We start from the raw sequence: 132541 nt of genomic DNA on the forward strand, positions 1-132541 counted from the left end.
AGAAAAATAAAGTAAGCAAACACAAAGTGCAGTGTTCCAATTATATTTTTATTTATAAAAGGGAGAGAAAGATATCCAAAACAACCTGACCCAGTGAGAGAAGGAAAAACTGCAAATTGCACCTTTTGCGTCTGGTGTGCAGGAGTTACAGCCCTCGTTTCTATGGGGAATTGATTGAATTTTGCCACTTTGGAGGATTTTTGAGCCTGCACACCATGCTTAAGCCCAGACTTTGACAAGAAAACTACAAAATATGTTGTTTTTATCATTCAGAGGTGGACTTGTTAATTTGATGTGGATTGTCCTGTTGCTGTATAGTTACAGTAACGTTCAGCTCAGGGTCAAACAAAGATGGCTGGATTTTCTCCTTTAGGATTTTCCTACAGACAACATAATTCATGGTTTTATTCAGAGGTCACATCCAAGTGAAGCAAAATTACCCAAATTCTTCAAACTATCAACTAGAGTTAGATCGGGCCTAAAAATACCAACCCGACCCCAAATGCATTGTGTTTGACCTCGAGCCGACCCGACTTGAGAGGCTTGAGACCAAAGTATAGCTGACGTATCTTATCTAAGATTTTACTGCTTTTTTTTTAAACCATTATGTAAGTAAGCAGTGTAACTTCTCCCGCTTTTAGCTTCCGTTTATCGTCTTTCAGCGCCATCTTGTCGCTTGTTGTAACCGTAGGGTGAGTCAAGCGCAAATCATCTGGGATGTGTGATTGAAAAGATTCTAAATTATTATTTTTCATAAAGCATGTGGTCATTTAGTTTAAGTTTATTTGATAGGCACACATCGACATAGAAAAACTGAACAAAACAGCAGTCCCATGTTTGTGTCACAGTGCAATGGCAACAGCTAATTCGCAGCACTTGTCCCTAGATGGGCTTTTTAAACAGTACATCTTAAAACTAATAAAAATTGAAGTAATAATTTAAAATAGTACAACATAATGTCGACAACATATATATACAAACAGTGAAACTCAAAACATTACGTGTGAATACAGTTCTGTTTTTGACGTAACCAGAGTTTTGTTTGTTTTTGGAACGTACTGAAACTGACTTACTACAACTAAATAGCGACTATTTACATAAGTCTGCATACATGTCTTTTTATATACTGATAAGAATTGTCCTGTTAAAGACAACTTGTTTGTTACAGCGCCGCATTACATGTGCATTATATATTGGAGGTCAAATGCGGGAACAACCCCCTGATTTTAACTGTGTTTGGTTGCAAAGTCGCGAACTGTTGTGCTATGGGATCAGGCTAACTAATGTTAGCAATGGAAGCTTTTAGCATCATGCTCATCTACGTTTTATTCAGTACCAAAATAACGTATTCAAAACATCACTTTCTGTGTGACTGATTAAACAAAATACAAGTCATGAGTACAACTTTCATATGTGGCAGCCATATTGAATTAAAACTTAACTCAGGAATCTCAGCTGTTCCAAGCTGGGATTAATATTCTCTGGGAGTAATCTTCCCAATCCAGAGTTCAGAGGTTGCAGCTCTAGAACAAATTATAAAGACTGAGATGTTTTTTGTTTTTTTTTAATCTGAGCACCTTATAATTAAAACAAACACACCGCTAGGAGTCATAACCAGAGTCTACCATTTATTACACATATTACATTCTTAAATAAAAATGCTCCACTTAACAGTTCTTGCATAGATATCTTACAATACCAATTTAGAAAAGAATTATGAAACAGACCGGTAACAAAAATAAATTTTCTTCTTCCTTAATAAAGAACATTACCATACTAACATCATATAATACAAATAATATTTTAAACACTTTGTACAGCAAAAAATTGCAAGTAAAACAAACAAATTAGAAATAAGAGAAACCGAACAGAGGTGGCGGTGACGGGAGTGGGATGTAGGGTGAAGGTTTATGATTATGATGTTGATATGAACCATATGAGTCAAGGAGCCCCTGTTGGTCAGCCGAACGGATACGCTTGTACTTTTTAAAATTTCTTTTACGTTAATTTATGATGAAAATGTAATTGTGATCACTTAATAGATTTAAAAAAAAAAAAGCACTTTGAAAAATGACAACATCGAACTAGTGGTAATACATGGTGGAAGCCATGATTGGCTCATTATTCTTTTAGTTTTGTTTTGTTGCTAAGCCAGAAGGAACATTTTAATTATTCTGAGAAATATTTAGCAACGTCTTGTTAGAACCCAGCAGCTTTTAACCTTACATGCTACAAATTACAGCTGAAAGTAACCAGATCTTAAAGTATTTATCCATTTGTTTGTGACCTTTAAGAGTTAAAAACTTACGCCAGTCAGTATTTCAAGGACATTTAGTAGAAATAAATAAATAATAATAATAATTAAAAAAAACCATAGCTGATTTTGAGGATGTTTTAAAATGTATGTCCACAATTACCAATAGCATTAGGATCAAAACTGTGTTTGGACATTCTTTGGTTTTTTTTACAATGTTTACTGACTTTCACATTACAATATTATATGCAGAAGAAACTTCCTTATACATCGTTAAATTGCAAAGCAAGTTGGCCTTTGTACTCTGTCGTAAAGAAGTATTTGTCCCTTTCCAGAAAGCTTCAGGCTTACATTAGTTAACAAACTACTTTTATTAATAGACAAATATTACCAGAGGGAATACAGAAAGCAGTTTTCAAATGATGGTCTCAATTATTAAGAAACATTTGCCTTTTTTTAAATAGATGATTTTAAACCATACTGGTCCAGACCCAAAACCTTTAAATGTGGCTGAACTGAAACAATTCTCAAAAAAAAGAGGCTAAAATTCCTCCAGTGCCATGTAAGACTGTTTCTGAGTTATTACAGAAATTTAAGGGCAGTTGTAGACACCACCAGTGGCAAAACCACTTTTTTGGGGCAATTACTTTTTGTCATATTGACATGTTTTGTTTTTGTTCTTTTGTTTTACCCTGTTAAAGGAAAGAATCATCTGCAAACTCTTTGATATTAAAATTTGTCTAAAAAAATGAAATCTGCTAAGGGACAAATACTTTTCACAGGAAACAACTTTAGTACAGAAGAAGCTGACCAAGACATGTTTCATTTCAACATTTCTGAAACAAGATCATGAAAGCGGTTACGTCCAAAACACTTTCAGCCCAACTACAATAAAGAGATCGATCTGGTCGGTGAACAAAAATCTCCAATAGTGTATTGCTTGATAAAATGTCAGACAGTTTTGATACCAAACCTATTTAGAAGCAGAACGTAAGAGGAAGTTTTCTAGGCGAGAAAAAGGAGAGAGGTAAAAACTAGAGAGCGAGCACCTACAGGGAGCAGGAGAGTGGATAAAAGATTGATAGATTGCACTGTAAAGATCTGCTGTCGATGCAGAAAACCTTTCGCGGTCCAACCAAAGAGCATAGCTCAAGAGAAAACTCCTCCAGAACATGCTGGGCCGCAGAGGGCTCCGATTGTTGAGGTTTGGGTCAGGAAGGTTCAGGGTGGGTAAGGTGAAACGTACAAAAAAATAATAAAGTGAGTGGGTTAAAATGCGTGAATCTCTTATATACCAACACGTCAAGCATGAACAAACACAATAGTTAGAGAAGGAGTCACTTGGATGGCACTGATACCAAGAAAATCAACCAAGTCACAGCAGGACTGAAAGTCAGCGTGGTACAACGGACCCCCCCAGGGTAACGGTGAAGAAAAGGGGCCTTTCACTGGACCACAGTCCGATCTGTCCAGACCAGCAGAAAACGGTCCTTGGTGGCAAAGTGCATCCTGGCTGTGTGTTAAATGTTAAGTGGATATCGGACAGAGTGCTCAAACAGACTAGGCTAGCAGTGTGCGCACAAGTAGAGTGCAAGAGCTAAGTATGATCACGTAGTGCAATGGTTGCAAAAACTAAAGCAGATCTAGAGAAATGTCTCAGACGGTGTGGCGTCACGACGTCGATCGTTTCGCACAGAGAAAGAAGTCTGCGCGAGAGATCGTAGGCTATTTACAAAAAGCTGCCAGAAGTAACAATGTCTCTTCAGGACAAGGTGGAGGGAAGCCGTGGAAACAAACGTTTGGTTTCGCAGAGGAGTCTTCTACCTGGGTCCAGAAGGGATCACCAAAGGCCATAGTTTAGAAATGTCTGCTCCCAAATGGCTGCTGCTTTTTTTTTTTGCCAAGTTTTGCCAACTTTATTTGTCAGCATATCGTAAACACAGATTAGAAAGGTGTTCGGACAAATGATGAAACAGTTCTGTTATGTACAGCTAAATCTATGGTTTTATGGATGCATTTTTTTCTTTTTCTTTTTTTTTTTTAAGCATTTCACTGCCAAAACGAGCGGCTTTCTTCTCTGCAAGAAACAAATAAAGAGGAAACTGTTTCCACTTAACTGAGATTATTTGAACAAATTGTGATCCTTCATCAATTTCCACCCAAACTAAATAAATACATAAATAACCAAATAAAATAACACCTTACCTTGACCATAAAATAATGAGATGATGAGCTAACTAGTAGTTTAAATGGTTAGCAAGACTGGTAACAAGATGGTTGTTTGCTTAGCTTGGTATTTAGTGAGTTGAAGACATTCTTCTGTACCCATAAGCATTTTAAAAACATTGCTTGTCACGATAATACCGCCATCATTAATTACGTCTGATAATCTGAGATTGCGGCAGAGGTACCACAATCCTTAAAGATACAAACTGACTTACTGTCAATTGGTTATTTTCCATCATGTAGTAATGGGTAGGCTCACGTTACATGTGCTAGTTTGGGTGTCTTAATGCTATAAGCACAGTGTATAATGAAACATAATCTAAAAACGTTTAATAATTCTCAAACGAAACTGAAAGGCAGCAAAATGTGAAACGTAATGCAAAGTTTGAAGTGTGTCGTCTGCATGTGTGTAAATGAGTTGAAAAGTACAACAGAACTGCTTCAGGAATGTCCAACACACCACATTAGATGTTAGTTCAATTTTCCAAAAGGTGTGCCCAGTAAAGTGGGGGCGTACACAAAGATAACCTTTTAAAATTCAGATTAATAAAGTTCATCTGTATCCAAGCTGAAATGATCAAAAAATATCTGTCTTCAGATATGGTTAGCTCTGAAATAATCACATTACCAAGTGTCTGAGTGGGATAATCCCACAATCAGATTAACTTCCAGAGTAAATGTCAACTTCCATTGACCTTTATCGACCCATGAGAGTAGTGAACTTTGACCTGTGATGATTATATAACATTAAGGCCGACGCTTTCGACTCAAAGCCCGCGTTTAATTTGGAACGACTTGACCAAGCAGTATTCCTAAGCGGTTATGTGGAACTACAGCTACCTCCCTCTGCCGGCGCCTCCGTAACACCATGAACACCTTATTTTACATTATGAGCAACGAGTTCGGCTCCGGGTTCCAGCAGACTGGGAACGTTGCGGAGCATGGAGAGTCGGTAATTAAGATCTACCGGGATGGTCGCGTAAGGAAAAAAAAACAAAAAAACAATCCCTTTCCTTCCACCTTCCATCTGTCTCTCGTTTTCTGCATCCCTGCCTCGTGGATCTTTCTACTACATCTACTACATTCACAGCAGTTCACTTGCAAATATGCAAATCTTTGGGCAAAACGTGTAAAGTGTGCATTCAGCATTCCTGCAGCTGACGGCGCAGTGGACAACTGCTGCGGACGGGAAGGGAAGAGGTGCGGTGAGGATGGAGGGACGGATGGAAACAAACTGGAATGGCACTTTAGTTGTTAAAGCAGGTGGAGGGTTTGGTGGTGGGGGGGCGAGGATCGACCAGCTGGTGGGAATTTGCAGAGAAAGCGACATTTATTGAAATGTATTCAGCAAGATAAGGCAGGTTATGAAGTGATGTTAATATTAATATGCAAAACCAGTTTTTCTTTTTCCATTTAAGCTTAGATCCTTTTATTTTATTTTATTTTTTTACAAGTCTCACTACTATGTTCTGGTTCTCTGTTCAACGGTTCCAGATCAGATCTATCCACTAGCTGTGGACGGCTGGCACCCGTGTGACTCAAGGTCCCCCCTCGTATTTTCTTCCTTTTTTTTTAATTCTTCTACTCATACTACTCCGTTTCCCTGTGACCCAGAGCTATCTCATTAGCTCAGCCGCTAGAAGAGCTGGGAGTCGCAATGCTAATCAGAGCTGCGCGCGGTGGCAGCTAGCCGGCCCGGATGAGCCTGCGAGACGACAGGGGACCCGGAGCTACACAGTGACAGGAAACCCGCTCTGACAGGCTGAAAGACAGGAAGGGGGACCAAATGCGAAGCTGCATCTGAAGTGACTCTAAAATCTGTCAAATGTTGGAGTCGGGGTTGGGGGGGAAAGAAATTTGTTTCAGGAAGAGAGTTTATTTGCTTACGGTTTGACAGAGCTGCAGTTTCAACTGGAGCATTAGGGAAAAATAGTGGCGTAACCTGAAAGATAACGAAATGTGAAATTGATTTCGGCTAAATCGTGCCGAGAATGGGGTTTTACCGCGTTTCAAATCGAAAAGGTCCCGCAAGGTGCATGACATGTCCTTGGATTTTTCTATTATTCCTCTGATTCAATGAGTGCCGTGGGATATATTGATGAGTGAATAAATTAAGAGCCAGAGCAAAAACCCTAAGAAGTATATGAAACATTTTTTTTGGGGGGGAGGGGGGGATTAAAAAACAATAATAATAACTCCAACTGTCTCATATTGTCTCCCCCAACATGGTTGCACACTAGGAAAGCGGTACTGTTATGCTCACAGTACGGATAACGGGGTTGAAACGAAACAAAAACACACAACATTCAAGCCATCAAAAGTCACAAAAGTGCAACGATCCCCATTCGTCATGATTGTATTCCCTCATGTGGGACAGTTTCCATTCGCATCTCTATGCAAAATGAAAAAGGAAGGAAACATCAACATAGATTTTGTGTTGAAATCCAAAACATGAGCTGCTTTTTCAGGCGGTCGTAATAAAATATTTGCACCCTCTGTCCGATCCAATCTGCTTCAACACGTTACGTTGTTGTTGGGTTTTTTTTATGCGATGATTATATTTGAGTTCACGGCTTGGGCCCCGTTTTGTTACATTCGAATTCAACGGATTTGAACTTTTGTACAAACTGTTTCTGCATTTTTGGCATTTTCGCAATGCACAGACACAAAATCTTGCCAAGTATTTCTGTTCATATTTCCAGTGAAAATATCTTGGAACACTTGAAATAAGACAAAATGAACTTACAAATAACTTTTCAGCAGATATAAGAGCTTGTTTTAGATCGATAATTCCTAAATATTGATGAAGTACTCGTTCCCATGGCAGATTATTTCACCCTATAACTAGTCCTTTTTCATCAATATTAAGGAATTATTGACTTAAAACAAGCTTGCTGAAAAGTTACTTGCAAGTTAGTTTTGTATTATTTCATGTGTTTTAAGATTCACTTTAGAAACTAGACCAAACATACTTGGTAAATTTTTGTGTTTTTGCTCTGCGTTAAGGAACCGACGCTGTGCAGTGCGCTTTCATGACGTCGTTCCCTTCGGTTTTGAACCAGATAGTCTACTATTTAGGTCCTAAAGAACCGAAAAAGGGTGCACTTACTTTATACCCTGACTGCATCACATAGACAGGAAGAGTTAGTAGAGAAAGCTGCCGTTAGATACACAGGACTCGTACGGAGGCGGCGCCCCGCTGGTCTCCTCTGACCGGAGAGACTCTGCCCATGGCTGAAGGGCAGTTCCACGCTGGAGGTTTTTGGTATCGATTGTTCAAAGCTGCACCGTAAATATACCCCCCACCCTTTACCCCGCCTACCTTCCCTCCACCCTTCAGGGGGCTTTTTTTTTTTTTCCCCCACCGTTTCACCTAATGAATGCTGGCAAGGCCAACTGGCACAAGGACTGGGCATGCTGGGAGTCGAAATCCTCCCCCACCCCGACCAGCTTCAGGAACCTGCACCCTCACCCAGCTGCACCAGCGAGCGTTGGACTGTTTGCATGTGCTATGGGGCATGTAGGTGTTGGTGGGCGGATGGAGCAGCCGCGAGAGCGTTGGCGTTGAAAGCCCCTGGATCGCGAGGCTCGTGTTGTTTTTTTTTTTTTGTTTTTTTTCTTCCCTGCAACCACTGAGCAAAGAAAGTCGGCATTCAGAGATGCACAATCCTGATATTTTATGAAGGTTTTTAATGTCGTTTGCATTCGGGTCGCGTAAACGACAGCACGAGCGTGGCTCTGAAAACCCAGCAGGTGATCCGACAGACGGAGGAGAGACTTCCCGGTGAAGCAACAAATTTCTAGGTATTTCTGTGAACGTTGGTTAAAAATTCATAAACGAACGACGGCAAGCGATTCTGCATAATTTAGGAAGCGACGTCAAAGGGGATCTGCTCGGATTTTTTGTTGACAAGTTGAATTTTGTTATTTGGAATAATTCCACCAAATTCTGTGCATTGACAAAAAAAAAAAAAAAGCATCATTTTCAAGGCATTGAAAACTCTAAGGAGAGAGTTCAGGGGTTCTGTTGATAGATTATGAGGACTTAATATCTTACCCGAAAATATAAATCTTTCATTTAGTGCAAATCTAAACTAGGTGGTGACCAAGGTGGACTTTTATCATCTCAAAACCAACTCTGGACTGAAAAATGACATATCAGTCTATGCAACTGTAGAAATATTTAAATCATCCTTTTAAATACACAGAATGTGATGATTGTTGACAGGAAATGGAGGCGGTGGTGTTGCACCACCTTGGCGATTGGATTGGTTTTAAAACAGAAAAGGTTCAATTTGATCTTGTTCCCTCTGGGACTGGCTTACAGCGTCCAGCCCTGAGACCAGCTAATCTGGATTTATTCTAAATGAAGCTGTGTACTGCAGGCAGCTCCTCATAGTCTTCTAACAAAAGCTTGCTTTAAAAATTACACACAGCCCCTTTCAAAAGCTTTGTTTCTGAGCTTTTTAAACACTCGTAGAACTAGCCAAACGCACTCCGAGTGGGGAGAGCTGTAAGGTTTGGGTTTTAAGTTTCTAAATGAATGCTGCTCAACTTCCTTTGTCGGATCGAACCTGCATTTGGGAATTCAGACGCCGACGATTTCAGATTTACAACTGAAGTTTCTGGAGACTTTCCCAAGAAACCACATTTTATAGAAGCAGCTAGCTGAAAAAGTTTTTTTTTTTTTTTTTTTTTTTTGGCGATTTTACAATTTTATCTGCTTCAGCTGTTTTAACGTTTAGTCGCCCCCACTTCCCCACCTGCCAATTACAAAAAACACCGACCGTCGCCAACGACGACACAGCCCGCGTCCTGCAGTACAAGAACCGATTAAACACGAGGCGCAGACTGCAGCGAGGGTTTCCGTGGGTGACTGTTGGAGCTGAGAACAAGCCGATTTCTCACTTCAAAAGGATTTGGGATTGTTACCTCCAGCCGAGAGCTAAGATACTCTTCCACCAAACAACAGTTGCTAAATTCCTACTGTGAAAAAAGATTTGGGAACAGAACATGTAATTCCACGAAGAGTGTGCGTCTGTCTGTGTTCATGAGCCGCGGTGTGTATGTGTGTGTGTGTTTGCAATAAAGCCTGCCATGCTGCGTTTTGTTTTCCAACTCTCTTCATTAGCTTAATAATTATTTTTCTATTTCTTATTAGTCTTATCTTGAGAGGCGCCAGGAGCGTAGGAACTGCAAAATGTGTGTGTGTGTGTGTGTGTGTGTGTGTGTTGACGGAGTACGTGTGCTTGTTCTGTATGCAAAGTGTAAAGAGAGAGAAAGAGCTGTTTTTTGTGTTGTATTTTTAACAGTCTTTTATAATTTTTTTTCCCATTGTGTTTCATTTTTTTTTCTTTCTTATTTTAAGCTGTAGAAATAAAAGCACAGATAACATAAAAAAAAAGGAAGTAAGTGCAGTTAATGGATACAAAACAGGCGAAATCGCCGGGGTCCGTGTGACCAGTTCTGTCCAAAACCAACATGCGAACGTCAAAGCTGGCATCTTCAGTCCCGTGTGTGGAAAAAAAAAGAAAAGAAGAAGCAAAGAGCAAGAAGCAGCTCTCTGAGCCCCAGTTCTTGCCCTGCGGTGCTGCCAGGAAGATGGCTCCTCTGAGTTGGTGGAAACGCACACGGATGACTTTCAGAATAAAAGAAGAGACTCATGAATAACAAAAAAAGAGTTTGCCAGTTTGTAAGTGTGTGAGTCCTCCCTCTTAAGACTGCGGGAGGTCATCCTGGGGTTTGCTGTTGTGTTTTTGAGCTGCGTTGGGTTGCGGGGCAGAAAGAGCGCCAGAGAAAAGAAAATGAAGACCTCTCTGCTTTTCGCTTTTATTTCAGTCCAAATAAAACGCAGATCCTTTACTCTGAGCTGATTCAGTTTTTTTCTTTCACCCCATCCATTGGCTGCTCACACAGTCTGCAGAGTCAGTGCACACGGGAATAAAAAAAAAGACCAACAACGCTCTCCTTCGCTTCCCACACATTCTGTTGAAGTCACCTTAGACATCCAGTCTTTCCTCTAACATTTCAGTGAGCTCTAAGAAGTTTTCTCCAAGAGAGAAGAGCGCAAAAGTGTCTTACTTTTATCATTTTTTTTCCTTTTTCCAAGATTATGTATAACAATAAGAAGGATTATTGTTCTTCAAAGTAGAAAAAAACGGGAAGAAAGTGTCGCTGCGCATTTCTGTCGGATGGCCTGCGGAGGCGGCAGGCGTCTCGGCGAAGGTCGAGAGATGCAAACTCCCTTTTTTTTTTTTTTTTTTTTTTCCATTTTGGAGGAGAGCCTGAGAGCTACAGCAGCATCTGCTGACCGATTTCCCACGAACGCCCCAAAACGCCCCGTCGGGCGAGAGGAGGGGGGGGTTAGTGGTGGAGAGGGGCGTCGATTGTCAGTCTCGATCCGCATGGCGTCTCTCCCCGCAGACGTCGCGTCGTTGTTTTTTTTCCCACGTAGATTACAGAAGCTGAGTGCGGCGGATGATATTTCCTCATGTGTTTCATGTAGGAAAAAAAAAACAATTTCAAAAAACGGCAAGAAAAATCGTTGAGTATTCGAAAGCACTGACTAAGTGAATATTGAAGAGTTTCCCAACCGCGCTGGACTGCTTCCTCACCAAAAAGACTCACTAATGTAAACGGCTTGAATACATAGAAACAAAGTAAGGCGGCGGAGTGTTTCGTCGAGCAACTCAAGCACGGTTTGGCAGTGTCCAAGACCCGCGGGCTGCGCGAGAGCAGCCAGGGTTCACCGGGATGGTGCAATAGAAGATGGATGTGCGAAGTGTGTACTACTGCAAAATGTGAATGTGTAATATTAAAGAAAAACAACAATCTAGCTACTCCTCGTCTCCTCCTTTTTCCCCTCTTCTCCGATGGAGATCCTCGAAACAACCGTTGAGGGTCTTTGCTCTTTAACTGTTCGTAGCTTCTCCGGCCATTCCTCTCTCCTGCCACTACTCCTCCTCTTCATCCTCATCCTCCACCAGTCGTCTTCCTCGTCCACTTCTCTCCTTTTCCGACCCTCAGATGTGCCTCTTCATGTGCAGGGCCAGGTGGTCCGATCGAGAGAAACACCTGCGGAGCAAAGCAGAGAAACGGTGTGAGACAGCAAATCCGGGAAGTTAGGCGGCAGCAGGAACAAAAAAAAAAAAAAAAAAAACCCAGCATCCGAAGGGAAGGCAGCAACAATTATAACACTGATTTGCATAAAACTACCAGTATATTAGGCCTGGAAGTCTGCTGATCAATGCCAAAATCTGGATTTGTTGACTCTAACTACGCCGCATGCCAGACCCCTTTAACACCCACCGGCTCTGCGTACTTTTAGAGACATTTCCATAATCCAGTGTTTCGTCAACTTCCCACTGGAAGCATGTAATATGCTGGACGTAGCCCACACTTCCAGCTCGCAGAACACCCGTATCTTATCTCTGGATTAGTGAAAAATGCTCTCAGGGTGTTGAGACGGTGGGCGTCTCCTGGCCTGATCACAGATCCTCTTCTTACTCCCTTTTAGTCACCAGAATCCAGCCAGTCTAGAAACCATCCAAACTGTCAGCAACTTCTTTGACAATGCTGTCTTCAAGTAATTTGGACTAAGAAAATTTTATCATTGTAATAAACAGAAAATCCCCAGCATGACTATGATTTTGAGGCACTATGATGTATGATGTGTTTGTTTTCTATGTAACACAATAAGACATGCTTGTATATGCGGGGGTCAGGAACCACAACTGCTTTGATACCATTTTCACATGACGTAGTAGTAATTGAACGGCTATAATGCAACAACATCAAACTTTAAATTCTAAATGAATATGTTAACATTGGAACTGGAAGACATTTTAAATATCCAAAATAAATAAACAAAACAACAAACAATAAAACAATAATGATGGACAACTTTGCCTTCAAAAACAGGCTAGTTGAGACCAAAGCACCAGACCGAAGACTTTTGGTAGAAAGAGGGAGAAAAAAAGAGAAAAACAATAAATCAAGCATATGGATATTATTGAGCCCGTTTTAATTTATCGTGTGATTAATTGATTTATTGCTCACGGTGACAGGCCTATCAATACACACTGTGGAAACCATTTTGGTTATATCTACAGATATATGTCTTAGACACAGGGTTGATTTTAAACGGTATGAATAATTTTGAGCTTATTTAGCCATGAGACAAAGTCGTCCTATACTTAAGCAAAATGAATCAACAGAATAAATTTCTGTTGATTCATTCTTTATATCCATCTTTAACGTGAAAGACGGATGATTTTGTTCAGCGGTAGCAGTGCTGCACTTAGTAATGTGTTGATTGGTTAGTTAATAAATAAATGAATAGCACATTGCTCCCTCATGATGTGCCAGAGAGCCTTTGGAGTAAAAACAAATAAAACAGCCATCAAACAAATGAATTAGCTTTCATCAAGACTTTTAGGAGGTCTGCCGATGTCAATGAAAATGATCAAACGGTATAAAAAAAGTAAAAGCACTGCATTTCCAGACAGGCATATAACTGATGGCCAAAAAGCGAAATGCTGCACTCCATTCTTACTCAAGAGCCGCTTCGGAGCCAGTCGAGGATGATTCTTATTGAAACGAAGATGACAAATGCATCTGGAGCTAAAACCAGGCCGGCAACCAGAGTAAAAACAAAAAACAAAAACCCAGCCAAATCTGTGACACAAACAAGTGCACAGATGATAGTCCCGTCATTTCAAAACGGCCGCATTAAAGCCGACCCGCTTCGATGTCGTGCGCGAGCTGTGCCAAGATCTAACGATGAGTAAAAGTCCAATTCCACTTCACTGATTTCCTAAACATGCCTCCGTCATGGCCGCAAATCACAGCCAGACCCTCCACGGCTCCTCCAGCTCAGAGGGAAATACAACTGCAGAGACTAATTAGATATGTAGAGTGAACATGGAGGCTAAAACCGCTGCTCTCCGAGGCTGGACCATTTAACACGCTGCAGCTGATGACATAAAACCAGGTGCTGACGATTTTATTTGGAAAAAAATAAAATAAATCCACAAGCAGTTTGGTTTTACAACGTGCGCTTTATGGGTTGTGCGAATATTAAAAGTTGAAGGCCGTCTATAATATTCAAGCGGAGCGATTTTACTAAAGGAGAAGAGGAACGGGTGAGAAATTAGAAATTCAATTTGCCAGAGGCTAAATTCATTATTAATTAGTCGATCCTACTCTTTGTCTTTTTTTTTTAGCGCACTTTGCTTGTTGTTCAATCCAGATATGAGTAGAGACACAGATAAATACTCAAAAGGAAAATTAACAGCTTAAAGGCCGACTCTGCGGTGAACAATGCGCAGCATGTTAGCTTTCGGATTCCGCGAGCAGCCTCGATTAAAAGCCCGGCACCACCGGGTGTCGGTTCTTACCGAGCCGCTCTGAACGTACAAGCAAGCTGGGATCATTAAGGAGAGGTTCTCCCTCCACATTCAACGGAAAGCAAGTCAGTTTAAAGCAACAGCCTGTGTTTTGATGCAACTAAAGGTTTGCTTACAGTGGAATCAAAATCAAAAACACCTACAAGATGCCGTATTTTCCGCGCACCATACTATAAGCCGCACCTACAATTTTTTTGGAAAAAAAAAAAGAAAAAATGGAAACGTGCATATGTAAGCCGCACCAGGCTATTAGCCGAAAGTATCTCCGCCGCTCAGTTTTCCATAAGGACACAGCAGAGGGCTGCATCCTTAATAAATCTGCTATTAAGGACACAGTCCTGCATGTGCAGCGGCTCTATTTCCCTTCTGTACTACCAGATTGATAGCCTTCAACTTAAAAACTGTATATTTTTCTTCGTGTTGTTTCCATGATGAGGGGGTATGAGTTTGAAGAAATTTCTCTGTTGTGCCTGCTGCTAGCATGTGCTTGTTCTAAATGAAAATTAGCATTTTTTTTTTTCTTTGATTTCCAATTTTGACTTCCAATGATTCACTTCCTGCTAAAGCGCCCCCTGGTGGTTGAAGAAAAATCCACAGAAAAGCCGCACCGGGCTACAAAGCCGCATGGTTCAAAGCGTGGGGAAATGTAGCGGTTTATAGTCCGAAACATACAGTATATTTAATAAAAATTCAACACTTAATCAACTGCTAAACATAAAACCAAATGAAAGTTTGTGTTGTTTATTGAGTTTTGAGTTACTGAAGAATCTGTCTTTTTATGTATTTTTATGTAATTTAGCTTAAGTGTGAAGATAAATTTCTAAAAGATGGTATCATCTAACATATAAACTTCAGTTGCATCCTATTCTTCATCTGGTAGATATAATGTGATGTTATTGCAACCATAGCAGCTTCAACTCTTCAGCGAAGACTTTCCCCAAGGTTTAGATGTGAAGCGTTCTCCCAGAAGTGCAGGTGAGAGGTTGTTTAAATTACAAAATGTGCTAGCATTAGCCACAAAGGCTAGTTCTCATCTGTGGTCGGACCAAGAGATCTTCATCGCGGTCTCTCCTCTGATTCATCACTAAAGTGTTCTGTCAGGTTGAGATCCACACCAAACGTGCACATTCGTGTTCTTATGCACCCGGTGCAGTCGTGTTGGATCAACATGACTGTGCACATCCACACTGTTGCCTCAAAGTTGCGAGGATAAGTCATCCAAAATCTCTTGGGATGTTGAAGAACTAAGTGTTTCTTCTTAAACAACAGTCAAAACCTTATGCTTGAAATGTGCCGTTCTAACTGCCAAACCCAGATACATCCACTGAACTGGCAGATGAAGACGCATAATTCATCACTCCAGAGATCCACATGGAGTCCAGTGGTGACATGCTTTACACACTGCATCCAACACTTTGCTCTGTACTCTGAGATGTACAATTGGATGCATCTATTTTCCCAAAGGCAAGTCCAGGAAACTCTCAGCAAGCTGTTATAAATCCAAACTTATGGTCGCATAAAGTCTGGAAGCACATGCTGTTGCTAATGTATCTGCAGTAAGTTCACAACATCTGCTTATTATACAGCTCAGCATCTGCTGACCTGCTCTGTGATTTAGCTTAGACCAGTAGAAAACCAGGGATGTTGGCTTATGAGGTAGAGAGAAGTCGGATTCCACTGTGAATATTAATGAATATTAAGGTGACTTGGCTATTAATGTAGGCATGATATAAGCATTTTAGAGGGGGTCTCACATTGGCTGGGTTCCCTAACCCAGGGTTTCCCCCCAGAGTATTACAAGCCTGGCGGGCCACCAGGCTTTACTTGAGCCCCCACCAGGCTAAGCATTGCTTATTTATTTAAGTCTTTTTAAAATGTTTGCATTTCTTTTGATTTTATAGTTGGTGTTCAGGTATTACTCTTCCAATCTTTCAATAACACATAACTATCAAGTGATATTTTCAAATTTCCTGTCAACTTTAAACATTTTTCAACTCAAAAACACGACAAGCTGCTGGACGAACGAATGCCCTGGCACCCAACCACTGGACTTAGCGATTTTTCTGGGGGAAACTAGGGGCCCATTGTAAATGTAATCCATGCATGCTTTTTCTTCCTGTTTTTATCCTTCTGGTTGACCACTTGGCACCGTCACAAACATCTAAACAATTAAAACCAGGCGACATTATGTCCAATCCTTTTAGGCAACCAAAACAACAATAACAACCTTTGAATGTGTGCAGCAACAGCATAAATTTCCAGATTTCCAGCAACCCGAGATTGTGCCAGAACACCGATTAGTCGCCGCTGACTGGATCGCAGCTACAATGCAAGTTTGAGGATGCCAAAAACAAAAAAGTAGAATTTATTTTACCAAGTGAGTATACCAGCACAACAAGGGCAAACGTCTTTTTTTTTTCTCTCTGGTCTTTTGTTTTTTATTATTATTGTTTTTGCTGTTTTAGCAATGGCAGCAGGTTCTAGGGATCGGCTGAAACCACATGGCGCAGACAGAACGCGGCTGGACGCGTTGAGGCCTTACAGTAAACAATGAGCGCATTTACAGCTGAACTCTGCTCTCTGTTGTCTCAGGGTCTACTGTTTCCCAGCCAGCCATGTGGTACCTACTGTAACACCTTCACCGATCTCTCTGCATGCATCTGTGTGTGTGTGTGTGTGTGTGTGTGTGTGTGTGTGTGTGGCTAGACAGATGGTCATGCCAGTTACTGTGTCACTGTTGGAAAGAGGGGGGCGTAGCGGCTACTCCAGCTGGTAACCTCCCACTCTCAATCTCCTGAAACACACACAGATTTCTTTCTTTGCTTCCTTTCTTCATCTTGGCTCTCTTTTTTTCTTTCTTCTTTTTCGTTTTTTGTTCTCCCTCCACCCCATCACTCCTCCTTGCTGCTCCACGGAAACATCAGGGGGTCTTTGCTTGATTAGTCAGAATTAATAACATACTTGTGTGTGTGCGTGTGTGGGCGTGTGTGTGTGTGTGTGTGTGTGTGTGTGTGTCCTCTGGGGAAATACTGTCAGACTGAACATTTTATCAAATATTAACTTCTCTGGCTGCCACTTTTTGCTATTCTCATGGTAATATTTGCTGGACTCCTCCCACCGCAGATGTACTTTAGCATTTGTGTGAATTATGCGAAACTCTTGACTCTATTAAGCATATTTTAATGTATTTTTGGAATTTAAGCACAGAAAAAAAAAAACTTATGAGGCTGCCTTTTTGATATTATTATGAGAACATGAGACAATTACACCAGAAAGCTTCACTTTGATGTTGCGTAAAATAGACAAAAATGTTTACTATCAGATGAGCATCCACAACAAAAAAAAACTTCCTGGAAAATCTAAGGAGATGAATTTACGTCACAGAGCGAAAAACAAAAATATTCTGAGTTTTTTCTCTGAATTTTGAGGGGGGATTAAAAAAAGTCAGCCGTAATCTGTGCTAATCTGTCTCTTCTCATCCACATTGAAAGGAATCAGCTGAGGTGGCTGGAGAATTTGACAAAGATCCCTCCTGAGTGCATTTCTCTGCAGATTGTCGCTCGGGCTTCCAAATGAACCCGATGACTCGATGACCTGACCTGGCTTAATCTGCATGCAGGTGAATTCATCTCCGAGTAGAAATGCTGGGATGTTTCAGTTCAGAGAACAGCAGAAGCGTTTTTAGAACCTTTACATTTTGAAGATGAATGACTTCAATGTGTGAAGAAAATAAAAGAATAAATTATCGATTAAAGCCTAAATCTATGACATCAAACAAGCTGTTTTTGCCACAGTTGTAAATCTGTGTGTATATATTAATTTATGCAATGCAACATGACTTTGCATTTCTTATTTTTTCCCTTTTCTCTTTTGCAAACAGGATCTAATGCAGCCCCAGCTCCCAGCCTGGATTAGACGCTTCCAGCAGGTTTCTTTGGGGGTTTACGTGTTAAACCAAAACTAGAGGGAACCCACAACAGCCAATTACACTCTCTCTCTCTCGGGTGAAAGTTGGTGTGTGTGAAATAAATTGGAAGGTAGGGGAGGCACACACACACGCACACACACGGAGTGGGAGTGCATGTTCAAGTGGAGCTGGCATCTGGTGCCACTCAATTAGCTGCGACCTGCTTGCCAATAGCCTGAATCCATTTAACAAGGGCATGAGTAAGCACACATGGATACAAACACACACACACACACACACACACACACACACGCACACACACACACACACACACACACACACACACACACACACACACACACACACACACACACACCTCCAACCTTGAGGAGCAAAAACTAAAACAGTGACAATGTGACTCAGAAATACAGCTCCGGCTTTCAGTCTTTCAGTTTGTCTTTGGTTCAAAAAAAAAAAAAAAAAAAAAAAAAAAAAGAAAGAAACACACATCCTCTCGTCTGCTTCGGCTTTGTTTTCCTTCAAACTGGACCGGACACGAGTCGGTGCAACAAACAAATTGATTCAGGATCGATTGGGAAAGCACAGCCTCAAAAGCCAATACATCTGCAGTCAATTTCCGTGTGCAAACCTGCCTCCCGCCCACATCTTCATTTCTCTCCCTTTCGAAATATAAATCCGCTAAGAACTAAGTTAATTTAGAGTAATAGCATTCCTTATCATTAAATTGACTACACCATGAGCTGTAGTGTTGAATATTTATCACTCTTCAAGATAAAAATCTCCCCTCCGAGCTGCTCCTTCGCAGCTGCTAAAGGCGCACAGCCTCTCTTAAGGAAACGTTCACAATTCAAAACGACTAATTTGCAATATTTTGTTTATTATTTTAAAAAAAAAAAAAAAAAAAACTTGATCTCTCTTGTGTGCAAGAAACAAAAAGGGGAGAAGAAATTTGTTATGGATCATTACAATCCCCGAGCGCCACATGTGACGCCTGTAGATTGAGGCTGGATGAAAAATGTTGTTTTATTTATCATTTGTCAAAGAAGCTGTCTGATTCCCTGCTGCTTTGAATGCATTAAAAACCAATGTTCAGAGGCAGCGTCGACAGAGAGAAAGGCTGTCGTACAGCGATACGACAGCAAACTGCTCCCATCCTTCTTCCGCTATAACAAACAGAGATGAAGTAAAATGAGAAACTTAATTTGGAGGCTTATTTGAGCTACTTCAAATGTCAGCTTGAACATGTTTTGTTGCAAGTTAAGTGATGTGGCTTTTTAATTGGCGGAGACCTGCTGCAAAACGAGAGGAAATGGATGATGCCGTTTCTAAAAACGCATGCAGACAACGTTCCCCCCCCCGACCCCAACGCAAACCAAACATAATTGCGATTCGGAGAAAACAAAACGTAGAAATGGTTTAAGGGTTGTTTTTTTTATTCTAAATAAAATCTTGATGATCAAGTAAAGGCTGAAATTTGACCACATACTTTGGTTGGAGAGAAAAATTAGGTGTTAAGTTTAGGTCTGCACCATTCTAACACAGAAATATGCTTTCAATGTAGCTCTAGCTACATCTTTAAGGTCATTGTCCCACACTTTACTTCAGGGGAGAATCCCACAGCATGATGCGGCCACCACCATGTCTCACAATGGGAGTTGTTTGCTAAGGGTAATGTACAGTGTTGGTTAAAATATAGACTTTAGACCAGCAGGTTAGATTTTGATCTAAACCAACCAAATCTCCTCCTTCCATTGGTTTGTCATGTTTTTACATGGCTTGTGGTATAAAGTGGATTTGTTATGATTTTCTTTCAACATTTTTCTTGCCACTCTCTCAAAAAGTCCAGATCTGTGGAATCTATACCTAATATTTGTCCTTTTGGAAAAGTTCTCCCACCTGAGCTGTGCAGCTCTCCATCTTAGCCCCGTCTGTCAGCTTAGGGGATCTCTTGGTAATTTTATAATTGGGGAATCTGCTTTTTAATTTTTGATGACCAGCTTAACTCTTATCATTCACTGTGATTAGGGCTGCACCGATTGCAGTTTTCTGGCCGATCACCGATTTCTGATCGATTAAAAATTCTGACCTGCCGATTCCGATTTTGGCCGATGCCATTTTCTTTTGTCTAAAATGTTGCTAAATACAGCAAGAAAGCTGATGAGTTACCAACAATGAGACGACTATTGTTAACTGCAAACATACAGACCTGACTCTGGTCGAACCGAGACCTGGGTTTGTAGGCGGTCCGGAGCTCGATTAGGCATTCACACCCTCCCAAACAAACTGGACTTTTTAGACAAATGAATTGGAGTTCGATTAAAGCAGAGAAAATGGGGCTCCTTCCACTTCCCAATCAAAGTCTAATTATGTTGACCTTCACAAAAAAATCCCACTAAAATACATTAAAGTGTGAGTTTCTAAAGTGACAAAATGCAAAAAGGATATGAACACCGTCAGGAGGAAAGAAATGGGTCTCAAATTGACCCACTGTGCCTCCAGTCGCAGGATAAACATTGATCCTTGTTACCTTAAGACGTTGTACAAATGCAAACGGTGCTGTGTGCTTGGTAGTAATCTGTGCGAATGAAAGGAAGTGAGTGTTTACCTGTCGCAGTGGTTGCACTTGAATGGCTTCGCTCCGGTGTGTTTGCGGTAGTGTCGCGTCAGCTCGTCGCTGCGGGCAAAGCGCCACTCGCAGCCCTCCCATGAGCACTTATAGGGCTTCTCACCTGACAGCGAGGAAAGGGAGAAAAAGAGCAGAAGGTGTCACATTTTATTACAATTTCTACATCTAATTTCACACGTCTAAACTACTAGGTTTTTCTCCAAAAACACACACACACGCACACATGCGCACACACACACTACTACCCAGCCCAGGGGCGGCCAAGCAGAGCAGTTTTACACAACAGCCATTTTAATGAGCCAACACACTCAATTAGCTGTAAATGAAGTCTTTCAGCACTGCAGCATGTTAATTCATAATCCCAAATTCACCCTGAAATGAATCTCGTTTTGTTCCCTTTATTACCACACCTCCGCCCATCCATGCACAAGAACACACACACACACACCCAGAGGAGCAAGGCGGTAGTGGAGGGAGTGTGTGTGTGTGAGGGGGGTTGAAATGTAAATGAAGTTTCATCCTCCGGTTCACCAGATGGGAGAAGAGATGGTCTATTGTTCTCAGCCTGTAGTTATCTCACCATGATAGAAAGCCTTCCAGCTGTGTGTGTGTGTGTGTGTGTGTGTGTGTGTGTGTGTGTGTGTGTGTGTGTGTGTGTGTGTGTGTGTGTGTGTGTGTGTGTGTGTGTGTGTGTGTGTGTGTGCGCGTGCGTGTGTGTGTAGCATGAAGGAGCAGGCTGTCTTCAGATGGGACCTGATGATGCGTCTCTGTGTGAAGCATTTTCTCCTGCGTGTGCAAAGTGTTGGGTCAGATGAGGTAGCAGTTAATCTGGACTTCAACTCAGGAACTAATAACGCAAACAAAAAGTGAGGAGAAGAAATATAATTCAATTTCACTCCTGTAATTAAAAAAACAAATAATTTTTATATTAGGTATAATAATTATAGACATAGCAACATGCTGCAGCTTTTAAGAAGGTCAAAAATATTGGTACAATTTATTTTGGATTTAACTGGCTGGACAGTGATTTATCAAAAAAGAACATTGCAACACATTTGGATTAAATTAAATCAATTTAAATTGGCAAAAGTCATAATAGATAAAAATCTACTGAAAATCTACTGGGAAATTGTTTTTGAGATGTGGTTCAGCAGAATTATTAAAATAAAAAATGTAATAATAAAACAGGTCTGGACAAAAGGGATCATGCTGCAACTGGTAAATATCACTTTTGACTGCCGTCTCATTAAGATTTCAGAATAAAACTTATTTCTTTCCCAGTCTAATGCAATAGGATGTATTTACTTTAGATCAGTTGTGTAAAAGTGCAAATATTTATTTATTTATTATTAATTCACCCCTTTGATGGATCAGACTCCATTTCATATGCAGTCATTTGTTCCTTGCTCACTTGTGTTTCTTTCCTGTAAATAAACTATTTGCATACAATTACTTAAACCGTGTGTATGCATTTATCTTTTCACTGTTTCTATGCAAATGCCCCAAAAATGGCTTAAATCCTGCATAAAATTAAATTCAAACTATTTCATTATCTGATATATTATTATTAAAAAAAACTTGTATAACACTGTTTGTCTATTAATTTAGACTTTTAACTCCTTTTTCTGGGCCACTTAAACTCACAAAATGAGTCTAAATGAGTCGAAAAGCCTTATTTTCTAATGGGAGACAATTAGTAGCAGAGTATTGAAAATTACTTTAAATAGTCGGTTGTTAAAGCGGGAACAAAATGTCCTTTGGAGCCATGAATTGATGCATGGTCAGAACAAAACGGTCAGCAACTGAAAAAGTTGAGAAAATCGAAACTGTGAGAGTACAAAGAGGCAAAAGGGAAAATCACCAAGCTTGTATACAGAGATAGATAAATAAATAAACAGCTATCTTTACTTCCTCAGCAATATAAATGCAACAAAGTGTTTGTTTGACTTGTGAATGTTGAATCGATCTGAGCAACAAAGACGTAAAGATATATTCAAATATTGCATTTTTAAATCAAGGAGGAACAGGCAGATAGGTTTTCCACTTTTTCACCCACAGCTCAACTAAATGACAAACAAAAAATATTTCCCACAAATACAATACGTAAACCTGGATCACAAAATAATATTTTTAAGTCCAACAGTCCTCAACTTCCTTTAAATTCAATCGCACAGCATTACAAAACTTGACTTGCGAAAGCTGAAGACTCTTGGCTCAAATGTACTTCCATACAAAGGCTCTACATTATAGTCAAACAACAGCAAAATGACCATTTAGATGAACTATATTTGAAATATTGACCAGAAAAGAGTCATAACCTGACGGACCCTTGATGTTCCTGGCTGTGGTTCCTGTAATCGGGGCCTTAATGACTCCTAATGGGCAGTGATGTGGCAGCTTACAGTCAGTTAGCCAGATGTCCCACCAGCCCCTCTTCTCCTTTCACAGCACACATCAATCCTCTTAAGAAGACAAACATGCACACATTCACAGCTGAGTGGAGCTAATGTGGTCTGAAGCATTAGGAAACATGTTGAAAAGCCAAACATTCGCAATAAAAAAGCTTTTTGCCCACAAGTGATTCAGTTGTTAAATGGAACTGTGTTTTCTCCCCCCTCTCCTCCCACATTAAAGTCAGAATGGAAATAAAAACTGTCAGCGCACGCTAAAGGACTCTTTTCCCTGCAGAACATTAGCTTGCTCTGCAATACAAGGTGTTGTGGTGTCTGATGTTATTATCAGAGATTATAAATTAGTGACCAGTTTTTAGCCTCTAATTTTATCTGCTGATACCGACTTTAGCTAATTCTCATTTTCAGAGCTAAAATATCGGAAGATGTGAGAACAGCATTCCACCCTTCCTGCTGAGCACTTATTTATTTACATTAAGAGCAAAAGTAACATCCCACAGTGTATAAAAGAAGTGTCACTGTAAACTGGATTATTATTTTATTGTGAATCAAAGATAAAATGATAGTTGATATTTTGAACAGTTTATCATGTTGTACTAGCAGTTAGCTTGATTGGGGCAGCTAGCATCCCTAAAACTGTAGCCTGTGTTATTATATTAATGTAAACTAAAGATAAAATGATTCAGTGGTTGATCATCAGTTTATCATGTTATGCTCAAAAACATGATACAGATTGCTAAGGTAGCAATCAGCTTGATTGGGGCAGTTAGCATCCCTAAAGCGTGTGAGGATTCTGTAGCTTTAATGTAGCTCAGATTTACAAAAAGCTGCCAACATTTCCAAACTCAATATAAACTCAAATGATAAATCAGCTTTGTTGTACCGCAATCAGCCTTCCTGTTATCATTTGAAGGTCTAGCTCTCTGCTTAACTGAACCGCAGAAATATCCTATCATGTCATGTCTTAAAGTACAGTTTCTTTTAAAATAGATTCTTCCCTTTAAACCAGTGTCTCTCAACCCTGGTCCTCACCAGGGTGTGCCTCTACTCCAAAACAGCTGATTCAAATGATTGCATGACCATCAAGTACTGCAGAAGCCTGTTAATCACCCAGAGATACAATTCAGGTGTGTGGCAGAAGGGAAACACCTAAAACATGCAGGACAGGGGGGCGGTGAGGACCAGGGTTGGGAAACACTGCTTTAAACCGTTCTCTACTTCCAGCAATATCATTTAAAATCCCACACAGGAACTGAAAATCACAAACTCACTGAGCAATTCTCTCCACGCTGAAGGGTGTTGTTAGTTTGACCACGTAACTAACAACTTAAATATGGTTCATTCAACAATCAGAAAAAGGGACATTTTTGATTTTTTGACCAGCTGAACACCGGGATCTTGGCTGACCAAGCTGAAAATGGTTTCAGTCGCCACCTACATGTAGCTTAATCTCTTACTTACTATTACAGAAATAAATCAACTTTGCTGTTTCTTGTGGCAGGATTATCAGTTAAATGCCTAAAAAAATAAAGAAACAAAGTAATACTCTGAACAAACAACTCCTGTTGTTTTGTCGCAGTGGAACAAGACGTCAAAGAAACAAAGAGTGGGGGGGGAAGGAAAAAAAAAGCACCAGACCATAACCTCTTCATTTCACTGTAACAAGAAAAGGAAACTACCTGTCAACTCTGAACTGCTTTAGTAAACTGTAACGCCGATGATTCCACATTCAAACCATCAGGATAGACGACACCGACCGAAAAACTACACCTGCCCACTCTTCAGCTTTGACAGCGAGGTGATGCAACGGAGCGTAAAAGATGATGTTGAACAGGAACACCGCACTGTGAATGACTGCCCCTTTTCTTCCCTTTATTTCCCCACAGTTTGCCTGTTTCTTTGATCGGAGACGACTTTTATCCACAGATACAACACGACTGCGGTTGCTCTCGGACTAAATTATCTACGCATCACGAGCTGCACTCGCCTGGATTTCCATATTCAAATTCTCCCCGTCGTTTTCTCATGCAGTCTGTAGCCGACTTCGACAACCGGGATCTGGGCTTTTATTGCCGCCTTATTGCGCTCTTTAGGTGACAGGTGATTCCTGTGACACCGCTTTCATTTTGGCTGGTGTTATGCGAATATGGATTTTGAATAAAATATTCTGTATTATTGGGTCGTAGGGAAAGGAGCATCTAATTAGTCCCAGGTACCGCGGCGCCATCCCACTGCTGTCCGTATTTCATTATGATATGCCTCGAATATCTCAGGTGAAATCGCTTTTACAGAGACACAAAGAGTCGTGAATTGACAAAGGGAAACTCAGTTTATGTATTTTCTGTGTGGTTTACGCTGCAAAGGTATATTTAAAAGCATTTGGAGCAGGCCTGGATTGGTTTCTGGTTAATCATCCATCTTTGTGTTAATAGGTCCATTCAGATTGCTTGTAAAACTTTTCCCGCTGCTTAAAGTTCCTTTAAATAGAAAGCAGAGCAATAATCCCTGGTTAATAAAAGGCTAAGCAGCATTCCTGCTTTCCTACCTTGTATGGCCAAAAGAAGAGAAAATTCCTCAAACTTTCTGCCTTGTGCAACAAGAAACACACAGTCACCCAAAAAAGAAAGAAGAAAATGGTAATAAAAAGAAAAAGTGAATGTTACGAGAGTTATCGTGCCTCTCGGTAAAATAAACAGCCTCAGGCAGGGCGCTACCAAAGCAGGCATCAACGCTAATTAGCTAGCCAACAGGAACTCACTGCACTCCCAACATTGTTTTGCAAAAGAAGGAGAGAAAAAAAATGCATTTTTAGTTTTAGATTTTTGTCTCATCCAACATACATTAGCAGTCCATGGCTAGCTTAGCAGCATCTTTAAATCCTTAAAATTAGCTCAAAATACCAAAGTCGCTACCACCGCCGACGTTAACTGGACAAATTTGAAAAACTATTTTGGTATGGACGATTATTCAGTCTTTTATAGAATAAGACAAACGCACTATGAACAGACAACACGTCTCCCCTTCCCTAGAGTCCAGTGCCTTACATCACTGGATCTGACGCTTGGTGATGTAAGACTTTGAGTTCTTCGGTCATGGAAACCCACCGTGTGTCAACGCGCTGTTCTTGACTGAACTGCAAGGTCACATAAAGTTTAGAGGCCTGTAGCTGTTAGCTGTTAGCTTTGCAGGAAGCTAGCGACCACTTGGAGCTCAGAATCCCAGCATCCAGTTGGTGTTATTCTCATTTGCTTCCACTTTGTTAGAATATCTCCAGTAGTTTACTATGTAGGATTTCACAGATGCACAGACATCATCCTGTTGTAGTGCCATGCTAAAATTCATTGATCTCCTGCGAGTGACTCATTCATTCATTCATTCATCTCCAGTTGTTTGTGTGTTTGGAGTACCTTTCAATGAGTTGTGCAACCTAGTGGACATTAACTGATTAAATCTGAACTGGATTACTCTGTGCTGAGTTGAATTTGTTAAGAGACAAATTCAGTTTACGTGTTTTGCTGTGAAAACACATATAATGAAAATATACAATGTTTCTATTATAACTGCATTGGACCTGCAAAAGGCTAAAAACCAAATTATGCAAGACTCGTCAACAAACCGTGGACAGGAATATTAGTCTTTGAAAGCAATCTGACTATTTAAAACAAAGCGTGTGTTTCTGAAAGCTTCACACTGTTTATCTAAACAAAAGAAGAGATGCCAGAAGCTTAAATATCTTTTAAATTCCTCGTCCCAGTATGCGACATCCTGTCCCAGGAGCTGAACATGCCATTAGATCTCAAATAAGTAGAGTCACTATTCACTTTAAGTGCTGAAACATTACAATACGCAAGTAACCAAAAATAAACAACTTAGCTCCTTTTTGTGCTTGAAAAAGGTCATTTCCAACTTCCTGTAAAGACAGAAATCTGTACTGTTCCACGTTTTGTTTCGAGGGGAGAGTAATCCTTTTCTACATCTGTGGAAGAAATGCTGTAATCTGCGATTCTACAACAGATTACTTCAAGCCCTGTGAAGAACTGCAGCAAAATCCTCCATGTTCAGCACTTACATCTGTAAGTGCGAGTCCTCCTACTCACTCCACAAAGTCCTCTCCTCTCTAAGAACTGATATATTCAACCTACAATACCAAAACCACTTGGCAGCTTATCCTTTCTGAGAAATACTCCACCATTAACCTACATGTGTGCGTGTGATAAAGGGAATGTGAGTTGGGGGGGCTGTGAGGGGCGCAGGTGCCAGACAGGAGGACGTTTCACACCCGTCTCCAGTAATTGGCCAGAGAACCTCATCTTCCTTCAATAGGAGCCCTCTCAAACACACACCGTGAAGACACGCCGACAGACACACACTGTTAGAGGAATGAAGCAAGGCCAGCCTGGGCCTAACGCCACAGCAACCATGACGGCAGCCAATTATAGCACGGCAAGGCAGGGATGCATGATAAAGTCACCTAGCAACTGAGAGAAAGAGAGGAGAGGAGGCAGAGGTGGGGTGGGGGGAGGCTGAGAGACAGAGAGACAGATTAACAGGCACGGACAATCCACCAGCCACCAACCAATTATGGAGGAGTGTGATGCAGTTGCTTGGCAACCTAAACTAAATAAGCAATTGGAAGAGAGGTGGAAGTTAAAGGGGGGATGCAGAGGAGGGTGAAGGAGGGTTCAGGTGTTGGGGGAGGTCAGCAAGGTGTTACCCCGACTCCACATGGGGTTGGAAAGGTCCCTGCTGCAGGTGGGAGAAGGGGTCGGGGGTTAAGCGGAGTTATCACAACAGTGTTTCAACCTGTGAGCCACATGCCTGAGGATCAGGATTTACATCACGAACCGCGAAATACATCGAAATGTTTTTAGGGTTAGAGCTAAGAAGAAGCATTGAAGCCTGCAATGTCTTAAGTCATATAAAATGTCACTTTTTATGACACTATCTACATTTTTGTGTGGATCTGATTTAAGTTAATACAAATAAAATGTAACCAAGCATGTTCACCAGTGTTTCCATGCTTGGAAGATCAAGACCTGTTTGCCGCTAATGAAGATAACTGTATGAAGCTCCAGCATCTACAGCTCTGAAACATTTATTTCTGAACTCTTCCCGAGTTAAAACGTTAGTATTGTCGTTTCTTAATGTGAACTTGTTTTCTTTGCGTTATTTGAGGTCTGAAAGCTCTGCATCTTTTTCATTATTCTGTCCATTTCTCATTTTCTGCAAATAAATACAAAATTTTTGCGTGGAATTTCAGGGTCATGTTGTCAGTTCTTCATAGAATAAAAGAACAATGTTCATTTTACTCAATCATTTACGTATAAACAGTAAAAGTCAGAGAAGCTGATAATTGGTCTCTTAAATTATTTCTGTATCCAGTTTAGATATTAAACAAAATTAATTCACTGAAAACACTGCACCAGTTGTTAAGCACGGCAGTGGCAGCATCATGATGTAGTGCAGTTCTGCTGGCCGTGGAAACGGTACCAAACAGAAAGAGGAGAGAACCGCAACAAACATAACCTCAAATAATAGCACAGGCAGCTGGAAACTAACTGGATGCTCCAGCAGAACTTTGACCTCAAGAATTAAAACATTTTATCACTGCAACCACAAATTTATCTGGATTTTACATGGCACAATGTAGCACGTAACTGTAAAGTGGAAGGAAAATTATCCTCGCTTTTTCTTTTTTGCAATGAACCGTTTTTACTATGGATTTATGTTTATCTGTTTTTGTTAATTTGGCAGACCCTTATCCAAAGCAGCTGGCAAAAGACAGAACAACAACACAGATGACAGAAGAGCTAATAATAAGCGAGTCGCCACCACGAGTAGGCCTCCTTCAGAACAGAGTGCAGGAGAGAAGGAAGCGTGGAAAGAGACGGTGAAGGAGAGGACAGGGTAGGAGAAGCTCTCTTACACTCTGGGGGTCTGCAAACGTTTCTTGAAGATGGACAGGACTGCCTCTGTTCAGGCAGCGTGAGGTCATCACACTATTGTGGAAAGAGCGTGGAGTAAGGTCACTCATCCAACCGGAGTGACCGAGTCATGACATAAGCCTGTGCAAGAGAATTCTAGTAGATGGGTATCGTCCTGTTAAGCACTTTGAGATTAGGAAGAGGGAAGCCAGTCAGAGCTAATGTGAAGACGGATGGACCTAAATACAGGTCAGTGCTGCTTGGAGAGAAAAAAAATACTGCTAGAGGCGGTCAGCACCTGAGACAGAGGCAGAGGTTTCCTTTTCTACGACATTCAGATGTCAAAGTTCAACATCTATATCCTCCCACCCCCAATATGCTGCCTTATGTTGGGTCTATCTTGTACGTTTTTCAACAAAACACACAGAAACCTGTGGTTGCAACGTGATGAAATGTGAAAACATTTGAGGGACGTGACTATTCCTGCGTAGTCGGTCTTTAAAAAAAAAATAGAGAGAGAAATCCACCTAAAAGTGAGCCAGCCGAAGTCCCAGTGAGAATCTTCTTGATCACAATCAAATTAATTTGATCAAGCCTCGGCTAGCAGGAGAGTATTTAAAGCCAGACGACATCAAACCGCCACCAAATCTATAATACACCAGCAATCCATTCTGCTGATGAACATGATTTTTTCTGGTTTTCCCTGCAGCTGCACATTCGTGTCGGAGCGAGGTGCCAGCGCCACGAAGCTCACATCTACAACTTCTGACAGGCGGGCACTCCTTCCAACGCAGCTCCTCGCGTCTGCAATGTCGGATGCCAAGTATTTAGTTAAGTGTATCTCTTTCTTTTTCTTTTTGGACTGCTCCTCGAATAACAAGGATATGATTAATAGGCTTCCACTGCTTTTAGAGATCCAACCTTATCCAAGAGAGCAGAGGGAGAGAGAAAAAATAAAAAAAACACCCAAAACTTGGCTTTGGCTCAGAGCATCACTAATTGGATACTTTAGAGATTTACCGAATTAATTTCTACCTCCATTAAAGTTGCATTAATGTTACAACTCGGCCGTAATGAAGATCCTCACGTAAGGAAAAACCTTTACATCACTCCCGCGTCTCGGAGAAACGGCCGGATCGTAATCAACGCGATGCGACGCTCAGTCGCCGGCAGGCGTGAACGTAATGATGCCTCCAATGGCCTCTGGTGAGTTACAGTAAGAGCAGTAAGGCTGCGCAGGCTTTCTGCAGCTGCTCCTCCCTGTAGGCTCTGCAACGCTAATCCCCGTCTACATGTATGTTCAATGATTTATGGTCATAATAACCCAAAAAGAGGATTAAGCTAATTAAACCGCAGCTCTGTGCTTGTAATGAACACATCGGGAGGGAATACAACACCCCGCATTTATACCACACACACACACACACACACACACACACACACACACACTGAGAGAGAAAGAAAGAAAGAGCTGCAGTGTCTTCAGGGTGTCTGCTTTTTATTTTCCCCAGCAAATGACTCTGCCTTTAAAAGCTAATCTTCGGTTAGCATGACTCGACAGCTGAATCATCTGATTACAGATACTGCAGGCGGCAGTCATGCTTCCAGATGACTAGTAGCTCCATTCTGGATTAATATAATAGAACTACAGAGGCTGGGGATTTTTTTCCCCCTCCCTCTTTCCCCCGGTCCCCCTCAGGTCCTTCAGGTGCAACCATGGAAGTGGAAAAACAGACCTGAAGCCATGCCGTGGTTTTAGGGGTCGCATAAGCATGTAACACGCTGGATTAATGATGCCAAGGTTGCCAGTATTAATACAGTGCATGTCTGTGGGCTGCGTGCTGTGAACCTGGGGAGACTGCTAACACTGGATGATGACAACTGGAGGACATGAAATGCATTAGACGCCGTAAATTGATGGTGTAGTTAAAGCTAAAGTTGAATAATGCTAGCTTTGGGCTGTGTGTGTGTGTGTGTGTGTGGGCGCCTGGGACCCATGCGGCTGATCTGTGATGGGCTCAGGCTAAGATCAGAGTGGAAAACAGACCAGTGGGTAGCTGAGAACCAGCATGTTACTGGTTAATAGTACCGTAAACAAAAAAAAGAAGTGTAGATTCACTGGCTTTCAGCAAGAGTGTCATAAATGTTTGGTTTTTTTTAAGGATGCTTTTTTTTCAGTGCTGAAAGACTTGAATTTGTTGTGGATTTTCTCAAATCCAAAAAAGGTTTCAATGCATTTACATTCAATAATATTTTAACCCTTTCATGCATAGTGGTCACTACAGTGGACAGCTGTCTAAAAGCCATTTTCTTGTGCTTCTTGTGGATTTTTATGTTATAAATGCACACAGACCACTGAAGTGGACACTAATGCTTCATAAAATACACCATCAACTACTGGCCATCAGCTGCAAATGCAAGAAATTATCTTTGTTAAATCCAATATGGCCGACCGACCCGGGCCCTCCTGCAGGTAAAAAGAATACTGTGACATCAGGTAGCCCCTAAAGAACAATACTACTGATGTATTTTTCAAATAATAACTTTGTATTTGGAGAAAATTACAAATGATCACCTAAAAAAATTAAATAAAATTTGCACACAAAAAAATGTTCCTACCATTTTTTATGCCTTAAGAAAATAAAAAAAATTGGAAAAATGAAAGGGTTAATAAATGTCTCTTAGCAAGTTGTAGTAAATTTGTTTTCTGCTGCCCACACTGGTTTTGGAGCCATTTCAGAATCTTAAATAGCAGCTTTATCCATCCACAACCAGTTTAGGTGTGTTTGGGGTCGTTGTTTGAAACTCTCACCAGAGATGGTCTAGAAATGGATGAAACAGTCTAACGTTGAACGTGAGGAGGTCTACGCTCTAAAGCCTGGTCCGTACTGGAAAACCAACCAGCTTCACTGAGCTCCACCAACCCAGCAAAGACATGTGGCAAAATTTTCAGCAAGATTTGTGCGAGGAATTTGATAATAGCAACACAAATATCTGGTCCAATTACAACCTGCTAAGAGGATTATACCTATTATCATACCCCACCAAACAAGAACAGATCAAATGCTTTAATAATAAAGGATACTGACATTCTAAGGATGAGTGTATGATGAGTAAGCCTTTGGTCAACACCATAGAAGGAAAAGCAATTTTAAAAAGCCTCCATTTAGGACTCAGACCTGCACTTTTACCAAAACAGTCCACATACTGGGTGCTTTTTGGAATGAAATCTCCATTCTTCTAGAAACCCCTGACCTACAAAATAAAAGAACTGCCTGAAAAAAAACGAAACATTTTGGACTGAATCTGATGGAGAATCTGTGGAGAGAGTTAAAGTTTGGGCTCCTTCAAACCTCAGAGACATGAGGAGTATGATTACTACAACGCCAATAAAGATTATTTCTCTGATTATTGAGAAAAACAAACAATTTTCATTATTGAAAGATACAGATTTTCTTTCAGAAATCTATTTCTATTTTCACATTGCAGTGTCTTTTGAGGGACGCCTGTCTCATTTCCTATCAGAAACAAACTTAGTGACTGAATGGAGATAAATTTAATCTGACACTACCAGATATTAATGACTAGGAGAGATAATTCAGAGAAACACAGCCTTTATTTCTATTCTTTTACTTTGAGTTATCCTCTCTAGCGTGTCTTTCTTGTACCAGAGCTCCTCTCCTCATCCTAGGAGCTGGTGGCTTCCTGCCCTGCACACATTAGTCCTGTCTGCTCCGTCTGAGGGTCACTGAGGGGGCAGCAGCAGCAGTAGCTAGAGACGCATGTCAGAGTCGCTCCAACACAGCTGAATTCGTACAGTCATTTAGTGCCAGCATATCAATCATCAGGTAATTACTGACGTGTCACCTTTTGACCCGGTAGCTGCCGTATTAAAATGGAGATAAATACTCCTGGAGGATCATGTGAGAAGAAGCGTGATGTAAATCTCTGTAAGAGGCTCAAACATCTGCTGTTTTTTTTCTCCCTCCCTCTTCCATGGATTTATCCCGCGGTTCCAACACTGGAATGGATTAAAGTTTACGTACAGTACATCTGCCGGACTACTGGGTCACACGGACATCAGCACCTTGCCTGATGAAGCCGTCGTCTCCGTCTGCTGTGGTCTGTTTTTAAAGTCTTCACCTCCGAGGAAAATGTTTACCAAAGAGAATAAGGTCAAACGACAGATGTTTGACGTGTGCATCATAGGAACAGCAATCACCAGTCACTTTATTAGGTTGTTTACAAGTTGGACTCCCTGTTAATTCTTCCTGGAATGGGTTCGTCAAGGTGTGGTAACCATTTCCCAGAGATTTTGATCAATTTCGACTTGGCCTCTCGCCGTTACTGCTTATGTTTCAGCTGCAAGCCAATAATGTGACTCTTTCATTCCACCATATCCCCAAAAGAGCTCTATTAACTTCAGATCCAGTGACTGCGGAGAAGAGTGAACTCATTATATTGATGGAAAAAAAAAAGTTTGAGATGATTTGAGTTTTGTGAAATAGTGCATTATCCAGCAGAAAGTAGCCATGAGAGGACGGGTAATCTGTGGTCATAGAGGCAGGATTCATGAACATCAACAACACTCTGGTGTTTAAATGATGCTCAACAATTACTAAAGGGCCCAGAATGAGCCAAAAAAAAAAAAAAAACAGCATTACACCAACACCACCAAGTCATATTCAACAGCTCTAAATGCTTTGAGCTGCTGACGTGTGACGGACAAATTCTCTACTTGAGTAACGCGCAATCAAGCAAAACAAAATGGATGGTGGATTAAGATAGAAATTTGGAAACATTTCCCAAAATCCTTAAAGATTTTTCTGTGAAACTGGCTAATAAATTCTAAAACAAGTCTCTAATGGTCAATTGGAACAAACGTAGGCATAGAAAATAAAACTCGCCCGTGAAGACAAACTTTGAGCAGAATAATTATCAGCTTTTTTAAAGAAAACATGCAGTCTTTTACCTGTGTGGGTCCTCTGATGTGCCTTCAGATGGGAGCTCTTGGTGTAAACCTTCCTGCAGCCATTAAACTGGCACCGGTGGACTCTCTTCTTGTTCTCAGGAATATCTCCTCCCAGACTTCCTCCGCCTCCCTGCTCGCCGTCGCTCAGCGCTCCTCCTCGGCTCGGCGGGGAAGGCAACGCACGCGCCGCCACCACCTTGGTCGCCCCTAGTCCCACCTTCTTCGCCACCAGCTTAAGCGTTAACGTGCCGTCTGCCGTGGCGGTGAGCGTCTGTGTGGGCTTAAAGAGGTGCCGGCCGAGCTCCGGCGACGACGGCGGCGTCAGGGACGTGACGGCGGCACTGAGCTGCGCGGCGCTGACTCCTCCGACGGCTTGGTCCTTGGTGTCGGTTCCGGCTGCCGCCTGACCCTTGGTTGGACTGGGCACCTGAAGGATTTTGGCCTGCACCTTGGGGAGGGTTACGAGTAACGGCGGGGGGCTCGGCTGGTCAGGAAGGCTGGGCAGGAGCGGGTCCATCAGATCTTCATCGCTGTCGCCGCCTTGCATGAAGGCCGGTGTTAGGAGACAGTCCAACTCCTCGTCAAAGAGCTCCGAGAGTCTCTTGGGCTCCGTCTGTAGATACCTCTCCAACTCTAGACATGTCTGCAAAGGGAAAGGGACACCAAAGTCAAAAACCACAATTTCCTTAACCCGTTATCCCCATTTTCATTCAACTTCTTTCAGACTCAACAGGGTTTCACACAAATCCCCATAACTGGTTAGGCAACTGAACGGTGGGTGAAAGGCCCAGAGACCTTCCAACCAAACGTCCACCTAAACCTTTTATCCACACGACCTTTTACATTACGAAAACAGTTTCCAAAAGTCAACAAAGCCTCGCCTCACACAATCTCTCCGCACATCTGTATACTCACTCACTGGTCTCCCAGTCTAATTTAACTTGGATATCGGCTGTAGGCGTTCTATTTCTCTGCAGCTGCTGACCATGTCACCTGGCACACGGCAGTCCTGCGAGAGGAGGGATTTATTCTGTGATTGATTGCCGCTGCCTGGACAAGCTCTCTGGAGCCCTGAACTGTGGAGGCCTTGCCTGTTTCCCTCTGCTCAGCCAAATCAACCAGCCGTGGAAGTTATATGGAGAGATAGAGGAAGTGAGGTGACAGGTGAAGACAAAAGAATAATAAGGAAAAAAACAAAGAAAGAGAAGGAGATAATGAGAACAAAAAAATAAAGAAATATGAGTGTTTTTTCTTTATTTATCCATCTACAAGAACTTTTTAATTTTTTTTCCTGCTACACTTGTAGCAGAATCATCACAGTTGTTGGTCTGTTGGCCCTGCAGCGCCTTTCATCAAGGGCACCTGAGTCATTACCTCAAGGAATCGGAGCCAAGAAACCTTCCAGTGACTAACTCAATTTTACAACCCCAAGCCTACGTTTGCCTCTCAAGACTTAAAATGTTTGTTTGTTTGTTTTTTTTGTATTTTGTGCCGTCAGTCACACCTGAGTTGTACAAGGAGCTGTTTGTTTCAGGATTGTTTCTGCTTTGATTTTTATTGTATTTTATTGTCGATATCTACAACAAGTTGCCAGTGTTTGATTCTGGCAAAATGGCTTTCTGCCTATGGCCACAAAGCCCAGGCGCTGCCACAAGGCAAAGAAGAAACAAAACAAAACAAATAGTTATTGGACAGTAACAACTGTATTGGATTGTCTGTTGGTAAGTCACTATGTGTCATCCAGTGTAATTACTGTAAGAAAAATGTGTATAAATATTTATATTAATTCATTCCACGGTGATGTCTGAGTCATAGCTTATGACTCAACCTGATTACTCCACACTGAGATGAGAGCAATCTACATATTCTGATCAACTGCTATGTGATCAACGGTATTTTAATCCTCAGTGTTTCTTATAAGATGCATAATTGTTGATGTTTTGTTTTGGGGGTTTTTGCAGAATGGGTTTTGTTGGTGTGGGTACATTTGTTACTAGCAAATGTCTTCAACATTTGCGAGTATTATTGAATTATTGAATATACCAAGTTTAAGAGATGGAGCTAAAGCTTACAGAGATGTTTCACACAGAGCAAACCTGAATCTTATGGTATAATAATAACTGTAATCCTAATTGGATGGCTGTGGAAGCAAAAACAAGGGTTGTTGGAAGATGAGTTCATTTTTATAAACTCATGCACCCAACACACAGGTTTAAAAATAAAAAACTGTAAACGTACTTATATAAGCCGCTGGTATCTCCGCCGCTCTCGGTTTTTCAATGCTGGATCTATTACGGCGCCATTCCTCCGTTTCCAAACCCGAACCCTGGTTTCGTTCATGCCGAGCTTTTAACCTTCAACTTAAAAGCTGGATCATATGAGTTTGAAGAAATTTCTCTGCCGTGCCTGCTGCTAGCATGTGTTTGTTCTAAAATTAAAATTAGCGCTTTCTTCTTTGATTTCCAATTTTGACTCCCAATGATTCAGTTCCTGCTAAAGCGCCCCCTGGTGGTTCAAGAAAAATCTACAGAAAAGCCACACCGGGCTTTAAGCCACATGGTTCAAAGCGTGGGGAAAAAAGTAGTGGCTTATAGTCTGAAAAATACGGTACATTATCTTATGCTTTGTGCAGATAAAAATGTGCTACATTTAACTGAAAACCATCAGGAATAAAGAACGCTGTAAGCTGAACGACGGCAACAATCCATAGAATCCATGCAACGCCATAAACCTCTCATAAGGCTTTCAGCAAATCCCACCTAAAATGCATCTAAAAGATGGATGTTCTTTTCTATTTAATTGTTTTCATCCCTATCCTAAAACATGTTCTCCTCCTCGGTTCATGTTAATAAATTCTAAAACAGGCGCAATATCAAACTTTCTACTGCTAACGTTCATCCAACAAAAAGCATGATGGATTATGTGCAGCTGAAGGAACAGACCACAAGTCAGAGCCTGCTGTAATTTTGGTTTTGTACTCTTAGTGATATTTGTATCTTCTTAGTGATATTTATAACACTCAGCCATCCAGTTCATAATGCAGTTAGCTTTTAAACTTTTCTCAAATGCTGTGCTGACCAGTGTTGTGGTCAAGACCACCTAACCCGAGACCAAGACAAGACAAGACCAAGACCAGTCTCAAATTGATCTAAAAGATCCATATTCTCATAAAAACACCTAGATATTAAATACTTAATAAATTTTATCAATATTAAAATTTATTAATATTGATAAATATGTGCTACAATCCACGGTGGTCTCGTGCCGTCCCTCAAAAGATAACGACCTGGGTGTTTGCCCATATTGCTCATGTCAAAAACCATAGCAAAGTTCTCTCTCTGCACCATTAAACATAGCAATTGAGTCAATGCCCTGATGGTAAATAACGCTATACTATGAACACTGACCAAGGAGCAACAAGCAAGAAGTAACCAACCACAAGGCGCACAGCGTGACTGTTCTCACCCTCTCTCCCACTACATGAAGCCAGGTAGTCTGACACCATTACAGCTGCCACTTTGAACGAAAACAATGAAAGAGTAATGTGCATGCTCTGCATACTCTTTCGTTCTTGTGTTCTGTTTATTTGTTAATTTAAAAAATATCAATGTACACAATTAAATAAAATAATGATAGCTACTACAGTGTACGCAGAACATTACAAGAACAAAGAACAGTGTTCTGTCAGATCAGCATATGCTGTCAGATCACCATACGCTTACCACAAACTCACGGCTATATTTCTCAGACATGTCATTACCATATAATTTTATTTAATCAGCAACATAGAATCATGACGTAGATCATCATACATTTTGTTATCAACATTTGTATGGCATCCTGATTTAGTAGTTAAGTAGGTTAATGAGCTTCACGCAAGCGTGTGTTGTAATTGACTGCAGCTGCAGCCAGACATTGCTTTAAAAACACTTTGAGACCACGACAATGTATATCTATATAGTTATCATTGAAAACAATTTAATGACTTATTTTCATAACTTGTTGCGTATGGTGAACTGACAACTCCTCTGACGGTCGGACTTAATGCGCATGTGCAGGCATGGTACTCACTGCATGTATGCTATTCTGACAGCGTGTGGTATCTGATAGAACAACGGCTCTCAGTGACACTCCAGTCCTGTCTAATAAGTAAAAAGCAGTGCAGAAGAATCGGACTGTTCTTGAATGTCACATCACTATATTGCAGACTTTTGGACACAGCATTGACCCATATTTGCGACAAGTCAGTCAACACCTCCGCACAATAATTCAGCGTAGTGAGTGACTTTTTTTCATCACAAATATTTATGTGTGTCTATACAGCTAGCTTTGCTAACATCACGTCAACGGAGCTTACCTTCTTTGAGCTACTTTTCTAAGTGACGAAAAAAGTTAGACATTGTCCCCACCGTCTTTGAAAGCGAAGCGCTGCTGAGTTAGCTGTGGCCATCGGATTTCTTATGATTTATGCCGCGCTATTATATTACTGACGATTAGACAAACATTTTCTGCCGCTGAGAGGAAACCACTGCGCATGTCCTGGAGCGCCGCGTGCGAGTGAAAGGTGGGGAGGGGGAGGGGGAGGAGGGAGTAACAGAAACACGTCATTGCTTGGTTTTTAATTGGTGCATTTTGCATCCACTGAAAACAAAGATGTTAACAAATAAAGTGGACAGTATGCTGTATGTTTAGTGATATTTTCACAGTTGCGGTCTTGACCGTTCTTGAAATAAAATGCCGAGTCCTCAGAGCCCGAGACCGAGTCAAGACCGAGATCATCAAAAAATGGTCTCGAGACCAAGACCGATCTCGAGTACTACAACACTGGTGCTGACCTGTTGACCTTTTCACACTGTAAACTTTTATTTTAATCAAACACATTGAAGGTAAATTCTGATCACACAGATGCAGAGTTATTTTCTGAAAGACTTTTCAATCCATTGTATTAAGGGGTATTGCTGGTTATTAACTCTTTTGTTTTCTTACCCCTGCAGAACAAATACTTTCATTTCATTATTAGCTGACATTAGTCTAACGTTTCTCAGTTGTTTCTCTATTTGCTTCGGTCAAACAGTCCACATCGCTGCCAACTCAGCACTTTCCCAAAGCCTTGTGTCTCTGCTTGTGTACAGCCGCTCACCACTTCCTTCTTTGTGCCCTCTTGGAAAGTGAACCTCGTCTTTGGCCGAAGGCCACTGGCAGCTGAGGGTTTTTACACCGATGCCTCGGCTCTTTCTGCACCAGTCGCTCAAACAGCTGCTACGCCGACATTTTTTCCTGCATTTTCTCTTCTTCGGCTGCAGCTGCATGGCTCCGTCTATTCAGACAGGCCAGTTTAGCAGCTTTGCTTTGCTGGGCTTTTATTGATGAGACAAACCAACATGTTTCATGTTCACGTCTGTCGACTGACGATAAGCTGAATTTCTTTTTTTTTTTTTCCCCTCCCCTTTCTCCTCATTTCTTAAGAATGCTCATTTGCATATGAATGTAAATCAAAAGATATTTCTTAGCGGTGGACACTGGCTCATGAGGATATGTAAACAATGATAAGCGTGCCTGTAACAATGTCTTTTGGAAAATGAATACTAAGGGCGCAAAGCGAGCCTGCTTGGCCTTTTTGTCCAGATAGTTGCTTTGCTTTGTGAGCATTTGTGTTTCTTCCATTAATCTCTGGCTGTTGTACAATCTAGTCAAGTATGCAATGTGAAGCTATTGTGCTCGTCTTCATATGAGATTGTTTGCTAAGAAAAAGGCTCAGAGTCCAACAGGAGATGATTAATTAGCTGTCAGATTATCTTGAGAGCAAGTTAAACAAGACAAGGCGGGAGTCACAGCAGCATCTTTACGTGTTGGTGGGGATTTACAATAAACACAACGACAAAGCCAAATGAGATTGCTGGAGGTTTACGCGGCAATCTAAAAGTGGTCAAAGTGTAATTTCCTTGTACTATATTTAGTTATTTTACGTGTTCATGAAAAACAGTCCCATTTATTTGCTTACTTACTAATTTTCAATAGCCAGTGTCTCCAGTTATGCTCTTCCTCCCTAAAGTAAAAAATAAATAATAAATGAATCATGCATTCCTCTTAGTGTTTACCTAAATATAACTGCATGAAAAATGTGCAAAATCATGACTTAAAATTGAGGTGCACTATTGTATCCTTTCAACACCAAACTTAACATCTGGCTTCATGGTTTAGTTGCTAAAAACATAAACTTTACAATGCCACACGAACTGCAGTATTTGCCAGGGCTTCATGATTTCAAGAAACTGTGCAATTTTGACATCACTGTGGAATACTGTGACTAAGAAGACTTTGGTTGAAATTGGTGATTTCTTCTAGTAGCTTTTCTGCATGTATGAATGTGAATATGTATCAGATGTGGCCACAAGGGGAGGGAAACGCCAACAAACTGGCCAAATATATAAATGTTATTATATTGTATGCATTGCATGGGTGCATGGAGCTTGTAACATTGCACTCAAGTGCGCTTGTGGGATTGTGATTTTGCAGACATTGATATCAAGATGATCATGAGTTGGTATATTTTGCAGTCGATGTGTTACCCAAATTAACCTTACAAAGAATTTGCATGATTTAGGTGACTGCTTCTTACTGATCATATGCAAAACATTTCTAGACAACTGAGGCTTTTCTTTCTTTTTTTTTTTTTAGGGTGTGGGAAAGTATCAAAAAATGCTGCAGATCTTCTATATAAGTCCTGAACGCTGTGAGTTATTTCTCAAAGAATATTGAACCATCGTTTTAACTCCGAATTGAAAATAAAAAATAGAAACACCTTTGTGTGTCCTGGCAGGGGCCTGAATGATGCTTGGGATTTTCGGGGGAGGGTGAGCTGAGGCAGAGGATAGAAGGAGCCTGAGGGGGCGCGAAGAGAAAGAGAGAAAGAGAGAGAGAGAGAGAGATCAAATCAAACCCATAGACGGCGGTGAACTGATCGACTCTGACATCACGCGTATGACCTTCTCCGTCGTCTGTTTCTCCTACACACTGTGAATATCAGGTAACAGTGACATGCAGAGCTTGTGTGTGTGTGTGTGTGTGTGTGTGTGTGTGTGTGTGTGCGTGTGTGTGTGTGTGTGTGTGTGTGTGTGTGTGCGTGTGCGTGTGTGTGTTTAGCTGCTGGCCAACAGCTTAGACTGATAGCATGTATAGGGCTCACCTCCTGTTCTGTCCCATAACATATGGAGAAAGGTCAAGTCAAAAAACACACACATGCACCCTCAGTCACATATGGGCAGAAAGTGGATTTCAACACTTTGGATGAAAACACTGAAAACTGATTTACTGACTATAAAAACTGAACAAAACTCCTTCAGAACAAAACCATAAACCTTCCAGACTGCCTCAGTGGCAAAGGACGCTCAGACTGGAAGCCAAATTTAAAAAAAGAAAACAAAAATGAAACACTGTGTACACATGATTTAAGCAGGTTTTGCTGCGACTCGCTCCGTTCATCTGGTTTTTGTTTGACGTAGTGGAACAAACACTGGACTGGAAGGTCGGAGCTCCGGTTTCGCCGGTGTGCAAGTGAGATGTTCCCAAAAGCAGAAGATGCAAAGGCGTTATAAGCCACACAATGTAAAAGTACTCAAATTGAGAGTCAAGTGTATAATTTGATCAGCTTGACTTTAATGAATATCAATTTATTACATGCCTAACTACCATTGAAAATGTATTTTACAATATAAGAAATGTATTGATTTCATTATATATTGTTTCCATAGCTTATTTTTTTCCCGATACTTGAAAAGATTCTGTGTTCTTCCTACATGGAGTTTGTGTGGGTTCTCTCTGGGTACTCCGGCTTCCTCCCACAATCCAACAACATCAATCGGTGGCTCTAACTTGATGCGAGTGTGCGTCTGTGTTGCCCAGTGATGCACTGGTGACCTGTCCGCTGTGTCCCCCCACCTCTTGCCTAATGACTGCTGAAGATAAACACCAAGCCCCCCTGTGACCCTGCAAAGGACAAGTGAGTATAGACAATTTGCAGGTAATGGCCTACGCTGCTCTGGGTCAGTGCTGAAGTCAGCTGCATGCGTTTCCAAGTCATACATTCTGCGGTACATTTAGATGTAAATCAAAGTAAATTGATGCGTTCAGAAACAGGACGCATCATATTTAACCTGATAAAGAGCAGCAGCATTTGAAAATAGAGGTATTCTATCATCTCTTGGCGCATCTCTTTCCGTTCTCCACATGTGCGTGTTTGATTTAATATTTTATCTAAAATAGCTTCCAGTGACGTGGACGTTCAGTGTGTGTGTGTGTGTGTGTGTGTGTGTGTCTGTGTGTGTGTGTGTGTGTGTGTGTGTGTGTGTGTGTGTGTGTGTGTGTGTGTCTGTCTTTGGCCTGCTGAGGTCTATTAATAATGAATGCAGAGAGCACAGGGTTCTGGATGGAAGCGCTAAGAGCTTTTGACAGACAAAGGATGATCGAGGACACAGCTCCACAAACAGACTGAAGTGGATCCAGCAGGAAGACGGGGGCCGGGGGCTCCGGGGGGGCCGTCTGTGTTTACATGCAGTCTGTTATGTGACTATTACCAACATCGCCATTAGGACAATGATGAAATTAAGCCATTTACATGATTCTGCAAAGTGACACTTCCTGTTAAGTGTCGACTTCACATGTGGTTATTGCCACATAAATGCTGCTTGAGCAACACAACATTAAACAGCTTGAAAATGGATTCAGCCGGTCCATAAAAACACCCCAGTTATCAACATGAGCAGTATCATATTAAACTCAATTAGCGGCGTTTTTTTTTTATTTTTTTTATTTTTTTTATTAAGTCTTTGTTTGGAGAAAGATTAATTTGTTTGCAAGAACAAGTTTTAGGAGGAGTTGCTTTTTAAGCACATAAAAGCAAATGTCTGAGTTAAACACAGGCCTGGCGCATGTTGGGGGTCTGCGGTCGCACAGAACCAGTATGAACTGGTATGTCCCAGTACCGAGTATCTTGTTGAGAATAAATAATTCTGTATTTTCCTTCTATCTCTTTTAGCTAATTGCTAAGCTAAAGGAAATGACATGTTAGGAAATGCAAGTGAGAGCTCGGGTTAAAGGAAATGACACACTAGGGAACGCCCTAGATAGAGGCTAACAGAGGAAGTTACCAAGTGTTACTTGTTGCCATTTTGTCCTGCTAGCTCCTAAAGGTAGCATGAGAAATGGACCAACTGTATTTTGGTATTAATAAACGGGATTCATGAATTCAACTCTCTGACTCTTCCATCAACCTCATAAATCAAGAACTCAGCATGGAGAACGGATTAATTCTCCACACTCTCTAGAAATATAGCACAACGTTTAGATTTAGATACGTCAGATTTTAGCAAAAACACTATTGAGGAAAATATTTGGCACGCTCTTATTCATAACTGTATGTATTTTCTTAATCATCCTCACAATAACTTGCGGGGAAAGAAACACAAAGAACAACACAATACTGAATCATTCATGATCAGCCAGTTGCCTGACTGTGACAGCTGTCATGGTATATTTTATTCAAGTGCAAGAAAGTTTACGAGCTCTGAAAAGTGAAAGCGCCAAGAAAAGTTGCTCAAAAAAGATTCTAGTCAACAAGTGGCGAATGGTACACGACAGAAACCTGCAGTCCATCTGTGGATATGCTATGTTAAAAAATTGTTACCTATGTTAAGACAGGATACTCAAAGAATTAAAATTTCCATTTTCTTGAAATACGGAGCATTAGTGTTGACTATTGGACTGCAGAGTAATGTCGCATTGGAGTCCATCTAAAATTAGCATAAAGACGGATCAAGTCACTTTTTTTGGATCAAATCAACCAAATTAAGCATAATCAGGCGTGAAAAGAAAACTCCTGCTCATGTAAGGTTCACAAGAAACGGACAGGATTTCAGAAATATCTGTTTGAAAAATGAGGAACAATATTTTGTCAAACAACATAAAAGTGGAGGCGGCTTCCTCTGTGCTTTTGTAGCAGTGTTCTCAGGCTAGCCAACTTGTCAACGCAGCTGATAAGCTACTTCCTTTCCAACTTCAAAATAAGAGTTTCAAACATAGATACAGAGTTCTGAGCGATAAATAACTCAGATTTATATACAGAGCTCATCACAATAGCTTACATCAAAATCAAAGCAAATGGATAGTGCTATGGGAGACATAGGTGAGATCAGGAAATTTGTGATTTTTAAAAAATTTTTTTTGGCAGAAATAAAACCCCAGACGGCAGCTGTGAGGACTGAAACTCACCGTATGTGGTGCCCTGGTCTACCGCCATGCTGTGTGTAAATGTTTTAATGTCGCGAGAACTCGTCATTTTTAGAAAGATCTCTGGCAAGATGATCTAACAGATTAAATTAATCAGAGAGCCAAAGTAAGCCTAAAGTATCGAAGAAACCCACAATAACCTCCAAAGATTAAATGTGCATCTACAAAACTGGTAACTTTTTTTCAATTCATTCGTTTGTTAATGATCAGCATAATAAAAGCTAAAATCACTAAAATAATTTTAATCAAATCTTAGAACCGAACAGCACCATAAGATCAAGGGGGCCAACAACTTTTCCCTACGCCTCTTCTGCATGTTTCTAATAGCGTACACAAACTCTCACTAGTGCAGAAAGCCTCCTTCTACGGTTCTCATCTCATTCACTCCAGTCCTTTATTTTGCTTCTCTCTTTTTATCTTTCTGTATTAGAATTTGTTTATGCAGCCCCCTCAGCTCCCCCCATGCAGCTTTTAGCTTCAAATTATGTTTTTATCTTTGCCTTTTTTGTTCAAATAGGTCGTAATTAAAGTGCTTTGGCTTCCATAATCTGCTCTTTGAAGCTGTACCTCTTGATGGATCTCGCTCTCTCCATACAGAGGGGCTCTGATGGCTAATTAGCCACTCAAAAGAAAAAGCAGAAAAGGAGTCTCTTTATTCAGTTAATTTGCTGATGCGGTTGCGTACACAGAGGGTGTGTATGTTTGTAAGAGTGAGAAGAGCATAATGACTTTTAACTGATGTGTGTGAATATGAGATGCCTCGTGTTCGAGAGCGTGTAGAAAAAAAAACATCAAACAGAAGCCATTGGCAGCAGCGAGCAGCTGGCTTCGGCGCATTCGAGTCTGGAGCTTCTTGGAGAAGCTGCTTGTGACGACGCTTCTCTAAACAGCTTGAACCTAAAGCGTCGACATGCTTCTGACGTTTATTAGGCTTCCTGGCAGCAAAATGTTTTGTTCCTGATGACTGTAGAGATAAAAGGTGGAAAACATGCACTTATTTTGTCCATTAATTTTTCCCTTTTTGTTGCCAATTTGTGGTCAAATTGCGCCTTTGCCAATTCATGTTTCCGTTTTGCACGTCTAATTGAGTTTTATCCCTCGCTACTTCCATCTACTATTTATTTATTCATGTGCCATTTTCTTAATCCAGGGTGCATTATAAATGGTCAGAAAACTGCTCAAATCTCTGAACTCAAGAGCATATCATTATCAGAACATTTTGTATTTTACTGTGTTCTCATTTATTTTTGTTCGTTGACTGAAATCGCTAACTTCTGTAAGAAGACAACCGATCAAGTAAGGATAAAAAAGCAACTCCTGCTGACAGATACTGACCAAAGTATAGATTATAGAATATTAGTTGAATCATTGGCTGTTATATTGGGTGTGAAACAGTTGCCCGTTGTGACATTTTGTTGGTTCATTTCACATCCAAAAACATTTTGAACAAAACTAACAAAACTGAATTCCACAAAATGGTTAAAGGATCAAAAGGAACAACATTCACTATAACTTCTACTTTAGTTGAAATAATATTAATTATGACACTTCCTGAGTGTTAAAGTTTCATGTTTTAGAAAAGATAAACCAATTCACAGACATGTGCTTGAACAATAATGAAACTGATTTAATAAAGTTTTGAAATTAAATCTTAAAATATTTTCATCTTAAAATCTGTTCAGTTAAACTGAAACTTGTATTTGTGAATAACCTAGATTTATGACAGGCTCTTTAACACTGGTGACAGAAACCTAATGGCAACACAAGCTTCTTCAGCAAGTGAGAAGGAGAACAGGCACAAGGGGAGAGACAGAGGAGAGCACAAAGCTTCATGTAAAGTGAGAGTCAAACCCATTAGAGTGAGCTAAAGAAAAGGTAGCAGTACACAGAAGTATTACTTTGATGCCACAAAGTGGACGGCAAATTAAAAAATAATGTATTATATAAACTTTTCTGCTGACATCTGATTTGCCTCAAGGTGTTCTGCCATCATTTTTTGGTTTTATTTAATTATCAAATTTATAACCATGAAACATTTCAGTTCATCAGTAATTAGGAAGACCTGTCTGTGAGCAGTCAAATAACTTCTTTACTGTTAACCATTTTAAAAATTACTTTCTGCCGTCGTTTAGATGTATATTTGCTGAATGGTAGATTTTTTTCATTTTTTCTGGAATTATAACACAAGTCCTTTTCACCCTTACTCTAATTCATTCGCAAAGCGTGTTACCATCCTGTTGCTTCACCCCGAACCAATTGTATTGCAATCAGATCTTATTCTATTGAATCATAGCGCTGACCAGGAAATGGGTATAAAAATAAAATGAATCACATGAAATATCTGGTTGCTTCTAATTTACCTGTAAAATATTGGATTGCTGCCAGTGTATTGAGATTTGCATCATTTTCCAATCCTAATCCGTTTCACTTTTGTCCTCATCCTACCATGCGATGGATTTCAGACTGGTGTTACAGCAACTGTTAACAGAATAGCTATTTATTATAACGGACGGATTTCTAACACTAAATAATCTTAATATGAATTCAGCCATTTTTTAAAAAAAAATGTGTTTCTATGATGTGCTCATCATTTTCACCTCTTCAAATTTCCACTAACAGGCATTCAGGGCCTGGCTAGCTTGATTCAAGTCAGGCATATGGACAGCAATGGGTTCTAACAGTGGTTCCAGGAGATAGGCCCAGGATTACCACAAAGGTTTTCTATTGGGTTTTACATCTGTGAAGCACACCGTTGCCCGTCTGTCTCTGTTTCATACACGTCTCATTGTGTCCCACATCGTGGAAATGAGACCCAAAGGGAGGAGGGCGGTAAAATCCCTTTTGCCGTGTTGTGGAAATAAAACGGCATGGATGATGAGCCTGAACCTCTGCAGGCTCATGGACGGCTGCCATTCTGGACGGCTCCAGCCTCATGCCTGCACTGTGGCCGTCCCGAGGCTTTCCAGGCTGGATTATTCCTACTGGACAGCGACCATCTCAAGCTGCCTCTGCTAACTGGCTGGTCTCTGCTTCCAAAACCAGTGAAAGATACAATAAAACTGAAGCCCTGCAGTTTTATTTCACCTTCATCATCTCTGCTTAAGTGGTTTAAACTGCTGGCGATTCTTTAACATTCACCAACAAACCCTATTAAATCCTGGCAGACTTGGGCTCTTTTGATAAGAAACACCTGGGAGAAGCTCTTTAAAATGAGGAATCGGTTTCATTCTTATCACTAGGACCATGTGAAATAATAATAATAATAATAATAATAATAATAATAATAATAATAATAATAATAATAATAAAAAAGACTGGTAGTCATACAAAATCCCAATCACCAAATTGAAGAACACTCTTGATTATGTCAATGTTGTAGCTGGGAATGCTCGACTGTTTAAACAGTAAAGATTTTTAATAATTTCAACTAAACCCATCAATAAATAAATGCCTACTAACTTCTTTTGCAAATAAAAACTAATGTAGAGCATTGTACGATAGACCCCAAGTCAGATTTCACCAAATATATATTGTGTCTTATACGAAACTTTATGAAAGTTGAGTCAGTCTCGTTATCTGCTTAAACTGTTGAATGGACAGAAAAAAAACCTGCATGGAAATCTGAGCTCATAACTTATAACACCAAAGTAATTAAAGACAGTTCAGTCTTGATAAAACAAGCAAATTAGTAAAACGATTCACATAACAAGAGTTCTGAACATAGACATTGTTTGGTCTTGACTGATTTGTCGTAAAGTGGACACATGGAAGCAATGACCTCAGAATATGTTTTATAAATATCACATGATGCTGTTTGGTTGATCTGTCTGGACTGATGAAGATTCACTCACGTATGCACTGCAAATGCTTTAAGTGGCTCCAACGGAAGATCAGCTTGACCTATTTTTTGATTAATTCACCTGGATATGTCTAGAGTGAGATTAGTGCAAAAATGAAATGTAGTTCAGTGGCAGTAGCACAAGGTACATTCACTTTACTACAAAAAATATTGCAGCACCAGTGATGTGCACATACAGTAAATTAAAGACAATATTTGAGGTTTCACAAAATGCGCTCAAAATCTCAATGCTTTAGACCCACAAAGTGTTTATTTTGACAACACCTTTGAATTTTCTTTGGCTAAAATGTAAATCTCTGGTCATCATCAGCCACTCTCCCACCAAAGTTCAGAGAAAACAACACAAACCCAACTAATCGCTACATGTCATGGATCTGCTGAGATCACGGACCTTGCGTGATTTCAAATCATGCACCCAGGATTAAAGAACAAACTGTGTGTGGCCTACAATTTTGAGCATTCAATGTGGTAAGCTAGCAAGACAGCTGGACTGTTTTAATGCATTCAGTGTTTTAAACACCAGCACAGTTGAGCCACCGTCAGCATGTTATTACCCACATCAGGTTATTATCTACCGGCTGCAAATTTCTATAACACAGTAAGACATTTAGTGAAATGGATTTAAAGGTCGATGTGAATTCGGAAAACAAATAAAAATCCACATTTGTTGTTTCAAACAACTTCAGACTCCCTTTTTCCAAATGACTAAAACACATTCCCTTAAGTATTTTTCTTCTCATTTATACTAATTGGTCAAAATTGCAAACATTTGTGTGACGGTGCAAGATTAGAGAATCTTTTTTAAAGGTTTTATTGGCTCTAGTGGCCTTTATTTGATAGTTAGTTGACAGGAAAGTGGATAATGAGAGAAGGGAGGACATGCAGCAAGGGTCAGCAGGCCGGGAATCGAACCTGCGACAGCCGCATCAAGGACTGAGGCCTCCATACATGGGTTGTGCTTAACCCCTGCGCCACCACAGCTCACCCAAGATAGGAGAATCTTAATGCAGATTTTGTCAGGAAAAAAGAAAAGGTCATTCTTTTGTCAACAAAAAGGTTACAATCACACAAGCTAAAAAAATACTAAAAATAGTCCTAACATCACGTAATATAACTTCATTAACCTAAGAGAGATAAATAAGTACCATCATAATACCAAGCTGAGTCGAAAAGATGCTCCAGGTTCCTCTAACGGACAGAAACAGCTTATATATCATTCTGTTATAAGTGACAGCAACACAGAAGAAGACAAAGTACAGTGATGTGACAGTGACAGAGGTGACTGTTGTTTTGAACACCTGTGTGTCTCTCTCTCTCTCTCTGTGTGTGTGTGTGTGTGTGTGTGTGTGTGTGTGTGTGTGTGTGTGTGTGTGTGTGCGCGCGCGCGCTCCCGGTGCGTTCAGCTCTCCTCTCACTCTGCGCTGATTGAAAACACAGCGTGATAAAACGGAGAGTCCTGGGAGGCCTGATTTGAAAAGCAGGAGGAGGCTTCAATAAAAAAGGAGGTTAATGGAGACGAGACCTGACGGAAGAATGTAGCGACACGAAAACATCCACTCAGACTTTTATCTGGGAGATTAGTCTGGACCGGCTGGACGCGCCCCGGCGTGAGGGCGGCGGCGAGCGCACACATGCTTTATGTCTGTCGTCCGCCGGACTGTGAATGTTGGCAAAAACATGAAGGAAAGTCTTTAGGAGACGACTGAACATGATTACTGGTCGACAGCACTAAAGTCAGCTTGATGTCGCTTTGTGTTTGCAAATGTGAAATAAAAGTTTTATAACTGAAACTATAAAACTTTTATTTTTTGTTTATAACTGGATCGATCCTGAAAAAAAAATGCTCATGGTGCCTCATCTGCATCTACTATGGTAACTAGTAATTTATTAAATGCCAAAAGTCAAATAATAAACCTCATTAGCATGAACAGCATACATACGTTAGATGTTTAAAGCCTTGCTTAAGCTTCATTAAGAAAAAGAGAAATCAGAAATTAATCTGAAATATCAAATTTAAATCATTTTAAACTGTTGCGACTAATTTCGATTTAACGACAGTTCTACTTTGAAAACTTTGAGAACATGAAATAATTTTCTTCTTGTCTATTTCTTCCAAAATCTATCATCTGCGACCTGAAATTTAATTTTCTAAAACGTATTTACACGTATATTATTCAGATTAATTTACACAACTGTGCTTTTGCTTGCCACTGTTGTTTTCAACTCAACCATTTCACCTCGAAAATTATTAAATTGTATTATGTTGCTCTTATAGTTCACCAATTTCTCACATAAGCATAGACTTTACATTCTAATTTTTCAGATGCACATTTAGACCGAGCGTCTACGATGACATCATTCCTCTCCGAGATGAAGATTGTATTGCTATTCCAGAAATTTAGCATTTAAGTGTTTTTTTATTATTATTTTCTCAAAGCACACAGTTTATTTCTCTGCATCCAACTTGCTGAATTAAAAACCTGCTGAAGCTGGACCTGTTTCTCACATGCCACCTACAGGACTGAGTCAACACTTCATCTAAAATTAGGACTTTTAATTGGAGAGATACCAGAGAGCCAATTAGAAGTGGCGACCTCCACATGAAAAAGAAGGAAAGAGCAATTAGCCAATGAGAGAGAGACTGCAGAGGAGTGACTGAGTGCATGAAGACAGACGGATTTGGGCTTTTATTGCTCACACGCACACACAGCTTCACCTTTGACCTCTAGCCTCAGCCAATTAAATTTTAATCAACAGTCTCTGATGGAGGAGAGCACTCAGACCCTCCTGCTGTGTAACTGCTTTCGCTCTCCCCCTTTCTTCCTGTCATATCTCTATTCTCTCCATCTCTTCCTGCCTTTGAGCCTTCTCACCTCCATAAACCTTCATGCACACACACGCACGCACGCACGCACGCACGCACGCACGCACGCACGCACGCACGCACGCACACACACACACACACACACACACACACACACACACACACACATCACTCCTTCCTTCCTCACTCAAAAATTAAAGGTCACCAATACTTCTTCTTCCCCCTCCTGGTCTTTCACCTCGTCCGGCTCTTTTCTTCTTTCGTGCGTTCCTGTCCTCTTATCCCCCGGCTCAGAGGCATCTGCTCAAGCTATCACATAAAAAACAGTCTTCCCAAGTTAAATCGTGACATTTGGACCAACATCACATATCTGAGGTTAGTCCACGACTCGACAAACAAATCACTTCAACTCGATGTCGCTGAACGTTCCGGAGAGCCAAACCACATTTTTTCAGACGGTGACACTGAAACAAATTTAACAATAAAAGGGCTTCTAACTATGCAACAAATCTAAAGTTTTTTCACTATTGCCTCCATGTAAAATTCTCACTTATGTTCACAGACAAAATGCAACATATTTACAGGTATTGAGTAAAAGAAAAGAAAAACTATAACTGGGGACTTTATAGTAAATGTTAAAGTCTAGTAGCAAAAGCTGTTAGTGCTGCTGCCTTCCAGCAAGGATGGATCTATTATTTTCCAGCATATGATGGTTATAGAATAGCACAGCAACATGCTAAAGCCTAATTTATAGGTTACATCATGAGAACAAGACAAAAAACCCCAGCAATAATAACAAAAAAAAGCATGTTTTAAAGAAATACAGAGGAGATTTCTACTGTTTTCCGCAAATCAGTTTCTTTACAGACGGTAAATGAAGCAGCGCAGGCCCGTTCAACACTGAATATCACTGGAAAGTTCACTTGTTCCAGTAACTCCATTCATTAAGAGAAACACCACCATGCAGTTTAACTACACTGGTGTTTTTTAACCCTTCGTTTCTGCTGCGACGACTGTCAGCTTACAGCTAATAAAGACAGATTTTACATCAGACCAATAAAAAACTAATTTATAATGCAGCAAAGGTTGTTTTTAAATGGTGCTTTAAATTTGCAAAAGGAGCCTCTTCAGATTGAATACGATAAATTATTGAATATAACTGTATATCTGAGGAGTGCAACTGCTTATAGTATCAAAAGGAGCGCTTGCTAGTTGGTGGCTAGTGTCCACAGAGAGGAATGTCAACACCTCAGTCAATCAATCAATCAATCAATCAATGGCTCATTACCAGGACTTTTGCCAAACTCAGATTAACATTATATCCTGTTTTATTCATTCATAAAGTCAATATTAACAAGTGTTTGTCTATTTTCTTTGCTCTACTAATGTGTTTTTACATGTTTAACGAAGTATTTACACTTAGTAATATTCAAAAATAATCAATAGCAGTTCAAAACAGTAGCAACATGGTCTGTGCTTTTATGATTCAATGTTCATGTGTTAAATTAGGTGAAATTTGTCAGATGAATTCATAACCTAAAGTTATTCAGAGGATGCAGGGACCATCTATTTCAATCAGACTTAAAAAAAAATACAAAAATACTTGAAAATAAAATGTTTTACGTGTCTTTTACTTTCTGAATGATTCTTGGGTCAGACTACAGCGAATGCTAACTATAACTCCTCTGGGCAGTGAATTTTAAACCAAGCTGAGGAGCAGCCAGAGCAAAACGAAAACACGGAAGATGTTCAGAAAACTTTTTATAGCACCGTAAATCAGAGAGCGAGCTGACAGAGGGCCAGGGCAAAGAGAGGAGCCTTGCTGCAGAACCATCTGCTTCTTCAGCACCAAGGACAGCGCCGCAGATTTATCTATAGGCTGCACAGTCTGGGCCGGCTGCTGATACGCCAGGGTCATTGGCAGGAGCTGGATTATAACATGCACAAACACCAGTCAGATGGAGGTCAGGCAGACCAAACAAACCCCCACCCACCCCGACCCTGGAAATATCTCTGCTGAGAGGTGACAGAAAAGAGGAGGAGGGGGAGGCAGTGTTTTGGCATTTAGTTTCTTCCATAAATGCTCAAACATTTTTAACTTTCTAACATTTTGTTACTGTATTGGGATTTTGTTTTTGTTGTGACTAAAGTAGCACATGATTATGAGGTGAAGAACTTACATGAAGATAATACGTTTTGAGCAAAACGTCAAAAACTTACAGATCTAAAATTATACATTAATACTTCATAAAGAAAAGTCAAACACATTTTGCTTCAATTACAGCAAAGGGCTGACATTTATGGCTATTTATGTAAAAAAAAAAAAAAAAAACATCTCTGTTGGCTTGTAAAAATAAATTTCAAAAGCTACCACAGATGAGCTTACAGCAGGTCTGGACTTTGACTGGGCAGTCCAAATATACCATGTCTGATCAAGTCTCACCAGCTTCTATGTTGGTGCGCAACAAAATCAGTCACAGAGCATGATGCTGCCACTACCATGTTTCAGTAAGCAGGGTTTCCGGGTGACGTGCTCTGCCAGATTTTTCCACACATATTTTGAATGAAGGCGACGATGTTAAATTCAAAAATACTAAAGTGTGCGGTTCTACCGTGATAAAATTTACATTTCTGCGTATGTTATTGGGAGGGGAAAGAAGTGAAAAAGAAAGGTGGTGAGAACCGAGATGTGATTGGACACAGAAACAAACACACAGAGGACGAGAAGCAGCAATGTATGCTGTGTAAATAATGAGCTCCTTGGAGTGATTTAGTCGGCTCTTCGGGCAGAAACAGAGCTCAGAGGCTGAAAAATGTCCTCGGTAAAAACCGGGACACACACTGGATACGGGAAAAAGTAAAGCAAACCCTTTCTCTCTGCAAAGCAAATTACGTCTCCGACGACGTTACAGAGCTTACACGGCGTGTCGATTTAAATTGTTATGCTTTGCAACAGGCACTAACCAGGAAAATCCATCTTTCTCTCCCTCTGTCAACCAAACACACACACACACACACACATACACACACCATTTTTACTGTCCGTGATAATTAAATACGAGGACATAAAATTAATTACCAGCTTAATCACACAGACCTACACACCCAAATACACACAGCGCTCCGACACGGCAGGTACAGCCTTTTAATTCGTGGAATAATTTAATACCGCTTAACCGGGGTTTTGGCCTTTCCCCGTCTCCCTCCGTCTGGGTGACTGTGTGTGTGTGTGCGTGCGCATGAGTGTGTGTCCGCGTCATTTCATTAATTGGCTGGAATGGAAAGACTGAAATCTGCGGCAGAATCATCTGCTGCTCTGTCTGTTGTGCTTTCTGTTAATGAGGCGACTCTCCTTCTGTCTGTCTGCAGGTCATCCGTCATGTCGGACGGCCCGTCCTTCCTCCACCATGAGACTAATGCCCAGGCTGGAAAAAAACGATGGGCTTATTGTCCACACACACACACACACACGCACACACACGCACACACAGACACACACACACACACGCGCACACACACACACACAGATGGCAGCTGAACACAAACCAACATGCTCTGTTACTCAAGCTCAGTCATTTTCTGCTTTGTTTTTACATTTGCATGGCTGGTTTTTACATCACTTCCTGTTTATTTAGTGTGTTGCCTGGTTAACTCGGTACTTTCCTTCGCTTTCTCAGTATCATTCTCTCCCACAGTTAAATACTGGCTGGTTCGGTTCAGTTACCCCACAGTCGGATCATTTGTTGGTCTGGTTTGCTCTTGTTTTATTTTAATACTTTACTTTCCTTGCCAAAAAACCAAATGGAGATAAACTAACTTTTGCTAAAAACAAGTGCTTCTTAGTGTTTTATTTTTTTTTCTTGTAAAGGAAAAAAATAAAATTCAAATCAGCTTTTGGTAATTAATAAGCCGTCTTTGGTTCTTTTTTTTTCTATCCTTCCTCTATACTTCCCTTAAAAAATGTTTAAATGTTACAATAAAATCCTTCATTAACTTCCGTCTCACTTTTTCCTCTGTTGTCTTTGCTAATTTAAATTTCTGCCATCCCTGCTGGGATCATTAAAGTCAGCTCCCGTTTAATTTGAGGGTAAATCACCGGATAAATCCCCTCCCACCGCCCCCTCCTTTTCTCTTCCTACTAGGTTTCATCACCCAGGCTATTTCGGACGCTCGGTCCTCCATTCTCTCTCTCTCTCTCTCTCTCTCTCTCAGTGCTTTAGCTCACTTCCATTAACATCACAGTTCGAGAGTCACAGAGTAAAAACTAAACATTTACCACTTGAGCGCCTAAAAGTCGTTGACTCCGGTGCTTTGATGAAAGTAAATGTGAAGAGGTAAAGAGACGCTTGTGCCGAGTGGCTTGATAAAAGCTCTGCGCGGATCCATGACGGAAGACAGAGATGAGATGAACGTAAACAACGACGACGGAGCAGCATGGAGTCGGCTGCTGATTCACAAATTCACTCGCTGACATTTAAAAAAAGGCTGCAGGGGAGAGAGCGCTTTGGGTAATCAAAAAAAAAACAACCTAAAAGAGGGTTTAAGAATGACAGAAGTCCTACTGTTCTCATCACAAAACCCATTACATTAGTTTTTCTTGGCTGCTCACTTATTACTTTATAAAAACTTGCCTGCTCCGACTGTGACTTCATTTAAAACCGTTGCAACCCGCTGAGAGTTATGGAGTTTTTGACAATTACTTAATCACGTCTCCTCAATTGGCAAAGCACAAGAAAAAAATAAATAAACCCTCAATATCCCGGCTGGTTGATTCAAATCTAAAACAGATTACAGATTTAGATGTTTCATATTATGAATTAAAATCAGAGTAAATACAGAAACCTCTTCTCAAACAATGAATTTATTTTTTGGGGGTGGAAATGTTATCCAACCTTGCGTTGTGTGAAAATTACTCCATTTGATAAACCATTTTTTTTTTCTCCATTGATGACAACCTGGTCTGATCGGCATACCACCTGCTCAAACTCTGGTTTGTTTTTCTAGGAAAAGCCTGGTTCGTTTTGGGAGGTGTGAATGTGTAATCAAACTCTGATGTGAACTAAAAAAAAGAAAAAACTCTGGCACAGTTTGAATGCCAAGCAGAACAAAGACTGCTCTACGAACTGTAGCGCACGGCATTCTGGGTAAATACAACCAAAACAAACAGCCTAGTGCTGGCCAGTGAAATCTGGCGCCACTCCGTTTTTTCTTTACATTCCGTTAAGAAGGAAGTTGAACGCTCAGAGGTTTTTGTGTCGTTTCCCTCAGTGGTTTTTGGTGCAGCGCCACCACAGGCGAGGAGGGGAACAGGTTTTCCAATTGTTTTGGTCTGTTTGATATGGTGCAGAGAGAAGGTGAACGACACGACCTGAAAATGTAACAAAGGTTGTGATTTTGGTCTTCAACTGAAGCGAAACTACGGAACTACCAGGTGCAAAAACACCCTGAAGAATTTCAACAAGCAATTTATCATTTCACGATCTGAATAACTCAAGAACACTTCATTTGTAATGTAAAAAGCTAACAAAGCCATTCCAAAGGCAGTGGGACTCCACAGAACCACCATAGCAGCCAATAATAACATAGAAAAAACACATGGAGCAGTGAAGAACCAGGGGTTTCTATCAAAGAAAATAATTTGAGATGGATTTTTTTTGTGCGCCAACTGATGGTTCGTTCACACCAAACGCATCTTTACATTCAAAGACTATGTGGAGGCGCATCGAGGGCCGCTGCGGCGAGTTTCAAGCGTCTAGCGCGGCGCGATTTGAACCATTTGTAGCGTTTGACACATCAAGCGCGTCCGACGCTCCACATAGACGTTGGAAGTAAACCAGGTGCGCCTGACGCTCAAAACGCGTTTGGTGTGAACGCACCATTACGCCTACGATAGCTTCCTGCATCATCATCTTTGTGCGTTTTAAGGCAATTCTTTCTCAAACAAATGTTATCAGAGGTAGCACGCCTGTAGAGTAAATAACCCGACACAGGCACTTCATCAAAGCTGGTGACCGAATACCTGGTGGACACAACTCAACGCTCACATGTGGATTTTCCCACTTCTCCACTCCATTTCTCTGAATATTTTTAGCAGTGTATTGCAATAATCGTGGTATTTGCATTTTAAGCCACTCTGAGTCATAAGTTTTAAATATAGCTTGAAGCAAGCCATCCCAAACCCCACGCTTGTTTTTGTTCTGATTCATCCCAGCTAGTTTCACTGAATCAGTAAACTGGTTTTACTAAGCTGCAGCTCAAACCACTGAGCTGTTTCACTCCGCGAACGCATCGTCAGGAGCAAAAGAAGGGAAAACTGTACCACAGCACCTGATATGGGTTTTTTTTCTTCTTTTTTTTTTCTCCCCCTCACCACCAAAAATATCCTCCGCTGACTGCCGCAACAACTCCCTGAGGGAAACAGCAGTACTGCAACATAGACGGTGCAGAGGTTGAGTGTGTCTGAGTGTGTGAAACAGGGAGCAGCATATGTTCCACTCAGAAGCTGTTTGTGTTAGAAAGGTGCGCTCACGAGCCGTGCTGCGTTTTATGTCGAACAGAGAGGGCTGCGGAAGATTTAAAAGGCTGATACTTACACCAACGGAGACGGAGGTTTAATCACGATTAGCCTCCTGTGTGAAATTAATTTACCTCAAATCTGGATTTAGCAAATAGTTGTCTGTTTGAATGTCTACATTATCATATAAAGTTATAAAATTAGTCTCTTTAAGAATGGCTGGTTACTTTTTTTAGGGATGTTAGCATGAGTCAAACCCAAATCCAAAATGTCCGGCCTCAGATGGGGAACACGGGTTCATACTTGCGAAGGAAACCAAGCTGTGTTGGAGAAGCAGCTCTCCAAGCTGAAAAGTGATGCTCATGGTGGGTTACACTTCACTTTAAAGCTCACAGAGGCCGAGTGGGAAATAACAGAATGCTTAGCTTTTAAGATAGTAGATATTTTTAGAAAGCCATGACTGAGCACAGGTTTTTTTCAGGAGGATATGCGTGCATGGGTGTGGGTGTGTGTGTGTGTGTGTGTGTGTGTGTGTGTGTGTGTGTGTGTGTGTGTGTGTGTGTGTGTGATCAATTACTGACGGTCTGCACGGAGCATTTAATAGCTCTACCACAAGTTCATGACCACCTTGTAATGAGAACAGTATGTGCTGTGAATCTGACGTGTAATTGCACACAGGATGTGAGGGTTTCCTGGATCAAACTGATTTTTTTTTTTTAGAGTGATCAGTGGCTGTTAAACAGAATTCATCTTCTATGGCATGTCATTATGGAGCGATCAAAAAAAAAGAAAAAAAAAAGGAATCAAGAACCAGAGGGAAATCCGGCACTCCAAAGCATAAAGCTTTTAAAGTTCAGGTTTTTATATGATGGAATTTGCATTTTAACACGGGTTGATCTCTTACTAAAGCAGAGGTTATTATGCTGATTTGGATAAGAATGAGTGTGTGATAAGGTCAGGTTTAACTTGATGGTCTGCTGTGTGATGTTTGACATGGTTAAAATTGGGGTTGGATGCGGTAAGACAGGCGTGTCAAACCCATTTTCATTTTGGGCCAAATCAAAAGCCTGAATGTTCTTAAAGGGCCGGTTGTCCCAGAATGTATTGATAAAACCAATTAAACTGCTAAAATATCAATAAGTAGATGTTCCTCCAAGATTTTGTGATTGCTTAGTGGTTTTTGCAGTTGAAATTAAGGTTCTAGAAATATTTGTAAGTAATTTCTATGATATTTGCTCTAATGTATGATTTTAAACGTGACTTTTTATTACTTGCCGTAACAATTAGAGACTATAACTTGAGATCAAGCAAGGCTGAGGCAGCAGTCACTTAAACTCAATGTCTTTGACCAATTTTGAGAAAATTTGCAGTAAAATCTGAAAAAAAATGTGGAGATCTGTTGATTGTGTGAATTTTGCAGATTTATGAAAAAACTGAAAGGATTCATTGATGTAATTTGGAGTCTAGAGTCACATGAGGAGTCACATCAGATGATGTGATTCAGGATCATCCACTGGTGATTTCAGTCCATCCAACACATTAGCATCATTGATAAGTTCCCCATCATCCATCATTTGATTCTGAAATAATTTATGAATTCACTCCTTGGCTTTCTGTAAATGGTCTGTGTGTGCAAAGAACCAAATGTGACTCAAAGAGAGGATTTAGTTACAGGAACCACAGTTCAAGTCAAGGCACCTGCTACTGTTGTCATCAATCCAATTAAAGACACACACCATGGTCTGTGATGTGGGTTGAGCTCTGAAAATATCCCACCTTCCCCTGTGGATGCTCATCGTTAGAAACCATGTAAAAGCAAACACAGTGAGTGCTTGTGTTAAATCATAGTTTCAGCTGTTCTGTCTCATAATTGGTGCTGAATGGAGGAACAGGTGGAAACACTGCTGCCCTGCAGCAGGAAGGTCCTGGGTTCAAATCCCAGAATAACAGGCCCAAAAGATTTGGGCTCTGGATCATTTTAAACTTTATTATTTCCAACTGTAGATACAGACAACTTCAGATGGATTGCATTTAATTGCAGCCACACACACACATTCACACAGCGTCGGTGTGTGAATGGATGAATGAATGTAGCGTGAAGAGCTTTGGAGTCCTCTGGACTAGATGAGACCTTTCAGATTAACAAACTTTACGTAAATGGGATGTTCCATTGTCTTTCTTATTATGAAGAGTGAGAAATAGGCCTCAGCGTCACTGCGTCACAGTTTAATTGTTTTCCCATACTGATGAGATGAGATTTTGCAAATAAAAATAAAGGTGTTAAAAATACCTGGGTGAAATAAAAAAAAACAATAATTTTAATTGTTTTTACCACAAAAGAAACACTTAAATTTAAAGCTGACTTTTTTTTGTTATTTTAAACTACGAGATTACGTCGTCACAAAAAGCTCGTCTGAACGTCAAAAACTGAATCGACATGAAAACTTCTCCAACGACTCCCGCCGGTTCGCCTGCTGATGGCGAAACAGACGCCAATCTCTCAAAAGCCAAAACATCATCACTTCTGAAATGTCACACGTTTTTTTTATTTTTTATTTTTTCTCCCCGAGATCAATAACTATTTAATTTTGTGTGCGTCGAGACTCATCTTCGCTGGCCTGATGTTTGTCGCTTGATTTAAGAGCCATGGTGGCCTGGGGGTTGCGGGGGGAGGGGAGTCATCTGGAGATTTTTTTTAAAGATGAAAGGACACTCGGTCACACCTGCAGCCAGCTGTGTAAAAGGCAATAAAGAAGGTGAAGGGATGAATCCACGGGGAGCTCATTTTTCATAAAAATACCGTCAAGCTTTATTATTCAGCCTGAATTGCTGAGGTGTGGAGGATTCCCAGGTGATCATTTGAACTGATGTATGTCACTCGCTCTCGCAGTGTCCAGTTAGTCTCGTGTCTCCGCGCAGTAAGGCGCGCCTAATGGCGTTTGACTGGCAGCCGCTTTATTGCCCTTGTTTCCAATCCATCTACATGCTGATTGTACTGACGCGATCATAACCGGTGCAGCTCAGGACAATACGGTTGAAAGCTGGCGCAACACTGTCTAAAACTAATATGCTCACATTACACACACACACACACACACACACGTCCAGCCTCCCCTATCAGACCTCTCTCCTCTCTCTCCCACCCTAATTGACCATGAAAGTACCCCTATAAATCGAGTTACTGCATTGTGCCTGTCTACTCATATAAAAAGTGCTTTAATGGTTTTGCTAGGAGCTCTGTTGGGAACATTAGGCAGAACTCTCCACCTTCATTAGCCCATTAGTCTGTTTCAATATTGACACTGTCTCATTTGTCTCCTCCTCCCCCCCAGTCTGTTGGGGCCGAGGCTCCGCGGGACCGGGCCTGAAACGCGTCCCGCGGCTCCGCGGCCTATTGATCCGGTCCAAAGCGGAGCCCACAGGTTTGACGTCGTCGCTTTAGGAAACACCTAAAGGAAAACGACTGCAAGTCGTCCTTTTATTCGAGGACAAACAGTTTAAACCTTAGTTATATACAAGCAGAAAATGCTGCTGGAAGTGGAGTGCTTATATGTGAAGGGCATGTCAAAGATAAAAAGCTTGAGAGAGGAAAATGCCCTTAAAATGATCTGAACTGGACATACTTTAATGTGCGGGCGATCCTTATCAGTTCCTGTCTTTTTCAGCGGAGAGCTGCCATCACACCATCATGGTCAGGAAATCGCAGCGAACTCCCACCTGTTTGGTGTCCAAGGATTAACCCATTAATGGGTTTGTCTGTGGAACAAAATAATTCGCCTATTTGGATATTTTTTCGAAAACAGTATGTAACATATTTGAAAGAATATGCAGCTTGGGAAGCTGAAATATCTCAGCGCAATCTTATTTGAAACTTATTGGCTGACATTTACAAAACAGCCAATCCAAAAGCGGCAGTAATTTTCCTTGATGTTGATTGGCTGAGTGGTGTTAAGGAAGATCCTCCTGCTAGCTTCTGCTGTAGCAACCAGGCAGTTTCTGCTGTGTGTATTTAGGTACAATGACCTAGTTTTGGTGTTTCATATTAAAATATGCAGTTATATGAGCAAGTTTTTAGAGGTAATCTCAAATATGCACGGATATTAACTTATCACTGTCACTTATGAAAACCAGGAGTCCACAGTGCACAAATCATTTTTCATTATAAAGACTTTTTGTGGCACTAGTGACCTTTATTCAGCACGGCATTGAGGACTACAGCCTCTATATATGGAACAGCTGTGTAAATGTTTATATTTTTACAATGTATGCAAACAAAATAGTTTAAAAAAAAAACATAAGCCAGACACTTTTTGATTTTCAATTATTAAGTTGCCACCTCGCTTCTCATCAAACCACCACACCCGGTGGACATTAAAACTCCCTTATGATGTACTTCAAGGTTTCACAAAGGGAGACACCCAATGCCCTGGTGTTGAAATATAACATTGTTTCCACAAAATTACATATTTAACTAATAGTTAGCTGTATATTTTGTTGAAATATATATGAAGACAATAATAGTTGTTGGGACAAATCTTATACACGCAACTCTGTATATTTATTGATAAATTATGAGGTTCTCTTTAAACAAAAACTGCATAAAAATATAGAAAATATGAGAATAAAACACAAAAATGAATAAAAAAAAGTATAGTTTTGAACTAATAAGAATATTTCAGGTCTGAAGTACATAAACATTCAAATGATTTTCTGCAGGAGCCATTTTGGGACCAATTTTGAGTTTTTCTGGAGGATTAAAAGACTTGCTTATCATGCTAACATGTAATAACATTTAGCCAACCGAGATATTTCTAACATTCCCATCCCATTTGACCTAGAACAAGAAATAATCCATTTGATTTATCATCAGGGGATGGAGAAGAACGCCTATTTGTCTTTTATACGGTCCATGTAAACACCTGGCTTCAGCTGAACGTTTACATGATGCATAAATCTAAATCTGCAACAACGTTGTGCTGCATTATGCGACTCAACTTGCAAAAAAAAAAAAAAAAAAAACCCACAAGGAGCCGAATCAATGCCTCGAAGGAATGAATCGATATCACATTAAATAATATATCTGCGTCCAATAAAGATTTCAAAAACGCAGCCAGAGCAAGCACAGAGGCCCAGTGCCACAGAGACACGCAGTCTGTCCACCCACCGCGCGCAGGACTGGTGCACTGAACTCGATGAACCCGGAGAGGCGGAACATTATGATAGCGTTGACATATAAGCCTGCGTTCCTGCCAAGCAGCCAGAGATGAGACAGCAAGATCCTATATGTCCAAAGAAAAGAAAAGAAACTCCGTCCTCTCCTCCATCCAAACTCACAGGCTGGTGGGGGGTGAGAGGCTGTAGTCGTCTCGGTGCGTTTCTAGGTGTAACTAAGTCACACCGCAGTGTGTCCGCAGCACCTGCTCAAATCATGATAAACATGCTAATTTGCAGCTGATGTCTGTTCCAGCTTTGCTTCGCCTCGCAGTCCGAGGTGAGTTCCCCCTCTCCCTCTCCTCCAGGTATCGGCTGCTGTCAGCAGGTAGAGCTGCATTTTAGTCCTGCTTTTGGAAAAGATGCTGATAGCACTGCTGCATTTTCTTCAGCGTGCAACAATATGCCAACCCATCTATTACCGAGTCCACGTGTGTGTGTGTGTGTGTGTGCGTATGTGTGTGTGTGCGTATGTGTGTGCGCGCGCGTGTGTGTGTGTGTGTGTGTGTGTGTGTGTGTGTGCGTGTGTGTGCGTGAGTAAAGAAGAAGCCACTTTAAGTTCAGTCAAGCTGTGCCGAGCGTGGCCTTTACCTTCCCGTCCCACTGCGAGGGGTGCTGAAGGGGGGAGGGCGCTCTGCATTGCGTGACCGGGTTCATGGGTATTTTTTTTTCATCCTGTGGTGGTGTCATGGAAAAGAAGAGAAAGGATCAGGCTGTGCCACCTACGTTCCTGTGGATGCTGTCGGAGGGCAGGGCGAGTGTTTCGCATAGATTTAGTACCAACTTTCACGCTGTAATCCTAATTCTGTGACCGCTGCTCCCCATCTGCCCCCCCGCTGCTCCCCGAGTGGCCGACTTTGAAGATGCCAAGCTCTGGTACATAAGCCATTTACACCACAGCTACCCAATTTGGTAGCCTTTCTTCTGACTGAGCGAGCAGGGACACGCGAGCTCCAGAGGTTAGAGGTTGTGGCGCTCGTCGGGGGGTCCCCTCTGTGCGCTCCCGGGCCCAGCGGGGGGGAAGCACCACGGAACATGGAAGAGGTTCATGATACCAAACCGTAACAGTTCGGTTCTCGCTTTGAGCGCGTGGCAGACCCCTAAAGTATTCTGAAAAAGGTCAAACGAAATGGCAAAACTCTCGACTTTGACTTTAAAAATCAACCGGGTAACAAAATTAAAAACATGAAAATACTTACACAGAGCAGTTTTTGCTCCTGTCACACTTAAATATGTTGTATTTAATACCAGAGAGACATTGCTGATGTAAATACAATTTAAAGTCTGCTTAAACAGAACCCATCTGACAACATGAAGTAGGCTGAAAGATCTTAAAAGCAGGACATCCAGATCCAATGTCATGTTATATACTTTCCAGGAACATGTTATAATGCCGTTTTATAACATGATGAAGAATCTTGAGTTGTTATATAAATGCTATATAAAAGAAATTTGACGTTGCAATTTAGCATCCTGAAATTGAGGCTCCGTCTCTTTAAGAAGCTTCTACTCTTTCCGACACGTTGCCTTCAGCATGTTACAACGATACTAATAAATTATCCTGTTTACTCAGAAGTAGCTCAGCAGTTCCACCAGATATTACATGACACCGCCCCTTTAAGAAACCTAAGAAACAGGAGTGGTGCATTGAGCAGAGGCAGAGCAGATGGAGGGTATTAGTCTGTCTGGGGTTCAATCCCCGACTTTTGGACCTCGGCTACATGTCTTCCCTCCTCTCTCTCTCTTTGCCCAAGGCCTCTAGTGCCAGAAAAAACTTGGGTTAAAAAAATAAAAACAAAAAACAATCAAAGTCACTGACACTGATTAATCTAGACAGAGTTGCAAAGACATTTCTAAGGCTTTGGGAAGGCAGTGATCCACAGTGAGAGCCATTATCCGTGATTGGAGAAAACAGGCACGCTGGCGAACCTTCGCAATCGTGGGCGGGTCGCCATGGCGCAACCGAAATCCAACAACTCATCGACAATGTCAGAAAGGGACCCAGATCCAGGTAAGGTCAGCGTTCCTGTTTCAGTAAGAAGAAAGCTAAAATGGCTTCCACAGCAAACATCAGATCTTCTCATATTTTGTTAATTTCCCTCTGGGATTAATAAAGTTCATTCATTCTGAAAAACGTCAAGTACGGACTGACGAGGTTGAAGTTTTTTTTTGACAGTGTTCCTCTCCATCAGGACCTTTACCTGACAGATGTAAACATAAACCAAACCATTCATCACTAAAGCGAATCAGGTCAAAACCGACCGATAAATAAAACAGAAGGTGATGAATCCCCGTTTTTAAGTTTTATTTTATTTTTTTATTCTCCCGGCTTTAACTCCAACAGCTCTCCGCTGTGCCACGGTGGCGGAGAGCTCATTAGCTCACCCTGCAGTTATTTGTTGAACTGTCGCTCGTCGGTCATTTCTCACTCGGTTAAATGAGCTTATTGTTAGTGACAATCATTTAGTTTAAATGGCTGCTGCTCTGAACGACGAGGCCGATTTTATCACCCACGCGTCGTTCGCAGACACCACAAGCTGTTAAATGATGTTCTGCATGATGATGGTGTTTATATATGATGTCAACGTTGTGGCGCTCAGGGTCTGCGTGTGTGTGTGTGTGTGTGTGCTGGAAGGACACACAGCTAACTAGAGCACACATGCTGACTCTTACCCCTGATGTATTCTTGGTGTATTGCTGACAGCCTGCAATCTGAGGAATACATTTATTTAATGGCTGCTGGGCGTACACGAGTGTCGACAACAGTGTTTCCTACTGTTCACTTAACGCAAGCGATCATTCGCAGGGAGTGAAAAATTTGTTTTGTTTTTTCTTCAGGACAGAGCAGATGATACTAATAAGCAAGTACGTGATTATGATTGCATTTTATCTTCACTGATACTGAGCCGTCTTGTATATTTATGTCGTAAAGATAAACAAGTAAGATTCCCAGCAGGAAATGAGTCTAGAAAGACGACGGCGACGACGACGCAGCAGATCGAACAGGTTTTATCTGCTGCAGCAGGGTCGCTTCATTGTTTGCAGTGTTAAACTACAAAGTAAGCCTTTATTTTCCAGCGTCCCCTGCTGTGCGATCCACTAAAAAGCCATTAAACATTAATCTTTTCTTTAGGAGTTAAATTAGCCCTTCCAGGTTCTTGGCGGTGTTTGTGTGGCCGAACCGATGCATTTATCTGCTGAAAGTGACAGCCGCCTTATTAAAAGTTTCCCACACACCCAAAGACAGAAGCAGGAGAAAAACGTCCCGGAGGTGGCTGTCCGGCTTGTGGAGTTCTGGGTAATGACCACGCTCCCTGGCCACTTTATTAGGCACACAATTATCTGTAAACACATCGATTCAGCCGCTCACACTGCAGGAACCGAATGCATTCAGATTGGGGAAGGAAGGGAACGTTAAGAGGCTTTGAAAGTGGTGTTGGTGCAAGAATTTAGGATTTTTTTTTTTTTGTAATTTCAGAAACTGTTCATCTTTATAACACAACCAAACATAAGATTTACATTTTGAGAAATTAGCCAGTGGACAAGAAGGCAGAAGTCAGAGGAAAATGGGCAAACTGGTTCCAGATGCAGAAAAAGCAACAGTAGCTAAAAAATTAAAACACTAAATAAATAATCACTCGTTACAACCGAGGGATGCGGAGAACTGCGCGTCCAGCCCTGAAGCTGATGTTGCAACAGCAGCACAAAAAAGTCACATCAAAGTTTGTAGCTGAGAACAGAGAACAGTCAAAGCATCTCAAACTGGTTACTGGAACATGAAAAGTAGCTCGCTGAACTCCACACGGTCACCACGTCTGCATCAGATCCGTCAGCTTTAGGGATGTGATGAAATGGAAGATTTGCAGTAAAACTTGTGTGATGTTTTGTCAATATAAGCCAAAATGTAGGAGGAATGTTTGACACCGTGTTGATCCACGTTTAGGAGGTCAAACTTTGTATCCATTAGAGGTCAGTGTTGGTATATTTCAGTCTTTTTAAGCTCTTTTTTTAAGCAGAAGTGCAGATTGCGCTCGGGCAGCGTTTTATTTTTGCTTAACAACCGCAGTCATACGCGCTCCAGGATTTTACCTGGTTGCAAACCAGGAACAAACACGCCCACTAGTGTTAGTAACAATAGGTCCCTGTGATAAAACCACAAAATACAAACAACTCAGCAGCTCAGAACAACATTTTAGAGAAGTTTGCTCTGATTTTGCTTTTCATTTTGCTTTGAAAGCTTGAGAAGTTAAGAAAAATTAACTTCTCAAGGTTATTTTTTAATTAACCTTAAAAAATATTTTTAAAAAAACAAGAAAGAAAAGATGGAGGTCAGACGACTTTCGCTGCTTTTAACCATTAACAGAGCCTCACTTCAAAAATGTTGACCTTTTTTCCAGTCGTGTTAACTTCATTTAAAGGCCTCTTTTGAACTTTTTTTTGACGGTAAATAGATTTTAGAGCAACTAATGAAGATTTCCTTCTCCCTTGCCAGTCTGATGTATTTGCACAGTGAGATCAGTTTGATCCGCAGCAGCTTCTCTCTAAACTACGGCTTTCGCTGAGGGGCGCAAGTGAACAAATGTCAGGAAATTCTGACTCTTTTTGTAGTCCTGAAGCATTTACTCTACGCTGACATCAAGGTGTCTTCAGACTCTTAAGATGTTTTAAAATTTATTTATTTATTTTTGGTGCCAAAAACGTGAATGAAAAACACAAAAATGCTACCAGACCAAACTGAATGAATATCTATTGACGCCACAATGCAAAAGTGTAAAGAAATTAAAATAAAACCGATGGGATGAAACAGGAGACGAATCGAATGGCTTTTTTTTTTGTTTTGTTTTTTGCCCGTTTCCATTCTGTCCTGAGTTTTTCCTGATGTGAAAGAGAAGAAACCGTTTTTGAAGTTCCTGTTTGTTAGATCTTTAAGACGCTGCTAAAAATAAAGCAGAATTAATCAGATATATAAAGTTACCGGTGGCCTCCGCATGACTGCAGCAGCCTCAGACTCTCAACACTACCTGTCACTTTGTAACGTCGCTTATTAAAACACATGAAAGCGAGGCGGCTATAAAAAGATAACCATTACATTCTGGTTAAGAAAAAAAAACAACCTAAAACTAAAAAGTAAAGACGTGTGAAGTTATGACAAAAACAAAGTGCATCTGCTACTCTGAATGACCCAGAAAGTGACTAAAAAAAGAGCGAGTGTTTATTTTTATTTAGCTTTAGTTCTCCTCGAGCCAGCTGGAAGGGCTGCAGACAACATGTGGGTGCGTCCGCGCGCGAGCGCTTGTGTGTAATCTATTTAGGATATGGAGATTACCATTAAATCGTCCGGCAGGGATTACACTCCCTTTCACCGAGCTGATTTACAGGCCACACTTATAAATGGGGGGTTAACAGCTTGTTAAGCGACGCCGGATTGTGTATGTGCGTGTGTGTGTGTGTGTGTGCGCGCGCCCCACGTGTCAGCCTAATCTCCACTGCTCAGGGCGACGAGAGAGACGAAGAAAGGCAGCCGACGCGGCGAACAACACTGAGACAAAGACGTGACGAGGGGATGGGAGGAGTGAGACGGAAGCGGAACAAAAGAAAACAGGGAAAATGGTCGGCGCAGTCATCCGGCGAAAACGCTGAAGATGAAGAGGGGCTGTCATCTTTCCTCTGCGCGAACCTGCGTCAGCAGCGACACCACAGAGCGCGTCTTCGAGCTCCGAGCGCGCGCTAAAGGAGACATCTACAGCGGTGAGGCCGCGTGGCGAAAGAGCCGAGGTGACAACCTGAATCTACAAAACATCCAGCTGCGATGAAGAGGGGTTACTCTTCCTGTCAGGGGCTTCTGCAAATAAATCTGAGCTTTCCGTTGACAGATATTCTCTTTTCAAATGTTTTCTATTAAACAGCTTTCTGTCTGTAATCTAGTTGCATTACAAAATAGTTTTTACTTGTAATGAAGTTAGAGATTTTCTTACACCAACAATTAAATTTGAAAATTACCTCTTTTGGCCAATTTGCTTTGCTGCAAATTAGTGATATTAGGTACAATAGGGGAAAAAATGTCATTGCATCAAGATTATTTTATTTATGGTTCAAACTGGACTTTGAGACGGAATTGAGTCACATATTTTTAAACAGTATTTGCAGAGCCTCAGGGAGCTTTAGAAAACTTTTATGTTTACTTATTCATGATTTATTGTTAATTTATCATCAAATCAAGTAAAAATGTCATTAAATGCTGAAAATTTGAACATATGCAGAGGATTCCCAAATTACTTTCCATAACTGCCTAATGTTGTGAAAATGCGACAAACTGAAAATTACAGTTTTTATAGGAGAAAATAAACTGGAAGACAAATAAAAGTTAAAAAAGGGAGTAATGGAAAAAAGGATCAGCCAAAGTTGTTCAGAAAGCACAAAAAAATCCAACATATTTATGAAGTTTCTTTATGTTTCTTTGTCCTTTTTTCTGAACAGTTGCTTTATTGGTTGTTTTTTCATACTGGCAGAAAAAAGTTAATAATTTGGTTCTGCTAATGTTTTTTTTCTTTTTTAAATAAATCATTTTGGCGTCAATCTCAATAAAACCATATTCTCCCAGAATTTTTGAGAAATATTGAACTGAAGCGTCGAGTTTGGCATCATACTGACCAGTTCCAAAATGTTTGCGTCTTTTTTATTTGCTGCCCAAAGAATAAAGCCCCTTCCTTCTGAGAGAGCTCCCACTGCAGCCTGTCGCTGCTCTCTGGAAAAGGAGCTGATAACAGAGGAAGTGTGCGGGAGACGCGCCGATGCGTATCAGAGACAGAAAGTCAACAACACTGTTGACCTGCCGACGATGCCGCTCGGCGTAGTGTTTACAGATCAAAGACAAGCGGAGAGCGGAGCTCTGAATCAACACTCCAACCGAGTGGGAAAGTCTTCGATCGCCGCTGAGCCGGAACTCCGAAGGAATGTGTTTTTGGCTGGGTGAAAAGGAGGGTCGTTACTTGGAAACCACATCTGGTGACACATCTGTGACCCGCCTCCATCTGGGGCGTCACTCCAACCGCCTCACCTGGCAGATGCCAGCTGCTGGCGGAGAGAAACAAACTGAAAAGTAAAACAACGGACGGCGAGAGACGACTTTGGTCAAACAGAACGATACAAAAGGATTTTTTTAAAAAAGCTTTTATGAAAAAGCAGCTAAGAAGATGACCTGGGTTTGTTTTTATCCACAACACTCCCATCCTCATTAACACACACACACATTTCTTAAAATGTTTTTGAAACAAGGTGAGCTGCCTGATTAATTTGTGTTTACAACAGTCACTTAGTGCAGCATTTAGCAGTTGGCCGGTAAAGGACGTTTTACCACATTAAGGTTGACGTTGCGCAGGTGGTGTTTCTGTTAGCAACGCAGGGGGCTGCAAATGGACGGCTAATGAATGAAGCTTTGTGGTGGAGAGAATCTGGATGTTTTCTCAAATTTAATCAGTGAGGACTGATTCACACTGTGCCATACTGTGTGGAAAACATGGAAAGATTTGTAAAAACTCTAGTTTTTTTTCCCTTTAATATCATAAACACCCAATCTGTGCATCTGCACTTTTACTGTAAAGATGAACTGATCAGGGTTTCACAAGTTTATTAGTCATTTTTCCTCCTAATGAAAACAACTGGAACCAGCCGTCGTCTTCCTGATCAATTGTGATCGGTCATCAGCAGGTCAAATGTGGAAAATATATGGGTTTTTTCTATTTATCAATTTTTAGATTGTTGTGCTTAATGGACATGTTTTTAGTTTTGCAAAGATCAGATAAATATAATATCTATGCACCGTTTGATTCAAAACTACAACCTGCAGCACATTTTCTCTTATGCCACAATCCATATAAAAAAAATGTTTGCGTACTCATTTGCAGACTGTAAAAGATTTGGGGTTTTTTTTTTTTTATACACGTTTTGTTGAACATGTCTGCATTTCATTTGTGATGAACAAAAAAAAAGTTCGTTGGCAAATTCATGTGTGCATCACTAATTTAATTTTATCTTTTGTCTGGAATAAAAGCTTTTCTCCTGTTGGTTTTCCACATTCGTAAATGGTTAACACACACACACACACACACACACCCACACACACACACACACACACACACACACACACACACACACACACGACTGAAGGGACAAGTCAAGGCATAAATTAATACATAACGAATGAAGTCATCACTTATACATCCACCACCCTTTATTTCACACACCCAAAGAGAGTCACGCATGCTCACACAACACAATGACCTCATCCCCCACTTTATCCCCCCACCACCCCCTCTCTCTCTCTCTCTCACACACACACACGCAGACACACACACACACACATATGCACACACACACGCACCTCATGCACAGAAAGGGTCAATCCATTAAAAAGCAACAGCAGCTGATCCCTGGCTGTATGTTGCAGTCGTTTCACTTCATTGTCTCCAATAGACTAATGTAAATATATCAGAGGGCCATTAGACGATCAGGATCAGTAATCGAGTTATCGCGGTGCGCACTATAACATCTAATCTCCAACAAAACGTCAAAGGATGTTTCAGAAGCTGCGTGTTCGGGTTTCTGTTCTTCACTAGAGCTTCATAAAGACTAGACACTGATAGGAATATCACCAAGCGCATCCTGAACAGGTCTGATTAAAATGTCCTGGTAGAAGTTGTTCTTCATTTCTGTGCTTCAGTGACTGAAGGCAAACATTTTTGTTTTGCTTCCTGGACACAGAATAAACTAAACCTGTAATGATTCAACATGTGAACTTTGTTTTCTAGAAACTATGAAACAATAGTTTTAAAATCCTTCTTTTCCGTTTCCCCTAATCTTTATCTGATGTTGACATTACAAAATATGTGAAGGATCACGTTGTTGTTGGTTGATGTGTTTAAAGAAGGAAACTTTTTGGAGTTTTTTTTTTGTTTTGTTTTTTTGGCACTTTCACACCAGAGGAGTTTGGTTCTCTTTAACCGGACAAGAGTCCATTTCTGCTTTGTTTGATCTATTTAAACCAAATAAACATTTAAGAGTCAGGAAGAATATTTAAACAAAAAAAAGCCTAAATCCATCATGTGCTAACATCATTGTATTAATGTATACTCATTCATTTTACAGCTGAACGTCATAAATGACTAAAAAATGCTCTGAACTGCCAAATCTACCTTAAAATAAATTAATCCACACAATGGAAACCATCTTAGCCAAGCAGCATTGCTGTATTTTAGGATCCGAAGCCGCAAATTCGTTCAAATATTTCAGGATGTGCTGTCAAAAAAATATCTGCTAGTGGATTAATTTTCCACAAGTAATTTGGAGTCCCCCAGAAAAATAAAAAAATAGTTGAATATGTGACAGGGGTCCACTGTATGTTAGACCTCGTGTGTTTAAAACCTTATGGGGAGCTGAAACTAAATGTTTAGAAGAAGAAGAAGCTCACTTTGATAGAGAGATATGTCTATTTTATTTGAATAAATGTTCAGGTAGTAAGTCAGTCTCCACTGCTGCATCTCCGAGCACAAAACGACTTTTTGTGGTGCGGCTAAATGGTTAAAATCTTGTTTAGATTCACATTCAGTCCTCAGTTATTCACAGGGAACATGCCCCTCTCTTCTTACATCCATGTAAAAAGGTCACAAATAACAGGAAGCTTTAATGTTTTATTCAGCATTCAAGCCACGGCGCAGTTTGTATGTTTCATGTCTTTCTAAATCGGACTGTTCGCTACATTTTCAGACCTTGAATGGGAGCACCTGGTTTGGTTTGTATGAAGAGGATTAGGATCCGCAAACAGCAGATATTCATTGATAAAAAATTATTTGGTTGGGTAGATAATCTTCTCTATGTTGCAGCCCATAATTATCATTATTAATATTATTTTTGCCAAAAGAACTTTTAAAGGCTTCATCGTCCAGCTGCTGATTCAACACATTACTGAGGGTTTGTGTGACAGGCATTTAATTTAACTACAAGAAAATCCTAAAAAGGAAACGTGCACCAGATTTTGTGTGTGTGCGTGTGTGAGAGAGAGACTCCTGGGAGGCAGCCATCGTCATCACACCTTCTCTCCTTTCTTTTCAGACACACCAGGGTTGCCTTCTGTCTTCTGTACCTCCAGAGGTTTTGGTATTTTGAGGAAGCCACTGATCTCATCGGCCTTGCTGGAAAGCAAAGCAGGTGGCTGCATGAGTCATGCAACCTCGATGTGTGAGTGAGAGAGAGAGAGAGTGTGTGTGTGTGTGTGTGTGTGTGTCTGTTTGCGCATTTGCAGATGAAACCGTCTCTGCATGAAAGTCTTGGGGGTAAAAAAGAAACACTCTCCTCCACTCTGGTAGTTCACGCTTTAATAATTCAGACGGCTCCAGTCTCCCACGGGCATGCACTCGCACAAAAAGAAAAAAAGAAAAATTAATAACAAAATAACGTGTTTACAATTGGCATCAAAGGGACATTTGCTTATCATCCAGAAGGAAACCGAGACCATGTCCAGTCTAATGTGCGTAATTGTGAAAAAGCTCCTTTGTCTGTGCCTGCGACCTTCGAGCTGCAGCATCGTGGGTCGCATGATCTCATGTTTGTAAGGCGGTCTAGAAACGATTTTAAATCAGATGAAAGGGACGGGAGATATGACGACTTACAAGCTCGGCGCGATGTTCTGCTATAACAATGGTTAAAGTGTTTAAAAATCCATTTTGCTATTTGTTGGCAAAGATAGCAAAACACACAAACAAAAAAAAAACTGAGCGACTTTAATGGTGCAGTCTATCCCCAAACAGGCCACAATATCAGCTTTTACTCTTATTTTTTTTAAAAATAGTGATGTTTATTGCTGATTTTGTGGAATCAATAGTTATAAAGATAAATAAATAAAAAAATAATGTTTGGGATTTGAAAACATCTTGTACAGTTTCCATGGTTGCAATAAATCTGCGTCCTTACAGGACATTTGTCCATCCCATCGGGGAAGTGATATTTAAAGCGTTTATTATTCAAAACAATTCATTTGTCTTTGAAATATTTCAATTATTTTTTTCAGGTATTAAAGTTGACATGTAAAAGATTTTCGCAAAACCAAAAACTCTAATAAGTTTAAAACAAGTTTAGGACAATTACTTGCATTGAAAGGAAGTACAATAGTATGACTACTGCATCAATAACAGAGGTATTTACACTGATTCACAGTGGAAGTAGATCTTTTTAATCTCATTTTTATATTTTATATAAAATCAAAAATAAAAAAGGTATTTCTTGGGTTTTTTTTGTTGTTGTTGTTTTTGTTGTAAATCGGCTGGTGATTGGATTTGGATGCTTGTTTATTTAGTTTTTTTTCTTAGCTCTACTGTGCCATGTCAGTAGGAAACTCAAGATGACAGCTTAAAAAAAAAACCATGTAAACTATCATGCATTCGAGGAAAAGCAGCGTCTCTCCGGGTAACATCACGGACGGAGGAAGAGGAGGAGGGAGAGGCGGCGTACGACGGCATCGCATTTATTTTTAATCACTACCTTTTCTTTGTGCTGTCACCTAAGAAACAACAGAAACATGGTGTTGATGATGACATGTGCACGGTTTGATCAAATGAACAACGGCTTTATGCGCTGATAAAACAACAAAAAAATAAGAAAAAACAGTCACCTGCTGTCTGAAACAGTCCTTTTGTTTTTTTTAAAGAATAAAGACTCCAGTAAACAGAAGTAAAAGCTACTTAAACATTGTCAAAGTAAAAAAGAAGAAAAAAAACTCTGATGTGTTTGCAATTAGTAAAATATCACATTTTCCTGCACTTCTAACTTGCACTCTCCTCTGCAACTTGTTCAAACACACTTGGCGATGAGTTCAGAGCCGAAATGCACTTATCCACACACACACACACACACACACACACACACACACAAACACAGCAGCACTTGCACGCTCCCTCAGGTATTCCTGGCAACATAATGGATTAAAATAGCTGGCGACCCAAATATCCCCGTCCACCAAGAAAGACACCATTGAGCCAGACAATGAAAAGAAATCTCCTTGTCCACAGCTGGCCGGGTTCAGGAGTTTTGATTATGAAAAATACCTGAAATGGCCTGACTGACTGTGGCCCAAAGATTAAAAATGACCCAAGGTTTTAGCCACACAAAACACTCAGAGATATTTGGAGATCAGGAAGAAAAGGTATTTCGTAAAGCTTGGAGTAGAAAACTTTCAGGGCCCACTATAAGTCAAAAAAAAGTTGAGATACCTTAAGGAAACTATGTGCTGTATTTTCAGAGGTAACATTTTTTAGGAAGGAGGCGGCAGAGGTTCTGTTTCTGTCAGCCGCCGCCTTTTCCTCCCCAACCTGACGTAAAGGCATGCATCTGCAGAGGCAGGAAGAGAAGCAAGCCAAAATTCCCAAGGTCATTCTCCTCCAGCGCATCTGACCCATTTACTGTCCCACTCTGAACACGCGCCGCAATCGTGCCTGAATAAAGGTGCACTATAATGCAGCAGCAACGCTTTGGCTGCTCTGCAACTCCGTCTCATTTGTCACAGTCGCAGCTTCGCTGTAGCGCCGCCGTGCGCAGCTCGTCTCACAGCCCGACGTCCCAAAGGAACCTTCTCCACAACGAGCTTTCATGCAGGCACACTTACGGTGCAACTTTGACTCCTGCTTGAATTAAAACGAAAAAGAAACCGACGTGTTATGGCAGCATTTGATACTGCACTTGTCCGAAGAAGGTCCTGGGTTTGAATCCCAATCTGGGGTGACTGTACGGAGTTAGCATGCTGTACGAAGTACTCCTTGTTCCTCCCACAATCCAAAACATGACTATTAGGTTAATTGGTCTCTGTAGAAAGTGTCCTGTGTGTGTGTGTGTGTGTGTGCGTGTGTGCGTGTTGGCCTGAGATGAACTGGCAACCCTGTCAGGGCGTGTCCCGCCTCTCGGCCAGTGACTGCTGGGGACAGACAGCAGCTCCCCCTGTGACTCTGCAAGGACAAGCGGGTACAGATGATGGATGCTCGTTTCGCCTCCTTCACCTTTATCATTTTGATTCTTTTTCTTTTTTCCCTGCCAACTTTTTCCAGCAGCCGTCTGCCGTGGGGGGAGATTCATGTGAGGAGATCGGCTGACGCTAACCTGTGGAAGGTCACTCCGAGGAGAAACAAAGCCAAAATAAGTGAGTCTTACACACAGACTTATGAAAATACTGGAAAATGTATTTAGAAATGGCAACTGAGTTGTTGAATTGCTACTTAAAACACTTAACTACAAAGATGCACAATTGGATACATGAGTACGAAATGGTTTGTCAACCAGGAAGAGACGAAAAGGTAGACTGACCTGGTTCAGCGCCCCCTTGAGGACGTGGGGAAAAATGCTCTTTTGCGTTACCGCAATATGCTCACTGCAATAATTGCTGGTCTCTTTTGTATACAAATGCCAGTTTAAAGTTTCAAATATATACACATTTGAAGAGCCTCAGTGAAAATGTGTTTATTATTATCAACTCTTTGGTGCAAAAAACTGATTGAAAATCGATTTATTCACTGCATGTTTATGTCTGTTTGTGTCATGTTGAGATGGAAATGCACGTGAAAACTTTAAACCATTCAGACCAGCACAAAAAGACACAATCAAAACTGTCAGATGATTTTATTACCCTGGCATAATAACTCAGAAACAGTCCAAATAGTTTGGATGCATTTGTTCTTCTTTATGAAGAGTTTCTGTTTATATCTTAGGTTTGTGGTGCATTAACTAAAGAAAAAGATATAAAACTTCAGATATTAGCACATGAAAAAACCTTACATAATAGCAGAAAGTGTGATGGATGTGTGATGACTTTCAGTATTCAACTACGCCGCATGAACTGATCAACATTATTGCGAGAATGAAAAGAAGAAAAAAAAACATCCTCTATGTCCCCTAGGGGGCACCGTAACCTGGAACCTGAGTTCGCAAATAAATGCAAATAAAACCGTTAAACTTCCTCACAGCATTTAAAACACAGATTATTAACCTGACTGACTGTCTTCAGTTTTATTGAAGTCTAAATTATTGTTTTAAAACCAAACAGATGTAGGACATATGTATTATATTTCTATTGACTTTTTTAATTGAAACTGACTCACATCAAGTGGATATGAGTTCAGAGTTATTTCAGTCTTTAATATATTTTAGTTAAAAAAAACCCAAAAAAACCAAAGATGTGTCAGAATCAGAGGTCGGATCTGGAACGGATGTCATCCGCAATTTTACTGTTGAGAGAAGGCAGAATATGAGAGATTTACATATTCTTGTACAGTAATCCGACTTGTTTTTTATAACAGAGGTCCAATTGGTTTTGAAGAAGACGAGGAGTCTAAAACCTTTCAGGTTCAAACTCTGCCCTCCGTTTATTTTAGCATCTTATTTTAGCAGGGATTTAACTATCCCATCAAGCCAAGTCATGGCAAACTTTCCTCAAACTTTCAAGAACTCAAAGGAATTTTGCTTGTACGACAAAAACAGGTTTGGAAGTTGTATTACTTTTCAAGGCCGTCACAGAAAACTCCTGCTTCATTATCACAACTGTTGACCAGGAAATGTTTGCCTGTCTCATGAAGCGGACAGCTGGACGCTGAATGGCTGCGCCGTTAAAGAGCCACCAGATGGTGAAGGAAAGCTGGACTTTATATAAGCTGTAAACTGAGCAGCAGCCACAACTTTATAGGAACGCTCCTGTATTATTTTTTCCTCTGAGACTGAAAACAAAATGCTTTGTATCCTCACCAAACCTTACAGGTTTTCCTTTCCAGTCACAGTCGAATCGATCTGTGTGTTTGTGATAGTTTGGGTTCGTCTTATTGGACAGATTTGAAGATAATGGAAAGAGCACGTGTGTGTCCTGTTGGCCTTGACAAGCTACTGCACACACACAAACACAGGATGTTGCACATTCATGGTGTGCAACATCCTCTGCACGCTGAATGATCTCATCAGACACACACACACACACACATACACACACAGAGGGGCTTAAATATTAAAATCGCAGACGAAGCCGTCCTCTTCATCGGCTCTACAAAAAGAAAAATGCACACAAGCAGTGGTGAAAGTAAAGCTGTGTGTTCTCCAAAGATAAATTCACAACCAACTACTCATTTTGGAAGCGTTTCTGCTCTTGCGATTGCAAAAGAGAGGAAGCAGAAGTGGAGAGAGGAAGCACATCCTACGTCGACTTTGTTTGCGTTTCCATCAGCGCTCCAGCTCCAACGGAGAACAAAACCTCCTCTGCTCCACGTTAGCCTGAGTTGCTAACACATCTTACCTTTAAAACGTGCAAATTTCAACTGTTCCCAGACAAAAGGGATGTTGGGGTGAGAGAGGGGGGAGCAGAGGGAGGGTCTGGACGGCTGCCAGGTCACAAGGCTTCATCCCCGAGCCAATTGATCCGCAAACACTGGCTCAGCAGGATGTGGAGACAAAAAAAGACTCGACACACCTGAGCCTGTGATCACAGCCCCGACTGCTGATAATGAAAGTGAATAAATTGAACACTGCTGGGTGTTTTGTTTTAAAAATAAATACAGTTTTAAATTCTTAGCAACATGATGGAGAATCGTTGTAAACTGCTGGGGGAAGAAGCTTTTCCTCCCATTGTTCTAAAAACGCCACGCTTCTTTAGGTAATCCGTTTTTCGTGTTTTATTTTTTATTTTTTTAGTCTAAATCAATCCCCGACCCCAGGCGCCAAAATAGCGCCTGGGGTATTTTAGCGCCTTAAAAGCCATTATTAGCCACAATCTATGCTAACAAAACGTCGTTTTCTATTCTCTCTTCGCTCCAACAGCACTCGTCCCCCTGCAACAAGTTTTTAAGATAAGCAGAGCTAAACATATCCGTCTCCCCGAGATGTGATGGAACTGACACTATTTATTCATCCTTCTTTCTTTCTTTTTTTGTATCAAACAGCAGGTCGTAAACCAGAACGGCACAGTTCCTAAAATGCGGGGCTTTTTGGATGGAAAGAGAAAAAAAAAACGTGGTAAATCGGTACCACATGAGACCTATTAGGACGAGTCGCTTCACAATAACAGATATCCCGTGTGCGCTCCGAGCACGCAGAGATGAATGAGTAAATCTCCTTATAAACTGTAGTAATCGGGCTCTGTGGTGAATAGAGCTGGAGAAAGGCACTCATCTTGAAAGATCAGGACTATAGCTTTCACAGCGTAAGCTCTCTCACTCTCTCTCTCTCTCTCTCTCTCTCCATCACGAGTGCAGTTCATTTGTTCTGCCTTCCTGCCGTTTCAGTCTGACTGCTCCGTTTCTTATCTAATCTCTGCCTTATTCACTTACTGAATCACAGGCTCCCAGGACACCGTCGGCGGGTTTTGACGCGAGCGGCTGGAAGTTATGAGCTGAAGACAATAACGGCGTCTTTACCTCATAATCCAAAAAAAAAAAAAAAAAGAAAGAAAAGAAAAGGGAATGGATAAATATTTTCAACAAGGATCATCAATGACAAATAATTCTTTATAATAATTATTTCTTTCTTCTTTTTTTTGGCTAATGAAGAAACTTCAGTTCAGAATTTCATTTACCTTAAAAGTCTAAAACCTTCATCTAACTACAACCAGCGACGTCAGCCGCGTAAATGCAATTTTCCACGTTTTATGTGATCCAAACTCTGCAGCAACCAGTTATTCTTTACTACGCAGGGCGACTAATGAGAGGAGATCTGAATCACTGGAAGTGCAAACCAGTTACTGAAGACATGAGCGGCCATATTGGATTTGGATGGTCGGTGTTGGAGAGGAAGCTCCAACTTTCCTAATTAAAACTTTGGATTCCAGAGGATTTTCTACCTCTGAGAAGCACAATGTAGCAAACCTCAGTTCACGTCACTTTGTCAAAGTGTGCAATAACGCAATTAAACAATATGAAATACAGTTTTAGTGTTATATTAAAGCATCACGCATTTAGTCTAATAATATGCTTGAGAAACCAAGCATATATTTTTGCGCTGGAGATGCTAACGCTCGCAAAGACTGTTGAAGGAAGTGAAAAGAAGTCAGGAATATTACAAATAAACTCATTTGCATGTTTTTGTGATATTGTGCAGCTGAGAAATTCTGACATTGCTGTGCATATGGAGGCCATCTTAAGATTACAAGCAGCAGCGTGGCAACAAACGCATTAGCATCCCGGATATCATCTCAAGACGTGTTCCTGGGTAATTTGATGCATCTGTGCCACTTTTTGAAGTTTTTTGGGGTTTTTTTTTTTTGGTGACACTTGAGGCTTTCATTCAAACGTAGCTGGGCAGGAAGAAGGGGAAGACATGCAGCAAATTGCCCAGGGCAGGAAACAGAACCGGAGACAACTGCGTCGCGAACTGTATCGACGCAATCAGTGAAAATATGTCGAAAAATAAACGACTGGACTCATCTCACTGATGTGAAATTAGCAAAATCCAACAAAGAGCTTAAACGTCACTGTTGCTCGAAGTAGGTTTCTCCAGGATTATCACAACCGACGCGCTTCAACTCGGACGACGCTGAAGCTCTCCAGGTTCCAACGAATGTTTTCTACTCGTCTCCAACACCGATTCAGCAATCCCACCATCCAAAGACCCAGCAAAAAGTGGCATCGCAGGACGGATATTTGACAACTTGGAAGCGCAGCGCAAACAATGAAGTGCATCATTTAAAGGAGAAAATGCCCACAGAAATCCTCCTACGCAGAATTATGTTCAGAGACATCAACGGTGAATTTCTGCAATTCTAATTTAAAATATGTATTGCTTTACGCAACACGAGAGCACTGGAGTAAAGTTCGAGTTCACTCGATGAAAGAACATTTTCCCACGTTTAAAAAGAGCCACATTTCCGTCTCTCTCTCTCTCTGTCATCACATGAAGAGAAGCTTTATTCATCGACCTCTTTCACCTCTCTCACACTTCAATATTTTTCTCTCCATTCTTTTGTTTCTCTCCCTCAGCTTCATCTTTTTTTTTTGTCTGCTGTGACTATGACAAAGCAGCTGTGCTCCGCAGACAATTACATAACTGCGTGTGTGTGTGTGTGTGTGTGTGAGTGTGTGTGTGTGTGTGTGTGTGTGTGTCAACCCGGGGCAAACTGTGAGACACACACCAAAAGGAGGGCAGAAAGAGAGAAAAGGACCAAAAGTCTCGTCTTTTCTGACTAACTTCAATCTGGGCTTTTATTGTGTCTGCTGGTGTTTTTCGGCATCTCTTGTCCTCTTCCTCTTACCAAGCGCTCCCTCCATCCCCGCCTCAAACCCCTCCACCCTTCACTCCATCCCCAGAGTTACTGGGCTGTGAAATGTGAAAAACTGCAGCATGCATGGCAATTCATTATCTTGTCAAACTTCCCCGAGCCCGCCTCAAGCCGTGGGCAGATAGTGAGAGAGGAAAACAGAGTGAGAAAGAAACAGAGAGAGAGAAAACAGTTCAGGCAGTGGTCACTGCAGCAGGTCAACAGGTTGCAGAGGAGATGAGAAGGAGGGCAAAAAAAAAAAAAAAAAAAAAAAGCAGACGGTACGCATGAGTAGCTGCACAGCCTGCAAGCGTATTCTGCAGCTTGGATACTCGACTGGTTTACTGGGGTTTGTTTTATTTTTATTTACTTTAGAGAGCTGTTCTTGTTCTGTCAGAGATCAGTAATAATTATGTGGTTTGGTTGCAACACAGGCAGACAGGAGTTTTAACTTTCTTTTATGCTTTATAAGAAAACAACACAGGATGTACGAGTAAAAACTCCATTTTGAATATGTTTTTTTTTTTAATTGTCATTATTGTGTTTGCTTATAAGTCTTATCTGGTGTATAATAATAGTAAATAATACAGCACGTCTAGTTTTTAGCCTTCTTTTTTTGCGTCGACCTTAAAAAGCCCTAAGATGTGTTGACGGGAATCCAGTTCAAAGAGAAAGAAAGTTACAGGAATCGAAAGAGGAAGGTTAAAGAAATGGCATTCATGAGGCTGGAAAGACTTTTAGCTTTAGCAAATTTAGAATATATATATATTTTTAAGGTTGGCTGTAGAAGCATCTCTCTGTAACGTCCGACGATGTTCTCTCCTGGGTCTGTTTTTAGAAACATGGAACATGGTTCAACCCTCTCAAACTTTTTCAATGCAAACTGTACCGTAATATTAAAAGCACAACCCCCCTCCCCCCCTCTGCCCCCCCAGACTGTTGCACAGCTTTCTGCCTCAAGCTGTTAAAATACTGTGAACATTATGTAAATATATCACTGCATTTATTACACTCCAAATACCCAGTTAAGCACAAAATGTCCTATACATCCGCAAAGTTCTAATTTTAGCAACACGTTTCTTCTCGCTGGAAGTAATATCAGCGTCGTGAAGCAGCCGAGGCGTTCTCAGAGAATCTGTGGAGTTAAAGTTTAGGGTGATGACAAAAATACAAGAAAGAAAATCTACTCGGGAAATATAACTTTGATTGCTGTAACACCATTAAAGGCTTGCGTGAACCTTTTTCGACATAAAACGCACATAAAAGTAGTTGGGAAGTCTGAGAAGTGATACAGTGTGTGTGTGTGTGTCATTTCCAGTCAGAAACACACCTCCTGGTTGAATAAACATAAAACATTTTAATATTGTTTTTTTTATTACGAGCCACGCTCAGCCGCCAGTTTGCCACATTGTTGCCCCAAACGATAACAAGCTGTACCTAAAAGGACAGATAAAAGGGACTTTTCCCCACTTCTAAAAAAAAAAAAAAATTGCACGTGTTGGAAATATGTGAGCGTTTCTTTTACTGGAAAACAGAACCGGATAAGACCGGATACTGGTTGTTGTTTTTTTGGGGGGTTTTTTACCACTTGCGCTACCACACTGTCCGATTGCAGTGAAGAAACAGATTTAGGCTTGTAGCCTTTTTCCTGGACAAAAGCAGGCCAGGTTTCCCTGTAACACCGAACTGGCTGGTCTAGCAGAGTGCTGTAATGACTCCACAGCAAATAAATCAATACGCTTGAAAAGAACTACAGACACACACAGCATGTAAACTAGCAGACAAGATGAGAAAAAGATATTCGAGTCAGCCGGAATAAAGCAACGCAACACTTTTAAATAGATACCTGCAAACCTTGCACACACACACACACACACACACACACACACACACACACACACACACACACACACACACACGCAGCCTGTAAATGCAGCTCCACAACATCCACATAAAAAAAACGTGGCCTCTACTTCAATTACACTTTCAACATCCCTCTGTTTTCGCTTTCTCTACTTCCCTCTGTTTTTCATCAGACCTCTGAGCTGCTCTGCTGTGGAATAAATGGATTACTCCTAATTGGGAAGTCTGAGTTTGATCCTTGACCACTCCGCACAGGCGCACAGATCCACCCCCCCAACAGCCCATCACTTCAGTCCTAATGCAGAAAGATGCTGCAATTACACACAGGACGCCATCAAATGCAACAAAAATGACAAGCAGGTAAGACAAAGGGTGTTGTTTTCCCTGCTTCTGTTACCACGATGCAAAGCAGCTGATAAAAGGCTGTATGAGGACACAAAGCCTGGACAGATAAATGATAGCCACAAATCAGGTTGCCTGAGCGTGCGTGTTGTTTGTCTGACTGTGTGTGTGTGTGTGTGTGTGTGTGTGTGTGTGTGTGTGTGTGTGTGTGTGTGTGTGTGTGTGTGTGTGTGTGTGTGTGTGTGTGGTTCTGTCCATCTGACAGCAAACGGCCAATTACTGTCGAAAGTGGCGGGATGAGTCCTGCCAGACCTTAGCTTTCCATTAGTGCATGCCAGCCAAGCATGTGCGCATGTGTGTGTGTGTGTGTGTGTGTGTGTGTGTGTGTGTGTGTGTGTGTGTGTGTGTGTGTGTGTGTGTGTGTCTGTTTGTAAGCCTATGAGCGATGGAGTAAATGAGGGAATAGCGAGAGACAGAAGGAACAAGAGTGGAAAAATTGCGGGTGTGCCAGGTTTCTGTCTGTGTCGCAGCTAGTGCAGACGCGTTCGAAGAAAAAAGAAAAAAAGAATATTCCACACTTCAAAACTGGAAAATGCTCAACGCTGAGGAAAATAAAAGTCAAAATCTGCTTAACTCCTAAAATGTAGGATTTATTTAAAAACCGGCCGACAGAAACAAAGAGCGGGATGAAGCGGTGGCTTTCTGAAAAGCAGGCTCGTCTTTCTGCAGAGGGCCTTCCAGAGCGTTGTCAGCCTAACTTAGCACAAACATCTTATTAGCAAAGCCATAAACCAATGGAATTACTCTAAACAAGCAATTCAGGTCAAGTAATGGTATCCATTAGAAGCTAGTTGCTTTCTGCCTTCAAATCTAACTAAAATATTACAATTTTCTTGCCAGGAAGACATCTTGGTATTTCTAGCTAAGCATTTCTTTAGCTATCTGCAAAGTAAGCAAACCTGTAATAAGTGTATTGAGAATGGACAGAAGTCTCTTTTTCTCTCTCTCTCTCTCTTTCTCTCTCTGTCTCTGCAATGTGTCTAATGTAATAAGCATTTCCTCGAACCAAGCAGGATATTATTTCAAATGCTGCGAGAAAAAGAAGCTAATAAGAAAACCAATTAAACAGTTTTCAAACTAAACAGCTTGATGGATAACCGTCTGTCATTTATCTGTGGAGATGAGCAGCAAGTCACTGGGAGGAGAAGGCTTCCTTTCCATCACCAGCTAATCTTTAGTTTCCATTAGTTCAATGCAAGTCAGGACTCTGGCAAGGCTGCTAAAGAACAATAATGTTACCTCTAGTCAGAAACGTCAAATGTTTACATTACTTTAAACCTAAGTCTACGGCTATAAATAATCTTGGTTTCTAACTATTTATATGCTCCTGCTCTTTTGACACAGATGGCTAAGCCTAGCTAAGCCAGGCTAAGTGCCAAGTCAGGCTCGGCTAAACATGCAGTTATTGCACCAATTTCTGTTCTAAACCCGCTTTGGATTTTTTGGAAGTGACAAAGGTTTTCTGGATAAACTATTTCTTTTTTTAACTAAGTAGAAGTTGGGAGCACAGCTGCCTCAGAGCAAGAAGGTTCTGGTTTTGAATCCTTGCCTGGATTCTCCCTACATGTTTCGGCTTCCTCTCATAATCCACGACTCTCAGGTTAAATGGTCTCTCTAAACATGTAAGTGTGCGTGTGTGTGTGTGTGTGTGTGTGTGTGTGCGTGCGTGCGTGTGTGTGCGTGTGTGTGTGCATGGTCGTCTGTCCTGTGTGTCTTGTCCTATCATGGACCGATCCTACTACTCGGTCACCTCAACGGACAATGGACACACGTTAAGTGACATTTAGTGTCTATTTTGTTTGCCTGATTAAAAACATGGCCACCAGATGGCTCTCAAACAGGATGCACAGCTATTTATTAGAGTTGCTATAGCAACTGTTGTGGGATTAATCATTAATCAACCTTGAAACTATGAAATCTATTGAATCACTAATTTGTAGTGAAGTAGCAGCAATATGCACATATTTTTTTTAAGATATGCATTTAGTGTCTGTAACATAAGACTCCAAACTGAAAGTAAAGCCGTTAATTTAATTTTTTTTATAATTACACCTAATATAATTGTTTACACAACTAAACAATTAACATAAATGAGGGGGGAAAAAATGGTAGCAAAGTGAGCCGTTTGCACTAAAACCAGGATGAAGCAGCACTTATTTGGTGTGAGAGGAAACATGTAGTTTCTGCTTCATCCAACACTGCAACAATTTCCATGTTTCATACACACACACACACACACACACACACACACACACACACGCACGCACACACGCACGCACACTGACAATCCAGAGGAGATGGGATGCTATACAACAGGCCCAGGAAAGATGCTGGATTCACGTGGCTTCATACGATCTGTCTCAAGTTGACAAAAATGAACCGTTCGAAATGAAACCAGGTCCCAGTCAAGCGGGTGAACAGTTCGACATGAACATAACGGAGGGAGATCCGAGTGCCTAAATGGTGGGTTATAAAGCAGTCTGCAGCCTAACTTGCACTGTCAGCTGAATGTCGTGGTGGCTGACATGCATTATTCAGCAGCATTATCTGCAAACAAACAGTGGCAGGTGTGGATGTATTATTTAAGAAAAAGTCAATTCCTATTAGGCACGTGTCCATCTCCTACAGCTTGTGTGTTTTGTGTCTCGGAGGATAATCCCAAACATACCAGGCTGACAGACTCTCCTATTGATCACATCAGTCACACAAAGAGCAGCATCAGCCTCCAGGAGAAAAACACGCACATTTCTCTCCACCACCACCACCCCATCACCATCAGCGTGGAACCAAGAACGCGGAAATCGCTTCTCTTTCACCGTCATTCTACTCTCACGTCGGCACCGCGCCGTCACTTTCACTCAATAAGTTACAGCTTGTTAATTTAATTTTTTTTTTAATGACAAAAATCGCAACGCAACCAAAGTCGCCGGTCACCGGAAGTTGGCGTCTCCACCTTTATGTTCAGCTGTTTCCTCTGACTGATCAGAGTTGATGATGGGAGGATCTCTGAGCACGCCTTCCCAGCGTAGCACACGGCAGTGGCAGCATCATGCTGCGGAGAGAAATGGATGAGAACGGAAAGGAAGACGAGACGGAACCGGATCCAGGACGATCCTGGAGGGAAGTGACCCATTCAGTGTCCAAAACCAGCATGAAGAAAACCGTAAGGAGCTCAGTTTGCTGTTTGCCGTAGCAACAAGGACACGGCTAGCATGAGGACGAAGGCAGTCTAATCAGATGAGGCCAAACCTGAACTTCATGTCCAACATAAAAAAGGTTCTGAGAGGAGGAAAACTAGCACTGCACATAACAATGGACACACCGTCCCCATGGTGATGCACGGCGATGGAAGAATGATGCTGTGGGAATGCTTACTCAGCCTTATGGACAGAGGAAGCTGCTTATGGAGCCCACAGTCCACCAAATCAGATTCATTCATTAAAATGACCCAGTCAAAGCCCGGATCTAAATCCACTTGAGAATCTTTGACTGGAATTAAAAATTACAGTTTCTGTAAAAACTGCAATTTTTTTATACAGAAACTGTAAAAAAATTAGTTTCTGTAATATATTATATTATTAAAAAATTCTGTACATTTAAATTTAACAGAATTAAAAAAATTCTCTAAAGCCTTTTACGCTCTGAAGGGCTCCAAGGTGAGAAGAAAACCCCCTCCCAAAGAGTCTGTTTCTGAAAATGAAGGGCTACTAGACACATACGTAAAAAAAAAAAAAAAAAACTTGCAGTTATACTTGCAGCAATTTCAGGGAGCCATTTTATTTTTATTTTATTTTTTTCATTAATTAACGTCGTTTATCAGAATCTATAGCAGGAACAGCGTTTCCAACCTCAACCACCTGCTTCTGGAGAGTTTTGCGCATCAATTCCGGGTGGATTAAACGCTGAAGGGATCCTAGCAGCAACAGCGTCATGCTCCTGCTTTCACATTAATGATCAGGGGAAGTTAATTAAGCCTCGAGTAGCTGCTCTGAAGGATCACGGACGTTCCTTCTTTTTTTATTTTTTTTTATTTTTTATTTTATGGAGTGTGCGTAAACACTGTTAAGAGTGTTTACGCACACTTTTCTCCTCTCTTTAAACGTTGCCAGTCTGTGCCATTGGTGCGTATGGATGTATCCTCCCCCTTCCTTTTCCCCTGCGTGTGTGTGTGTGCGTGTGTTTTTCTCCTGTCAGCGGACCTCGCGGTGCTCCATGTGAGCGAGAGAAGAAAAAAAAAAAGAAAAAAAAAGACGCAACTAACACGGGGCTCAGCAGCGACTCCCCTCCTAATGCAAAAAACACTTTTTAAAACCCGCACAGAAAACATCAAACATGCGAACTCAGGACATTTTATTTCAGTTTCTGTTTTTAAAAGAGGAGACGGGAGGAGGAGAAGAAGAAGAAATAAAAAGCGCATCATCTCTGACCTGCTGCCAGTTCTCCTCCAGGGAAGGCATCGCCGAGAAATAACCAGTGTCATGGACGAGTTGGAGTTCCTGGAAAATACTGTAATTCGCCAAAACATCCATGGTTGACGAGGAAGGGAAAGGGAAGAGGGTAAAAAAAAAAAAAAAAAAGAAGGCAAAGTAAAGAAGTCCGGAATAGAGGCGATTAAAAACGCACTTCTTCTTTCCTCTTCTTTTTTTCCCCTCTTTCTTTCTCAGAGTGGAGAAAACAAACCACAAAAAAAGCTGGAGGAAAAGCGCGAGCTGGTGCAGACGAGTGCGCACCTGAGCACTTTAATTAAAAAAAAATCGAGAAACGGCAACGTGGGTAGAAAGTGTGTGTTATTTGATCTTTGTCAGCGCAATCCCCGCTCTCTCTCTCTCCTCTCTCTCTCTCTACTCCTCCAGCTCGCTCTGTCACGCCTTCTCTCCTCAATCCGGGGGTGCCAGGTCTATTTCCGCATTGCCAGATTGCCGATCGGGCTCCGTCCGAAGCTGCCAGGTTGCCAGGTTTGCTCCTCCAGCAGCAGACTGTACCCCGGCGCGGAGAAGCGGACGGGAGTTCATGAGGAGGAGGAGGGGGGGGAGAGGGAGAGAGGCGGAGCCACCTTGTCACTCAATTTCATGCGTGACCTTATAAGGCAAATGGGGTTGATGATGTCACTCTTGTCCAATTAAGGAGGCGCTGAGACAGAGGGAGTGGGCGGGGCTTTGAGGGACGCGGCCGCGCCATTGGCTGCGCGGGGACGTCGGTCTCGCTGTAGATGGCAGCGAAGGGGTGAGTTATTTTTAGAGGCCTATATAAAAGCAGCAGCATTCCTCTCTCAGTCATAACAGGCTGCACGGGCAAAGGGGTGAGAAGCGGGAAGTCGGCTGCTGCGGCGCGCGCGACGAAAGTGTGAATCTGCGGAAAGTTGCAGGTGAGAGTCAGAAGAAGAAGAAAAGAAGAAGAAGAAGAAGCAGCGGTGGTGGCGGCGGTGATCAAAGAAAAAAAGGTGCTGCGTTGTTGTTTTGGAAGGCGCGAGCGCCTCAGCTCAGATCCCTCGTGTGGTTTTCCTGTGGTTACGTCCTGCGTGGAGAGCAGCGACTCCGTGGGAGGAAGAGCTCGGCTCAGTCCGCCCTCCTGCTCATTTCACAAGAGGGTTTTATTTTTGTTGTTGAGAGTGAAAATAATGCAACAAAAGCACGTGTTTTTTTTTTATCTATTCATTTCCCTTCCCCACACTATGAACACATATACACACACACACACACATATATATATATATATATATATATATATATATATATATATATAACTATAACTATTAGTGTTAACTCCTTCTGATCACTTCTGCTTTTCAGCTACCAGAGCATAAAATTACCTCAGATATGAGTGATGGAAGATTCATACATGACAGTTTGGACAATAAATAGAGCAAAACGAAAACATCCCGTCACGGTGCAGTTTGAATGCTAAAAACACTTAAATTTCCTCTAATCAATGATTTTAACTTAAAAGTAAAAAATCTGATTTTGCTTCTGGTTGTTTTGTACATTACTGCAGTTAATGTGTAATTTAAGACATTTACACAACACCCTGCAAAAGTTAAAATACGCCTTTATTTTTAATTTGTTTGTTATGACAAAGGTGAAGTTGTATGAAAAGAACATGCAGGTTTCAGGAAGATTTTTACAATTAAAAATCTGAAATAAAAAATGCCCGCTCAACCCTTTTACTCCGACTCCCCTAAAGATAAAGTACAACCAATTCAGAAACCACTTGGTAGGAAAATAGATATCACCTGTGTGCAACTAGATCTCAGTATAGATGCATTTATGTTTTGTTGGAGAACTTTAGACCTCTTAGATCTGATGTTCAGAGAGTGACTGGCATATAAAGTAAAAGCCCAAGCGTTTAACTTCATGCAGAGCTCAATTCATTAATCCATGGTAGAAATGGTTATGACAATAGCTCCCCTTCCAAGGCCTTTCACCTTCCACGTGGAAACTCTGAAGAATCTCCATAAAAACTTTTTGACGGAACAATCACCTCTTCATTCCACTATTGCCTCTTTGAAGGAGTAGCAAGAACACGGACACCGTTTGTAAAAGCCAGAGGACGTGTGGAAGAAGCTGCTCCGAACAGACGAGACCAAAAATAATAAATAGAAAATAAAAAGTAACACTCTACTAAAAGTCTGCAGAACATTTGAGAGGTATCGGAGCTTCATCGCAAAGCAGTACGACGACCTTAAGCATGCAGTCTGACCTACGGTAGATTGGTTAAAGAACATTCATAGTCAAAGTACAGAGAAAAATCACATTGAGAATCACACGTCCCATCCAGCCTGACTGAGTTTAGTCCAAAGAATAACGGGGAAACAATCTGGCTACAGATGGGGATATACTCTACTGCATCATTGCAGCAAAATGTGATTTTGCAAAAACATCCACACCACATTATTAAGTTTTTATGTGAAAAAAAGAAAGAAACTGTCAAAAGGTTAAAAAAAAAGCATACATCATTTACCAAGGCACTTTACAAATTTGCTTTAAAAACTGATATGTTTTCAAACGGTTTCACTACACTTAGCCACTAAAGTCTTACGTGTCTTAAATGATGAATATGGAAAAATACCATAATGACTAATTAGACTCGTCTTGTTTGGTGTCCAGAAATCTGATGACCTTCTAAGTTTCAAGATTTCCCTGCATTTACAAACTTCCCACATCGACAAAAGAAAAAAGAAAGAAAGTCAAGAAGGCAATGAAAGGTTTGACTTGTGTGCAATTTCTTAAACCTATTTAAAACAGTTTTGTACATTTAAAGAGCAAAATGTTTAAGATGTTCAACAGATGGCATGATGGGTTGGATCAATGCTGGAGCATCTGACAGTCGAAATGGGACCCATTGAAACTTCATCGAGCATGCAGGGAGATATCGGGTAGTTAATATAACTTTTAGTAATTTACTTAAACCAATTCTTAATTTTAAGAGCCTTTACTTTAAATTTTATTCTTGAATTGCTTGCATGCATTCACACAAAACTCGTTTCCTGAGCAATAAGCGCTTTGTGTGGCTTGTATTTCAGCTTCAACGTTGCTCTTTCCCTTCCGAACGCGTGCGTAATGACGTTAGGACTCTAATCCAGTGATTTATGCGTTCTGAGTTTGCATTTGACTGAGAAACCAAATGGAAACCTCTCTCAAATGTCAGACATCAGATCCACGTTTAGCCCAATAATACAAATTGTCGTATATCTCAAGCAACGATCGTCACTCGTAGCGGGAATGTTTCATGTGGAAATTTCCATTCATAATTTGATACAGTTCAGATTGGCTGGAGGTGTGGCCCCAGGTTCAGGTGTTAGGCGGCCATGAATTGTGCAAATTTTATGTAAATATAGTCTGAAACAGTCTGCCGGAGGACAGAGCAGAATCTTGCAGACAAAGAAAGGACGAATTAAAAGAAACCAAACCAACTCCAAGTGAGCAAATGTCAGCAAAACGGCGACATATAAAGCAAAACATTGATGGTTTTAATGTGGAATTGTTTCAAGAGACGGTAAAACTCAACGTAAACAAAGTTGCAACTTTTAGACGCCTACAAATAAGAGCTAAGCATGGGCCTGTTCTTACGATCTGACATTTTGGAGTAAATCTTTTAAACATTTGCACTTCATATTCACAGCTCTTTGCAGTCTTAACCTCCAACATAACATTTTCTTCTTCACAATCATCTCATCTGCATTGAATGCTACAGAACGAACACCACCTCAAACCCTGTCCACATTGGTTCAAGCTTCAAACAAATATGTTGTTGAGGAGGGGAGGAGGATTGTTCTGTTTGCTGCTCTGTGTTTACCGACCAGGTGCCGTGATCGGCTACCTGGGCAGGAAGGTGGAGGTATTGTTGGAGTCTCCAATGATGTTGGGTGGAGTATGGAGAAGGGTAGACCAGGTGGAGCTGTGGGCCGGTCAGTGGGCTTACCTTTGACCTCTGCAGGGCATAAGGTCGTGGAGGGACTTGAGACTGGTTTGTTGGGTGGAGGTTGTGGTCTTTGAGTGGGGCTAAAAACGTGGAAGGAATTTGAATTAAGCTCCTTTTATCATCCTCTCACTGCCCGTCTAGGGCTGGTAGGGCAGGATTTAGAAGGATGTGGGGCCCTGGGCCACACAGCCAGGTTTGGTGCCCTACCTGTCCCCAAAAGTAAATTTGTTTAACCAATGCAAATAACGGTGCATTTATAGGTAGATCTATACATCAGCGGATATGAATTAATGCGTCCACTGGACAGTGGCTCCACTTTGTTTCTAAAAAAATGTGAAAACGCCAAAACCTGAACAGGTTCCCACTCACAGGGCAACATAAACAACCAGTACACTTATACCAACGGGTAATTTGGAGAAACTGGTTAGTCTATGAGCCACGCTTTTGGACTGTGTGAGGAAACCAGAGTACGCAGAGAGAACCAACGCATAGACAGGGAGAACATCCAAACTCCACACAGATTCGCCCCAGGCTGGGATTCGAACCTAGAACCTTCTTGTTGCAAGGCAACAGAAGTGCTACCAGCTTCCATCATGCAGCCCAACTTTTATTATAATACCTGTAAATACAATCCAGTAGGTCATTCAGTTAGCAAACAGACTCCATGCATCTCCATATATATATATACAGCCGTTCTGTGAAGGTTTGCTAAAGAAAGTTAGGGAACAAATGGCATTGTGACCAGCTGTCACTGACGACCAGGGAACGCAGAGAATGGGTCAGAGTTATGATACAAAATATTGTAAATGGGTTTGGACATTTTCCAAGCAACCATTCAAATCATCATCTGCAAATGGAAAGTTTATGGCACCACTGCAAACGGGCCAAAACGTAAGACGACATGTTGAGCAAGAACAGCATTAGTCGGACAAGCAAACAAGAGTCCGATAGTAACTGGTGGAGAATCAGAGATGGTTGGAAAATTTATCAACTAGACGGCTGTAACTTCACAAATCTGACTTTTTTTTATTGAGTCGAGATAAAAAAATTAAAAAAAGTCCTGTTGGTAATGTGCCCCAAGTCATTGAGGGGGCAGTAACATGTAGCTGAAAACTAATAACACACATCACCATCAACACACCGTTTCTATGGTGAAACATGGTAGTGGCAGCATCATGTGGTCTAAAGGTCCAGATTTGAACCCAATTAAGAATCTTTTCCAAGAATTGAAAAAGCTAAAAAGATGAAAAGAATGATTACTTGGACATATGGATGTATATATTTAGACAAATGTAAACCCAGATAAAGTGGAAAATTAATTAACCTACATTTTTTATTTATTTGATTTAATAATGAAGGTCCATCTGAAAAATATGGTACGACTTTATGGGGTAGGAGTTCATTAGTCTTACTTCTTCCTGCTCTTTCTCGAGCCTGTTAATATCACGACACAAATATATGCGTCTTTTGAATTCCCTGTTCATGCGTGCCATTTTATACTGCCATCATATTGGAAATAAATAAAAATAAATACATTTTGAAAGCTCTTATTTAAAATTAAAAACTCATTTCAATTCCTATATCTGCAAATCTGATGAGATATAAGTGTTGCAGCTGCACTACAGCAAAAGGGTGAAGTATTGACTAGAGGGCTGAATACGAAATGTGCAGCACAACCTCCCATTTTTTCCTTCTGCTTCCTTTCACTATACATACATGTACTCCCTTTTGTCATGTCGCATCTATTGGATAATACGCTAATTCGTTGGCGTTTGCGTTTTGACGGCGTGTAAATGTTCAAAGGCTGGGGATATTTTTTGAAAACTGATTATTATTCATTTTTCTTCTTGTTTAATTTCCTATTTCTTCAGTTTAGTGTATTTCCACTGAATACAAATGTCACTGCCTTTGCAAGCGTTTATTATTAGAGTAATAACTTAAAAGTCAAAATTTGAAACCCAAATGTGTTGTGAACAACGGCATCCTAAATGCACCTGGAGAAAAACCTGCCGTCTGCACTGAGACGTAAACAAAGAGCCTTAGCAGTAACAGAGATTGTTGCAGAAAGACTAAATTTCACTTTCCGGAGCAGTAAGACTGCTGCGGCGTCAAAGTTTTTATTAAAATCAGGGAGCTGTTTGAATACCAGTGCCTTCCAGCCATCGTCATAGTAACCAGAGGGATGTGTGCGCCGCAAAGCTCAGCAAACAAGTTGTTGTACTGCTAAGTCAAAGAGAAGACCAAACGTTCCTAAAAATAAGCCCGAAAAACGCTTCCACCTGTCTCCGTCTTATGTAACAGCCACATGACACGGAGGCCATTATGAGGATTTACGTGTTATTGAGTTAACGCTCGCCGTGCGTTTCGCTGCGTGCTCGTGACACTTTGCAGCATTTCCACCGTTTTGCCTCGTCTCCGGAGAACGGGCAGCTTTTCTCCGAGGACCACCGGGGGCCAGATGGCTTCTCCATCGACTGTTTCAGGACATTTCCCCCATTGATTCTTTTCTTTTACAGCTCAGGCTGCCACTAAAAGAAGGTAAGGGCTGGGGAGGCAGAGAGAGAGAGAGAGCAGAGGGGCCAGGCCAATCGATATACTACTGTCTGCCAATAAAAGGACAATGGGAAGATTTACATGCAAAATGAGACTGATTATTAAAGGAAGACATTTTATTCCTTAAATGCTCACCTTCCTGCTGTTAGAGTGAGTACATTAGAGGACTCCTCTGTGCTTAAAGCTGTCATTTTATCCACTAAAGGCATCATTATTACACTCATATAACCTCCCTCTCTTCCAGATGTTATTACTGCTTCATACCAACACACGTCTTTCAAATACTCAGCTTACAACCTATATTCAAGTTTTAATAAAAAGAAAATAAAAATGCACCATCTTTCATTTCTACAACTTCATCCACAGTTCAACCTGAGAAAAAAAAGAAAAGCTCCAATTATTGTTAATTGTGTTGTTAGCACCTTTAAATCTAGCAGGAATATCTTCCTCTAGCATATTTCTAGAGTTTTATAGTCCTAGATTCATATCACGTCTGAGCATATTGAGCCATTATGAGTCAGTTTGAGTCTTTTTTTTTTCTTCTTTTTTTTGCACCATCCAAATGTTTCAAACTCATTCAAGGTTCATTTTTGCGTCTGCCAATCAAATCATCAAATTGATGAATAGGTCTAAACGAGCTGACTCAGTGGCGGCTGTGACGAGCTGACGCTGCAGAACCTGGTAGTAAATTGTAAATGATTATTGGACTTCGTTTACGGAGCAGTTAGTTTTCCTGTTTGTTTAGCCTCCCAAAATGCTTGAAAAAATGCTGAGGAAAAAAAAAATCAAAGAGTAGCTAGTTCAACAATCAAATCTTTGCACTCAAGGACGTCATCAAAAGAGATGGCTCAGGATGACGTGTTGCATTTGAGAAACATTGGATGGGGGCAACTGAAGCCGAAACCAGAACCAGAACCAAACATGGGTGGGCAGCATTCAGTTTCTATGCGCCGCAAATCTGGAACAAACTTCCAGAAAACTGCAGAGCAGCTGAAACATTGAGCTCCTTTAGATCGAGACTAAAAACCCGCCTGTTTTTGAACCATAATAAATGAAACGTTGACCAACATATTTGATGCGTACACATCGAAATGCAATGTTTGTTCAATTGTTAACTGGACAATGTTTTCTTTATAACGTTTCTAACCAGCTGCTGAAATCTGCTATATAAATAATGATTGAAAAAATTTGATACCGTGGGACGAAGAGAAAATCTGCATAAAAGCTTGAACACTTCCAGATTTCACAGATGCTTATCGTAGGCTAAACTGTAGTGGACTTGTATGTCTATCTACATGCATAATGTCCCACCAAGGGAGGGAAAAACACTTCAAATTGGTGCCAATGGAGTTGATAAGGTTATGCACATTGGTGCTATTTGGACCGACATGAAACAAGCAAACACTTTGTCTCCTGTCTGCGACTCCTCAGGTATGTAAAGGAGGAAAATGGGAGAAATTATTAAGAAGGCACAAGAAGGATTAGGTCATAAGAAAAGAACCTCACAGTTAAATGGATCCCAAATATATTTGGTGTTTTTCATTTCAGGCAAAACCACTAAATCCCAAGAGAGGAGAAAATGGGGGAGGAAAATAGATCTGGCTGTGTGGGCACTGGTTGTAGACCACGTGTCTCTCAACGAGCTTTATTTATTTATTAATTTTTTTATTTCAATTCAAATAAGAGCATTTTGTAATATCACTGTATATTTTGGAGCAAATTAGGATTGTTGGAAAGGTGAGTCCAGGTGAGAAAGGTCATCAGATCTCTACAAACCTGCAACCTGTAAATGCGTCTCTACTTGTGTACACCTGAATCAATTAATCAGGTTTCTATCGGGTTTGGAGACAATTAAACCCTTTGAGTCAGGTGTGCTAAATCTAGAGCACATCTAAAAGCTGAAGGACATTGACACGTGAGGACTGGAGCACAGAGAACAGGGGTCACGCCCATAGACTGCCAGATCGGGGTGCTGCTCCCGGTTTTTCAGAAAAAAAAGGGTCTAGAGGTTTTATTCCTGATTATAGAGTGATCACACTTACTGAAACCTCAACATTAAACCTTTGCAACACCCAACGTTAGGGTGACTCTGGCTGTGGAGCAGGGATAATGAGGAGGTCATGGCGGTCTGGGTGTCTGGTCTTCATGAGTTTTCTCGGGGACGTTCAGATTAAGGTTTATAACTTTTGTCCCTCAAAGTATTTTGTGGGAGTGCAGGATACCTGGGATGCTTTAACGTCTGTCCAGTCCTCAACACAACCGAAGGAAAAGCTGTTCACATTCAAACGTTGAGTTTGTCCCGTTTGCAGGTTGAATTTTCCAGACCCTGTATGTAGTTTAATAGGACTTGATCTCAATGTATAATTGTGGAGATGATGGAATCTAGTTTGGTTAATAACACCCAAAGATCCATGATTGCTTTTTGCAGATGTGCTAATGCTTGTGTCTTCAGGCACGTAATATTTCCAGGATATCAGTCAGGCACTCTTAAGTATTGGACACTTCCCATTGGGTAGGTGTCCCAATACTAAATTTTTTGCATCAAAGCAGAGAAATGTAAGTACAATGTTGTCCTTTTTATCTGCCAGGAGGTGAGGGTCTTGATCTTTGGTCTGTGTTTGTTCAGACCTGGCAATGGGGTGTGGTTTGTTCGCAAAAGGACGAGATCCAGGACGCAAGGAGCAGATTGAAGTTAGCCTCCTCCACAGGGCTGCATCCAGGTTTAGAGAAATGGTGAGGGGGTCTGTAGTGCGACAGTCTGCTTAGGATGCCTCCTGGAGACCTTTCAGATGCTTCCATACTAATGCTTATGAAAAACACTTAGAAAACCTGCAACCTGATCTCAGAGGAACGCATCGCAACAGTCAAATGGAGAAGAACAAGAAAAGGCCAACCGATGCCTGATCTGATTAATTTGATCAGAATTGTAACCTCAAGACGTTTCCATGCATTTTTATTCAAGATTTAATTACACAAAAAAGCCTTTTCTCATTTGCAATGAGTTCATATTGTGTATTTTCACAGCATAAAAGCAGCAAAAATAATCAGATATAGTACAAATAAGTGAGCTTCAGCCCGCGTCTATAATCTCATCAACCCACCCTGGTTACTACAAGGATTTAGTACAGACATCTGTTTACACACGTGATTATTGTAAATAGAAAACAAATGCAGGAAAATACCGCAGCAGTGTTGCATCGACGGCTTATCGAGTAATAGTCGGGTCTGAACGCGGCACGTCGTTCCAAGTGTTTTGATGCCGCGCGTCCAAAATGTTCACCACCCATATTTTGACATTTTCACAGATTATGAGATAATTATAACCCCGGCGCCCCTCGGAGCACGACAATTTTCATCAATATGCAAATTCCTTTTTATTTGTCTCGACACTTAAAATCAGACCACATGCCGAGTCGTGTCACCAGCCAGTCTCTGTAATGCCGTTAAATCCAACGCCAAATCCAGGAAAATTAGAAGCCTTTTTCCAATTTAGATTGGGATGAGAAGAAGAAAATGGTAAATAAGCCCAGACAATTGATTGGGTGGGGTGGGGAGGTGTAGCAAACAGGTTTTAGGCTGCAGAAACATACACATTTTAATCCTATAGATCTGCAATAACAGTGAAATAATAAAATGTACAAGACAAACTTGCCAAACTTAAACCTTTTCACATTTGGTCATTTACAATCACAACCTTTCATACATTTTACAGCAATTATATGTGACAGACGAACACAGAGTAAAGTACAACTGTGCTGTGGAAGGAAAGAGATTCATAATATGGTACTTTTTCCACAAATAAGCATCTGCAAAGTGTGACATTTGCTTTCAAATCCCCTGAGTGAATACTTTATATCACCATCAGTGCAATTACAGCTACGAATCTATTGGGGTATGTCTGTACCAGATTAACTCTAATTTGTACTGATTAGTAGCATCTTTGAATTTCTGTTTCTGGCCGAAATTCTCACTTGACAATAAGTTGCCTGTCAATCAATCCAGTGGGTTTGTCCGCAATGGACCGACCAATTAGCGGTCACGGTTTGTCCCGAAGTAAACGCCCACTTACCTGGAGGAACTGAACCTCCGACAAAATGCGGTCAGAGAATCGAGAAAAAAAAAAGAGTCTGGAAAAACAATGGATAAACATCAGTGGAGAACATGCACTAAAGATACAAAGAGCACAGAATATAGTTTATCCTGTCCCCAAAACCCAAATGGAGTCTGGCTTTGACTGGACCACTGTAGCTGCTTCGGTCTTAACTGTAGCATTGAGTTTGGGGTTTGCTGTCCTGCTGGAAGGTGAACTTCTCCCCTCGTCTCACTTTACTACAGCAGCAGACCACAAAGTTCCCAAAGTCCAGAGAATCTCCGAGTTCACAGCCAGTCACCCTGAAAACAAGAAGCACCTTCAAATGCCGCCGCTCGGTCCGACGCTCAGTTCACGCTCACGAGCAGAAAGACGTCCTCGCTCGGTTCAAAGTTCACCGGGAATATTAACGGCACTTACGAACGCATGCCATTTGAATGCTTTCATGCCCGGTGATGTGTTTGGGGGGCGACGGGGGCGTCATGTTCTGCTGCGAGAGTCACATCTGAGCCACTGAGCCGGATGATCCGCAGGCGGCGGAAAACATTTCTGCTCTTAAAAGTGCAGAAAGTGGTGAGAGCGCAAGGTCTGAACCAAAATGGCTCACGGAGGCAAAAATGAACAAAAGTTTGTTCTTTCAAAAGTCAATACCTGCTCTTAGTATTTTTTTTTTCTGCGTAAGTCGCTAAACCAAGATCCAAATATACATCTATACACTGAGACATTTAAATACTGCAGGAAAAGATGAAGCCAAACAGCTGCAACACCAAAAGGCCGAACGTTTTAGCGTGTTGATTTGGAGAAAGTTACAGTTTTCAGGTGCTGAAAACGCCGCCTCAGTCGGCGGGGAAACCGGATTCATGGCAACAGTTTTACGGTCGCCCCACGAGGCCGAGTGACCACCCCAGGACATTTACTAAATACGTGTTTCAGCGTCGGTCACTCGGGGACAGCCCACCGTCACGGCTCGCCTCTCCTTTACGCTCCAGCAATAACTGTCATTATTGCAATATTTCACTTGTAATGTCACCGACATCCGCGCAAATCCCAGCTCATTTCGCGACGTTTATTTAAATACGGACGCGCGGTGCATGTCCTGCAGGCGGCTGCGAGGAAAGAAGCGCCCGCTTGCCTCTCCGCCTCCACTTTCTGAGCAACCTGTAATATTTCCTGCCTGCTCCCCTCCTCCACGTTCTCACACTCCTGTGATATTTTTAATAATGAAGAAGAAGAACTAATATATCCTCGAGCTGAGGGAGCGATACAGGGTTAAGCATATTCTGTAGCTAATTGCGCTTTCTGGTTTTTAATAAAGAAAAACCACACGCCTGCAGGCCTGCTTCGGTGTGTGTGTGTGTTTGCGTGTGCACATGTACAGTTGTTTGTCTTTGCAAAATGTGTCTCGAGCCTTTTTATGCATCAGTCAGAAGGCTCTTAAATGAATAACTCCGCCAGAAATGTGCCTTGAACTTTGACGGCTTTTCTTCCCTTTTTTGATCAGTCGACACAATAAAGGTCCAAATTCACCAGACAGCCTTTAAAATTATGACCTTCTTCTTCTTGGGACCAATTTTGATGGATAGTGACCACTGCAGACAATAAGAGGTCAAGACAAAAAACTTTTTGACAAAATATTTCACTTCCTGCTCGATTCAGGTGCAAGGACTAAGAGATAATCAGTGTTATTCATTAAATTTGTTCAAATGTAAAACAAAACAAAACAAAACAAAAAAAAAAACTAATACAAAAAAAACAGAAAAATATGAAATGTTAATTAACTTTTGGGATCACAAAGTTCATTTTGCTTACATTGCACACAGATTGGAAAAAAGGACTAATGTGGTTGAAAGCAGAGGTATAAGACATGATATGAAATGACAAAGCAGAACCAACATGACTCACAGTAAGAAACACTTGGTGGAAAAAATCAAAAATCCAAAGCAAAACTTTGAAAGAAAGAAAGAAATATTGGTGAAGCCTGGATGCGTTACTCACTGGAAACATGCGGGAGAAAACAGGAAGATGCCAAACTTCTACAGGCGTCCCTTTTATTTATTTTTTCACATGACATTTTCATTGGTCAGCAAAAGCGTTTCATCAGTATAGATTAGACCAATCAAGTTCAGGAAACGTGCTACTAAAGGACAGAATAAAAGCGATAGAAAAACCAACGCTTGAATCCTTCAGAAATCTAAAACCATTTCCCCTCTTTAGCGAATGTGGAAGACGTATTCGTTCCCTTATCTTTATTATTTGCCGGATCCTGAAAAAGGGGGCTGAGGGGGAAGAGATTTCTCAAACTTTTATGGAAGATGGTAAACCTGTTGGTCTTTATGCCGCCCGATGTGGATTTAAGTCGCGGCTTTATCGTGAGCGAAAGCCATGAAACAATAGGAAAGAAAGACAAAGTGTGGGAAAGGAAAGGCCATCAAAGTGAATGGTGGGTGGATGTTGGATAGTTGAAGAGCCCGCCGAGACATTATGTTCTTTATGAAGCCATAAAACAAAAGGCTGCTGCCTTCCCCTTCATCCCATCATCACAATGACCTTCATTTGATGACCGGCTCTGTTCGCTGGCTTTGTAAAGGCCAACATAATGGATGTTTATACATACCAGACATGCAGCTGCGCAAATAACATCATCACCGTTATAGCGCCACATCAAACTGGACAATAATCTGCCTCGGGCTCCAGGTTTTTTTTTATTTATTTATTTTTTTATGACTGACACGTCTGAATTAATCTGCTCATTTGGATGTGCCTGCGACAGGAATTAATTACCAGGCAATTGTGTCGAACATATTAATTTAGAGACGATTATACAATGCATTAGCCCAGGCACTCATTAGACATGGGGTTTGGTCTATTGAAATCACACGGGCGGAAAATGCAGTCCAATTTGCCACGCTTTGGCTCCCCGTTAACGTTTTGCCGTGCTTTCAGAGCTCCTCCTCCTCTTCATGCTCGTCGTTTCACATCCCCTGCTCCGGCGCTCTGCTTTCTCCTTCGGCAGCCGAGGCCAACGAGTTTCACCGTTCAGTTCTTGTGGCTCGGCAGCAGGAGTGTTGGAGGGAAACTCTGGGTTACGAAGTACCGTCACACTGACAGGAAGTCCTGAGCTCGTGAAAACATAAAAAAAGAGAAGGAGGAGAGAGAAACTTGTCTGTTTCCCTACTAAAGAGGGCCCTTTCTATTACTACCACACTATTCATTGGCATCATGATGTCGGCTAACCAAATCAAATGTCTAAATTTGTAAAGAAAGTGGGAAAACACGGACTCACCACATGAAGGGAAACGTCCTGTCGCCGTTGCACGGATCATAAGCTCAAAGGTTTCCCAGCAGCACTGGCTGAGGTTTACCCTCTGCTGGCAAAACGGGTCCCTGTGTCTGTGCCGTAACTCCAGTCTGACACTTCAACCTCCTGCACTTAACCAGTACAGCATTTCCTTAAAGGGCCAGTGTTGTGTTTTCTCCAGACACAGAGTCACTTATAGCATAATCAGGTAACGCAAGTAAACCAAACATGACTGGAAAGAAATCTAGCTTCGTAATTTAACGCCTTGAAATTGGGCTGCTGTTTCTGAAACTCCGCCTTCAGGAAGTCATCACCTCCATTAACCCTTTAGCAAAGTTTTTACCATTGTTGCACTGTTGTTGCACTGAGAAGTAGCTCCTATAACGAGCGCCCGCAGTTCCACCGTGGATTGTTAATCGCTGCTGGCTAGTCTGAAGGAGCTCAGTGAGGCGGAAGTTGCAGAGGAGGAGCCGTGTCTGGAGGCGGAGCTAAGTCCAACCAGGCATTTTGGACAGCCTTTCCTTGTAGAGCACAGAATAAACCAATCACTGAGCTGCCACTGCAAATAACAATAAATAGGAGTGATAAGACTGAAAAATGTCCTGTCCCAGGCCAGTCCCTCCTGGGTCTCCTCCCAGCGGGGCGTGCTTGGAGCGCCTCGCCTGCAGAGGTCCAGGTGGCGTCTGACCAGATGCCTGAGCTACACATGAGCCGTTTGACTGGAATAATATTCTGGCTCAAATACACCCATCAGGTTCTGCACTGAGATTTTAATCACAGCTAAATGTAAATGTGACCTGCTGCCACAACCACACCAGGCAGACGAACAAGAAAACAAGCAAAGGAAAAAGAAGCAACACCTCATAAGATCAGAGGCCATTTACACTGATGGAAGCCTTTCTAAGCTCAAAGTGATTTCTCTTTGTTGGGAAGAAATGTCTTAAATTAGCACATACTCTCTAAATAAATTAATAATAGATTGAAATAATGTTTCACACTAGGAAGGCTAAAAAATACTTCTTATACCTGATATATGGTAGTTTTTAGATGAGTTGATGGGAAGTTATCCACAAAATTGTAAAATTTCATAAATTTACCAATCTACTGTCCAGAAAGAAAAGTGGTTAATGCATCCAAGCCAGCGTTCATGGAGTTTTACCACAAGTAGTCTGCTTAGTTAACTTATTACATCCTCCTCCTTCCCTGTTCCTGGACTTGAGCAACCAAAAGAAATCAAGCTGCACTTGCAGGCGACCAGAATGACGAACTGCGACTGACCCCGATGAGTCAAAGTGAAACGAGTTGAAATGAAGAAAAGGGAAGAAGAAAAGCTTCTGCATCCTGCCAACGCCGTGTTTGTCAGATGCATTCACGTTCCAGGCGTCGGTGGGTAAATTTGCTGAAAGATAATCAACTGTAAACTTCAGTCTGACGTTATCGTGAAACGCGCTCAGCGCGGGCAGGTGACCTCTCTTCTCAGCGAGACGCGTCCGCCGCGGATATAGAATCTGATGTTTTTTGTGATCATAAGACACGGCAAGCCTTAAAATCTCGACACAATCTTAATGTCGCTTGCCGCCATTACTCTTTGGCGCTCGGCGGCGGCGTGGTGGCGCAAACGCTGATTTCCCTCCGGCCAAGAAGCATTTTGCTCCAAAGTTGGGCTGCGATGTCTCAGAAGTGGAGCGGGAGTCTTGAACCGAGTTTCTGTTCAGCTGGGCTCCTGTCAATTTTCATAACTGACAAAAACAAATGAAGGTACAATTGGATGCAGCGCTCATGCTGAGAGACGGCTGCTGCTTCGCTGAATACATTAGCTGTTTGAGGCTGTTGCTATGGCGGTGTACTGCAGGGATGCGCTTTGTGTGCGCTGCTGTGCTGCCTATTGTGGATGTTTGTCTTCCTCCAAGCAGAGTGTGCGAGTGTGGGGGCTTCTTTGGTGTGTTACTCTGTGGCAATGTGTGTGTGTGAGCTCCTCAGCGGCTCTATATGGAAGGAAGTTTGTCCAGGCTGGCGTTTGTGTGTGTGCACATCCCCAGCGTGTTGCTGGCATAGCGTGGCGTGTTGCTCTAACAGGCTTGTCCTCCATTAGTGGCTCAGCATCGGGCTTAAAAACTGGGGGGGCGGGGGGAGGACGAGAGATGGATGCGCGCACACACACACACCCACACACACACACACACACGGGCGCGCAGACTGACATTCTTAAAATTCTACTCGAGTAAAGCAGCGGGGCGACGGAGCCTCGCCGCAGCGGAGCGATGGGGCGTTTTGTATTTCATTTAAATGATTTTACCTCAGATGTAGAACCTGGTTTGCGTGAGACATGATTACAAGTTCTGTAGCCCCGGATCTCTGTAGAATGTAAACACATTACTAGTCGTTTGATAGGCTGGCATTTTAAAGACAAGATTACGGCAAGGAATCTTTGAAGAAAGACAAAAAAAAGCATCAAATGTAAATTAAAACTCCAAAGAATCGCTGAAAAATATATTTTGAGAGGATCAGTTTCTTCCTCGTCTGATTTGGGTTTCCACTCTCAGCTGAGATTGTTTGAGTTGTGCGAAATTCACAGCGTTCACTGGAAAAACTACCTGAAACAAAATGTGACACACATTTGTAGTAATGTCGTCTCTTGTTTTCAGAATGAAACGGCGACGGTCCGACTGGAAGAAAACCTTTTAACGCGCTCTCTGTTCAGCTGTGGATCAAGCTGCTATCTAATCATCTAGAGCTGTTCATAATCTAGTCAGAGGGCCAAAGTTCACGTAGCAAGTCGGGGAGAGGGGAACATCCACTAACAAACTCACAATAATATGGATTAGCTAGACTGCAACACCTTGACCCCAAGGACTGTCCTTGGTAAAAGCTGTAGTTACTGGCTGTGTGGAAGCCGTCACTCAGACAAGTCCTGCTCATTGCACAGATACAAAATAAAATAAAAAAAATACCAGCATCCCTGCTGAGTGTGTGTGCATGCGTGACACTTGACTGAGGGGAGGTGTAATCACTGTGCAGCTTTTACAAACAAAGACAAAAGGAGGAGGAGGAAGCGGCGGCAACAATTCAAGCTTAGATTTGGTCAGTGTGTCTGAGCCTCCCACCACAGAGAAAGACAAATATTTGTTTTAAAAGCAAAAAAAAAAAAAAGAAATACAATAAAACTGTAAGATGTAATACCAACTTTGCTCTGAGTTCACAAACCAGCATAAAAAATCTGGCACTAAACCATCGGGGACCAATAGAAATGTTCACTATACGACCAAAAGTCATGCAGATAAGCTATGACAAATACTTAAGGATGAGTCGCTCTTGTTGTGCGTTGACACCAAACGTGTTTTGAGCATCAGCCGCACCTGGTTTATGTTCAAAGTCTGTGTTGAGATGCATCGCGGGTCATTGCGGCGCATTTCGAGCATCTAGTGCTGCGAGATTTGAACAGTTTTGAGCGTTGAGAGTGTCCAACGCTTCCTACGGAAAACAACGACTAGAGCTGACGTGTCTGACGCTTCTCCACATAGACTTTGAATGGAAAGCGAAACGCTAGGTGTCGAGCAAAATGTCAAGCGTCTGCATTCAAAGTAGGGTAACGAGTTGAACTTGAAGAGTCGGACACGTTTTTGACGTGCCTTTTGGTGTGGAACCACCATTATAGGAGCTCGTTGAGTTCTAGCATGATAATACGACAAGATGCCAATCATCCAGTAGTATTCCACACTCAGCTGGTGTTTAATGAACAGAGGTCGCCACATTCCTGGAGAATGAAAAGCTGCACACTTCCCAACTTCATGTGGCTGGAGAACAGAGAGAGAGCCTCAATGACCGACCTGCTGCATCCAAACCTTACATCAGCAAATGCTGTGCCAGGCGTTGGATTCATTGGTGTAAAACCATCTCTGGACTCCTGCAGACATGTTCTCTGCAGGTACAGATCACACCTTCTCTTTGGGAGGTTTAACCGTAGTGTTACAGCTTCAAAAACATCAACTGCTTCATCGTGCAGCCAGCAAGTTGAATCTCACCTTTGAGGCAGCTCTGCATCTCTTCCAGTGAATTTGAATAGAGCCAGGATGCATTACATGAACCTATACAGACATAAGGTTTCCAAATGAGTGCCACTTTTCCAGGCATGCTCCACATGGAGGAGGCCACAGCGGGCAAAGAATGGAGAGAGAATGGAGATGGCAGCAAATGAGGAGGAATTTGGCCCAAAAAAAAAACAAAAAACAGGGAACAGAAATCCTCCAGCGTCTCATATCTGGGGAGCAGGAGGCCAGCCAAGAGCAGGTGTGCCGATGAATAACTAAAACCAGGTGCGACGAGAGCAGAGGGCCGTCCAAAACCGTCGGGGGGCGGGGGAGGGGGGGTAGCAAAAGAGAGATAAGCAAATAAAATGAAAATGCACATTTTTATCTGCATTTTCTGTTGCACTACACATTAAATTACAAACACGTAGTTTGAATCTTGCATTCGTTCCTCATGAGAGCAGGCGTCTGCTTCAAGCCGGCTCGTATGCATTCAATACCGTTTAGATAATATGTTTGAAATGTGGCTTGATTAAAAGCTTACAACTCGGTGTGCCATTTCCCAGCAGATCATCAATCACGTGCGTAGGATCCGAATGCTTCCTCTGACATTACCTCAGCTGCTTGTTGCATTCGCTTAATATTATAATCGTCTATTGTAGGCTTCTAATTGAATAGTTGTGATGTAATTATGTGTCTTCCACATAGGAGAGAGGGAATATACCAATGCGAGAGGCTGATTATTGCTGAATAATGGGACGATTGTTAGAATGTGGTAAAGAACCGAGGCGCTCCTCAGATCCTTACAGGCTGCTTTCACTGAACTCAGGAAAATAGAGGCTTCAGGTTAACACAAAGCAGACATGAATCTGAATTTAACAGCAGCTGAGTTGGTGTTCTCATTAATCACCATGGAAAGGACCTAACATCTTTTCACACTGGTGAGTCTATCCACAGACTTCGTGATGCTAATTTAGGAGTATTTGTAGGGATTTTTTTGAAAAACTGGAAGGACTTATTAATGTAATTTGGACTCTAGATGGGCCACATAAACAGCTACAGAGGGTCAGATTTGGCCCCCGGGCCTCGAGTTTGACACCTGTGATCTAGATGGTTGAAAACCATTAAAAATGAGTAGGTTTGATTTAGTGGCAAAAGGTTGTGTGTTTTGTTGTTGGACGATAAATATGCAGCTTTAATGACTTTGAAGTCGACACCGACTTCAGTATCAACGTTTGTGGCTGAACTGTTTTCTGTTTACATGTGAAATAAAGGCGTCCATGTGAAGCGCAAATCTTCAAACCACTTTCAGATTTGTTACACCATCACTGATGCGCAACGCAGCACGTGTGTGTGTTGTGTGCGTGTTGCTGCCTCAACAGAAGCAAAGACGTGTTCAAGTGAAACCTTGCATTTTCCAGTTTGAACTTTGGTCAAATCAGGCAAATTGTTCTTCTGTTGCTCTTTTAAAAAACAAGCTTGAATTTTTTTTAAACAAATTTTCCACTAGAAACGAAGTTTTGATGGGAATGTGCTTTTTATGTTTTGCATTTGAACACCTTTTTTTGTTAGATTTTATTATACTTAGTTGGACTTTGTGAGACGCGCTAAATAAATGAAGGTAACATTTATTTACCTTCATTTAAGGTAAATAAACACACACACACACACACACACACACACACACACACACGGCTGACCTGTCTTCAGTGCCTCTCGCACACAGAATATTTTCCACTTTGTTCTCATTGAAGTTTCTGTAGATATTTTAGTCAGGCTAGATTTGCAGGAAGTAAGGCACAAAACGTCTAAAGCTCAAAATGACACTTTCACACAAAGCATTTGCCAACAATTAGACGCTATAGTCCAACATTTCCTTGTGTGTTTGCTCTGTTTTTTTGTGTGTTTTTTTTTATCTTCCTGGCATCCTCTATCAACACTCAGTCTTCTAACCTGATGCCACGAAGAAAACAATGAGCTAGCTTGTTTTTGGCACTAGCGAGACCTCGCTAGGTGGTTGTGTTGGATATCAGCAGGTCACCAATGTTGGTATGTAGCTGTTGTGGAAGATCAGCCACCCACCAGGAACAAGCTGCAGCCAGAACGCTGATTTTGTTTGTTCCTACATTATTCCCGCTTTGAAGTTGGACTAGAAAGAATAATTCATAGCAGAAATTCAACATGATCATTCAGAGCTTCTGTTTTAAAGAACGGAGGTCCGCAGAAGTCACAACTTGTCGCAATATGTTCCACATGTGTGTCTGTTTTCTCTACTTCTGTATCAAACTACTTCAGTTTCAACTTGGCAGCGGGGGAAAAAAAAAAACAAAAAACCTCAACACATCCCGGTCACTTCTGTCCAGGAACATGTAACGTACAGAAACTTTTTGGTCTGATTTCCTCCTCCATCTCAGTTTGTTCATCAATACATTCATATTTTAGAAATATTGAGGTTCCTCCCCACCCCCTCGTCATCCTCAAACCTTCATCTCGCCGCACTTCTTTGCAATTAGGATTCAGGACGGCTGTCACCTTGGCCTTGGCTAGCTGGAGCTGCAGAGGTGTTCTGAGCCGAAGTATCATTAGCGCTGACATTATCAGCTGCCGCCTTGCAGGCTCTGAACTATAAAGCATGCTGGCGTTCAAAGACTCTACCTTCATAAACAGAGTTTTGGGAAAGGTGGAGCTGGCAGTGCTGGAGAGAGAGAGAGAGAGAGAGAGAGAGAAAAAAGTGTTTGAGTAAGATTAGGTGATGGTGAGAGGAGACGGGGCGGCAAAACAAAAACGAACTCAAAGTTTTGAAATAAACCGCTTGTGTTTTTCATTTTAGAGTTTTGAAGTCGGATCAGGAAACAAATGTATTTTATCCATACCTGAGTTTGAATTGTCACATTTTCAACAACAAATCTTTGATCAGATTCTAGCAGGTGAAGGATGAAAGCATCTATGTTTACACTGAGCAAAATATGCTGTTAATGGAAGACAATGAGTGCTAATGCACTCATCAAATCTGGTCTTTTTTTAAAGAAAATAAGTAATTTTTGTGTTGCTTTTATCTGCGATATCCAAAATGTTTGCCTTGGGAGCTAAAACCAGCTAATTTAAATGACTGGTGGGCCACAAAATGCATTTAATTAAGAAAAAAAAATAGTTGGGTGTTTTTAGTTTTATCTAATCTAATTTATGTCATTAAAAATCCAAAACAGAGAGGGCTTCAGACTGCTGCCTTTCCGTGGCAAAGGGACGGGTGGCAACCCCAACTCTCTTCTATGCACCTTATATATGAAAAAAGTTTTAAGATAGGCCATTCATTGAAGGTGCACCTTATAGTGCGGAAAATACGGTAATATTGTCTGCTTGTCAGTTAAATGAAGCAGGAACTTTGAGTTTTGTATTATATTTTTGAATTTTATTTAAACTATTTATATTACATATTTTCGTGATGCCAACTTGTACACAGTTTTATTTGTTGTCTACATAAATAAAAAAGAGAAGCTCCCTTGCTGCACTGCTGGAATCCTGTTGACTGTATCCAACACATCCTGGTTCTGGTGCGACATTATTGAGCCATTTAACAAATGTTGCACTGTATTTTTTTTTACCAGGATACATTAAAATAAAGAAAAATTATGTTAATGTCTAATGTCACAAAAATTTGAAAAACAGTCCAAGGGTTGTGAATAATTTCCCCAAGGCTCTGTGTCTTCTGAAGCAATAAAGATGCTTCTTTTTTCCAGGAAGTCTGACAAAAAGCTATTTGAAAGCTGTAAGAACTGCAGCTGTGTGTGGAAGTGTGCACAGTGGCAGGATTGCTTGTTTGTACCTGCATGAATCCACCGCAGCTGAGACAAAAGTGGGATTACCAGAGCTGATTTAAATGGATTACAGGGTCTAAAAGAAACCGAGGACCACAGGACATCTGAGCTACACCGAAATACGTACACACACAAACAAACGCTTAATGTTTGCCTCTATTTTCAAGTGAAATGTCACAAACTGTTTGTTCGCGTAATTGTTTCTGAACAGCCCGTAAAAGTTGTGGCAGCTGGCAGATATGAAAGCAAAGAAGGGAGAAGGAAAGACGCGGGGAGAGAGAGAGAGAGAGAGAGGGAGAGAGAGAGAGAGTGTGTGTGTGTAGGGAAGATTGCTGTGGAGAGTAAAAGTAAAAATCAATCCGCCTTGAAATGGTGTAAGATTATCACTGACAGAACAACTGCTGCTTATGTGACTCGTGAGACTAAAGATGCCTCAACAGAATGTTTTCTCCAGAAATGACACCGTAGCTCAAATTCGTCTTTAAAGCCTTTTCTTGCTTCCCTCGAAAATATTAAGGTGCTGACTTTTCTTTGCAAGAACAGATTACGGTATTTTTTTTTTTTTTCAGTCTGAAGTATTGCATATAAAGAAAGAACTGAATAAAATCTAGGGTTTCCAACCAGGATGGGTGTCTCAGCATTTCAGGTTCAACGGCGGCAGATAAAATTGTTGAAGTACCGATGCGCTCATGTCACTTCGCACTCAAACATTGTTGAATGTGTGCTCTACCTTGTGAATTGAATTCTGTTTTTTTTTTTTTGTTTTTTTTTTTTTGTTTTTTACAGTGCTGCACATACAACTGAAGTCAGGCTAAACAGTTTCAGGTCAGACAGGATTGCCAAAATGTGTTACTTTGGGTAAACGTGTGCCTCTAACAGGGGAATGCTCCACGTATGTTTGATGAGTTACCATTATAATTATAATGTGATGTAAATCTACATCCTCCAAAACAAAAGTGGTGTTACTGTTAGAAACCTCTGACATCACTTCCCTCCCATCTCTCCACATCCCACCGTTTCAGGATGAAATGTGGGATCCTGTGCAGGTCCAGTGGATCCTGGTTTCCCCCTGGCGCCCAGCTCTTTAACAATCTGCTAAAACGATTTTGTGATTTTTATTTATATGCATTTCAAGTTCTGACATTCCTCTGTGCAAGCGTGAAACACCAAAGTGATTTTTCAGGCGCTTTTGTGCAAAAAAACAAAAACAAAAAAACGGCAATGGTAAGATTTGTCTTTCTTTCTTGCTTAGTTAGTTCTTATTTGACAGGATTATGTCTGCGCTGATGTAGAGGAAATGAATCTGTGACAGAGTCGAACCTGACTGGAGCCAGCTGTTACCTGCAGCTTGAAGCCGCTGCTTAAATCATTCAGATTACTACTGAACCGTAGAGTCACTCACTCACTGAGTGACTCTCCTCATTGGCCAACTGCTGCTTCGCTGCGGGTGGTGGGGGTTGAGGGGTTCCCTGGAGGGGCGAGGGGGAAAGGAAAAAAAATCTTCTCATCGCCATGGCTACAGGGACCGGGGATGACAGCGACAGCATTAATTATTTTAGCATCAGAGGCGACGGAGGCTGATGCCTGGTGGGACAGCGGTGAGGGCCAACAGTAATTAACCACTGCCTGCTCTCACGTGTCACTTCCTGTGTCCCGGGTGTGTAAGCAGAGGGGGGTGAGGGAGGGGGAGGGGGGCGTTTGCGATGTTCTTGTGTAATTACTCCATTTTCAGTTTCTCATCTTTGCTCTTCCTACTTTGATTACTGCTTTAGTAAAATCTGTAGTCTGGTTAATAGAAATAAATATTTTATCCCAAGCGTCGCCCTGAGCATGACTGCACTTTGTGCAGCTACCTGTGCTGCAGCGCTAACTCTACCGAGCAACAGGAGCAAGCAGTAAGCATGCTGCATGCTGCATGGTTTGATTTCTTGGTTTTTATATCCGGCAGAGTGAGGGTCTCGGCCACCTGCAGAGCAGCTCCACGTCCCTGGAGAAGTGCACACTGCCTAACTCAGGGTGTTCCTATACAGAGCAGATTTGTATTTTGCCTCCCTGCCAGGCTGCACGGTGCATCTTCAAGGGGAAATCATTGAATGGGACAGACACATACGTTCCTTATAAATGGCCTGGAACTGCTTGTTCTCCTGGCACTGAAACATTTCCAACTTTTTCTGAAGGGTCACCATGTATTAGTCCAGAGAGACAACACGACTGTGGTGGCATACATAAACCATCAAGGGGCTCCAACATCTGCATATGCGGGTCCACAAGCTGGTCACTCATGTCCCAGGAGTGTCGAACCGGGAAGCGGACCTTCTCTCCAGGTAGCCGTTTGTTTTTCAGGCAAAAGGTCACCTTGTGTGTCAAAGCAGTGACTTTCACATTGGATAGTTGGTGCAATTGCTTTAGCTTACACCTCTAAGGGACAGCAGGGTCCTGAGGGCCTTCGTGCCCACTCTGCACAAGCGCTGACCACCTCATGGGTCCAATTCAGCGGAGTTTCCATCCAGGAGATCTGTGCCGCAGCTCAACCGCTGGCTCACTCAGTGCTCAGCTTGGCATCAAGGACCCATCAATGACTTATTTTGTAAGCAGTCGGTCTTGGGTCTGGAGTCAGGATTTTCCCGTGTGAGACACAAAATGAATGTTATGAAAAATAACTTCAGTTCACTTTTGTAACCCGGGTTCTCTGAGTAGCCATCCTCCTTGCTCATTTGTAGCGAGGAAGAGGGTGTGAGTTTTTGAATTTTCTGCCAGCCCTATATCTATGTGCCGCCCCCAGGCGCTGACAGACTAATCCCCAGCCAATCAGGGCCGGTGGCGTGTAATCCGATCTTCTGATGAGGTCACACCCAGGACGTTTGTTGTGACTTCTTTAAGTTTCTCTACAGTGTTTAGTGGGATGACAGTAGCTCAGGATAGGTCACAGGGTCAAAAACATGCTATTAAGAATGAGACTGAACATTTTGATTTCTTGTTCATCCACAAGAAACCATCAACTGTTTTGCAGAAAGTAGTTAAAGGATCCTGTCGGAGGACCCTGAAATCTGCAGGACTTGGGCAATTATGACAACGGTGATTTCTTTTTGTCCATAAAAATGATTTCTGCATACATCAAATATATATTATTGTAAGAACAAATCACAACTTAATAACGAAATTGTGAGTTTTTGTTATTATAATGACATAGAAGTCATTACTAAAAAAAACCCAGCTCCACCGAGGGGATAGTGGCCCCGTGGCCCTACGCGGCTGACGTCGAGCTTCGCCTTGCGCTCCACGATACTGCGGACATCGAGACTAATCTGGACAGCGCAACACCCACCCAACGGAGAACCGCTGCTCCTCTCCAGCATGTTTTATTCAGAGATGACATCATGCTGCTGCAAGACTTCTGGATCACTCCTCAGCGAAGGTCATGTGGTGGGGAGAGATACAAACTAAAAGAGGAAAAAAAAACAAGTAGTGATGAACGGCTGAAGCCTCTCGACGTGTTTTTATTTACAGCTTAGTATTTCTTATTTGTTGCTTTTCTCCGAGCTCGATCCAGAAATGTTCTCGCACATTCTGTGTCCTCCCACACACGTGCTGAGCGCGCACGCTCTTCCACCAAACAGCCACCAGCTTCCTGCACGGACTCGCACAATGTTGATGCACATGCCGAGTTGCCCCACAGAAACTCTCGGTGCCGTCTGAAATCTTCCAAACCGCTTTCCGCCCACCCACCTCCTGTCTGCATCCTCTTCTGAAGAGTCCAGTAAGGCTTCATTTGCTCACTTTTCCAATTCGAGCTCGTCTTCTTGATTTACGGCGCCAACGTCGCATGCTGTGGAGAACAATGCCAGGTTAATCTGTGTATCTCCACTTGGTAAAAGGTGAGGGGGAGAAGACGGGGTTCTGAAAAGATTATAAAGACGACTGTTTTCCCTATTCTGACTTTCTGTTCTGTTTGTTATAAGAAATACGGCAAGACAACAAACGAGCAGGTGCAGATGAGAAAATAAAAGTGCATGACTTTTTAGTCATGCACTTTTTTCTTTATGAACATTTTGTACATGGGTCATGGAAAATTATATTGAAGGCCATGGAGAGTCATGGAAAAGTCCGTTTTTTTTCTCTAAATACCAGTGGGAAACCCTGTAGTAGAAATGCTCTCCTGAACACGCTGGACCATAAAATGGTGTAACAAAAGTCTAATTTTTCACTTGGAATAAATATTCTGTACAACTAACTAAAAGCTAAAGTAAAACCAGCCTGCTTAGGATAAAAGCTGCTTGCCGTCGAGTCGTTTTTCGTCTTACGCCATTTCATCGTTCTCGTGCTTTCAGGCAGTCTCCCACACTGAAGCGTTTAATTCCTAAATAACTCCACCTGGACTTTTCTAATCTCTCCTCTCAGCTGCTCCACTATCTGCCCTTCACCATCTGCCATTCATTTGAATGAATACTACAGGTAGTTAGCCTGCAGTTTTGTTTATCTCCGTCTGAAAATATGCCACAGGTCCTTTGGATTTTGTCTCCAAATCTGAGCGCTCTGGGGGAGATGCTATCAGGACATAAAACCGCCATCTGCTGCTCTCTTCAACACAGAGTTCGTCACAACCTCGCTAGCAGAACTGGTTGGGTTTTTTTTTTTTAGTCACAAAACATTAACTAGAATATACATCAGTCAACTGTGGAAATTAAACATTCGAGGAAGTTCCTGAAAGATGAATTTGCGACAACAAAAGCAGGCAAATCTGATTTTTAATTTTAGAAATTGTCACACACAAAGCAGAGAATTTTACCGTCATGTAAAGGCATCCAATCAGAATGGAGAAGCTTTCGTCGTCACGTTTTCTGCTCATGCATCTTAACCACATGCATCAAACTGCAGGCCAGGGGGCCGAATACGGCCCACCGTAACTTTTTATGTGGCCTTCTAAACTCCACACAAGGCAACAGTTATACGCTTAAATAATTAAATGTAGCAGTTTTTATCTGTATGCAGCCAAATTACAACAATGTGAAAAGTTGTTCGGTACTATTTAACTTTAAGCAGTGCTTATTAAATATTTATTCATATTTTAACAGTTTGTTAATGGGTGGTTTTATCGGTATGTTCTGCCACAACCGCTCTTCTGAGGACATCCGTGATCCTGACGGCCGAAACGGAAAGAGTTCGACACCATCGATCTAAACGGGTGTTTTCTTCACCTGCTGCTCCCCAACATCATTATTGCCCCGGCCGGCACTCATAGCAACACAGACGATAATCACACCCTAGTTTAGCCCGGCGGCCGGGTAAAGATGACAAAAATCTTCATCACACAGGCTTTGCAGTCAAACACACAATAGTGTGGACAAGGAGGTTTAAATCTAGATTGACTAGCGCCAATGTGTTCCTGGGGTTTAGCTTGCAAAGCTACTCAGACTCGCCTGCATAATTGTTTTTCTGCTTTTGGAACTGACAAGTGACACGCAAGGTATCAAAATAAAAGAGAAAATGCATCTTGGTGCACCATCTGGCATCTACAGTCTGCAGACCGACGTCTGGATGATTTGTTTGAAACGCTGCATCCCCTCAGCAGACGTTTTAGTTTGCGTTCTGCTGCCGCAGATGCTTTACACCGACTCCTGTCCTCGTCCTACACAGTAAGCATCTCTGCTTAAAAAGCAAGAAAATAATATTCATCAGCAACATTTTTATAGAAAATTTGAAATACATAGGCATAACAGTGTCATCTCATTGCTTCTTTTAGATGATTCTTAAGGACATTACAGTACTAGATGGTGTTTGGTTTGGATATTCCAATATAAAAAAGAAAGACCTTAAATCCTCAAAGTTTCTCAAAGAGTTTGAGTTTCGGTCGTCTGTTTAACAGGCTTCAGTCTCATGTATCACTTTAATCTTTTGCCCGTCGCATTTTAATATAAGTTTATTTGTTTGCCCGTCTAGAACCTACTTTTCCAAAAGCAACACGTAAAAAACCTGCAGCAACAGAAACGTTCCTCCTGGTTTAGGCTGTTCAGTGTCAAGTATTTAAAAATTAAAAAAGACAAACTTCCAGTTGCACAGCGATGGGGAATGAAATTACATTTATGTTATAAGCTGAACATTCATCAGTGAAGGAGAACGCATGAGCAGCAGAAAAATTAATCTATCCAGCATGTCTGCGTTTCTATTGATGTGATGCCACGAGGTGAAAATGGGTGGATGCTGAAGGAACAGCAGGTTTGAAGAAAGTCACCTAAAGAAAAGAAGCCCTTTGATTCCATATGAATCAAGGACACTTATTCTTTTCTTTTTTAATAAATACACTTTCTCTGCTGTTGTCCCTCAGGACTTTTCCATTGAAATGTGTGTGTGTCTGTGTGCGGCCACCTGCTGGGCCTCGTGTGGTAAGCACACTGGGATTTTGGCATAAATACTTTAGGGTGGGTTTGATAAGCCTGGCCTACGGAGAGAAAACACACCAAAATAACAATGCAGAGGAGGATTTACTGTCGAAAGAGGAAAAATATCGTCAGGAGACAAAGGCAGGGGGAAAATAGAAATACTGTATGTGGTATAGATTTAGCTGATTGCGTGTCTTTAGACCATGTTACTCTTTTGTCATCACGTAACATTCGAAAAGTCAGAATTATAAATGTTTACATATTTCGGTTTACCCAAGACGAACACTTTCCCCCTTCAATATTTAATATTTTGTGGTATTTTGGTGTGTTTTTTCATTAAATAAAAAAACCATCTTCAGCAGGATGTTTTAAAATCCATCAATTCACATCCAAGCCCTTTGACAACCAATGATTCTCATTAATATTCCATCACCTGCTCACCAGTCAGACCTGCTATTGAGATACATCAGATGTAAACAGATTATTATCACACCTGTATGATTAGATTACAGCTTATTTACATGTAAATACATTTATTTTCACATGCAGGCGAACATAAACAGGACAACATCACAGGCGCAGTTAAACACTAAAATTAGAATTTGTTTTTGTCTCAGTGACATTAAATCAGGCCAAACTGTCCCGGTTTGCTTCAGGTGGTGTTGCCAAAATGTGTTTATTAGTTCAGCATCACATTTTTGTCAATCGTGTTTAGAATTTTAAATCCTGCAGCCGACTTTATACACAAAAAATATAAGTTCAGTCCATTTACAAACCCTTCGTCATCACTGATTCGGCTTACCACTTTAACCCTTTCATGCATGAATTATGATCCCTTTGTGTCAGGATTTTTTTCCCCATTTTTAAAAAATTTTCTTAAGGCATAAAAAAGGTAGGAAAAAAAAAAATATTTTTTTTAATATATATATTTCTTAGGTGATCAATTGTAATTTTCTCCAAATACAAAGTTGTTATTTGAAAGATACATCAGCAATATTGTTCTTTAGGGGTTATCTTCTGATATCACAATATTTTTTTTTACCTGCAAGAGTCGTCCACAGCAGAAGGAGGGGCCAGGTCGTTCGGCATGCTGTTTTGTCTGTCAGCCATATTTTATTTAACAAAAATAATTTCTTGCATTTGCAGCTGATGGCCAGTAGTTGATGGTGTATTTTATGATGCATTAGTGTCCACTTCAGTGGTCTGTGTGCATTTATAACATAAAAATCCACAAGAAACACAAGGAAATGGCTTTTAGACAGCTGTAGTGACCACTATGCATGAAAGGGTAAAGGAACCGGTGATACGGGCCTCTCACCACCCAGAGTTGGGGCGGGACAAAGGCAGCTTGATACCACCTTTAAACCGTTGGGTAGTAAGCTAACGGAGTTGCTATCCATTTCAGAGACTCGTGTTGCTTCAACATATCCAAGTCGTTCCTTGTGAAAACAAAACTCCTGCGCAGCATGACACTGCTGCCACCGTGCTTCACAGTCGGGATGGGGTCGGGGTTGCAAGCTTCCCCAATGTCCTCCCAATGCAACGGTCAGCGTTACATCCAAGAACTTCAACTTTAGTTTTATCAGAACATGGCTCAAAAAGTAAAAACTTCAAGCCCAACTGAACTAAAACTGAAAATAAAAGCTTGTGTGCCTTTTTATGCAATGCAAATAAACAGTGGTGGTGCGTCCAAGTTGTGCCAGAAAAAAATAAATAAATTCAGTGCCGCCTCATTGAACAAAAATCTAAAGTGCATGTGGTTCAGTTCCAAACGAATAGAAAAGCGACGCAGCAGCAGCGCCGTTTGCATAACATCCTTTTATGCTGCAGAAATGCAACTCAGATATGCAGCAACACTGTCAGGGGCTTTAGTTTCTGAATGACTCAGTGGTGAGATGTAAATGTTATTTTAGTGTAATTTATGATTTAGAGTAATTAGAGGCCCTTCAAGTGTCTGTTCTACTCCGTTAATCACGGCTCAATTATGTGTAGAAAATATAACGATCTGACTGCTTTATTGTTGCAAGAAGGGATTAGAAATCCTGCCTTGTAGACGCAAAGCTTATGTAATGTTCAAAAGAGGGGTATACACATGCATGTAAAATATAAAAATATAAATAACGATTAAATGAAGTAGGCAAAGACAAAAGCTTCAATTTACTTGAGTAAATCGGGAGTTCCCCCTCGATTTTAATCTATATGAGTCCTAAAGATGGATGGATAGCTGTGTGTGCATGAGCGTGTGTGTGTTTTGGAGGAGGGGGTCTTACTGAATAATTCAACTCTTCTGTCCAAATTCTGTGGTGAAGCCAGCCAGAAAGAGGACAACATGCAGTGTGTGTGTGTGAGTGTGTTTATGCATGTGTGTAAGAGAGAGAGGTCAGAAATGTTAGAGGGGGGAGGATTTAAATGGGATTTTTTTTTGCCTTTGCTATAAGGAGGTGCAGTAGAGATGGCACTGAAAGTGGGTCAAGGAAATGGGTGAAGGTGAGTGTATCCCTCAATAACACACGCACACACACACTTTTACTGAAGGTCTGCAGAAAGCCCAAAATGATGAAGAGATCACCTCGTACAGGGAGTTTTATTTATTCATGGTGTGAGAAACAAAAAAAAAGTGACGCATGTTTGTGCGGTCCGTCTTTTTTTTGTTTGTTTTTTTACTCCCACAGACGTGACAACCATTTCTAAAAAAAAAAAAAAAAAAAAGACTCAAGCAGAATTTCCAGATTGGAAACAAACTTGTAAAGATTGCAAGCTAAAACTCTTCTGTGGGCGTTTGTGCATCTTTGGACCGGAATGTGCGACGCACCATCCGTAAAAACGCCTGCAGCTCTTTTCCATGGGAATTATTTTTTTTTCGTACGTGTATCTGCAGAGATCAGCGGCGGAGGTTGGCGTTTACCCGTGTCGTGATTTAAATGTGCTGTCATGACGCCGAGCGCAGAGATGAGCGAGGGGCCCACGGGAGACCTGGAGAAGTATTGTGATGCCTCGGAAAAAGTTGTTTTCACACCTTGAAGCCTCCCTGCAGCCGGAGACCCCGAGATTACAAAGGCGTCTGCGACAAACGATTTACGACAAACGTACGAGTGATCGATCTGTGCGGCAAGTTAGGAAATATGGCATTACTGATAAACAGACACAATTTATGAGTTGTGTTTTAATCACAGCTTGATCCCCGCCTTCTACCCCCACCAACTCAGGATCGGATGATAAAGCTGAATAAACCGTAAAGGAAAAAGCAGGTATGGGAAAAGGTTGGCGTGGTAGAAAAAAACATTTGAGGAAATACAAACTCCATCAGATTTGAACCTCAAGCAATGACGGGACATAAAACATGTTCTGATGTTAACAACAGATTTTTCTGCATAAGGATTTTCAGTCCGTTTGAAAACTGGATTCTCTGTGGATTCTGCTTTTGCAGCAAGGTTTCCCCCAGAAACTCTGCTAAGTCCAGTGGTTGAGTGCCAGGGCAGTCATTCGTCCAGCGACCCCGTCGTGTTTTTGAGTTAAATTTGTTTTAAAGTTGACAGGAAATTTTAAAATATCACTCGATAATCATGTGTTATTAAAAGATTGGAAGATTAATACCTGAACACCAACAATAAAGCCTTAAGAAATGCAAACATTTTAATAAATAAGCAATGCTCAGCCTGGTTGGGGCTCAAGTAAAGCCTGGTGGCCTGCCAGGCTTAAAATACACTGAGGGAAACCCTGTTTTGTGGCTTTTATCAAAGTTATCATGCAGTTATCTGCATATAATTGATGGAGGGGTAAATGTAGAACTGCCACAAGGATGAACTAGAGTTACTGACATCTACAGCTCTCTCATATCTTGGTGGACTTTTTTTCCCTACGTTGTCACATGAGTAGGACTGCGCGAGTCCGTTAAACTGAAAATTAACTTAAAAAGCTGTGAATCAAATGACTGAATTATCTCTTATTATATGCCATAGAGGGCTGGTAACGAGACTTTAGTGTTTTTTATTTTGGGTTGAATCTAAAATGTACAGAACAGTAAGGCTTGAGAACTGGAGCTGGAGACACTGATAAAATAGTTATTTTACTATATAAAAACCTATGAATTAAAAATAATAAAAAAAAAAAAAAAGACAATTGGGAAAAAAGTAAATTAACCATCCAAATTTACCTAAATCCAGAAAAATTTAAAATAATTTAATGTCAGAGCGAAAACGAAAGGATGTCTATTTATGTAAAAATCTCGGTTCAGTAGGTTGCACACTAGTTTTTATAACGAGTCATAATAGGTTCTGCATAACAGGATATTTATCCTACACAGTATTAGATTCTTAAAAATGACACATTGAAGTTGAGATTCTCTGTCAAATAGCTTCGGTTATTTAGAACGATTTGGGGAGGAAAAACAACCCTTTTAAATCTCATCCGAGGCGTTTGGCGGTCTGCAGCGACGGTGGGTTCAGGCTGCGGGTGCAGCAGGGAGACGACAGGTTCTCTGTGAATGAAATGTGACAACGTTGCAACCTTGAATGTGGCTCGGCTGCTTCTCACATACACCGACGACTTGAAATCTTCTCAACGTTTCCCGGAGGAGGCGAATGTGGGAATGCAAATGTCCCAGTGTCAGTCAAATCAGATCCGATCACGGCAGCTCCCCGCAAAACCGTTTAGTCAATACGAGACGCAGAGCCAAACGCACGTGGTGCTGATATCTGGACGGGGAAACGCCAACATAAATGTTTAATTTGTACCATCCTTAGCTTCTTTTTGAAGCGTCTGATTATTTCGAGCTACAGGTTAAAAGTCTGTGTCCTTTTGGAAAGCACTTGTTTGAAAATATCAACCCAGAACTCATCTGAATGACAACCTGCAAAAAAAGATGAAATAAAAACACTTAAATATTCTGATTGACAGCACTTCATTTTAGAAAAAGAGAAAAAAAAATCCTTCTTTTTGAGCTCATCCCAAATGATAGTTTTGAACAAAATGGTCAGAGGAAGTGTTTTGGTGCCTAATTTACACTTTAAATGGTCATTAAGCTAATTAGTCTCCAGGATTTTCTAATTAATAACCTTTTGTTTTCCTGGGGTATGAGCAGAACAACATGGAGGCCAATGTCATCTGACCGCAGGTGGACACACATTTATCTGTCTTGACACCAGGCACAGCAAACAGCATGAAGGGTTGAACAACATTTCCAAAGCCCATTAAAAAACATCTGCAGCAAAGAGTGGAAATCTGAAGCGTTTGTTAAGCCTTCCTGAAAAACCAGGTCAAATGAGACAAAGATTGAGCTTTCGGCAGCAAACACTCCATAGGGGGCGTCAGGTGCATCGAGGGTGAATTGGTGAGAAAGCAACTCATGCCTGGTGTGGGGAAAAGTATGGTAGAGGACCTGGTATGCTGTGGGCAAGTTTCTGTCCGTAATATCTTGGAAAGCTTTACTTAAAAATCTGATGGACTCGAACAGTAAGTTGAAAGTAGATCTTGGGCTTGTCCAGCGCTCCTGTTTAGAGGATTACACTCAGACTTTTTTTTATGTTTTTGCAACTGCGCACTCATCAGAAACACTCACATATGTAGACACACACACATATATATAAATATATATGTGTGTGTACATATGCACACATATTTCATGTGTGTGTACGCATATCTATCTATCTATCTATCTATCTATCTATGTCTATCTGTGTGTCTGATGAGTGCGCAGTTGCAAAAATGTGAAAAATGTCCGACAACTCCGCCGAAGCTCGTTGCTCGACCTTTCATGGTGTCTGTAATTCTTCAGATAAGCGTGCTGTACAAGGCCGCGCATTCTGTCACGCGTGTGCGGTGCGGAGTGGCGAGGAGAGGTAGGGGGAACAGAATCTGATGGGGAGTCGCGCATCAACGCAGCACCGGCCCAAACGGGAAACTTCACACGTTTTGATAGATTTTTCTAAGGAAGCACAATCAATTAATAAATCAGAGTTAGTGTACGAGGTTTTTATTTTTTTTCTAAGCGTATACTTGCGGTTTCAGTTAACACTAACATGCTACTGTTTGTTACTAGTTAGGAAATATTTGGGGGATCGAAACGATGAACGCATGATAACATTGGCTTTTTAAATAAAAAGGGTTTTTTGTTAATGTAAGTCTAGAGGTAATATTTAGTTATGAAGCAGATAGAGTATAGAGTTGTCTTTTTTGACTTGGTGAAACTGTGTTTTTGTGTTGGGGTTTGGTGAAGAGCTCATTTGCAATGAATACAAACATGAATAAAAATAAATAAAAATAAAATAAAAATAAAAATAAAAAAAAATAAATAAATAAAAAAATAAAAATAAATACAAACATGTCTTTTGTAGTTAATCGTCATTTTTGCTTATGTGTAATAGTGAAATTTGCTTTTTACTCGCAGTACCTTTGCACTGATCCTGCTGTTAGAGGAGAGGATATGTATAAAGCTTCCCAGAAGAGTCGGGATCTCCTGGGCCAAAAAGACCGCCAGAAGAAAGCTCTCGACAAAAATAAGTGAATTTTTTGTTCGAAGGGGTCAGCAAATTAAAGAGAGAGCGGAAAGACACAAAGGAAGAACTGGAAATACTGAAAAGCTCTGCAGCATTTAGTGCTGATGGCAGGTGTATGAATAGCAAATGTTGGTTTTATTTATATCTTATATGCTTGAATGAAAACTCACAGTTGATTTAATGGCACATCATGTGGTACTTGCAGTTTGCATCAAGTTTTTTTTTTCTTTCAAACGGTGTATGATTTTTCTTGATTTTACAAATCAATTATGATAAAGGATTTAGTTGTAAAAAAACAAATACAAAAAAACCCTTTAACTATTGAAAAAAATAATGCCAATTACAAATATTGTGTTGATATAAAACAATGATTGTGTAAATCAAAAACTGGTTTCTTTATGGTATAACTTGGGTTGTTTTCACATCTGATAGTCAGATAGACCTGGTTTGATTGGGGACCAGAAATGTAACATCCGTTATATTTTTTAGCTGCTACAGTTTGCATTCATGTTGCACTTTGTCAAAACAGCCGTTAAAACAACCCGTTTCCTCCCTCGTCTGTGGTGGTGCTGTATTTAAGAGCTACTGAAGGAAATGACACCAAATCTCTGAAGAAGACCAGTGCGAGTTCGTTGTTCACCAAATTTAAACAAAAATGGAGCCATGTCAGATTTTAGCGGTCATCTGATTTCTCCGTTGATATACTTTACTGGTTTAGACATGATCTGTTAGCTGCTAACGCTAGCTACGTTCCTGCAGGCTCCATTACTACGTGGAGAGTTTGTCCACAAAAGCAGGCTGTTCCAATGCTCAATGAGCAGGAATCTGTGACAAAAAATAATTGTAGTTAACTTATTTCCTAACCCAATTTCTATAAAATGTGCGTTAAATTAAAATTTGGGGAAATTCCTCATGTTATCATATGCAAAATATGTATTTCCTTTGGATATAAATCTAAAGTTACTGCAAGGTAGACTTCTTCACCGATTGCTTCCTGTTGACTCTCCCCTTCTGTCAAAGAAAAATAAAGGTTTCACAATAAATTGTAAGCTTTTAATTAAAAAAACGAGCAAAGAATTTCTCAAGAGGGGCATTTAGGGGAGAAGGTTTAAAAGAAAACAATTGCTCATTACTAGAGATGTGGTAAATAATCACCCAGATTTGGATTAGCATTACTGGCTAAATGTGATTTTATATTGGCTCAGTCCCTGAGAGAAATATACTTTTGTTCTAATGGGCCTTTTGTTTTGATGCTCAATGAAAATGTAACAAATTGCAAACAATTTTCAGTGCAGCACGAAGAGCTCGTTTTGCATTGGCTGGTAAATCCTGGACCTGTAGACTAAAACAAAAACGTCACAATCTGTGTATTAACAAGTTGATGTATTAAAGCAAACAGCTTATAATTGGATATAATTATCAAGAACAACCAAAATAGCAATAGCAATGGAAATGATTTCAACTATTATAACACTGAGGATTTGGTTACTGCAGAAAGTGGCTGGTGCTTCGTCCCGTTTCCCCATCGGCCGCGTGGAAATACTTTAGAAAAATACTGAGGCAAAGACCATCTTGTAATTTTTTATCAACTTTTCAGAGAATAAAATCTGACAATCTACTATAAAGGTATCGGTGGTTTTGCCCCGTCGTCGTACCGCGGTAGATTTTCCCACTGACCATGGCTCAAGTGGAAACATCTCATACGTTTGACAGCTGACAAAACTCATCCTGCTCATCCGAGGCCACTGAAGGCCTCTGGGAAACCTGAGATACATCAGCAGGAGATATATTAAGAGTTATTCTCTTTTTCAGATAATATGTAAATCACAAATTCACTTTGGACATATGTCAATATTTCTCTCCACTCCTTTTGAAAATACTATTTTAAAACAAACTGAAACACTATGAGACACACATTGATCTGAGCCACAGTCAACATCCAAAACGTTACGTTCACTAAATCACTCTTCATTATTTCAAATAAATTTAGAATCACAGTGATTTTACTAAATAAGACAAAGATTCACCACAAAGAAGTATTTAAAGGAGGGTTGTCCTTATTTAAACTCTACATAGCCATCTTCTGGGAAGATTAAACTTCAGAAATGTTTTGCTCGTAATGTTTTAGGTCTATTTAAAAGCTTCCTCTCCTCAGGCGGCGTCTCAGAATCCAGACGTCCCAGAGAAACGAGCCTCAGCGTTGCCTGACTTTTTTTCCCAGGCTCGTCTATTCATTTCCTCTCCTTTTGGATTTCAATAAAATCGTTTCGCTCTAGGTTTGAAATGAAAGTCGAAGGGACACGGTGGCAACACATATCTGTGTGTGGAGCGGGGATATGAATTTTTTAACAAAATGAACCAGAAACTCTACAACAGGTTTCCATACATAGAAAAAAATAACATTTTTTTGTGGGACTCTGTGTAATCGCTGCTCGTCTTGAACCACTTCGTAGTTGATCTGCACCATTTCCAGTTTTCCGAAACTTACAAATAAGTTAAAGTTTTGCCACAGTGTGGTGTGTGTGTGACGCTCGTTCCGTGTTTTCTGTTAAAGTTTCGATCAACCACGCGACTGCTTCCCGATCCAGCCATCAGTATAAATTCAATTCTTTGCTCTTTTGTCAAACGCATCTTCTTTGGTGTCTGAAATATAAAAGAAATCTACATTTTTCATTCTCCTATGTATGAAAACTTATGGCCCACCATGTAGAATACTATTATTACATATGAGAAGTTAAGACACTTTACTGAGTAAAAAAAACAAAACAGGATTTGACCACATGCAGCCCTGGAAAGGCACCTTCTTGTACACCTACCTATAAATTAGTAACATAAAACACAAAACCATCCTCATCTAATTCCTAATTAATTTCCCACCGACATGTCAACACAAAGCAGCAGTGAGTTGAGCCCAGATTTGAGAGCTTTGCATCAGTTTCTCCTCGGAGTTTCCCCCCACTGTGGCTCGGTTTGTGTGACAGTGACAAATGGCAGCAGCGTGTTGGGTCCATCAGCAAAGTGGCAGCTGCTCGGCGTGGCTCATAATAGCCAACAACAACTTTAAAATGACTTGTAATTATGTTGAGCTTTTCATATTTTGGGGTCGTGGGTTTGTCGCGCGGCGAGATGTTTGTGTGTGTGTGTGTGTGTGTGTGCGTGTGTGTGTGTGTGTGTCACGTTAACGTCATCACGTCTCCGATGAGCAGCGAGGCCCCGCAGCACGCTCAGCCCAGGCAGCAGCCGTCAGCGCCGGCTCTAATTCAATTTCGGTCAAATTTGCTCCCGCGATCTGGTCATTATGTTGGCGCTTTTGTTTTGTCTTCGGAGCTGAAAGCGGCTTTAAGTGCTGTAATTGAACTCGTGTGCGAACTGGGCGAGCGCAACTCATCGTTCAGAATAATGATTTTGTTCTGGTTTTTTTTTTTTTTTTTCTGATGGTCTCATAGGATGAGGCGGCTGCAGGGAGGAGCGGTGACGTACGGGGATGATTAAAGTTCCTACGGAAAACCGTGTGACGGTGAAAACACACCTGGCCGAGTCGAACACGCCCCGAAGCCAGGTTTCTGTTTACTCACACATTAGAAAGGTAATCTGGACATTTATCTTCATTTTTAACTTTATGGATGACTTTTTTTTTTCTTTTTTCAAAATAAAGCAAAACGTTTTTGTTCTGTAGAAGTTAGAAAAAAAAGAGTTTACCAGATTGATTAAAGTGCAGTGTGATGTTATAATACCTTTGCTTAAAAGCAGATTTGATGGTTTTAGAATAAAGGGAAGCTGCTCTCAGTGAAATAAGACACAACATAAGTGGACACAAGTCCTTATTTTATATTCCGAGTGCTTGTGGCGGTTTCTAAAACTTTACATTCTTTAAAAGTGTTGGAACAAGCAGCCGAGCTAAAATGTCTACACTTTAATCAACAGCCTTGTGCGGCGTTAATAATGCGACTAATTCCTTCAAATTCAACTTTAAAACAAACTGTTGGCAGGGAAATGAGTGTTAAACCAAATCTTTGTTGAACTCTTCTTTGGCAATATTCTATCAACAGCTGACATCTTTATATACATTTGATCACCTTATCTTGTAAAAGTAAAAGCATATTAAAGGATATTTCTTATCCAAAGGCTTCTTCCAGTAACACGAGGACTCCGACCTCAATGAGAAACAAACTGCATTATGAAGCCAACATACTTTCATTTAAATATAAATAAATAAGAATAGGCTGACTTTGTCTATCAAGCTTTAACAGTGGTCTCTTTTTGAAGTCCTCATGTTGGTAGATATCCATCCAATTTGGAATTAAAGTGGAAGCTGTTCCTTAAACTGGTTGCAATTCCTTTTGTATTGACAAATGTTTGCGGTTTGTCACATTTGCAGTTTAAAGGACCCACATGCAGAGCAAGACTTTAGTGAAAATGGAGACCTCTAAGAAAAAAACAAACAAAATTAAAATAAATAGTGAACTCACAGAAATAATGCAGGACAAAGACCAAGGATGCAAACAGAGTGACAGACGAATCCAGAAGCAAAGGGTGAAAATCCAGATTGTGAGGTGAGTGATTGCTGACAAGAGGCAGGTGGTTGATTACTAACAGGGTGCAGCTGTGGGAGAAGACAAGCAGGTAGACTGAGGGAAGACGAGCAATTAACACTCAGAGCTGAACAGAAACTCAAGCAAAGAGCAACAACGCCGGTCCAACAGAACAAAATCCAAAAGCACAAAGAGCAGAAAGCAAAAATTATCTACGAAAGTGTACACAGAGGAATGAACCTGTATGGCAAGACCTTCTGACAATTATAAATGCAGGGAGTTGAACAGAGTATGGCAAGACCTGAACTGATCTAATGAAACGTCAAGAAAAATGATCAAAATGCATTTTTTTTTTTTAGAAAAGACCAACTTACATCAGCTAAATGTTGCCTGGCAATAGCAGCTGTGTTTTTGTGTAAACATAAGAGGATAAAGACGTACATGGAAAAACAAAGATACATGCAGTAATTACTGCTGGTGATTTTAACAAAGTATCTTTATGTGTGGAAGCCTCTGGTCGCCTTTTCAGAGAGCCACGTTTTTAATAGGCTCTGAAAACAAAGTCGTTCTTTCTAAAGCAAACTGCGTTTCAAATATGATTATTTAAGAATAATTTTAGAGCAGCAGAACCCCAACAGGATTATTAAAACCGGAAACATCCCAGTCCTTCCGGTTTACGCCTGGATGCAAAGACTCCGGATGTATATTTTCACAAACCACTTTCACATCATAAAAACTTACAGCTGTAGCTATTATCAATGTTTGTTTTTTTTCTAGAGTTTTCCAGTTAGACCATTTCCTCTCTCTCTCTCTGTGTCTCAGGCAGCCGTGCGTTTTGCCTGTATTGATCTCATCTGCTCCCCGTGTCCATTAGTGACCCAGGAGGCAGACGCTGTGTCTGTCTGAAGTGTCCTCATGGCTCTGTGGGAGCGTTTAAAAAAAGAAAAAAGAAAGAAACACCGCAAAGGCTTCTTAAAATGTCACAAGTGTTGTAGACTTTCTGAGAGATTAGTCAGAGGGAACCAAAATATGTCTGTTTTCATTGCGTGCAATTTTATTATAAGCAGTTATTTCGACAGCAGAGAGGTGAACTGCCTGAAGGTTGGATTGCGTTGCGACTTCCCACCTTGTTGCTTGAGACTTTACTCCATATTTTGGTTTATTTTGTAACTATGTCAAAATTATAATCTTTGAATCTTAAATGAAAAAAGGTTGCGCTAAATGGTTCTCACGATTTTTGACAAACGGAGGCTCCGTTCCCCATCTCGTGTCGCTGATGTTTGTGCCATCCAGTTTTAAAGCTTGCAAATTGTTGCGCTTTCTTGTTATTTACACCAAGAAGAGCTGCGATCTGTACGTAGCAGACAGCCGGTAGCCAAGCAGCTCGTCTCCACGGGTCGTGTCTTGCATTCCTTTGACCTACAATGACTCTTGCATCAACCGAGTCTCGTTCGTTCGTTTTGAATTCTCTGTCAGCGTGCGAGCAACCAGAGGGAGGGTTCGATGTAGCACTTAAAACACAGCAAATATTCACTGCAGCTACAAGAGGCTCATTAAATTTTGATGCTCTCCTCTCTGTGCAGCTTCTATCCAAAGTAATGGAGGCTAATTACTGCACGCGCATACACAGGATTGCTAATGGAGAGTAACACATTCTGTCTTATTGATTCAGATGGTGCTCAATGCTTTTTGGAAGTGAGAGGAAAAAAAAATAAAAATTGTGCCGAACGCCTGGATGTCGTCCACGCAAAAGACATTTTGCAAGAGCAGAAATACATCGTTTATGTACATTTATACACACAGATATTTCATAAGGTTTTTTTTGTCTTTGCAAAATTAATGCCTTTCCAAGCAACTAGCTTAGCTTCCAGACACTAATTAGTGGGATTAGTCAGCTTTGAATGTCACAAATTGATCCTTTCTTTGATTTGGCTTAGAGTAGGAATCATCTACAGATCCTAGAAGCTTAATTTACATTCATTAGACTTGCACTATGAACAAGCAACACCCAGCCTGAGGTGAAAAAAAAAAGCCTTCTTTGGTGTGGAAGTTGTTAGGGAGGAAGAAACCACAGTATGGTTATATATGTGGCTTTATGGCTCTGCAGCAGGGTTGTCACCACACTAATATTTCAGACAGGCAGCAAGAAAAATACTCGTTTTCATTTCCGATTCTGTGGTAACAGTTACACTTAAGAGCGACTGACAATGTTTCACTTTCTTATTTAGGACAAAAACAAGAAGTAAGGGAGAATTCAGCCTTCGTTAACGGAAATACATACTGTAATGTGAAAATGTCACTTTCCCACATAGGAAAATAGTAGAAAAGATAACATTCAGCATAAGGGTTCATATCCTTTATACCTATGATTCATCTCTGCAAGTATTTTATTTTTTTAGTGTGCCACAATTTGCTGATGATGAAAAGACATTTTACTGCTGAGGAACAAATGGAAATAAACTGTTTCACATCAACCATAAATCAGGAGCACATAAAACATTTATTAGAGTTTAAGCTAGAATTTGGTCTATGAACGTATTGAGCACATCTTCAGTGAAACTACAGCAGCCGGGTCGGTTGTACTGGTTTGTTTAGTTGCTTCGCCGTCAGCTGGTTAGCATTTTTCTGTGCAGTAAAGCTACGTTTATATAGTTGACGCGTTGAACTGGGCGCCGTCCACGACGTCGCAGAGCCTTGTTGAATATTTGTGACTTGGAGCAGATCACCTTTCGCTCAAACTGGACGATATTTTTTTAAGGGCTATCGTGGAGTCGGTTTGCCTCTGAGGGTTTACTTTCACAGAATAGAGCACCAATGTGTGCATCAAGTACTTAAACTTTAAAAGCGCGACTATAACTCAGCCCTAAAACACAGCGTTATGCAATTTCCACACCAGGAAAGCACATCTCCACTGCGCAAAAACCAACAAATTTCGGCCAATGGGGCTGTTCTTGTCCGTGCAGCTAATATTTAAATAGATAGCGTTAGCTTAGCTCGACCAGGAGTTACTGTCACTGTTGCAAATACAGCTTTCTATAATCTTTTAAAGTTGCTTTAAAACGTGGTGTCATGGAGGTAGCTTGTAGCGCAGTTAGCGTGTAGTTTGTTTCTTTCCTGTCCGTGTGTGTTGGGAGTGAAAATGCGTCCAAACAGTGCTGCTGTGTTGACTTCGTTAGCTGAAGAGGAACACACGTTTTCTCCTGGATGTTGGGAGAAATGCACCAAATTTGGGCAAATGTGAACGTGAATGGGTCAATTAATATCTTTTTTTTTTTTTTTTCTTTTTAGCGTCGATTATATCGGGATGTCAAGATTATTTTGAGGACTCCACACTGCAGGTCACAGAGTTTGTGGGACTCTTCTTAAATTTACCGGAGCGGCAGCAGTGGAAGAGTTCTCTTGTACACAGGTTGTCCATTAGCTGGTGACCTTTACTTTAATGGATTTGCTGTGTTCATAACCAGATAAAAAAAAATGTCAGCTTCACACAACTTTGTACCAGGACTTCTGCTTCTCGCTGAAAATACTGACAAATCTTTACTGTAAGTAAGTTTATGCTTGAGATCAGGTAAACATTTGCCTTTTGCTTCTGCCGTTAGCGCTTCGCCAGCATCTCTGCTCTCCATCAGGAACGTTGGGATCAATCACAGCACAGAAAGAAATCATTGTTGAACTTCTAAAACACAAAACGTATCAATAAGTTGCATAAAGTACCATAAAATTTTACCATTCTAAGTGTTACAGACTCTTTGCAGTAACTTGATCTTGCTAAAAAATAATAAAAATTAATAGTGCAATTTACAAAATTTAAAAACCGGAAACCGCCCACAGTATCACATTTTATGATTCGTTAACCCAGCGAGCTAATTTTAACTTCCACTAAAACGTCCAGAGAATCTTTGAAAATTGAGTGTCGAACAGTTTGTGACAATGAAATAGAAACTATAATCTCTCTTCTGCTGACCAATCCGCATCCGGCTGTTCCTCTCTTCCACCAAACCAGCATAAGTTACATGCAGACCTGGTTCGACAGCGGTCGCATCGTGGAGATAACATTTTTCAGCGCTGGCCATAAGCCTCATATGGATTTTAATTTTTAATGGTGCCATGGGGAACTGCGCCGAGTTGCCTGTCATTTTACATAATGTATGGGAAAGCGAAGCCGTAGACGTAAATGCTGAAAATTTGACTAAATAAGTTGATGTATACATTTTTAACGAGTAAACAAACCCCTTTAACGCCACTTTTAGTGGTTTTAGTTTTGACTTTAAATGCAAACTCCTCACTCGACACGATTCCAGCTGCTGAGATGAACTTCAGATGTAACTCAGAGTTTTTCAGCCAAAGTGACGCGAGAAAACCTTAAACTATTTCTCAAACTGAGAAAAACTCAGAGAATGCTCACGTCGCGGTTTTAATTTTCCTACTGCTCATTCAGTTTTTGTTTTTTTTCCCTTCACGTTCATGGTCCCCCTTCGCTGCTTCCTCTTCCTCTCATCTGTCTCTCCGTCTCCCTTCATGAGCCGCTAAAATGATTCAAGGTGACAAGTTCACATCGTCTTCTCGGGAGCCCTCCTCTCCTGACCCACTTTCACTGTCAGCTATACCGCACAGTTCTCACACACACACACACACACAAAAACATAAAATAAAATAACCACGCACTCTGACGCGTGTACAGCATCATGTATATGAAGACTCAAGTACTTAGAATTTCAATGAGATCTGCTGACCGCAGGATAAGATGGATGATTTTGCAAAGTCGCCACGTGGAGCCACTAGTGACGGATCTCTTCTTTACGCTAAATAATTTGGTTCCCACTTCCTTAGGAAAACTTCTGCCAAGCTGTCGCTATGTGAAAACGAGGGAAAAGTTACATATCTAGGTGTGGAGTAAAACCACAGCACTTTCTCGTTGCACGCTTTCAGTTTCAGCAATTGCCTATTTGACAAAAAAAAAAAAAAAGAACCCGCATGTAAACACATTTTGAACGGCCTTTCTTTGAACATGCGTTAAATGAGCTGCAACTTCAGAAGGAAATAAGAGCTTTATGATGCATAAACATGCCGCGGCGGTGCATTTGTTCGCCAGAAATGGAAGACCGGAGCAACTAACGCGGCTGATTTTATACCTTGCCAGAGAGCGACACCAAATATACCAAACATTTTTTTATCGCATTTACAATACAGCAATAATCGAGGCCAAAACCCAAGCTGAGAAGTAAATGTCTGCCTCATTTCCCGGTGGGGGGAAAAGCCTGCACGCGTAGGGAGCTTGTGCCTAAGGGGAAAGTTGAAGCACAGAAGAAGAAGAAAAAAAAATTGCGATCAAGGTTTACATGTTGGCAGCAGCTGGTACAGAGAGTCTGCAGCACCCGGGCCAAACCAGGACAGGACCCTCCTCACGGTGGGACGTGTAGCGAAACGCAGTGACCTGGAATCAGGAATGTTAGACTAACACTGTTAAATGATTCATTGGCAACAACGTCGATTAAAGCGACACATTCATCTTTATTTCAAGGCTCGGGAGAGGAGGAGGGAGGGGACGGGGAGAATGAACTTACACTGGTTTGGTGTGAATCCACAGAGCGTGGAGGGAGAAGTGAATCTGCAATGTGAGTGGGGTTGAGGTCGGCCTGAACAAAGAACGATGCGCAGGAAATAATCCAGGCTCCGACCTGACTAAGAGGAAACCCAGAGGTTTTTTTTTGTGTTTTTTTTAAAGTAAGGTTTATGTTTTCTGAAACACAAAGAGTACTTTACAGATTTAAACGTATCAGACGATCTATTGGTCCACATAGAAATACGAATTGATTCTGAGACGTTTTATTGACCCGATGCACTAATATGTAGGTTCCACGTTTTTAAGTGAAGCTTAATCCAGTTTCAGCTTTGACCAACAAATCTACAATGATGAACTTAATCTGATCGAATGTAACCCAGGTTATTAACACAGCACCAACAGGATG

General features: G+C 41.1%; 1 protein-coding gene across 1 annotated transcript; it reads right to left on the reverse strand.

Annotated features, from left to right (window-relative positions):
- Window positions 1-1615: 1615 nt before the first annotated feature.
- Window positions 1616-88230, reverse strand: klf7b (Kruppel like factor 7b). The gene is made up of 4 exons (XM_015001041.2): window positions 87398-88230; window positions 33749-34391; window positions 20421-20544; window positions 1616-11554 (listed from the first exon to the last, which is right to left on the reverse strand). The coding sequence occupies exons 1-4, from the start codon at window positions 87497-87499 to the stop codon at window positions 11503-11505; spliced, it is 921 nt and encodes a 306-aa protein (XP_014856527.1). The 5' UTR covers window positions 87500-88230; the 3' UTR covers window positions 1616-11502.
- Window positions 88231-132541: the final 44311 nt, after the last annotated feature.

This window comes from Poecilia mexicana, unplaced genomic scaffold, assembly GCF_051168715.1.
Source record: "Poecilia mexicana isolate PSO_F unplaced genomic scaffold, ASM5116871v1 scaffold_2, whole genome shotgun sequence".
NCBI lineage: Eukaryota > Metazoa > Chordata > Actinopteri > Cyprinodontiformes > Poeciliidae > Poecilia > Poecilia mexicana.

Bases quoted from the DNA above. Each gene is read 5' to 3' on its own strand.
- klf7b (XM_015001041.2), bottom strand. From the start codon at position 87,499: ATGGATGTTTTGGCGAATTACAGTATTTTCCAGGAACTCCAACTCGTC. The intron at 34,392-87,397 runs GTCAGAGATGAT...TTCCCTTTGCAG, and splicing joins TGGAGGAGAACTGGCAGCAG to ACATGTCTAGAGTTGGAGAG. The intron at 11,555-20,420 runs GTAAACACTCAC...TTTGCTCCGCAG, and splicing joins AAGTGCAACCACTGCGACAG to GTGTTTCTCTCGATCGGACC.